The sequence below is a fragment of the Leiobunum rupestre genome, chromosome 7 (assembly GCF_980474605.1).
Source record: "Leiobunum rupestre chromosome 7, qqLeiRupe1.1.hap1, whole genome shotgun sequence".
Lineage (NCBI taxonomy): Eukaryota > Metazoa > Arthropoda > Arachnida > Opiliones > Sclerosomatidae > Leiobunum > Leiobunum rupestre.
In genome coordinates this window covers 39806004-39950182 of record NC_143390.1, presented here as the reverse complement: position 1 = coordinate 39950182, position 144179 = coordinate 39806004, and the positions used below count along the sequence as shown (strand labels likewise).

The window sequence follows — 144179 nt, the reverse complement described above, 5'->3', positions numbered from 1 at the left end:
GAAAATTTTCCGGAAAATGACCGAGGCCTTTTTTCCGGGAAATTTTTCGTATTTTTCAAAAAAAATAAAAATGTTTTCATTCCATGATTGGTCTAATATATTGTTTGCAAATTTAAATAAAGCGGCATTTTCACCTAATTTTTTCGAATCTGAATGTAAAACTAAAACTCTAGATTGGTTAAACTGATTAACAATGTAACACTATTAATGTTTTGTAGTATGTTTACTGATATTGGACATTTTATATCGATGAAAAGTTAAAAACATTAAAAACCCATAAAATAAATTATGTTTCAATTTTTTATTTTTCCGATTTGCGGAAAATTTTCCGCAGTTCGGAAAATTTTCTGGAAACTTTTCCGCATTTTATTTTTCCGGAAAATTAACAACACTATTAGTAAGTCTTCACTGTAAGGTTTTTTTACAATGTCAATTTTAAATTAAGCATTTATACTAGCATAATTATATGACACTTAGAGCTCGGCGGAACAGATAAATTAACCGCTAAATTTTCGATTATTCGTAATAATGACGATTCACTGTTTATTTATGGGTATTATTCGCGGTTATAAAACGATTTGATAGGCAAAAAATAAGTTTTAATTCAGATAATTTTCGATTATGGATAAAAACCAATAAAACGGATATTTTTTATTCAAACCCGAAACTCTAATTGACACTTCTATTTCGGTTAATGATAGTATGTCCCTAGATGGGAAGGTTAAGAAGATCAAACTCGTCAGCTAGGTTAATTCGAAAATTATAAATAAAATTAAATTTATATAAGTAAATTTCAATAATTTATCATTATTTTGCTAAAATTACCTTTATTTCTACAGTTTAAAATATTTCAATTTTCAATAAGACTGTGCCTTCAAATAGCCTTTTATTCGCTATGATTTGTAACAAGCTCTGCATGGAGTTATCAGTCTTTAACCACATAATGATTTATATAGTCTATTGCAAATTGGCATCGGGAGAATAGGAAGTTACATACTTACGCTCATATGTTACTTATGATAATAATAATAATATGCATTTTGTAAAGTAAAAAAGCATTCTATATCTAAGGCAAGATTCACCAAACTATAGGCCAGTTATTTAAAGCTGATCATTTTTGAATACCAATTTCTTAACTCATTGTAACCGTATGACCTTTTCAATATTTTAACGGTATGTTCCCATTTAACCCAATTTTACCTTCTCCCAAAGTTATCAGTTCTCCCAAAAACATGGTGTCCCATTTGTCCCAATTCCATTTCTCCGAACCGGAGTTCATTTAACCCAAAAATATGTATTCCCATTTCTCCCAACGATCAATATTCCCAAAAATATGGATTCCCCTTTCTCCCAATCATTATTTTCCAAATATATGGTAATTGCGCGGTTAGGTTAGGTTAGGTTAGGTTAGGTTAGGTTAGATTAGGTTAGTAGGCATATCCTAATTGTAGTAATATAAAGAATTACTTGGACTTATTTCATGTAATATATACCAAGTGTAATTTTGGGACAAATGGGATTTGGGATAACTATTTTGGGACAAATGGGATTTGGGATAACTATTTTGGGACAAATGGGATTTGGGATAGCTATTTTGGGACAAATAGGATTGGGAGAAATGGGAATTGGGAGAAATGGGATTGGGAGAAACTGGAATTGGGAGAACTATTTTGGGCGAAATGGGGGTAAACCATTTTAACGCTAAAATCAAGACCTACGAATTCAGTTATGGTTGGTTTATTTCATTTAAGTTTCCATGTTTGACGTAAATATAATTGTAATAACTTCTTGATAAGATTTGAAATATGTATTAGAGAAAATCTTAAGTCCGTCAACGGTCTCATCTATTTCTCCAAGCATACCTAATTCGACCATCTGCGAGCCGTTTTGCAGGACGCTCTCATTTTCGGTTAAAAATCGTGTATACGTAAATAGACCTTAGAATGCGGGCTCTCATCTCGAATCTATTCAAAACTACACAGTCGTCTACCATTCTGTCATTGAGAAGGACCAAAATTTTTGACTGAAACGGCGCGTGCTACCAATAATACAACCCCCCCGTCAACCGGGTCAGACGCGTGCCCCCCCCTGGTGGAACTCATTTTTCAAATACCAAATTTTTGGGGTCTCCCCACCCCAAAACTCGTAAACTGTGTTTTTGCTATTTTTCAAAGCTAGTTCGCGTTTCACGTTGGGATTTCGGTAAAGGATTTAGGCGTCCGCGGTGACCGCTAAAGAGGGTTTTATACGCCGCCTTCGTTGCATCCCCGGGTTGAATCGGGAACCGCGTCGATTGACGGCGCGCCGAAAGGAGAGGAGGAGGGTGAAGTCGGCGCGGTCTCTAAGTACGGGTTGTAGCGGCGTATAGGAGTTACGTCTGGGCTTCATTAAGAGGAGCACCCTTCCGTCACTTTCGCGAAGGGCCAATCGGCTTCTGTCTCGGGCTGCTTTGGCCTCTTCCGGTGTCGGGACACGCGCCAATCAGATCGGCCCCTTCCGCGCGCCACCGACGGAGAAAAAATCTCTCTAGCATGACTCATTCGGAGGCCTTTCGCTAATCCCTTCCCAGCCGTCAAACGATAAACTTCGCCGCAGCACTCGGACCCAGAGAAACCTTTTCCCTTTCCCTCTCTGGCTGGGATCAGGGAAAAAATCCAGGGAGACGTATCACTCTCTCTCGCTCGGATCAGGGACGTCGAGAGAGAAAAAATCCAGGGCAACGTAACCCTTTTAGCCGGCTATTTTTCTCCGATTCGTCTTTAGACGGGGGGCTGATATCATTTCTTTCTTTGGCCGCCAGTCGGAGTGAAAGTTTACACGTCTTACGCTAAGAAGAGGTTTCTATAAGTATAGGATCACGCTTTTTCTAACCGGCTTGAGACGGTGGAAGAAATCACATCCTACAAATTGCGTTATATCGAAATATATCTAATATTTAGAATATTTGAGTTTTCGCTCCGAGGCCCTATAAATTACTTATTTTATCGATCACGTTACAATTACTAAAAGTCACGTAATTGACGGATTTGGAAATGACGTTTTAGCGCGCGACACTACCGGTACATGTCTTGGGCACACAGCCTTCTCTTCTTTGCGTGCTTTTTTGACCATAACATGTAGAGGTATTTTCACGCGCAAAATGAATTTTAAAAGCCGTCAATTAACCAGGAATATCCGACTTAATACTACCAAGTGAAATAGGCGAAACTAAAGTTGTAAGTAGGGATGCACCTATACAGGGTGTTTCAAAAGATTTTGCAAAAATGTTAAGGTGTTGAGAAGTATGCCTGTTATTTTCCTATTATCATTCGATGAGTGCAAAGAGGTACATGTCTTGGGCACACCGCCTTCTTTGCGTGCTTTTTTGACCATAACATGTAGAGGTATTTTCACGCGCAAAATGAATTTTAAAAGACGTCAATTACGAAAATATTCTGAAAAAATTACCGAATTTGTTTGGCTTTTAATTTTTCCGGAAAATTAACAACTCTATAGGCGAAACTATCACGTCTATGGGGAATGAAAACAAATGTTACACAAGTGACCAATTATAGCTCTTAATATAAAATACGAAAGGTCACGTGATTACCTTAGATTCATCGTGCATTTAAAGTTAGAGAGCGCGCGCATATTTTGGTTTTTGTTGAGCTCGCGCGAAAACGCACGAGACCCTCTACACGGAAATATTAGGAAGCGCGCGCTCCCAAAAATAACACTTTTTATACATGTATGCGTATATATTATTTTATAGAAAGAGCTATTGACGTCATTAACCCGTGAATAGTTCTTTATTTTTTTTTATAAATTACGGTGATTATATTAGATTCATCACGTGCACATTTTTTCTCTACGCACGTGGTTTTTCTTTAACATTTTAACAGGTTGAGAAAGACCTAAAGAGCTTTATAATTTCGCCTATCCGTTATTATATCGATATTCGTACAAAAAATATGGTCTATTAGTTAGTAAATATCCCATGAAATCTTACATTTTATATCTCCAGGCGAAGTACACGCGGTAAAGTTTAAGCCGCGACGAGTGTGTGAATTTTTGTGAGCTAAAAAAGTTCACGAAATTTTCTAATACCAACTCAAAATCGGATGAAATACTAAGAATATTTTGGGAAAATGTTTCGTTCTGTCTATTATCCTGAAAATAACTATAGCGATTATGCTATAACTTTTTCGATTAAAAATCCCAAAAATATGAAATTTGACCCGTTCTTGCCCTTTAAAAAAACTGTTTCCCGGAGCTCAAGTTCACCCCCTCCAGAAAAATCCGGAAATTACGTCCCTGCCACATAGAAGCAACCAACACAAATGATAACGCAGCTAGCCTTTAAACACGCTAAAGCAGTGTTGCGCACAAATTTCATTGGTCGAACCTTCACCATGAACGTTTTACGGAAAGGGGCAAGACAATTTCAAAATTTTCTCCTTCCGACGTCAGAAGGCGCTAAAGCGTTTAACCAATGAAAACTCTACCCAAGAAAATGCACGACTTTTGACGGGTTGCGTTCTCCTAGTGAGGGGGCTGTGTTTGTTGCTCCTAGCTCTGCCACAAACGAATTAGCAAATTATCAATAAATATTTCTGCCTTTTCTGAGACAATTGCAGCTAGCAGACGACGTGTCTAATGAATCTCGAGAGCTTTTTTAATAGAAGCTAGAACGAATGAATATATACCTGAGACAATAGTTATAGCGAGTCATAAACTCTGGTCATAATGTCCTCAATGCTTTAACCCCTGATAAAATTTAGTTTCGGCTTTCCGGCATTCCCGCAACGTAAGCTTGGAATAAACGGATTTCGCGTGAAGAACGATCTGGACATTTTTACATTCGGTCGCTGGCGAATGTTTTCTAAACGTGGGTCCAAGCGGACGCTCTATCCATCACTGTCCTTCGCTGGTTGCGGCTAGACTAACGACGCGTCGGTGGCGCTTACGGGAAAACTGACTCACCGGACCCTGGCTATCGCGTTTATACCTCGAAAAAGGGAATCAACGGGGTCAAAAACTATACGGAGAAAACGCTGACCGTCACTATAAACCCTCTGGTATCAAAGTTGCTGAAAATGAAGGCGTGAAAGCCAAGGATTATATATTTTATAGGCGCCATTGGCGGCTTCTTCTGGCTCGGGTCCATATCGGAGCCGGTAATCCTACTGCCGGGGAGTCGCCGAGGATTATATTAAAGCGGCTATATAACCCTTTTCGGTGGGCGCCGCCTAAAAATGATCCATCATATTTGCCGACTATAAATGATAAGTTTCTTCTCCGCTCGGATGGTGGCGCGCGCGGCCCTTTTATCGGGGAAAAGCGGCTTATAAGGCGGCTTTTTCGCCGCCAAATTCGACAAAAGTGAAGGAGCTTTCATAAACATGACCCGTCGCGGCTTTCTCTTATCCAATACGGCCACTTTTTCTTGGCGCTGCCTCATTATTCCGCCAGGCGGCGTGATGAAAAATACGCGCCGTTTATCAAGAGTAATCGTGGGAAGTTTTCCTTTCTTATTGACTTTTTCGACTCGTTCGCTTTGATGAATTTCCCACGCGTCAGCGACCGTTTAAATAACTCCGAGAAAAGTTGAAATGTCGCGTTGTTTACGCTTATCAACAGGACCCGTAGACCTACCATTATTATTTTCTTTTGTTAATAATAATCAGCTAGGCTAATACCCAAGGCACCACCTGAGGCCTAAGTCATCATGCGACTTTTAAAGCCATTAATTCAGGTGGCCGGGTTACAATGCGTAGGAGGGTGGTGGCAAGCCCTTCAAGACACGCGAGCCAACAGCTCCCTACACTTACTATTACCGTTAGCCTCGACAAGTTTTATGGAAGGGGAAACCGAAAAACTCGGGGAAAACCACCGTTCCAGTGGGGAGATAACTTGAAAACTCAACGCGGAAGGAGTTGTTCCGAGTTTTCACCCAGTGCCAAAAGCTGGGATCGAACCCGGCTCCTCTTGCTGCGAGGCGAAAGTGCTAACCACTCCGCCACCCCAAGTACTTACGTAAAAAGACGTGTAACGAAATAGGATTCTTGCTTCTCGTAATTTCATTACGTAAATTATGATCATTTCTATGTCCAACACATTGTTAAAAACTAAATTTAAGATATTTGTAAAATTTCAAAGTGTGAAATAAAATATCATTTAGCTATTGCAAAATTCTGCGCACCAAGATCTTAATGGTATCTTATTGAAGGGATAGCGTTTACCAGTTTTTCAACTTCTTGTGATCCTCAAAACGAATGACCTATTATTTTAAATTTTAAATATATTAAATCTAAATACAATGATCCAAGTACTCGTACTAAGAACCTGATACAGTATCAAGCCCCTATTCAACGCAACGGCTTCTCAATATGGTCGTTAACCCCGAGGTTTTTGGGAAAAGGACTCTGGGTTCAATTATATTCGGTTTTTCAGTGTAATGAACTCTTTAAAAAGGCAATAACCGCTCTGTCACGGAGAATGTCCCGCACGGAGAAGGACAGGGGGGATAGGCAAGGGTTAAAGCACCGATTACAAGTCGAGCGTGAAGTTCCACGTCTGACACGAGACAGACACGCGTCTCTGGAATATAAGCGCGCTGGTCTCCGCTTTCTGGTCAATCCGGCCGGTCCAGATGCTCTCGTTTCCTCTCTTCGGACGGAGATGGGCCACCGAGGAAGGCTCCTCGGAGCGAGGTGTCAGAGGTCGGCGCTGTTCCGCCGAGCCAAGGTGAAGCCGACGCCGCGATGATCCGTCTTTTTCTAACTTGTCCGATGACATTTCTGTCTAGCAACGGGCCACTCTTAACGAGTTAATCCCGCGAAGAATGTCTCCGAATTTCGGAAACTATATCAAAAATAGTCTGCCCGAGTTTCAAATGCGATAGTTAGTTCCTGTTGTTTCTATACTTTGACTTGACTCAGCGACCATCGAGACTTAGTGTCGCCCATGTGGTCTTCTTGGTTTAATGAACCCCCGTTGAACTTTTCTACTTCCGCTCGGATATTTCTTCAAATTTCGTAGACTGAGAATAATAGTCATAACTTATTTTAAGATTTAGGAATAGATTTTCAGATTTAATTTTGAACGATTCAGAAAGTTTTTTAACCTCGATTTAAAGATTTTAAGGCAAATTCTACCTTTGTACTTTAGATCCGATTTCAGGATTTTTCAGATTTTACGAATGAACCCAGTTTTAGCGATGGAAACTGATTGTATCTTTAGTATCACTTAAGTGGCTCCAAAATTTTCTATATCACGGTTAGTGCTCGGCATTCGATTAATTTTTATCCATGAATAAAATAAGCTCGGCGATATTTAAATAATATTTATTTAAATATTATAGTTGAATAAAAATTGTAAAATGTTTAAATAATCGAAAGTGAATAAGCCTATTATTTAAATAAAACAAACAATTATTTAAATAAATACCACTTTTATTCAAATAAATGCTTGGTTGCGTAAAAAACATAATTAAATAAGTTAAAATGATATTCTTTTTACCAACGTTTTTTAAATAAATCGTAAAATTTGTGGATAATGAATAAACAATTCCGAGCACTAATCACGGTACACTGTTACTAATACTGTTGGCTTACTTCCTTGTTGGATTAAATTGGATTCCAGACTTATATCCAAAATTAGGCAGATTCAAATCCAAATTTAATCGAAAATTACAATATCCAAAATGTGTTATTTTTGATCCAAGTTCAAATTCATTACGAGTTTATTAAAATTATTTGATGCAAATTGTATTCAAACTGGATATGTCTTGATTTCATTTGGATTAAGTTTGGGTATTGGATCTTGAAGTAACTTTCGTACAAATTTTAAATAAAGCTTAGATTTCCCACCAAATTGTAGCTCTTCTCAATACCAAGGATGATAAAATTGGTGAATAAGTAGATAAGTCCATTATGAAAAGGGATAATTAAGCTATAAACCCTAAACAAATTTGAAGAAATTTAAAAACTTACTATTAGCTCGTACCGATAGGTCTCCGAGCAAACAAAAAACGCAAAACTCGGACCAAATAGATCTTCGAGTGAAAAATTAAATTAAAATAAATTAAATAGCCAAAAATTCCAACGGTAGACCGGTTTCGTCCTATTTGGGACTCGTCAGTACCGTGCGGGAATTCTGGCTCGCAACAATAACGCCGAATAGAGAAACTAAGCCTAAATATTAAAAAATTCAAAACGAGTTGAGTAGCAACGGAATGCCGAATAGGGGGAGAGTCGTCAATACCAAGTTTGCTAAGAAACATTTTTTTTACACTGAAAGTTCCCCTTTGGTTACAAAATATACCTCCGCATACCCCAAGAGATTCTCTGTAAAAATAGGTTTTATTTTTGAGGCTGGGAAAAACACTCCCTCTTTCGTGGGCCGTCAGTTTCGGGCATTTTGGGCCTCTGCTGACGGAACGAAACAACGAATCCAAATTCGTCTTCACCCTTTCAGCTCCCTTTTTTGCTCACTCTCCGAAACAACGCTTTTACTTATAGTTAAAAGTTCCGTTTGCGGCAGAAGAGACGGGAAAAAATGCGCCGTCCATGGCAAATGGAAAAGTTCCCGACACCGTGCCATATATATCCACCTACCATACCTTTCTCGGGCCAAAGTTTCTTTCACCTCGACGAGAGAAGGAAAACTTTGTAAGAGCGTGATCCAGAAGGAGAGCTGGCACGGGTCTCTCCGCTCCGGCGCGTCCCGTCCTCCGTCCCGAGGTTAATAACAAGGACCCGGCGTTGGCGGGGAGGGGGACTCGGCGGGGCACGTGCGCTACACGCGTTCTTCGCCGGAGCGTTACTCCGCCCTTCGACGCGTTGCCGACCCGTCAAAAACGAGCGCGGACTTCACCGTTTGGCAGCGTCGCGAAGGATGCAAGGTGACCTTCCGTGGCTCGAAGGGAAGAGAGAGATCTTTTTAGGGGCGCCTTCTTGGAAGAGACCAGCCTGTTGGGGTGAAAATTGTTCAAAGACATCCTTTGAGGCGGGGAGGGTCGCGATTCCGCTCCAGATCCGACATCCCTTCTCCGCGGGCCTCTCGACCAGAGGGAATACCGAACGGGCCTGGGCCTTTCACAGTGGCAGGTGAAGCTCGATGCTTTGAAGGGTGACAAAAAATGAACCAATTTTTTGGGGGTCTATATGGGTTATGTAGAGCAACAGGCTTTTTTAGGGGAGGCTTTTTTGGCAGGTCGCGGAGAAATGGGCCACTGTTTGCCGGTTAGGAGGATACGGGTGCATTACCCCCGCGCTATTTTTTTAGCTAATATTTCATATTTTTTATCCGTTCTTTTTTGTGGAAAAATACTTAAATAGGCGAATATTTTACCGTGCTGATTTATTGTTCATTTTGGGGTTCCTGGATCTTGTTTATTTTTCATTTGGAGCACCCTAACCTCATTGTGGCGCGGCTCTCCGGATTCAATCAGAGTTAAATATCACCCTCGCGATTGACCGTGGTACAAAATGACTCATTCGAGATAGGGGTTTGCTAAATGGAGACCATTGCTTAAGTTCTCCCTTCCATACCTATTCTAAATCCCATATATTACTTAAAGTTTCCACTATTAATTGTAAGATAATATGATAACATGGTATTCTTTAAAATAATTTAACAAAGGATAAAGCGTAACCTCCCAAAGTAGGAAGTTTTCGAAAGCTGAATCCAGTTCTGAATATCCGACCCCTTCAGAAGCTAAAAACCAGTAAAGAATGTTTATCTCGAGAGTGAAAGGGTTGACGCGGGCGGCGATGGCGTCCCTATTATACATACGACAAGGGCCACGCCACTCAGGGATTCAATATTCTTCGCTCTCACTTTCGCGGCTCTCATCCGGAGAAGAACTTATCCCTCATAGCGCTTTTAAACGAAGAGACACTCTTCGTTGACTACGGCGACGCCTTGACCGTTTTTCTCTCCAGTAGTTACCGCTCTGACTACGGTAATTGTCGTCGCAGCTGGTTCTTGCCGCCAAAACGTTTTCGGGGGAAAGAGAGAGATTTCATTCGGAGCCAGATGAATCGAATTCCACTTTCTTCGCAACCCTTTGCTCACACAATCTGTCGTTGTCAATTACGACGATTGCGGGGGTCTGTTCGGCTCGGGATATGCCTATTCCTCTCCGCTGCCGATATTATTGGCGACTACCCTATGTCGAGTGGAGACCCGGGTATAGCCAGCGTGGCTTCCGCAGTCGTGCTCAGTATATGGCCGACGAACTACGCCGTATCCTCGTATAACAAAGGGCTTTTCGTTTTTGCCGGTCGCCTAGACCACTCTTTCCTACTCTCTCTCTCTTAATAAGGGAATTTTGCAACTCTTTCCTCTCTCGGCGCTTCGTACGCGGCTTTATCGTGAGGATATGTCTTTCTATATGAGGGGAGCTATACCCTCCCGGCGTTGGCTGTATTTTACTCTTTTTATTCCTATTACGAGAAGAAACCGTTTCCTTCCCTCTAGAAGGGAGAGCCCAGTTCGGATTCGATGATCTAATTATCCGCGTCACCTCAATCCATCTATATATGGAAGTACGCTTTTACAACTACGAAATATCCAGCAATTAGTTTTTGAAATTAGACTTTAAAAGGTGGATATAATTTATCAAACTAAAAGTTTGATCTCAACATTTTCTCAGATATTTTTTTCGAGGCCATCTTTCTAATAATGGATATTATTCCTCGATGCAATCAGGATTTTTCTGTTATCTGAACTTCTCTGCCCTCTGCGATTCTGTTTGACCAGAGAATAAAAACCAATAACTTGTCAAACACTTTCCTTAATCCTAGTCCATAACTCACTCGCTTACGATCAATTAAGACTTAAAATAAATAACTTAACTAGCTTCAAAATAATGTGATATAATAAGAGCCACCTATATATGGCAGTGCTGTAGACAAGGGGAGGGTTTCCGTGTCCAAACATCACCCCCCTTGGGAGTATCTTTGGTTGTACTAAAATTTCACTCCCTTTTCGACCCCTCTCAGATATGTTATATATTTGGAACCCCTCCCTCGAAGGATTTCTAGCTACGCCACTGACCTATGGACTGAAATGCAAAGTATGATAAAACACGCGAAATAAACCAATTTAAAGAAATCTTAAGATTTAAATTTAATTTCAAGAAAGTAAATCAAAAGTTTTATAATTTCATTAAATTTTTTTAGGGTTTAGCTTTTTTGCCTCTTTTCATAATGTACTATTCTAATTTTACACTATAGTGATATCAAAATAACTTGTCCAACTCCAACGAAGGTTTTGTAGTACGAACTGCACTTTCAATATAGTGAGACAATATTCTTTTCCTCGAGTATGTTCTTCGTGCCATTATATATAGATATAAGTATTAAAGGGAGAGCCGGTATGGTACATGATAAGGCGGCAGCTGACCAAGTGAAGTTAATCCCGCGCTTCTCTTTTTCCATATACTGCCGGTAGCGTCTTCGGGATGAGGAGATATCTCCGGAGCAACGAGGGCGTTGAGGATAAAAGGGTGCGGATGGCATTGCCCCGATGAAAAAGAATGTCCGGTTATAAGAGAAGGTATTAGCGGCAATATATAGGCGGATCAGCGACTGAGAAGATATTTAGCTTCCTACGGTATATACTCTTTTTCCGCGTATCAGCCGCTTCTTAAAGAGAGATCCAGCGAGAGTGTCGGTGCTATGAGCGAATAGTGGCGGACGACCTAAAAGAAAGAGTTTTTCTTTAGCTCTATCTCGTCTCCGATATACGTCTTCATGGCTGCCTGAACCCTTTAATTACCAAGTTGCCGTCTCTTTTTCTCTTTCGAGGTATTGGCCGTATTATTTCGGAAACTTTTATTTCTTTCTGTACGCGCGTTATTGGGAACTTTAGATTGTTATTTTCGTGAAAATCTGTCACGAACTACCCTCGGATACAAGGTTGAAACACTTTCCAAAAACTGTTTGACAAATTTAATAATAATAATAACATAAGTAACGTAATGACAATTAACGAGATTTACAACCAAACTGATTTTCATAGTTATTGCGTAATCAACATGTTTGCTCAGCACAGATAGGCGGAATATTAGGCTATAATGATAAAAATTAAAAAAGTTTTTCTCGGCGCCACGTGCTCGAGTTTTTTATCAGGCGTGATTCGCACGCGGGCTTCAAAACAAAGCCCAAGCCCCTCGCGACTCCAGAACGTGCTCTCCGATATTAGGCTTAAATGTTTATCAAAAAGTAGTCATCCAAAACGATAAGTCGCGAGCATAGATATAGGAAACGTATATAAAGGTCTAGATAAAATATTTCAAAGGGAGTGAATACGGAGGTGACAGCTAGCAGAAACGCGTAATTTCTGCAGGCTATCCTTATAAGGCGCTATCTATCGGTAAGAAAGCTCGTGCTATCGTCGCGAGAGCCATTGTCTCCTGCTTAAAAATTATACTTAAAGTCACCAACAGATGGTGTCTAAAGACTACAGCCTGCGGAAAGGTCAAGTACTTAGTACTAAAATGCTAAGAGAGCTCGCGCTCTTGGTCACGTGCCTTCCTCGGTGTCTGCTAGGTGTCAATTCCGTATTTTATGTTAGGCTTAGACGCCCCGAAATTTATCTAGACCTTTATATACATTTCTTATATCTATGGTCGCGAGTCCAAGTCACAGCTTGATGAGAGTATCAGTGCCGAAAAAAGGTTCGGTTAGAAAATTAGCATTAAAGCAATAGGAAGTGTCATACTTATTGTTCTTATGTTACTTATGATAATAATAAGCTAGTCTAATATCCAATTCACCATCTTAGGCCCAAGTCAGCTAGCGACTTTTAATGCATTTAATTCAGGTGACCGGGTTTCAATTCGTAGGAGGGTGGTGGCAAGCCCTTCCTGTAACGCGAGCCAATGTGTTATCCCAAAATATGAGCCATACAAGAACCTCTTTACGCCACTGAGTACCTCTGTGGTCCCACTATAGTTAGACTGGGATAGGTAGTATCAATAGTGCCTGAATTTCACATTTAAAAGATCGCAGTTTTGAAGGTCGTGATGAACATTTTCAAGGTCGAGATTGTCTTGTTTATATTAATTATTTTTTGTTATAAGATTTTTGTTCATTTTGCTAACAAAAATTTCAAAGTCGAGATCGCCTATTTGTGCACCACGGCCATTGTTCAGATTTTGTGAACCTCAAAAGGTACTATAAAGAGCATTGATTTGAAAAATGAGTCAAGTTATTGAATATACATTTATAATTAAAAATATATTTTTCATAAAAATTATTAAAATTCTAAAAATAGCTGTCCCGTTTCGTAACTAGTTACAAAAGTATATAATACTTCTTATACGAGATAAGTATACCCATCTCTCTATCTTGCTAATGTTATTCGTAGTGTTGTAAGTCGGAAAATGACCGAGACCTTTTTTTCCAGAAAATTTTCCGAATTTTTCCGAAAAAAATCAAAAACGTTTTCATTCCATGATTGTTTTGCAAATTTAAAGAAAGCGGAATTTTCGCCTAATTTTTTCGAATCTAAAAGTAAAACTAAACCTCTACACTAGTTGAAACTGATTAACAATGTAACACTATTAATTTTTGCAGTATGTTTACTGATATTACACATTTTATATCGATTAAAAGTTAAAAACATTAACAACCCTTAAAAAGTAGTTTATTTTTAAATTTTTTATTTTTCCGATTTGCGGAAAATTTACTGGAAATTTTTCCGCATTTTATTTTTCCGGAAAATTAACAATTTTAGTTATTCGCTTGAAACATGAACCTTCATTGGCTTCCGTTGATTTAAAAACACACGTTTGGTTGCTCTTGGTTGGCCCTTAGGCTTCAACCTAGTCAGCCTTATGGAGAATGCTCCACTTAGAGATCGGTGGAACAAATAAATTAACCGGCAAAATTTCGATTAATCATTAAAATTTTGGTTAACTGTTTATTTATGAACATTTTATACGAATAAACAACGATTTAACATGCAAAAATAATCGTTTTTTTCTGATATTGTTTTGGATAATTGTCGGTTATGAATAAAAAGAAATAATTGGATAATTTCTTATTCAAACGCCGATCTCTAGCTCCATTTCTAATGTTCATTATAATGTTTTTGGCGATGGTACGATCGAGACTAAGATTGTCCATCGTCTGAAAAGTGACACGTGGCGCGATGCCGTGTCCTTGCTTCCCCATGTTTGTCAGCCGCCCCTAAAAGATTTCCACCAGAATCCGTTATTTCCTCCGTACACAGAAGCGTCGATTTATTATTTAGAAAAACGGGGGTCCTGTTCAACCCCGTTCAACCCCGTTCTGGAGCCACGAATTTGAACAAAATCGTTCCGATTCTGACTTTTCCGGAGCGAAAGAAATTAAGTAAAAATGATCGAATTGAATCGAGCCCAGATCCAGTAGACCATTCTAGCAAAGGTCAGGGATAGGTTTCAGTCTGCGAGGTTCCGTTATCAATAACGCTATTTGGTTAAAAGTGAAATCGGGTGATCGCGATGGGAGGGTGGCGTAGGATATAGAATAGGTACACGAACGAGCGCGTGCGGGCAGCCTCAAAACCCAATCTCCATTACGGAGCGATGACCCTTATAAATGACCCCTATCCCTGTCACCCTTTTATCATTCCACCCCGAATGAAATTCAAAAATGATACCCCTCTCACCTGGCCCGTTTTTGGCGCACTTTTGATTCGGCAAGAGGGTCCCGACCGCCAGGTTTTTGAATTATGTGGAGCGACGAGAGGGATGCCCCTATTGTGTCTAAAAAAGCGGACCACCGAATTGACCATAGCTTGACCCTTTTTTACGACATAAGGGTAAAATGTCGGGGGTTCCTGATTGGAGAGGGGGCTTTAAGGGAGCGAAACAATGGCGCGTTGCGTGCGGGGCTTTTTCGAATGTCTTTTGTGTGTTAAAAGGATTTGTGCTCCGGCAACCGTGCGCGTGTGTTTTTCCGGTTTCATCTCGTGGTCATTTCCTCCCCTTCTTTCGCAACTCGGCATGGTCCAGTTGGATTCGTTTATGAATGGATTGCACTCGTCTCGGTTTTGGACAATTCTATAGGCGTTATTTCATTTTTACATCTGTTAGGATTTTTTCCTCGACATATCTCGATCATCTTAACATCTGGAATATATTTTAATGGTGAACTTATAAATATATAGATTGGGGTTAAAACCGTGTAACTTAATAAAGTGCTTTAATATATTAATTTAGATTTTAATAAAATGAGTTTTGAGAGTTTGGTTAGTAATAAATGCTTTCTTTTGATGTAAGTAGTTTAAGAAACAAAAATTCTTGATTTTAACCATTTAGATATTTTGTGGTTTGATGGTCTCATGTAACGTTGTATATCATTTTTTGATTCGTGACAATAAATAAAATTTGATATATATTTTTCATACATTTAAAACAAACAGTTTAAATATTTATATATTCATAAAATATTTGTATTGTCATAAAATATTTGTATTGTCATAAAATATTTGTATTGTCATAAAATATTTGTATTGTCATAAAATATTTGTATTGTCATAAAATATTTGTATTGTCATAAAATATTTGTATTGTCATAAAATATTTGTATTGTCATAAAATATTTGTATTGTCATAAAATATTTGTATTGTCATAAAATATTTGTATTGTCATAAAATATTTGTATTGTCATAAAATATTTGTATTGTCATAAAATATTTGTATTGTCATAAAATATTTGTATTGTCATAAAATATTTGTATTGTCATAAAATATTTGTATTGTCATAAAATATTTGTATTGTCATAAAATATTTGTATTGTCATAAAATATTTGTATTGTCATAAAATATTTGTATTGTCATAAAATATTTGTATTGTCATAAAATATTTGTATTGTCATAAAATATTTGTATTGTCATAAAATATTTGTATTGTCATAAAATATTTGTATTGTCATAAAATATTTGTATTGTCATAAAATATTTGTATTAATAAAAATATAAACAAAGCAAAACAACAACTTTTACTATTTCGTATTGTTTATAAGATGGTTTCTTTTTGCTTGTTCCGGGATTTCGGAGTAGGGTAATAAGAGAAACGCTATGACGTCATTTTACTCCGATTCTGTGATGGCGAATAGTTTGAGTCGGAGTAAAAACGAGATTCCAAAATGACCGATTGTGGCCTTTTTTCAGATAAATTCTGACTAGCAGACGACCAAATCGTTTTTACTGTTTTACACCTCCTTTCCATAAGGAGTAAAAAGAGTAGCCCTAATTCTCCGGAACAAGCGAATAGTTGGTGAGGTGGAGTAAGTCCCATCCCCGGAACAGGCGAATAAAATGTTTTAGGGTAAAAAGAGTACACTTTTAGTCCGAGAACAGGTGAAAATGAGGGGCTGATCACTATCCGTAATCGGTGTACAAGCCTGTAGCTTTGACTGTACTAAAGTGATTACGTAATCGATTACAGATTTTGCACTACCAAAGGCTGTATTAACTGCAATCGGTGTACATAATTTACCACCTAATATTCGAATTATCTGACCAACGGTCATTATTCACGTTTTAGAAAGATATTACAATGATTTGGGTACATTTGTTCGAATTTCATTCGTCCGAACGGTGGTACCAATGTCCGAATGATCATTTGTCCGAATGATCATTTGTCCGAATGCCGGAAAGCAGGATCGTATGTCCGAAAACGTATTTCATTTGCCCGAAAAATGTATCACAACTTTTGTTGGTGATTTAGTCGTTCAATTTATGTTTATGGGAATTTCATTAGTTCGAATAATCGTTTGTCCGTTTTTTCGAACATTAGGAATTGTGTGTTCTTTTTTTTAAATATTGTTAATATAAGAAAATAGTAACATTAACGTGAACCTAACCTAACCTAACCTAACATAAAATATCCACAACATTCAACGCAATTCCCACTTACTATATCGGCCAAAGGAATTTTTTTTTAATTCTTGCACAAAAAAAATCCGGACAAAAAAAAACAGCAATAAGAAATACTAATTTAGCGACAGAATTCGCAAAAGTGATGCTACCGATTCGGACGAATGAAACAAACAAGTTGTCCAATTTGAGCAATTGAAACATTTGTTATTTCGGCGGTTCGGACGAATGAAATTCGAACATTTGTTCCACCGTTCGGACGATTGAAATTCGAACAAATGTACCTACCCCATTACAATATTACGCGCAGGGCCGCATTAAGACCTTGTGGGGCCCTAGGCCCAAGCTAATTTTGGTGCGCCCTTTCCCAAAATTTATAATTTACAAATGGATGGAAAATACAATTTCAATGTAAACTTTGCGGATATTTTAGTTACGTTAATAAAAGATTGCTTTACATGATATCGAAAAATGTGGACGCATTTACTAAAATTACACCGAAAAAAATATTTTGTGAAAAGTAAATGATAAAAGTTTTGTTCTTTTAATTCTTTCGACACTTCTTGGTGCGCCTTGTAGGCTTGGTGCCCTAGGCCCAGGCCTAGTCGGCCTATTGGGTAATCCGGCCCTGATTACGCGTTAACATTTATATAGCTATGCTAATCCATTGTACGCGGTAAAAGTTTAAAATTGGCACAAGCGTTCAACGAATGATCGGGTGACGGCACCGCACCAGGATTAATATGGCTGTAAACAAGAAGGTGGTGATTTATAGGTTATTCGCGGCTCCACTTTTACGCTTGAAATTAATGGCCTTAAGCGCGTTTTTATTACACACCGAGCCAGGAATCTTTTAGAAGGCGGACCGTATCAAAGCGCATTCTGCAGCCACAGTCGTCCCAGACACCAGATGGTCACTCTAAGGAAGTTTTTTGCCCTCGGAAAACCGCTATGCGGGTGGCGAGCCAACCAGACTTTATTTTTATTATTTAAAACTCATCCCTCCTCCGCCTTCTTCGCGTCTACAGGTAAATGGACACCGAAGGACCCAGACACGCTCCACCGCGAGTGGCCCGGGGGCATAGGTCCCGAGGATTAGACCCCGACCAACACCCCCGCTTTCTCTCTCTTCTTTACCAAACGAGGAGTCACTCTCTCCGCAATCAGATTGAGTCGGCAGCGGGGTAAATCGCGACGACCCAGTACAGTTTGTTCGAAGCGGGGGCTGCTTTACATTTTTAGGAAAGTAGACGTTGGCGGTGACTAGTTGCAGATGCCAAGTTGAAGTTTAAAGCGTGACCATTTCCGTTTTTGGCGCCTTCTTGTTTGTTTGTGGCCAGACTCAGTCGTTATCTCTCTCTCTTTGCGGTGGGCGCTCTTTAACGAAACCGTTATCTCCTGTTTAACTCTATCGACGAGCTCGAAGATAAATTATAGCTGATATTTTAACTGGCACCGTTACGCGCGTTTTGGGCTTACGGTACAGAGGGAATGGAGTACCGTATGCTGTCTTGGGGATTTTTTCGGGGGTATTGCAGAAACCCCTTTGCCAAAATTAAGTGATGATTAATGGTTGACCCAGTTTTCCCCTGGAGCGGTGTTAAGACGCTAGGCGCCTCGGACCTTATCGTTATTCCGTTGATATGATCTGCCCTCAATTTCAAGCATATGGTCAAAACATAGTGTTGACAATCTTATTTATATAGGATTTTGTTTTGATTTTATTGAATTTATTGATAGTTGAATGGGTATTAATAATAATAATAATAATCAGCTGGCTAAAACCAAGGCACCACCTTAGGCCTAAGTCATCAAGCGACTTTTGAAGCCTTTAACTCAGGTGGCCGGGTTACAATGCGTAGGAGGGTGGTGGCAAGCCCTGCATGCTACGCGAGACATCAATCTAATTGGTGGATACCTTTCTTCTATGGGTTATGTGATCTAAAACTTAAATCTTAATTAAATTTAATTTATTTTTAACAATTTAGTTTGGTCAGATTTGATTTCTGTTGCAATTTTATTAGAATCTATTTTTTTCCATTTTTTATTGCCACATCGAGGAAATAACTGGATAGTTTTTTTATCGTGAAATAAAATTTACAATTGATTCTTAAAATTCATTACTTTAATATAACCCAATTTACGACAAGGAATAAAATAAAATATTCGAGTAGTTTTAAAAAAAACCAATGGTTTGATTTTTCTTAATTCTGTGAAATGCTATAAAGCTAAATGATAAAATAATACTTTAAAGAGTTCTTCAACGTTTAGCTTTATGGTGAAATCACATTAATACGCGACAAAACCTCACATATTACAGCTCTAAATGATGATTATGGTTGCCATTTTTGAACCAGTTAAATTCATTCAGCTAGTGAACTTAAAGGCATTTCGACTTTAAATTTCGTATTGGGTAAATAATAAACATAATTTTCCTTTAAATAGATTACTTTATTTATCTAGTTCGACTCTAAATTTCGTATTGGGTAAATAATAAACATAATTTTCCTTTAAATAGATTACTTTATGTATCTAGTTCGACTCTAAATTTCGTATTGGGTAAATAATAAACATAATTTTCCGTTAAATCGATTACTAAATTATCTAGTCAAAAAGATAAAATGAATATGTAAACTGTAGGGCTTTGTACATGTCAAAACTGTCCTAATAACACTGCTCCACTTTAATAACCATATTTGTTCGAAATACGAAATAAACTTCTAATTAAATTTAGAGTAATCGTGGTGTACTTTTAGGCAAGTATGCTCTCAAAAAATCCGTTTTTAATGTTTTTAAAAAAGGGCTGTCAAATCAAACACACGTAATGATTTTTTGGTCATTGACGAAACAGACCATCATTAATCAAATTTCCGAAAATTAGTACTTATTATTTTATTTGCAAGGTATTCGTGGAAAAGAATGACCGTCCTAGACTTAAACAAATTACGGTTGATCTTGGACCTTTTAAAAACACGTATTGGATATGGATGCGCCCTGAAAAGAATGAATCGTTGATAGTACTGATGACTCGACTGATGACCCTTACAACAATTCTATATATATTTTTTAAAAACTATGAAATCTTTTCTATTGTCTATCGTATTTCCCTATTACACATGTTAAGGAAAAATCGCTGTCTTTTATAGTCAAATAACGTTTCTTCAAGAGTACAAGAAATCAAATCGTCTTAGATCCTTGGGTTTGGCATGGAATTCGTTAAAATTGCTTATTGGTTTTGCGTTTGTTGCAGCCTACTTCCAGGGGCTAGTAGGCCACACTTTGAAGCTCTCTGGCGCTCTTTTCACTCGTCGTAGGAAAATGGGGGGGAAAAGGCATACTTCTCAACTCACCCTCTACAACGCATTACAATTTTTGCATAACCTTTTGAAACACCCTGTATATATTAAAATCCGAACGAAGTCAAACACATTTCGTATTTTTTTAATGGTAATCTGTTACGGCAATGACCATTTAAAACATTACGTGGCTAAGGATTGACAACTAGGGCTGTGTGAGTAGTGGTTTTAGGCAATCGAGTTGGTTATCGAGTATAATTTTTTTTCATCGAGTATTCGAGTCGAGTAATCGAGTACTTGATCCCAGGGGAAACTTTATCTTATTCGAGTCGAGTAACTAAATAAAAAAAACCTCGAGTAATATTTTTAAGGAGTACTTGATTAGGAGCTGGTTTTATTCAAGTAATTATGCAATTAAATTTAAAAGGAGTATAAAGTAACTTTCAATGCTGAAAAATATTCCTTTAATTTTAATGAACCACAGTTTCCACAACTTTGTAGGTACCGTTTATTGCCCCCAAAAAGTTGTAAAAACCCCTCTTTGAATTTTGAAGCAACGAGGATAGAAAAACAAATACTCGAGCAGCTTATTCGAGTAATCGGGTACCCGAATATGCCATATTTTGGTACTCGGTAATCGACGAGTATTCTCGAATTACTTATTCGAGGTCGAGTTCAAGTACTCGGCCTCAAAAAAGGCCAAGTACTCGATGATGTTCGAGTACTCGCACAGCCCTATTGAAAGCCGTTACTAGTCTTGCGAACTGTCAGGTAACGATGCCCAATAGCATTTTTCAAGGATCAGCTGATGACAATTGAGACGCTTTCAAAACATCGCCTTCGATTCTGTATTATGTAGTTATTTTGGAATTTGAGACATAAATGCATTTTTTCTCGGTTCTATCGGGATTATGTTATAATGGCTTCAAAATCACATAAAAAACTAGATGACGCGTAATTGAGAGGAGAACTTGATTTAAATTGTCAATTAAAGATAATTAATGTAATGTAAACCGATCGATTGTAACAATCTAACAATAAATCAGTTTATTTCAAACGTTGTGTTTTTATGTTTTCCTATAATTCTAAAATACCTATTTGAAATCATTGAATTATAATTTTTATTTTCGTAAAATATTTGTTTATATTTTGAATATTTATTTTATGAAATATAAACTTATCTGGATCAATATAGATTTTTTAGATTAATTTTAGTCCTATAATTTTGGAACTTTACTAGATAATACCCTAGGGTCAGCTCAATCCAATGATTACTAGGACACCCTCGTATGATTAAATCATGATTAGATTAGATTAAAATTAAATCTGTAGCTTTGGCTGTACAAAGATTAAAAATGTAATCATGATTATCAGGACACCCTGTAACAAAGTGATCTGCCCCTCGATAATACCTGATATTGTGATAAAACGAAAAATTTGTTTTATTTTTATAGCTTTACAAAAATAAAGGTAAAAACATCCTGCTACGAAAAAATACAATAAGAGATTTATTACAGTTAGACCAGGAAATAGCGGATAACAGACAGTGGTCAGACTGCGGCCAGAATGAGTTATTGTTTATTATAACCCCTGGCGTACGGAGCCCTTTCCCCTTTCGATCTATTGTCCCGTTCCAGCAGCTGACCCCTCTCCGCACCCATTTGCCCTCTGGTCATGACTCGCCGCTGATGAAATTAACCTGTCAGGTTGCTGGGATTCCGTACTCGGTAATGACCGGTAGCCGGAGACCCCCTGCCTCCCATTTCCTTCTAAAAATACGCGCTACTTTTTATATGGGCGGTAATTCCCACTTATTCTTAGCATTGACCATCTGTATCGGTTCCAACCCTGAGGCTATCCCCGCTAAAATAGCCTTTGATGTATCGCTTATATCGTTACGCTTCTACGCGTTGCAAAAACTCTTATTTCCAAAAAAAATCTCGTGTTTTTCGAGTTTGATTTAGCTTGCCAAGAGAAAAGTTTCGTCCAAAGTGTATCAAAGGGAATACACGAATCGCTCGTTCGGACACCCAGGAAAGGTCAAAATAATGACCTTTTTTATTGTCCAGTCTTTTTTATTCGATCTGGGCGATGTCCTTTTTTAATTCGATTATATAGACGCTGCGTGTCCTCTTAGTTTACGGCGTTCGGCGTCGTCTGTTCCGAGATATTTACCTCCTCGGGAATCGCGAGTCCTAAAAAGGGTTCGTGATCATCCATTTGGACGCTTTTTACGGGCCATTCCGCCTATTTTTCCCTGGCGAAAAAAATATTTAGCGTTTTACGTGGCTTACTATAAACTTCGGTGGCTTCGACTGAAGTCTCTTACGTATTACTACCCAAAAACCAGTCATATTTCCAACACGCGCTCAATTGACATCAGAGCCAACGTAACATCCCTTAGTTGGCATGAGTTGGTTGTGAAGGAGTAGAAAAAGAGGGAAAATTTATCAAAAGGAAGCCAGTTCGTGCCAAAGCCGTAGCCAGGGGGGAGGGCACGTGCCCCTACCCGAAATGTGTGGTTGTGCGAGTAGTGGTTTTAGGCAATCTCGGTTATCGAGTATCAAATCTTTTTTCATCGAGTATTCGAGTCGAGTAATATTGAAGTCGAGTAGAGTAATCGAGTACTACTTCTCTTATTCGAGTCGAGTAACTAAAAAAAAATCGAGTAATATTTTTAACGAGTAGGGTTATCGAGTACTTGATTAGGAGCTGGTTTTATTCAAGTAATTGTGAAATTAAATTTAAAAGGAGTATAAAGTAACTTTCAATTCTAAAAAATATTCCTTTAATTTAAATTTAGAGAGCAGCTTATTCGAGTAATCGGGTACCCGAATATGCAATTTTTTGGTACTCGGTAATCGAAGAGTATTCTCTCAAAAAAGGCTGAGTACTCCATGATGTTCGGGTACTCGCACAGCCTTACATATACCGCATTACACAACTCAGTGTTTCTGTGTTTACTAATTTCAACCAAGAAGACGTGCAATATTCAATTGTCTTAACCTAGTCATCCGTAGCGGCCTTATGGGTTGCGAGGCAGTAGGAAAATATGGAAAGTTCTATATTGTAACAGTTCATAATATAGTCCACAATGACTTCGTAAAATTTGGGACATATGATTAATATTGGATCCAATCAAATCTGGAAAGGATAAAATATTTGTGGATCAAACTTTGATCCGAAATAGTTTTAACCCAGAAATATTTAGCAAATTTGGAATTAAAATATGTTGATCCATTGCGATTTGTTAAAATTTGTATCCAAAATATTGTAATCTAATAAGATATGATGACGTTTTGCGCAAGATTTAATACAATTTCTTTTGCAAGAATTAATTTAATTTGTATTTTATCCCCATTTAATGTGTTCAATTTTGATCATATCTGGATCAAATTTGGATAAATCATACTGGAAACTAAGCCATCTATAAATGTTAATTTCAACTTGACATGTTGATAAGCGCGAGCTCCTAGGCATTTGCCGAGACTGCCTATGCATAAAAGACCTCACTGATAAAATAATTCTCCCGACCTTATTAATAAATACATTGTTGATCCAACTAACGATATGCCATGTAAATATTAAATACCTAGTGATATTTATTTACTTATAAACTATATTTTTCCAATAAAATAGTTTCAGAAAGTATCTATACTTTCTTTAGAAATACATTTAAAAAAATCAACGGGAACCGGCGAAGGTAGATGTTTCAAGCGAATAATATTAGAACTCTAATGTACTTCTGATAATATCAAATACGGTTTGAGTAGAATCAGTTGGCACAATGGCGTTCCATATTTCTTATTTGGAAAATACATTTCGAAGATATTTCCAAATATAGTAGCCCCTGCAGTGATCTGAGAGACATTGAAGCGACGAGGATAGAAAAAACAAATACTCGACGAGTTTAGAGAGCAGCTTATTCGAGTAATCGGGTACCCGAATATGCATAGTTTTGGTACTTGGTAATCAACGAGTATTCTCCAATTACTCATTCGAGGTCGAGTTCGAGTACTCGACCTAAAAAAAGACAGAGTACTCGATGATGTTCGAGTACTCGCACAGCCCTAGTGGTTAAATGTAAATTTTTTGGTTTTTAAATTTCTTCAATTGTATACAACCCAACCGAAATCCTGTCTACGCCACTGATTGGCGCAGAAAATAGCTCTTACAGCTGTCTAAGTTAAAACCAGCGATTCCAACCCGTGAGTCATGACTGATTGTTTTCACGGTCAATTTTGTTCAAACATAGGCTTGTGTACTGATTTACCGCGTGGGTTGGGTTAACAACTGATAGCGTCGCAAACTGTACCCGCGTTTCATCTTCGACAACATTGTCGGCTATTCCTTGGTCAAAACTGTAATATATATTAGAGCATTGGTCCGAAGAAGGGGTTGATGATTGAATCGTGGAAAGAGTTTTTCACGAGGATATTCATTGTTACACTTTTAGAAGGGGAAAAGCCCGTTATAGGACGTCCCTGCCCTGGCTGCGTGCCCCAATTATTTCGTCCAAACCCCTTTTGTCCCTTTTGGTACGTTCTTTGCTCTCACTCAAGGCTGATCTACGGACGTCTAAATCTCCTCGTCTCCTGTTTTTCAAAAAGTCGGGACTTTTATTGTAATCGCGCGCGGGGACCCGATCCCCCCCCCCCTTTCCCCGTTTCCGAGGCTATTTTGGGGAACATTATGACCACTGGCTGAACGGGCCACCGATGACTCTTCCAATTTAAAAATCTCTCCGCGCTCCTTAACGATTATTACCCTTCCTTTCTGCTGTCAAGCGATTCATCCCGGCGCAGTTGTTGAACCTCAATTCACACGCTCGCTTTCTTCGTGTACCCTCTAGTTTATCAATCATTCTTTTAAGCGCATTTTTCTCCCGAAAAGAAATAAATAAAACTGACAACTTGATTTTGAAAGAGAAAATATGGTAGATCGCTTCTCCCGGAACACGAATGTATTGCTACTTCAACACTTCTACAGGGGCTAGTAGGCCAGAAATAGATATTAATTCATGTGATTTTAGAACAAGGCTGCATCTTAAGGAAATGTATAAAATTGTTTCGGTAACAATGGAAATTCAAAGTTTCATTTGAAATTCTACTTTAAAAGTGATAATTAAATTTAAGTGAGATTATTTTAATTGGAGTTATTCCTAATTCCCTCAAGCGGTGGTTTTCCGAAGCTTGCGTGTGGAACGTGGTGAAGCAGACGCTATTTTTACAGAGTTGCCATAAATAATAATAATAATAATTATTATTTATTTATTTTACATTAAAAATGTAGGTTAATCAGTCGCTCTAAAACAAGGTTGTCATACATTTTTGATGTAAAATGAATAATTTAGAACGAAAAAATGCATGTAATTAAATTTAAAACTAAAATTGAAATTATATTTAAAACTAAAATTGAAATTATATTTAAAACTAAAATTGGATTTAAATTTAAAACTAAAATTGAAATTTAATTTAAAACTAAAATTTAAATTAAATTTAAAACTAAATTTGAAATTAAATTTAAAACTAAAATTGAAATTAAATTTAATACTAAATTTGAAATTAAATTTAAAACTAAAATTTGAAATTAAATTTAAAACTAAAATTGAAATTAAATTTAAAACTATAATTGTAATTAAATTTAAAACTAAAATTGAAATTAAATTTAAAACTAAAATTGAAATTAAATTTAAAACTAAAATTGAAATTAAATTTAAAACTAAAATTGAAATTAAATTTAAAACTAAAATTGAAATTAAATTTAAAACTAAAATTGAAATTAAATTTAAAACTAAAATTGAAATTAAATTTAAAACTAAAATGGAAATTATTTTAGAAATTAATTAAATAAAACCAAAAAAATCCGAATTAAATATAGTAGATTTGTAAAAATAAACCTGACAAAAGATGGCTATTAGCCAATAACATTAGCAGTATACTTATCTCGTAACACAAATATGTCTTACTTCTTCTATTAGTAATAAAAAACATAAGTAATGTATTGTTTTTCCCACAATTTTGAACATTGAATGTTGTCTGAACCGCGTAAGTTCGTGTTTTTGTCTTTCAGGATCTGTAGCAGCGGATGACGCAGGCTCCAATTTTTTGTCGACTTTGAACTTGGAGGAGTGCGACCGGGTGGAATGAAATCCCTCTTCCATCATTTCCTCGTCAGACGGCGGCGTCCATCGAGTCAAAACAGCGAGAGCCCTGATGAGATGACCCCTGTCCGAGAGGTCAGCGACGTCCAACCCTCCTCGACACAACGTTTAGGTGAGTGCTTCTCTTTTCATAGTCTTGGCCGCTAAAATTGTTTTTTGTCCGAGTAAATGGACAGGGAGGTTTTTAGGCGAGAGGGGCCGCTAAAATCTCATTGTTGAATGGAATACAGCGGCGGGGAGGGAGGCCATTTGACGCTTTGTAATCAAGTGACTGATGACCAGTGGCCCCTCTCGTCCGATGAGAAATGAAGCCGTGTTTTGATCGGACCAGTCTGTTTGCAATCGGACTACGATCAGTTCAATATCTCCTTCCGCATTTTCTACGTCAAAAGTATTGATATCATTCGCGCGGAAAATGTTTTAATAGTTTTTAGAGACGAATAAATTAGCATCTCCTAATAAACATTTCTTTCAATCTAATTATACACCTATATTATAATGTCGACCCACCATGTGAAATTGGAATTTATATGGAGACGAATTTCCTAACTTTCGTAGTTTTGTGTTTTCGGTTTAAACTCGTCCGCGTTTCAGACGACTTGTAACGAAATAGCAGTTTCTTATTGGCAGGGCCGGATTAACCAATAGGCCGAATAGGCCTGGGCCTAGGGCACCAAGCCTACAACGGGCACCAAGAGGGATCGAAAAAAAATAAAAGTACAAAACTTTAACCATTTGCTTTTCACAAAATATTTTTCGGAGTAATTTTAGTAAATGCGTCCACCCCTATGAACCAAAAACGTTTGATTGTCCCATTCTCTGACGGACTGCCGTCTAGCCCCTGACTACATACTAAATCTGGCAGCAAAATGAATTTTCCTTCCATTTCTCAATTATAAATTGAAAGGGGGCACCAAAATTAACTTGTGCCTAGGGCCCCATAAAGTCTTAATCCGGCCCTGCTTATTGGTCTTCTTTCATATAAATTCAAACTTTGCTGGGTGGGTCGGCATTTTTACCCACCTTTTAATATAGATGTATAACAGAAGTAAATAATATTTATCTTACAAGACAAGTATTGATTGATGCAGATATAATTTCTCGCATACACCGCGTCACACCTGAAACTTTACTGCGTATTATTAAGCCTAACGATGACCATGGCAGTGTAAAAATTCCCTAAGGATATTTACTTACTTATAAATAGTGTTGTAAGTCGGAAAATGACCGAGACATTTTTTCCGGAATATTTTACGTATTTTTCCGAAAAAAATTAAAAAAGTTTTCATTCCATGATTATTCTAATACATTGTTTGCAAATTTAAATAAAGCGGAATTTTCGCCTAATTTTTTCAAATCTAAAGTAAAACTAAACCTCTAGACTAGCTTTAAACTGAATATAACACTATTAATGTTTTGTAGTATGTTTACTTTTATTAGACATTTTATATCGATAAAAAGTTAAAAAATTATAAACCCTTAAAAAGTAATTTATGTCTCAATTTTTTATTTTTCTGATTTGCGGAAACTTTTCAGGAAATTTTTCCGCATTTCATTTTTCCGGAAAAAACTTATCCCGGGAGTAGTGGCGTACTCCTGTAATCCCAAGCGTCTGGGAGGCAAGAGTTTGTGGATGGCCGTGTGACTCTGTGAGGACGACCACCAATCCCCCAACGGGTGGTCGGAATACTTCCGCTACGGGTGTCCCCACCCCTGTCCCCACGTATCCCCCCCGTTGGAGTGGCCGTTACACTTATCTCACCCTGATTAATCAGTTATTGTGTGCTGGTGTCTAAGGCCGATACCGATGTGTGTATCTCACAAAAAAAAACAGCACTACTTATAAATAATATTTTCCGTGTGTAATACGGTGTAATAGATTAATAAAACGTATTTGTAATTTTCAAATTTGCAAGTTTTACAAGCGAAAAACCTTAGTAGTAAAGAGAGATGGCAAAAGATATATTATAGAAAATATCATTTGTCATCTATGACGTACGGAATAGGGGCTAGCGTTCTTTGTCATTATTACGTCCACGGTGATATACGACCCTGTTTAAAAGATCGGATCTGAAAAACCATCTTATTCGGGTGTTTTTCCAGCGGAGAAGTTACGGAAAAAGTTGGGCATTGAGTGAATTATATTGAGATTTGTCGCTTTCTTCCAATTTTTCCTCTTCCCGTTAAACCGATTATTTATGGGCGTAAATATTTTTCCATCTACAGAAATTAATATTGATATATCCGCGCGTATAAATATAAAACGTACGTTTTTCACAACTCCTTTAATATATTTGCAACAATAACGAACAAGATTTTCTTTTAAAATACATATCATTCATTTAATATACATAATCTCCCAAGCGTTTAATAAGCTCTTATATTGATATACTTTCGATATGACGGTTTTCGTGATATTATATCGTATAAATTAGTTACTTTCCGGAAATAAATTAAACATTAAAATCCCAGGGACTTATGACAAACAAGACGAATTATTATAGCAATTGAGCGGTTAATTTTGAATAATTATTTAATTAGTCGAATAATTTGGCCTCTTGTTGACTAGCCGCTTCTTCCGCGTTGATGTAGCTGCTGATATCGATATCTTCGATGTTTTTGGTCGGGATAGCTTTAGAACCTGGTTTGGCCGCCAAGGCTGGCTTTTTCATTAGGGAGGGTTTTTTGGGCGGCGGCAACGGTTTAGTACGCGTCGCTTCCGACGGTGTCGCTTTCTTCGGCGTTAGACTCAGGTGTTTTAAATCTTCCAAATTGTCCTCCAGTCTACCAAAAAAACCTTAAATTTACTTTCGGAAGTTGTGTTTCAAAGTTATAGTAAGCCATAGCTTCCGTAACTTCTTTAAAAAAAACCCCCATCGACTTATGGTCATTAATTTATTACTTACTTCCATATGGATTAAGTAATTAACTTTTGGTCATGCCCATTGATTAATTTTATTTGAGTGCAAATTTAGTATTATCTTTAATATATCTTAAGTAGAAACCTTAAAGGCCTAGGTTTTCTTCTGCCTGTCCCCCTTTAAATTAGGCCAACATGTTCAGCGGTTGGCCTACCACCAGGGTATTTGTGCTCAACTAACAACTTGTAAGTTAATTTAAAGGGGGATAGGCAGAAAAAAAACCTAGGCCTGTCATGGGTATATAGTTACGCTTCATAAGTGTATCAGTTAGTCGAAACCAGGAATCTATAAATCTACTTGTAATGCTTATCCTGGCGTATCGCGTATGGTAAGATCACTCTGACGGCTTTGGCCCCGCCTTCAAGAGAAAAAATCCCCTCTGCTCGCGCTCCCCTCTCAAGTAGTTGTTTTTTAAGTTAACATTGTGACGTCAAAAAAAACCCGTCAGCCACATCGAGACGAAAATCTGCCGCGATAAGCATTCCAAGTAGAGGTATGGATTCCTGTCGAAACTGATAGCTATGTTTGACGTAAAAATGACGTCATAGCCAAGAGATTAGCGACAAAAATAAACAACTAAAAGAAAGTCTCGGCTCTTTCAGAAAAAGACAAAAAACACGCGAAAAAATACGCTCCTAGCATGTGCTTCCATCTATTGGTATATATAGTAACTAATTAGTTTCGACCTTTTATTTTTGAAATTGGTTCTTTAAACGTTTAAGTAATTGTAATTAACCATTGTGTTAAGTAAAAATAACCAGTAAACCGCGTATGGCGGAGGTTTTGTAATCAAATTCACTGGAATCCATTTCATTTCTAAACTTAAAAATTTAACGAACTAATCCTAAGCTAATAATCTCGCACGTACGGTCGCCTAAGCTGTGATAGTTGAACAGAATTCTTGAGGCGCTTCAAAGCGGCTGACGTACCTCAGTAAGCCTTCCGATTTAGGCCACGCCTACCATGTCAAAATATAGATTCTTCGTCCATGATTAAATGAGGGACCCGATTTCAAGACCCATTGTGGCTTGACTAACTTGTTTAGATTTTATTTTCGGCGACATCTATTGAGCGACGTTCGAAACGAGTCGGAGACGAGACTTGCTTTAATACAAATTATCGCACTACGCCTTGGCACAGTTTTCTGCAGGCACTCACTATGAACTAGGAGGATGAAAGTGAACCTGGAGTGGTAATTTGCGCGCACTATGTACTGCACATGCCTCTCGGCTTTGGCCCGGTTCATCGTAATGTGCTGCCATCTCTGAACGGCAAAATCTGAACTGTGACCTTAAAATAACCTAAGCAGGTCCTAGGCAGGGTTTTGAAGATGAAAGTCGTGTATTTCTATAGTTATAGATAATTAGAAAGATTTTGAAAGATAAAATGAATATAATATCAGCATCTAATAAAAAAGACGCGGGTAAGAATAATTTGATTTATTTTGTATGTTTAATATTTTGGCCATGTCACCAAGGCCTAGTAACCTATAACTTGCATTACAAAACATTTAGGAAATAAGAAAAATCCAAATACTAAAAAAGGGAAAGTTGGAAATAGGAAAGCTGATAGTCAATTAATTACCATTACTTATCCATTATTAACGATATACGTTAAATGTTGAAAGATTGGTTAAGCCCACCTCATCAAGCTAAGCCTATTTCGCGATATAAAAAAAGCTATTTTTTAATTTTTACTAATTAGAGCTGCGGCTAGAAGTCGTTACAATCGTATGAACCAAGGCGGACACGGAGTGCCTCCAGCGGATTTCGGTTCCACACATACGAACAACGGCCCCGTGCTATAGGTATGGTAAATACCACTCCAGGTTCACTTTCATCCTCCTAGCTATGAAGACGAGGAAAAACGTACGAATTAAGCCTAATGATTTCCGGATGCACATAAAGATCCCATCTGATTTTAAGCGCGCGCATGCGTCGTTTCAAAAACCAAATTCGCGCACGAGCAAGCGAAGCGTGTGCGATTTTTTCAAATTTCGCGTGGCTTCGCTCGCTTCGCGTCTTAGGTGTGCAGCCGGCTCAAGTCTGAAGCCCACCAAAATATATGCGAGGGGGTAGCCACTTCGAAAATAATTGTACACCAGATTTTTGATTTCCAAATATTTCGATATTTCTGGAAATCGAGAAATCCAAAGAAATAATGGAAATCTAGATAAATAAATGGAAATATTTTCGATGTTTCTGGAAATCGAGAAATAAACGGAAATATTTTCGATGTTTCTGGAAATCGAGAAATAAACGGAAATATTTTCCATATTTCCCGAAATCTAGAAATACCGAAAAAAAGAAAATCTCGAGAAATCCAAAGAAATATTGGAAATCTAGATAAATGGAAATATTTTCGATGTTTCTGGAAAACGAGAAATAAACGGAAATATTTTATATATTTCTGGAAATCGGGAAAACCCAAAGAAATATAAGAAATCTCGCGAAATCCATATTAATATTGGAAATCTAGAAAAATAAACTGATATATTTTCGATATTTCTGGAAATCGAGAAATAAACGGAAATATTTTATATATTTCTGGAAATCGGGAAAACCCAAAGAAATATAAGAAATCTCGCGAAATCCATATTAATATTGGAAATCTAGAAAAATAAACGGAAATATTTTCGATATTTCTGGAAATCGAGAAATAAACGGAAATATTTTCGATATTTCTGGAATTCCAATATTAATTTGGATTTCTCGAGATTTCCTATATTTCTTTGGGTTTCTCGATTTCCAGAAATATCGAAATATTTCCGTTTATTTCTCTATATTTCTTTCGATTTCTCGAGATATTCTATTATTTCTGCGGTATTACTAGATTTCCAGAAATATCAAAAATATTTCCGTTTATTTCTCTATATTTCCGATATTTCTTTTCGATTTCTCGAGATATCCTATATTTCTTCGGATTTTTCGATTTCCAGAAATATGGAAAATATTTCCGTTTATTTCTCTGGTTTTCCAATATTTCTTGTGTATTTCTAGATTTGCGGAAATAACTATTTCGATTTAACACTGTTTGTACACCAGATTTTTTAAGTATCTACCCGCTCGAATGTATGGTCATCATAGAAATGGATCTCAGTAAATATATAAGTTCTATCTAGGCAGGTTTTACCGGCACCCTAGCCTCGTGTGCGCTGTGGGCTGAGACGGGCTTTCACAATAGCCTAAAAATAAGCGAACAAGTAAGCCTTAACAAGGCTTTCCAAGGCGGCCTGGGCGGACCGGTAATTATCCTCCGAAGAGTTTCGCCAGACTAGACGGCTTCGTCGGCCAAAAAGGGTTCTTTAGTGTCCCCCCACCCGACGATGCGCTTTGGATTTCGGGGAAATTCGGGACCGACTCAAAGAGAAGGTTCCGCCGTCTAGCGGATGAAAATGGAAACAACGTGGAAAAAAAGCCGTCGAGATTTTCAATCTTTCTATGGTCGAAATGGAAAAGCGAAGGGTGGGGGGGGGGGGTGAAAAGTGGGTGTTAGGGTGCAAAATTCCTCGCTAAGCGCCACCGAAAGGTGTAAAGAGACCCTAAAATTTCACGGCGCTCTTCCCATATAAAAAGCCCAGGGGTACAATGTAACCCCTTTCACTCTGGTCACCCTGGGAAGGGGGGTAATCAACCATGTATTCTCAACCCTACGGATGCTCTCTTGAAGAGTTTTATCCTGGCAAACTGAAGCCAGGAAAGGGGGAGTGCATTTTTAAGATAACGTCCCAAAACGGCACGCGACCCCACGTACGAATTTTGACGCTTAAACGGATACCAGCTGCGCGAAAATTCTTTCATTTCTCTCCTTATTTCTCATTAGACGCTTTCCCTGCTCGTTTTTGCCGGAATATGTCCATTTTACTAGACTGGGCTGTTAGTTTTTCCCGCCCTCAGTGAGAGGCATTCTATTGTTGTGTCTATGACTTAAAAGAAAACTACTCCGGCTATTGATTTTTGCTTTTATAGATGGATGGCGCCATCTACTACTGGTTTTTTTTTCGTTAAACTTTTAATAATTAAAGTCATAATTACGTTAATATGGAGTCGTCTATTTCGCTTTCGTCAAATATGGGTTCGACATTTTCAATTTTAGGTTCCGTTTCTTGTACTGGATGGTTTTCGTTGATTTCCATTTTTGTTTGAATGCCTTCCGATTCAAATAATTCCGAAGACGCTGTAAAATATTAAAAATAATTATATGATATGCTTAAACTTCAATTGTTTTATTATTAATTAGTACCGGGCTTTTTTGGTTTTTCCACTGGTTGTTTCTGTGGTTTTGGCGTTGTTACTTTAAATAAATCATCGTCATCATCATCCTCGTCATCGTTGTCAAAGAAGGATGTTCTGTTAGAATTTACTAAGGTTAATTTTTTTAATATATTTTATTAGAGGGATGTGATGGGACACACCTTCCACGTTGCTGATTCATAATCTTATCTGATTCCCTAAACTCTTGTATTAAGTCATTCTTCTCTGTTTTATCAGTATTTTGAATTGGAGCAGGTGCTGGTTTAGGTTTTTGGGTTACAGTTTCAAATAGGGCATCCGGTTCATCAGGACTTTCCATTGTGGTCGTAATTTTCTCTGATGATATTTGATAATTTGCTTCGGAATCTATGCCCAGGAACTGCTTAATAAGGGTACCATTTACTGTTTCGGAATGTCCGGATATAAATGTCATAAATTGGTCAGCCACTTTGCGCCTAATGTTTGGGTCCGCATTTATTTGTTTGAGGGAAGGAAGAGCTAAATTTTGATATTTCTTTTGAAGTTTTTTAGCCAAATCTTCAAATTCTCTGAAGGTTTTTGTTACCTATGAATAAGTTAATAGTTATTTGCTTATTAAAAAAAAAATTAGTTTTGCATACGTTATAGCTAAGAGACCCTTCAGTAACTGTTACGTTGTAAGCCAATGTAGTTCCTCCTAGGGGCGCTTCTATTTCCGTGATTGAAGGAACCGAAATTTTTAGTTCTTGGCTTTGATTAGACATCGCTGAGAACGCTGTATTAAATTTTTACACAACTTATATTCCGGGTTATTCACCAATTGATTCTATAAATTGCAAAACAGCCGCTCTGTTAAACAAATTTAAAAACGAAATTTGCAACTTGGGACTCGGGAATCCTCCCTCTATTTTCTTAAGCAGACGATTTACGAATCTTACCCGGGGAAGTCTTTTGGCCAATGAAAATTCGATATTGTTTTGGCCTACTAGAGGGCGACAGGAGTCCTGTAACTGACTTTTCGTCTGCTCAAGGTCAGTTTGCTATTTTAATAGAAGAGGAGGCAATCATATTTATGGAGAACAGAGTTCACGAAATTAAAGAATTAGAAAATTATGTAGAACGTGTGGAGAATGAGTTTCGATCTTGTATGTCTGATCTGGGATGGGAGGAAAAAGATGTTTTACAGGTTAATTATGAATAAACTCCATGTATATTTGAGATTCAAGTCTAAGCCTACATGCTAACTAACATCTCCTGTTTCAGGAAAAGGATGCAAGAATATGCCCACACGACCAAGCTCACTGCATACCTGCCAATTCTTACACTAAACATATAGAGCTTTGTGATTTGAAGAGGAAGGGCTACACATTGGAAGAATTTGTATGTTTTTACGTTACTTTTATCCATTTCTAATTGTCAATTAATTTAAGTCTATTTCTTTCTTTGCCTTAGGAAAAGGCACCTCCTAGATCAAGTTTTTATTACGCTGATAAGCCGGCAATTACTACCGTTGTTGTTGGTAAGTGTATAAACATATATTTTATCGTAAAATCTTAACTAAGATTTCCATATTTGCATTTTAGACCAAAATCTTCAAAGCCATATATTATATAACGCAGCTTTAAAGGAACCATTTTCAAATGGTTAGTATTATTTAGAATAAAAATGGTATAGTTAGATGGCAAGATGTTGCGTCTTGCCAATAGTTTTAAGCAATTGTTTTTATTTCAGCCATTGTGAGTAAAGACTTTGCTTTGTGGTTTTTGACGAATTCAATAATTGTATCCTTATTGATACATATCCTTTGCCTAGTTTTACTTTTTAACTTTTAGTTGAGTCAACAAGTAGTTGCCAGTGTGCCATATTTTAGCCCTGAACTGCTATTTTGACTCAACTACGATATTGCTTATTCTACTTAGTGAATTATATTTATCTATTTAGGCATTGAAGGACCGAGGGGGATAAGAGGAAACCCTGAAATACTACACAATGTAGACATACCACTAACAAACGACCGTACAGTTACGCAATTAACGGAAGCTGAAAGATTGGCTATTTACGATTATGTCGTTGCTCAGGGCAAAGTCAATGAGAAAAATAATGATTTTTCACTGGAAGATCTTCAATTTAGCTTCCAATTGCAGAACAATAATAAGGGTATATGTCCTGGAAATTTTTTTATTTTTTCGTATGTTTGGGTTTAAATTGGGTAATACACTCGTAGAAGGAAAACCTAAAAGTAAACTAGAGATACTGGCTGAGTTGCGAGACTACAAACGAAGAAGGCAATCTTACAGGGCCAAAAACGTTCACATCACCAAAAAGTCATACACAGAAGTCATGAAGGAAGTCATCAACAACATGACAGTCTATATGGAATCCTTCAACGAAGCCGAGCCAAATTCTGAGGATTTAGTCTTACCATCTACGAGTAGAGGAGAGAGTCCCATTCGTACACTACCTGTTGCCTATAATCGTGAAAAGATTGAACCAGAATCAAGATACGAAATCAATAAGCGAAATAGTCCGAAACAAACTTATCAGAACATAAGTCCAGTTTATCAAAGGGAAAGAAGTCGTAGCATTAGCAGGCGCAATAGCGAAAGTCGAAGTCCAAATAGAAAGAAACGTAGGAGCAGAAGTAGAAGCAACAGTAAGCATCGTAGCCGAGAACGAAAGCGCTACAAAAAATCCAGCCATAAACATAAACACAAGCGTAAAAGTAAAAGAAGACATCATTCGGATTCAGATTAATCCTATTCTATATTTGTAAATTTTCTTATAAAATTCATTTCATCGACTTCATTAAAAATTGTAAAATACCATTTTCAGTAAAATTTTGGGGGGGAAAAATTTATTTATTCATGGTTTAACAAAAATAGCTGGCTAACATAATATTGTTGATCTTAACGCTTAGAGACAAAACAAAGTTGCGATAAAGCTGTTTAATAATTAAATGATAAAATTTTGTAGGATTTGAACAACACAAGGCATTGTTAAGAAATCAACAATCTAAAAGATACTAAAATCTAAAAAATTATCTGGTTTCACAAAATGACTATAAAAAAAAATAATAACCAATAATACTCAACAATATCGGGGGGGGGGGGGGTTATTGTCTCGCACCGAATGGTATATTTGGATAGAAAAATGCAACCACTCGCGAGGGATTGTACATGTAGATGAAAATATAATAATACAAATGGGATAGGGAATTGATATTTCTGTATCTCCAATTAATCTCAAACAATTGTTCCGTAAGTTATCAGAATCTCTGATAATGTTTTCCTCGAAAAATTACAACATAACTTTCCCGTAACAAGAGAAACCAACCTTTCTAAAACGACGTCAATTAGTCTATATTTGAAATCGCATTCTATTTAATTACCGACGCCTTGTTTCTCTACGTGGTTTCGTCTTTTTTAAGTAGCCCGTAATGCATGCTTGATACTAAAATAGCTTTCAAAAAAGTATTTCCTGGCTTCATTCCCATTTCGTAATTCGCGGTAAATTGCTGCGGTGACGTCACTTATTGGTCGGAGTTCCACGTCACGACTTGTTCCTTGACTAGAAAACGGGGTAAAGAAAGGGGCAGGGCAGATGATAGGTGGGGGACGGATACGCGAGCACATTGGTTGTTGCGACATCATTAAATATGAACAATTGTCCTTCTTAATATATTTCAATCAAGTTTTGTTGATGATTTATAGTTTTGTCTGTTTTTCTCACGATAGGGGGCATTGGTTACGCACGCGTCATACTTGTGCCACTAGGATTGATTCCCTGTTGAGCTCGTGGAAGGTTGCGATGGGTTGGCGCTGGTTCTCGTTTGCTCATCAGACGGGTCTGTAAAAAAAAATACGATCGCACAAGTTCAATACAGGTTTCTAGGCGGAAACAAATTTTAGGATCTCATCTTTAAAAGTTTCTAGATGGACTAGTAATATTTTCGAGTCTTGGTGAATTTTCTCCCCTCTGGTTACAGGGGGTTTCCCTCTAGTTTTTAGGTTTCCACTTTCCATAAAACCTTAATTGTGAAGGTTAACGGTAACATTTAGTGTAGAAAGCTGTTAACTCGCGTGGCATGAAGGGCTTTCCACCACCCACTTACTCATTGTAACCCGATCACCCGAATTAAAGGCATTAAAAGTCGCTAGCTGACTTGAGCCTACGGTGGTGCCTTGGGTATTAGCCTACCTGATGAATTTTCTACTCTGATAATATTACCATATATAACATAATTACACATAGGTATGCCATAATAATATTTTCTTTAATGAAACCTTGTTTACGGGATATGACGTAAATTACGTCACTTCCAACTCCATGGGCGCGTCAAAATTCTGAGACAGAATTCTTCTCTTGAGAAGAGTTCTTCGTGATAATTTTTATTCCCGTGAGAACTCGATCGAAAGCGTCAAATGTAAAAAGATTCTTCTAAAGATGGCGACTTACGAGAATGCCACGAACGTTGTAAACTAAGCCTTTGACAATAAATATTATTTTTACACGATTACACCTAGATTACACGACAATATATGAAGTAAGAAAACATTTATTGATAATTTAATTTCATCGAAAATTAACTAACCATTCTTTATTCTCTGAAATTCATTTTCGTCCACAAAAATATCATATTGTTTATTTTCTTCAGCATCAAGTAAACTGATTAGAATATTAGCTGCCATTTTATTTTTTAAATCCCTCATTTTTGAGAGTTCTGAACCATTCAACCAGTCCCCATGCGCACTATTCGGCAAAAAAAATTCTAGAACTACCCAAATGCAAACTATTCGCAGACAAGAACCGTTGAACCGTTCGGAACCGTTCTAAATGGTACCTGCTCAAGAGCAAGTACTGGCCGGAACTCAAGGTTGAAATCTCCAAAATTCGTCTGCACATCGGGCTGCGTACGTCAAATCGTACGATCCTAATTTGAATCACAACTATTCGTACAAAAGTTCTGAACTATCCAGAACTTTTTCGTGACGTCAGAGCTCAGTCCTGGACCGTTCTCTTAACGGTTCAGAACTCACGAATAGTTTTCAGATAATGCTCTTCTCAAAAGAACTCGTGAGAAGAGATGACGTTACCTCCTGTGGGAAGGACCGTCAAAATTTGGAGAAGTGAGAATTCTAACTATCAAGGGAAGAATTCTTAGAATTTTGACACGCCCATGACGAAAAACGCGTCTTCAACAATCTATAGTTCAGTTCGTGTCTCGCAATTTTGTTGCCAAGGTAATGTTACTTGTGGAACCAGGGTTCATTGAACTGTTTTCTATATAAATTTTAGACCAATAGGCGCTTAAATAAAACATCTTCCCAGAAATTACCAAGAAGTAATATTTCCGACAGCCAGGACTCATAAGTTAATATTTATATAGTGCTTGTTGAAATATTAGAAAGCTGGATTTTTTGCTAAGCCTTAACATGCCAAAAAAGTTACCTGGTTAAAAGGAAACACTTGTTGCATACCGTACTGCAAAAGGAATACGTTTAGTTCTAAAGTAATTAGTTTTCATATTTTTCCGAAAGATAATTTGATACGAAATGAATTAACTCTGCCTCCATGAGAAGCCTTAAAATTGCCCGCTAATATAAAAATATTCCGTATAATTTTAATAATAATAATATTATCTTCTTATATAGTTTTTGTAACATTATATATTTTACCTTAAAATATATTATCGAAAATTAACATTAGTCTGTTCCTTATACATGTGAACCGACGCATTTCTTATCTGACGCAAAATTCTCATGAGGGCAAAAACGCGTCTCCCATTGGCTTAAATACGACTTTTTGGCTAGCCATTCTAACCGTTTAACTGACCGACCGGAAATAGCTCCTTCCCAGATGAATTTGGAGAGGGGAGTAAAAACCGAGTATCTTTTATTGAAGCGTCCATTGTCCATACCACAATTACTATAGTCCCATAATAAATAATCTATTAATTTTTAACACTAGAGTAGTACCACTTACAAGGAGAGTACCCGAGGTGTTTATTGCCGATTTTGTTCAAAGTCGGCCGTAATGTAGACCTATATGAGATATGAAATTTCCCAAAAGGAGACATTGCACTACTCATTCGTTTTGCCATGGCAACCGAAAATGTTTTTGACCACTTAGAACAAAAATAAGATTTTTTCCTTATTTTATCCAAAAAATGTTACAATTTTAACCCAAAAATGTTCCAATTTACCCAAATTTGATCAAACTTACCTAAATATAGTCCAAATTATCCATTTCGTGATTTTCAATTTTTTTTTAAAATTTTCGTAGGTAAAACCGAAAAAATCCCATGGAGATTTTTTGTTTTAAGTGGTCAAAAACATTTTCGGTTGCCATGGCAAAACGAATGAGTAGTGCAACGTCTCCTTTTGGGAAATTTCATATCTCATATAGGTCTACATTACGGCCGACTTTGAACAAAATCGGCAATAAACACCTCGGGTACTCTCCTTTGTTAGTACGTTTGACTATCGCCAACTGGCCATTTTGGGGTAAAATTGTTTATCTATAGGAAATAAAGCGTCTAGTCAAGTGACAGTAGTAATACTCTGTACAGGAAATACAGGATATTCAAATGAAAGGCTTATTCGACTTACCGGAGCATGATAACTTTTCTAGAGAGCACGGAAGGTCAGCCGTGCTGACCGTGTCTTTGACCTCCTTGGACAGTATGTCCGGGATAGCGTTTCTTCTGCCCGTCCGACCAGTTTGGAGAAACGCGTCCAAGCCAGCGGGGTTGGTCCCATTGCCCACCACACCTCCCGTGTCCATCGGCGCCGCTTCCACTTCCATCATTGATTAGCTTTGTTCCTTTGAGAGGGAAAAAGATCAATCAAATCGATGCAACTTAATCCCGACATTTGAAACACGCGAAACGCTATGTACCCTTACGACGCAATTGCTTTCGATTCGAATTTCTTCCTTATACGAGATGACTCAACTTTCATGATTTTCTCCCGCTAAACGTAGAATCTAAAAAGATTAAAAAAAATTAAATAAGCATAGTTTTAATTCAAATCCTCGCGTTGAATTTAAAAAAACGATAGCGTTCTATTTTAAATTAGGACGCCTTCATATAAGTCTATAATATTGTTCCATAAGTTTTAGAATATTTTACTGAGAGCTAGTAACGGAGTAACGTCATCACAAGAAGAAAATCTACCCCTAGCGAGGCACTGTCAAATGCTACGTGTGAAGCTTGTTTTCCACTAGCGCGCGTCATAATGTTATTTTCTTTATGCACGTAAAAACGTTTGAACGTTTCAAAGCTGAGAAACGCGTCGTTGCGCGCGCCAGTGGAAAACAAGCTTAACGCGTAGAGATCGGCGTTTGAATAAGAAATTATCCAATTATTTATTTCTATTCATAATCGACAATTATACAAAAAATATCAGAAACAAAAAACATTATTTTTGCATGTGAAATCGTTGTTTATTGGTATTAAATGTTCAAAAATAAACAGTTAAATAACATTTTTATGATTAATTGAAATTTTGCCGGTTAATTTATTTGTTCCGCCGATCTCTAGTGACGCGGGAGCGAGCGGACGGAAAACTGCGACGAAGCCCGTAATGCAGTCTGTCTTGTGAATAGCTCTCAGTAAAAGTTTTGCATGAGAAAAATATGAAGTGTCACACTGATGTATAAATATTATACACTTATGGTATTCATCTACGCCACTAAACTGAAAATTCCATTGGGCACGAATTTCCCGCCTCGCATCACGGCTTAAAAATTAACTATTATTTCACTTACAGATGTAAAATGTTAAAATTAAACTGCGTATTTTACCGATGAAATAGTATTATAAAATCAATATATGACGGTATTCGAAACGCACTATTTTTTCTTCATAACTATACTATATATTTTCATAAATTGACGGTAATAAAAGGCAAAACCTTTAATATAAATAAAATAGCAGTACTTCGAAAAGATATACCTTGAAGTAGAACCTTCCAAAATATTTTGTTAAATGTTTTGACAGTGGGAATAAGTAACGCAATAACAATGAGTATGACACACGTAGCCTTGTCGGTGCATTTAATTCTTACCGCGACCTTCTTTTGCAATCGACCAATTAGTAAATATCAGAAGTAAATGAACCTAAGTTATTGAAATAGCGCGCTCACAATCGGAGGGCGTTTTCCTGATGAAAATGATAAGAAAATCGAATCAAAAGATTATTTCCATCCCGGTCTTTTGACACGATAAATTGTACTTGGGAATTGTGGGTATAGCAATTTCTATGTATAAAAAATGGTTTCATAAAAACAAAAACGTTTTTTTTTCGGCCTAGGAGCGCGCAAAATTTCAAATTCGAGGTAAAATTGTTACTTCATAAGGAAAACGCCTCCAACATGGGGAGTATAGCAGTATGATAACTTCGGTTCATTTACTTCTGTAAATGTCTAATCCCGGAATTTACTAATAAAGCTTTATTTCGACCAAATTGGGTAGTCTTTGTGGCTTTATTTATTCATATTGGACACCAAAATTCAAATCCAAACAATAATTAGACTATAGTGACAAAGCACAAAACTCCAATAAATCTTAAATTTTAAAGACGAAGTTTTTGATAATAAATTTGGTTTCAATAATTCATCATTATTTTGCTAATGTAAGCGTTAGTTTTTAATTTGAAATTTCACTACGCCTTGGCATCAAATGTAGAAAGCGAAGTTACAGTAGTGCTCGGAATTGTTTATTCATTATCCACAAATTTTACGATTTATTTAAAAAACGTTGGTAAAAAGAATATCATTTTAACTTATTTAATTATGTTTTTTACGCAACCAAGCATTTATTTGAATAAAAGTGGTATTTATATAAATAATTGTTTGTTTTATTTAAATAATAGGCTTATTAACTTTCGATTATTTAAACATTTTACAATTTTTATTCAACTATTGGTTATTTAAATAAATATTATTTAAATATCGCCGAGCTTATTTTATTCATGGATAAAAATTAATCGAATACCGAGCACTACGTTACAGTTCCTAAAGGCGCTACTATATTTTTGAAAAAAATCATACTTAAAAAGTGTCATACTTAAGTTTACTAAGTTACTTATGCCTATAGCAATAAAGGGACTAAGTGGTCGAATAGCGCTTTAAAAGGTAATGGCTGGCTAAAAATAAGTCCCTTCTTTTGAAAATCAGCGGCATTAACTTCCATTAAAGACCGATTTTCTTTTAACCATTCTTTAATGGCGAACAATTACATTAAAAATAAAAGTTTAATTAAGACAAGATGACATTATATAGCTCCTGCAATCTCTAATTAACCCGGACATAATTAAACGCGACAAAAGGGTGCTTTAGACTGGATATTTATACTTTTAGGGTCGCTTTTAAAAGGGGGCATTGAATGCATTCCCAGAGCGCCCTATTGAATGGAGGGCCCGGGCAAAACTCGCCACTCCCCCTCTTTCAAAACATGTTTTCCATCTTCCACGCGCTTCTATAAAAAGAATCCTTATTTATCCATCGAAAAGAAGAAGAAAAAAACGCGTCAACAGGCTTAAGAGTAGTCGGATAAATGGCATTTTTTATTCCCTTTCTTATTACGTCGAGCTCGCTAATATTTCGATGAAAAAAAACATTAAACGTATTATTAGTAGATTAAAAATAGGCTAATACGCCTGTAGAAGTGTTCAACCCGCCTCGCTTCCGTGTCGACGGAGTAGAACGCTACCACTGGATTTCCGAAAAAGCTTTCCTCTTTAAGCTAGTTACGGGTTTTGAATATCGAAAAGGCGGATAGAGGTGGAAAATTAGCTTTTAGGGAAATTAAGTTAGGATATATTTTGCGACCCTTCCTAAGCTTTACCCTTATTAAAAGCGGTACTTGTCAGTTTAGGGAAGCAAGGATCAAGCCGAGCCTGGGACCAATTAATTTCCCGAAATCGGGGCCGCTTTGCTCAGAGGATTGGTAATGCTAATTGACAATATAGGCTCATTTTAATAATATATTTAAACCACACATTTAACCGACTATAACATTATAATGACTATAAACGCAAAGGGGGAAGATCGCTTCACGGGGGTAACGCCATTAGAGGTTCATTTTTAAATATTCGAACATTTACCAGATGGCGCCAACAGTATAAAACGTAGAAATTTTAAAATATCAATAAAATGTTAGAAGTTTAAATTGGCTCCACCTGTTATCAATAAAATAGTTAAATTTAACCGCTAATGGCTAATGTTCTTTTGCCAGTTAGCAATTTGAAATCCACTAAAATATTTAATATTGCAAATATTGTACTTTAAAAATGTCAGTTTCGGGAATATTGTTATTATTGATTTTAGAAATTAAAGGCCTAAGTTTTCTTCTGCCAGTCACCCTTTAAATTTACTTTCAATCCAAACAACAACCCTGGTGGTAGGCAAAAGTGTTCTGCTGTTAGCCTACCACCACGGTATTTGTTTGGAGGGAAAGCAAATTTATAGGGTGACTGGCAGAAGAAAGCCTAGGCCTTTAAGAAACAATTCATAGTCTAGGATTTTGTTAACTTTACAAATGAAAACAGTGACATTAAAAATTTGGTTTATACACGTAACTTTTCCACGCGGAAATATGGTAACTCGAAGTTCCTACTGAAAATATTTTTACTTATTTTCTATTTCAAATGGTAATTCAATTTTAATAATTTTAAATTTTACACTACAATTGCACTAATCATATAAATATAACATTAATTTCAATATTCGTTGAGTTCTATTAAAAAAGCAATGCTTATCTCAATATTTCCTAAATCCCCAGTTACAACATTTTTGTACTCAGCTAAGGATCATTGAACTTGGATTTAGTTTGAAACGGATTCAAAACCACGTAAGCTTCACTAAACCATTCCCGAAAAAGTCATAATTAATGGCTTGAACATCACTTTCCTAATAATTTGCTTCGGAAGATCAATAACATATCCTTCTCGGTACGAAGGATCAACGAGGCAAAGAAAAAAAAAGAAAAAAATGCAATGATTACCTCGTTAATAATGTCGCCGTTCGACACAGAGTCAGATATGAATGAGACAGGGGGTCGAAAGAGGGGGTGACGCGGTGTCGCTAAGATAAACACTTCATTTGACCGGAGACATTCGCTACGGGAGGTAACGTCGCGTGCGAGTGCTAGAAGGTGTTAAAGGCGGGTGTGGATAAGACAGTTTCATTTTCCCGTCTCTAGATGGCGCGCGCGTGCGGTTGCCATAGCGACGGCTTCCGTCACGCGCGCTAACCCCTTTCCCCTCCCCCTCCCTCTCTCTCTCTCTCTCTCTCTCTCTCTCGGGAAACGAACAATTTCCATCATTCGGTCTCATCATCTCACCCCTCCTTCCCGCCCCGCAGACTTTCCCGGGGCCCCGTTGTCATAGTCATCGTCAGCTGGCACTCTTGTCCCGATGGAGTAAAGATATTAGAGTTCGAACGGAGTTGACATTATCGGGGAAGGCGTAGATTGGGGGTAAAGTCGACGCGTTTTCATTGGCGACGGAATGGTTCCGAGGATCGCGCGTTTGGCTCGCCGCTTATTGATACAACATCTTTTCTCACATTCGACATTCGATCGATTTGGGTGGGTTTTTTTTTCATACATTCGTCGCGGGCACGCGGACACCTAGGTTTTGAATAGGGTGCTCCCAGTAAATCTTGTCCCGGCGGCCCCCACTCTTTCATCTCTGCCGGTTTCCCTTTCAGTCATTTGCGTTTTCTCTCCGAATCTCCGCGTGACCTTTCAATTTATTTCCCGTATTTTTGTTGTTGACGAGATATAACCTTCTTTCGAGTACAGCCAACCCACCGCTCAATTGTATCGTTTTGTTGCTGGGTTGAACTCTCTGTTTCCCTTTGGGTTACATTTTCCAATTTGTTTTTCATCTTCACGTATTTGGCCGTATTGGATGCAAAATCGCCCAATTTGGCGGGTTTTTCAATCGTGTGGGTGGTTTTTATCTATCGTTTAGTGGCGAGTAAATAATAATAATAATAATAATTATCAGCTAGGCTAATACCCAAGGCACCACCTAAGGCCTAAGTCATCCAGCGACATTTGAAGTCATTAGTTCAGGTGGCCGGGTTACAATGCGTAGGAGGGTGGTGGAAAGCCCTTCATGGCTAGCCACGCGAGCCAACAGCTCCCTACACTAACTATACCGTTAACCTCTACAAGTTTTTATCTTTAGCAAGAGCGAAACACCTTCTCTATCAGTAAAAATAGCAGCAGGATCGACTGCGCGAACGCAAAGGTATCACAAGGAGCGGCCATATTTAAAAAACATTAGACTCTGTTCAAAGATTAGATTAGCCCACTTCGATGACGCGCTGTTCACGCAACAACGAGTCATCGAAATTGGCCGTGGTCTTATCTATAGTTGGTTACCATGGTAAATATGGAGCTAATTTTTTCGATGTTCCAGTTGGAAGTGGGCAAACGCTATTGGCTATGAGTGAGACAGTTATTTCGAATGTAGTGTACGAGGTTTATATTATCTTTGCTCAAGCTAAAGGGAAACATACACTTTTGAATTTTGTGGGTGGAGCTACATAATCACGTGTTTTTGGGCCGCGAGAATGTATGTTTAACAGGTTTAGTACAAAATTTCCGGAATTAAATTCCCTGACATTTCCAGGTTTTCCCTGACCAAATAGCCAAATTTTCCCTGACCATTTTTGTAGAATAAATGAATGGTTCGACGTAAAATCTTGAAAATAATTTATTATGTACATCTTTCAAAAATTTATTTCCCTGTTGTTTGAGGCCATTTTAAAATTCCCTTACTTTTTTGGACCATTTTCCAATTCCCTGACTTTCCCTTACCTTTTGGAAACATTTTGAAATTCCCTGACTTTTCCCTGATCATTTGGAAACATTTTGAAATTCCCTGACTTTTCCCTGATCATTTGGAAACATTTTGAAATTCCCTGACTTTTCCCTGATCATTTGGAAACATTTTGAAATTCCCTGACTTTTCCCTGATCATTTGGAAACATTTTGAAATTCCCTGACTTTTTGGAAACATTTTGAAATTCCCTGACATTTCCCTGACCTTTTGGAAACATTTTCAAATTCCGTGACTTTTCCCTGACCTTTTGGAAACATTTTCAAATACCCTGACTTTTCCAGGTTTTCCAGGTCGTGTACGAACCATGCTTAAGTCACGTGACGGAAGTGGAGGAGCTAACTGAAATTGTGTCCGAATTTTTGAAATGATTACGTGGACCTTTAAAGGGAGTATGAACTTCCGTGTTTATGGTGGATCCACGAATTTAACTTTTCGGCCACCAGGGGTGATTGGCGCTAGTTACGTTAAAAACAAGTCGTAGCGCGTATTAGCAGACGATTTTTAAACGTGTCCTAATCGAGAATCAAAATGCAAAATTACTATATACGCTTAGATTTATTTATTTATTTATAAACTAATTTTCCGATTTAATAGATTTAGAAAGTTACTATTCAATGTATTTAACGCGCACTCCTTTTCTGTAACTTTAGATAAGTCTCTCAAAAGATTAAAATCAACATTATAGGAAGATGTACACTTTTCTGTAAAATATGTATTATAATCCTTAAAATTTCCTCGGTTGGATAGGAAATTTACCGTTCATTTCTTTTTTATCCATTACCGAAAATTTTCCGAATAAAAACTTATTGGTTGCATATTAAATCGTATAATAGTCGCGAACAATATCCATAAATAAACAATAATCGAATTTTTTATGATTAATTGAAATTTTGCCGGTTAATTTATCCGTTTCCTCGAGCTTTAGTTATTTATTATTTTTTCAATTTCAATTTATTGGTAAAGTTATGGTAATCATCAATGCATAACTTAAGTTATTTTTTTTAAAGTACATATTTCAGAATGTTCGTGAATGATTGGGCGGTATTTTGCGTCATTTTGGCGGGAAATCTCGTGAAAGAGTGTCGAATTTTATTTATCCCAGAGTCTGGCAACCATACATAATCCGAGGGAAAGAATCCGAAAAATTGCTTTTTCAGAAATCCCGTCTCTCGAGTCTCGATAAACATTTTTGAAAGTCGGCGATATCTTTTTTGATTCGGTAAGCGAAATCTGGCGATTTTCAAGAAGATGAAATACTTTATAATTCTCTAGCTTTTTCGTATAGCAATCTCTTCTATTGACTATTTACCTTTTCCGTATTGAATTTTAAAGTCAATATTTGAACTGGGATAGTTTGGGCCTTAAAATTCCATTGATAGATAGGCTTCTACTCTTTGTTAGCTGTTCATTGAATAGCGGATATGGAGATAAATCAATAAAATGTTAATGGGACGTAATAACGACTATATACTGCGGATATTGTTCGATGGAGGTGGGGTACTTCTAATATGGCTCACTGCTCTGCCTTTAATACGCGTGAATGGGGAAATCGCGACAAATTTTAGTTCACTTCGTACCCACTTGGTGTCGCTGTGGTTGAGTCCCTTAGGCGAGGAGTCAAATTTTAATTATTAATTTGATTTAGAAATTCCGAAACTGATTGAACAAAAATAAATGAAATAATAATCAGTTAGGGTTAATAACCAAGACCACAAAGTCATCGTGCTATTTTTAACGCTCCTTACACACATTATTACCGTTAACGTCAACGGCGCCATTTTGTCAAAATTGAACGTGAATGCTTCAGCAGCTGGAGCCTATCTTTTCTACGAAACACGGCCAACTTTGATCACGCGCTTTTCGCGCTACAGCGGTCAACCCATTCGTTGAAGTTTCTATGTTAACCTATGAGCAAAAGATATGTGTATCCTTTGAGCGCCCCTAGCGGAATATTATTTTTAGAATAGTTTTTGCATTGAAGCCAATATAAAAACGAGTGTGGCGCTGAACTCCTACAGGTTATAGTACAGTTTATAGAGGAAAATTTTTTGCTCACGGAATTTCGACGAATGGGTTGGCCGCTGTAGCGCGAGAGATCAAAGTTGGTCGTGTACGAAACTACGTCGGAAATCGACTTCAGCGACGCCAAGTTTGTCCACATTGTACTAAAATTAACCGTGATTTTCCTATTCCCTAAACCGTGAGTCCCCTTAGATTCTTGGTCCATAGGTAATTATAAAAGTCGTTGTTGAATGGCGTCGTCATTGCATGACTCTAGTAAGCTTGGCAACCACGTCACTTTAGTTAGATAATAATAATAATCAGCTCAGATAATACCCAAAGAGCCACACAGGTCTAAGTCAACCAGTGACTTGTGAAGTCAATAGGCGCTTAAACAAATCATCCTCCCAGGAAATCGCCAAGAAGTAATATTTCCGAGAGCCAGGACCCGCAAGGTATTGTTTATATAGTGCTTGTTTAAATAATGCAAACTTTTCACTTTTAAACAGAACGTCGTGTTTTTGCCAAGCCTGAATATGTCAAAAAAGCTACCTGGTAAAAAGGAACGCCATGGGGAACGCTTGTTGCTGCCGTTAAGGTTCTTGGCCCTCGGAAATATTACTTCTTGGCGATTTCTTGGGAGGCCGGTTAAATTTCGTAAGAGGGTGGTGACAAGCCCTTCATGCAACGCGAGCCAACAGCTCCATACACTTACTATTACCGTTAACCTCACCACGGCCAACTTTGATTTATCGCGCATCTCTCGCGCTACAGCGGCCATCTCATTCGTTGACGTTTCTGTGTTAACCTATGAGCAAAAGATATGTATGACGTCAGCGCCCCTAGCGGATTATTATTTTTAGTATAGTTTTTACATTGAAGACAATATAACCACCGAGCGTGGCGCTGACCTCCTACACATTTTAGTACAGTTTATAGGGGGAAAATCCTTGCTCGCGGAATTTCGACGAATGTGTTGGCCGTATAGTAGCGCGAACAGCGCGTGATCACAAAGTGTTATGGAAACCGAAGAGCTTGAGGGAAATCCGCTCTGACCAGCAGGGATAAAACCGTGTTTTCACCGAGTGCCACAAGCTGGGATCGAACCCGGCTCCTCTTTCTGCGAGGCGAGAGTGCTAAACACTTTTCCACCCCACTATGATAGAAGCGATTTTCCGTCCTCGATACGAATATCTTTTGCTATTTCCCCCGCTTTACTTTAAAAATATGACACCAGATGGCAATATATTTTCTACGCTCGATCGAAGGCGTTATTAGAAACGTATCGTTTCTTAGTATGCTCGTGACGTCATTAAACCCCCCTTAAGCCGCCATTTGGCCAACTGGTCGCGAGTATGGAGGAGAACTGCTAGCTTATGTCCACATGGTTCGACGACCCGTAGCGTGCGCGATCTCTCAGCGCTGTCCGGTGTACGCCCCTCTTCGGCTCTTCCGGAAGTCCCCGGCTGCTAAGAACAAACTTTGTCCGCCTCTCGCTCCCGCGCTTATACTGTTCCGCCGTCTTATGTAAACTTCTCGAGCTTCGTCTTACGTCCCGTTTTACGAGCATCGAAAGTTCTAGTTGCTAATACGATGTAAAACGACTATTGCGATTTTTATTTAGTTGTTGTAAGTTGCAATATGGTAAATACTGACTTATACAGGGTGTTTTAAAAGGTTATGCAAACTTTTTAAGGAGTTGTAGGGGGTGAGTTGAGAAGTATGCCTGTTTTTCCCATTTTCCTACGATGAGTTAAAAGAGCGCCAGAGAGCTTCAAAGTGTGGCCTACTAGCCCCTGGAAGTAGGCTGCGAACATTAAGGTTTGGATTTGTGTGATAGGTAAAAAAACAAATCGATATAACCAGCGTAAAAAAGTAAATTTGTACAAAATACACATTTTCCTACTTTGTTCTTCTGTGTTTAATTAAACTCATGGCACATTTCTTATTTACTCATTTGTTTTTGTTATTTATATCAATTCCCACGCATTCACAAATTCATCGTACCCCTGAAATCACATTTCCCTTTTGCTTGGTTTTGCGCTTGTTGCAGCCTACTTCCAGGGGCTAGAAGGCCACACTTTGAAGCTCTCTGGTGCTCTTTTAACTCATCGTAGGAAAATGGGGGAAAAACAGGCATACTTCTCAACTCCCCCCCTACAACTCCTTAAAATTTAAATAATTTAATAATAAAATAACTATGTATTTATTGAGATCATTAGTAATTTTTTACTTGTACACGTTCATTACTGGATGAATTCTCCTGTCATTCTAGTGCGTTCTTATTTATTAGTTGACTAGCTACATCTAGTGGCTAGATCTATAACTAATTAATTAGACATGTACAACAACTTATTTTTGAAATAGTTAGTTTAGTCGTTTGGGTGATGGTGATGGTGATGGCGGGAGCAGTAGCGGCGCTAAGGGTGGGCTGAAGTGGGCTTTAGCCCCCCTGCATTTCTGAGAGGGGCCACATATTTATATTAAAAGGGCCACATATTTATAATTAAGAGGCCCCATATTTGAATTTTGAATTTTCTTTATCTCTAGAAATTTGTTTTATTGCCAAGAAAAAATTTTCTGGAAAAAATCAATTTGTTTACTCAATAAGATAGTAGACCATAAACAGATAGATTCGGGAGGAAGGGAGCGGAAATTGGGAGAAAGTTGAATGGACAATAGAAAGAAAAGAAAGGGAATTTAGGGAAATACCCCGGGCGTGCACGTGTCCCCTCCAGGTCGGATACAAGGTCATAGGGGGTCCAGTAAACGCGACGAGAGCCGCACCAAGAAAACGACCTTGCTCTTCTCACTTCCTGGAAAATTTATAAGGGGTCACTCCATGGTTGTAAGGGCCACAAAATTCTTAGGGGCCACAAAATAATTAGCCCACCTGTGAAAAAACCTTAGCGCCGCTACTGGGCGGGAGCAACGGGATTAGGAGAGCGAACCTAAGGTGGGCGTTGGGTGTGATCGTGGGTAGGGTGAATTCCCTGGGACAATCCGATCAGGATATGTCGAAGGAGGAAGTGCACGGTAGGTATGATTATAAGTCGTTTGATGACTTAGGCCTAAGGTGGTGCCTAGGGTATTAGCCTAGTTGATTATTATAATGCTTAATTAAGGAGGATGATAATCTGGTGAGGAACCACGATCACGAATGTAGAATGGTTTTGGGTGGAGGTCACTGTGGGAGGAAGGAGGATTTGGCGGTGAGCAGGGTACTGCCAGTGCCATCGGTTCCGTCGGAAAGACGTATGAGCTGAGGAGGAAATTGTGATGATGTCCCGGGAATTTGCGGAAGGTCAGCAGATGGTTGGTCGTTAACCGTAGGTGCGATAGTGATGAAATGTTGATGTGGTTGGTGTGTACAGCGAGGGACGAGTTGGAGAGGTGCGGGTGCGTGTGGGGTAGTAGATTCGGTCGGGACGTAGGGTGATACGATTCCACCGAAGTTGCTTTCCTTTCGAGTCCTGAAGGACATGGGAGTTGGGTTCGGGCCCAATTTGAGATAAGACTGCGGGAGCCACGAGCGGTTTGCTACTTGGTATATAACGCGAAGATCTATTTGGTCCGAGTTTCGCGCCTTTTTGTTTGCTCGAAGACCTATCGGTACGAGCTATTAGTAAGTTTTTAGATTTCTTCAAATTGGTTTAGGGTTTAGCTTTATTATCCCTTTTCATAATGGACTAATCTACTAATTCGCTAATTTTATCATCCTTTACAATGCAGTCCATAGGTGGTTCCTTTTAACTTAAAATTGTTGTAAATAATACAACAATTTTTTTTACTATATATTCATGATGCTGTTTTTAAGATATTGGTAATTTTTAACTAAACCTGCATCGGTTTCGAGAATATGGATTACAATTATCGTCGCCTTAAAACCAAAACCACGTATCTTTCAAAGATTTGTTTATACGAAGTTACGTGGTTTCGATTTATAGTTATCGAGGTCGAATTAAAAAAATACCATTGACAAATCACAGCATTCTGCTGGCATCTATGCTGACCGCAGATTACTGTAAAATTGACTGCAATATTTTTCTGTATGTATGGTAAATACTGTCTTATATTAAATAATATAATTGGGTATTAGCCTAGCTGATTATTATTATAATTACTATTATAACTATGTTTTTATTGAGATCATTAGTAAAAATTACTAATGATCTAATTGGTTTATTCGCAATGTCTCAGCTGATTTTTCAATATAGTGGCGATTCGGAGCAAAAATTCGTTTTGATAGAAACTTTCTAAAAATATTTCTTCGAAAAAATATAAAAAATATAACTATATAAATATAAACTACACTCAGTAAATTTTCAACGCTTCCACACCCATAAGAAATTGCCTCGAACTTGTTAAGGTACATTTTTCAATTTTACACGCTTGATAGATCCTTGGTGGGGTGGCGGAGTGGTTTGCGCTTTCACCTCGCAGCAAGAGGAGCCGGGTTCGATCCCAACTTGTGGCACTGGGTGAAAACTCGGAACCCCTCCTTCCGCGGTAAGTTTGCAAGTTCTCTCCCCACTGGTGTAAGGGGTTTCTACCGAGTTCGTCGGTTTCCCCTTCCATAAAAACTTGTCGAGGTTAACGGTAATAGTTAGTGTAGGGAGCTGTTGGCTCGATTAGCATGAAGGGCTTGTCGCCACCCTCCTACGCATTGTAACCCGGCCACCTGTTTAAATGCATAATAAGTCGCTAGATGACTTGTGCCTTGGGTATTAGCCTAGCTGATTATTTATTTATTTCTGTAGTACGGTACATTTTATATACTTCTGGTAACACGCAAACACGTGACCAATAATTAAACCTAACTCGTGTTATCCGTAATACTTTTGTATATTAACAAACACTGTTAATATTCGTGATATTTTGATAAAATGAGGCAATATAAAATCTATATAATAAAACGAATAATGTATGGGCGAAAGGAAAAGCTGTTAGCTTGGTTTTTTCTCTCGCCATATCAGCTAGTAGTCCCGTACTCGCGTATCGAGTTAACCGAGCTCAAATTGTGAAATATGGCCGCCTTAGAGGGTCTATAGATAGGTGTATTACTTTTCCAAAAAGAAAGTGGTAAGCTACACCGCGTATACGCTAAGCCTTGGTACGGTGGAAAACTTTCAAAATCGCCCTCCGATAATTTAAATTTATAGGGTTCTTTCTTCGAGTAAACACTCGTAAATTAGCCTTTATCATCGTAGCCCGCCTTGTTTTTATGGAGAAAATGCAGCGAGGAGAGTCAAACAACATCAAACGGGCTCTGCGTTACTTCATCCTAATCCTATCGTTATTTTCAATCCGTTGCATAATATTTTGAATATTTTTATTTTACATACGGCATCGGGGCAAAGTATAGGTACGTCACAGTCTCTTACTTTTACGAGCGTGTGCTAGAGCCGACAGGAATGGCGGAGTATCTAGCGCGTGCAAATCGCGCGTGACGTGACTGCTAATAAAACTTTGCCTTAATTGTGAAGTAAGAGCGCATTGATTTATTTCGATTTTATCTATTTTATTTTATAGAAACAACTATTTAAATAAAACGAACCCAGAGTTTATGACATCGTAACTTGGACCTCATTAGCCCTACTTTTTTAAACTTCGGTAACAAAAAAATTGTTACTAAAAAAGGTCATTCAAACTTAAAAAATTTTGTATCTCAGGATTGACAAACGTTTCACTAACATACTGGCCCCTTTTCGACTACATATTGACCACATTTCAGCAACTAATAGACCACGTTTCGCCAACAGATTGAACACTTTTCGACAACATATTGACCACGTTTTGCCAACTAGTAAACTACATTTCGCCAACAGGTTGACCACATTTCTACAACTAATAGACCACGTTTCACCAACTAATAGATCACGTTTCGCCAACAGATTGAACACTTTTCGACAACATATTGACCACGTTTTGCCAACTAGTAAACTACATTTCGCCAACAGGTTGACCACATTTCTACAACTAATAGACCACGTTTCACCAACTAATAGATCACGTTTCGCCAACAGATTGAACACTTTTCAACAACATACTGACAACATTTCACCAACTAATAGACTACATTTCACCAACTAATAGATCACGTTTCGCCAACATATTGACCACCTTTTTGCAACTAATAGACCACGTTTCGCCAACAGATTGAACACTTTTCAACAACATACTGACAACATTTAACCAACTAATAGACTACATTTCACCAACTAATAGATCACGTTTCGCCAACATATTGACCACCTTTTTGCAACTAATAGACCACGTTTCGCCAACAGATTGAACACTTTTCAACAACATACTGACAACATTTAACCAACTAATAGACTACATTTCACCAACTAATAGATCACGTTTCGCCAACATATTGACCACCTTTTTGCAACTAATAGACCACGTTTCGCCAACAGATTGAACACTTTTCAACAACATACTGACAACATTTAACCAACTAATAGACTACATTTCACCAACTAATAGATCACGTTTCGCCAACATATTGACCACCTTTTTGCAACTAATAGACCACGTTTCGCCAACAGATTGAACACTTTTCAACAACATACTGACAACATTTAACCAACTAATAGACTACATTTCACCAACTAATAGATCACGTTTCGCCAACATATTGACCACCTTTTTGCAACTAATAGACCACGTTTCGCCAACAGATTGAACACTTTTCAACAACATACTGACAACGTTTCGCCAACTAATAGACTAAATTTCACCAATTAATAAATCACGTTTAGCCAACATATTGACGACATTTCAGCATATAATAAACCACATTTCGCCAACGAATTGAACACGGTTCGAAAACATATTGACCAGATTTCTGCAACTAATTATAATAGACCATGTTACACCAACTAATATCCTACATTTCACCAACTAATAGATCACGTTTCGCCAACATATTGACCACTTTTCACCAACTTATAGATCACGTTTCACCAAAAGTTTGACTACATTTCACCAACGAATAGAACAAGAAGAATATCTGGTCTGGACTCCCCCAGAAAATCGTCTTTGATATATGTAAATTTGAAATTTCCCATATAAATGAAATTTCCCGTAGCTTTCGAGGCTATATCGTCCGACCTTTTTTGAATCCCGTCGTTTAAAATTTTGATAAGGTTCTTTCAGCAATTCTCTGGTGGAATGTTATACATAAGAAACATCTATATCAATCAGGGATGTTTCTAACTCTCGTTCTCATCACTTTTAAGACCCGCCCGATGCGGCCCCGAGAAAGATCAAGAAGATAAAGCTAATCTTTTATCCCGGCCTTCCAGTTCTTAAAGCGCGCTGTGGTTAAGGGAGTTACCAACGTCTTCTACTTACTCTTATTGATTACCAGCAGCTTTTATTAGAAACGGTTTTTCCCCCAACATAGACCAGAGAGAGATATGCCGTGGTCCTCATTGTCACACGGTTCCTCCGTAGCTTTGTAACGCGGTATGTCGTAACGGAACGGGTTCCAGAGGAACAAGGTTGTGCGCTAATGGGGGAAAAACCACGTGATTCCTTACGTGGAAACGGCACGTCTTCCACGTAGTTTTACTTTACTTTTTCTCTGGAGATTCCGGAGAAACTGCGTTATACTTTATTTTTTGCGCTCTTTTCAGTTTGGGTTAAACACCGCGGATAGAAACGTGTTCTCGTTAAATTTACTTGTTTTCCCCATCCTCTAGTTCGAAAAAAGAGCTTGAAATGCCCAACAAACTGAGTTTATGGGTTTCGGTGGCCTGTTGGAAATCTCCACAGACGGAAGATCAGTGAACGAAATACAAGCACGACTTTTTTCAGATTTTAAGTGTCTTTGAAAAACCAATCCGTGGTTGTGTATGAGCATATGTAACATAATTACTCATAAGTGTGCCAGAATGAACCTTTTCTCAATGAGATAAAGATAAAGATAATAATAATCAGCTAGGCTAATACCCTTGGCACCACCTTAGGCCTAAGTCATCAAGCGACTTCTGAAGCCATTAATTCAGGTGGCCGGGTTATAATGCGTAGGAGGGTGGTGACAAGCCCTGCATGCCAACAGCTCCCTACACTAACTATTACCGTTAACCTCAACAAGTTTTTGTGGAAGGGGAAACCGAAGATCTCTTGGGAAAACCCCTTAGGATATGCCGTAATTGACGTCACTTCCCAGTCGATGACGGATTTATCGTCATCAAAACTAGTTCTGGCGGGGAGGGAAGGAAGTTAAAACCAGTTTTACGCGACGTTAGTCCGTATTTTCTTTGGTGGCTGTGAAACAAGGTCTCATTTAAATTTTTAATACAGAGATGTTAAACAAAGGCATACCTATGAGTAATTATGTTACATATGGTATGAGCAATAAAGCTGTAGGTAATTTATAATAAGCACGTTTCAATGACAAAACCGCCATCAAACGGCTTTAAAAATAACTATAACTTTTCGCAACAAAGAAAACCTAAGCTGACGTCATAGGTCACCGAAGGTCTTGCTGAGGAATGACGCAACGTACTATCGTCGTCTGCTTTTTCGTCTAACTGCGCGTGTGGCAGATATTACTGAAACTCGCTTATTGGGAATTTCTTAAGTATTACAATAGTTGATTTTATAAAATAAAAATAATGTTGCTCGTACGTCACAAGACACGGCTTCGTTAGTGTATTCTTCGCTAGAATAAGCTACATTCCTCAGGCGATTGTGGCGCGCGCTCGTAGCCTTGTCAAAGTAAGAGACTGTGACGTCAGAGCCACATTCAAACCAGAAGGCCACGTGTATTTATAAAAATAACTATTTAAACAATATTGAAATGATGTCTCTAGTTTTGGGTGTCGTAACTAAAACCAATTCGGATTGCAGCAGGTTTGGTAAAACAATGTGCTTTTTTTGTCTGTTAAAAATCAGATTAATTTTTTTTAACTGTTTGGAAATCAAACTTAAAATCTAGACAATAAAGTAGCTAGTTTGAAACCCGTTATAAACTCTTCGTCATAAAATTTTAAATACAAAATTCTTAAAAAACAATTTTTGATGGATTATCTTAAAGCAAGAATGTGTATAAACTACTTAAAAATGCTTACAACATTTTTCCAATGGTTGTTTAAAACATGTGTTAAACGTTTTGCTTAATACTGGTCAACACAAAAGCGTTGTTATTTATTACATAAGTTATTGGCTAAAAGAAATACAGGGTGTTTCAAACGTTTATGGAAAAATTTTAAGGAGCTGTAGAAGTATGCCTGTTTTTTCCCCATTTTCCTACGATGAGTTAAAAGAGCGCCAGAGAGCTTCAAAGTGTGGACTACTAGCCCCTGGAAGTAGGCTGCAACAAGCACCTTAATGAGGCTCTTTCCATGAGCGCACCCAGAGCGACCTTTCGGTGTCGACGCATCTGAACGGTCATGAAAATTACGCGACGCGATATCGCCGCCTGTTTCCATTGTCGAATCGAACCCCCCCTGATGAGTAGATCGCTCCATTTGTAGTGCTACTAACTGGCACTTTATCCTAATATCTTCTTTCTAGCCCAATGCGGTGGATTAAGTCAAACTCGACTTTCACCCAAACTAATTTGACTTACGCTTACGCCACAAATTTATACGTTCATATAAATGTAAATTTGACGGTGAAATTAGTGAAGCAGTTTGGATATATAATTCAGATTGTACCTGATCATGTGAGAAAAAGGTAACGGATTGATATGTTCAGATAGAAATTAGAAGCACTAGATTTACCAGTGGTTTTTCAATTTGGAAATTGGCTAAGAGGCACACCGAGTATAGAAGGAATAAGGAGAGAAACACCCAAAATGTAGTGAGAACGATGCGATGACCGTTTCCAAGAAACAAAAAGGAGCGATATTTTCTCCCCGGAACACCTCTTTTGTCGTGCCAAGAAGGTCGACCACTTTTATCGCACTAACCCGTTTCCATGACCGTTCAGATGCGTCGACACCGAAAGGTCGCTCTGTGGGTGCGCTCATGGAAAGAGCCTCAATGTCGCATTTCCCTGCCACTTGGTTTTGCGCTCGTTGCAGCCTACTTCCAGGGGCTAGTAGGCCACACTTTGAAGCTCTCTGGCGCCCTTTTAACTCATCGTAGGAAAATGGGGGAAAAACGGCATACTTCTCAACTCACCCCCTACAGCTCCTTAAAATTTTTGCATAACCTTTTGAAACAAATCAAATATTATCCGCTGCCTCCTATGGTTTTTGGTCATTCGTTGAGGCGTTAATCCCTAAAATTGTTGCGGTCTTGAAGGATATTTTCTTTTATAGCATAGGAGGAAAGATAAGCAGGCTTGACACTATCTAGTTTGCGGATAGACTCCCGTCACTACTCACTTTTCCCGAATTTGTTTGTAAATTGGAAAGGCAGACGTAACAGGGCCATCTTGTTATCTTGCGGATAAAATTGAATTAACAGGTCTACCATGCAGCCAAGTTTAGAGAAAGTCATTGGTTGCGTTCAGTAAGAATCGACGGAGAAGAAACCGTTTTCTGGAAAATATATTTCCATTAAGACTGTTGTTCAACGTGACGTAGAATCTTGCTGAACGCTTTTTTGGCCTTTGCCAATTTTGTGAAATGCCGCCTACCTGGGGCTACCTCATGCGTACAAAGGCTTACCAGAAATTCCCACGTTTACAAATATTTTAGATAAAATATTAAAAAATTCTTAATATTTTTGTTTTTGTTTCCTAAATATTTTGCATAAATAACATAAAACTAAAGAATTATCAATAAATCCATTAAATTTAACGATTTTAATCCAGAAAGATTTAGCAAATTGGAATCAAAATATTTGATTCAGTGCGATTTGTGAAATATTTTATCCAAAATATTGTAATCTAATAAGATTTGATGAAGTTTTGCGCAAGATTTAACACATTTTTTTACAAGAATTAATTTGATTTGTATTTTATCCCCATTTAATCTGTTCAATTTTGATCATATCTGAATCAAATTTTGATGTATCATACTGGAAACTAACTTATGTTAATTTCAACTTGACATGCTGATCGGCCCTAGGCATTTGCCGAAACTGCCAATGCATAAAAGCCTCCACTGAGCGTGACGTCAAAACCGGAAACGTGAAAAATGGTACAGTAAAAAAACGGACTTAACGTTGAGTCCGTTGAGCTTTACTGAACTCAGCCACTGACAAGGAGAGTACCCGAGGTGTTTATTGCCGATTTTGTTCAAATTTCGGCGTAATCATTAGACCTATATGAGATATGAAATTTCCGAAAATGAGACGTTGCACTACCCATTCGATTTTCCATGGCAACCGAAAATGTTTTGACCAATTAAAGCAAAAATAAGAATTTTTTCCTTATTTAAAAAAAAATTGGTACAATTTTACCCCAAAAATGTTCCAATTTACATTTAATATATACTGCTGTTACTAAGACATATATCTGGCTTTTAACGTATGTGAAAAAGAGTAGTTTAAAATCGCTGGTGTAGCTCACAAGCAGAGTACCCGAGGTGTTTATTGCCGATTTTGTTCAAAGTCGGGCAATTTTAGGAAATTTCATACCTCATATAGGTCTACATTACGCCCGACTTTGAACAAAATCGGCAATAAACACCTCGGGTACTCTCCTTGTCAGTTGACTCTACTTTTAATTGTACCTTCACCATAAAGAAATAGTAAGGAATCATGTTGGAAACCTTTTTTAACGCTCTACAGTGATGAGTGGCAAAATGGGGGGGTAGACACTGGTCTTCCACCGCCTAAAGAAGAGTGATGACGTAGAAGAGAGAGCGCCAGCTGACGAATCGGAAGTGTTGACGTAATCAGGCGGGGGGGAAGAGAGTCTTCGTAGTGTCAGTCCCCCCCATTCTCCCACTAGCATCACGTTGACGCGTTTCAATTGCTTTCCAACACGACCTTTCCTCTGGGGCAACTTGTTTCAGCTTATTTAGAGATATTTTTTTTTTACCAGAGAAAGTGTTTCGAAAGAATTGCGCGGAATAAAATATTTCTAGATCAAAAATACAGGTCTGGTGGCAAATAAACCCATTTTTTCCTGTACGAAAGGTTTCTTATTATTCGCCCAAGGTGTTTTTTCTATGATAAGAGAGGTTAAGCGACCTCGCGTTATGAACGAAAACGTCTAGACTTTTAGGTCCAACGAACTCAACAATGTCGATGAGGTTGGCGTTGAAACGTCTGTCTCGATCTTCAATATTATTATCAATTTCGTTCTCTCTTCGTCGAAGAGCTTCGGTAGACTCCCAAAAGAATAATATAAAATTGGCTTTTCTTCAACAGCCGCGAGTTGAATGAAGTAATTAAGGTACTCCCCCCCCTCCTCCCTTTCATTCGTAATTTAAAATTTTGAAGGTTTCGAGAATCGACGCGGAGAATTCCACCCCCGTTTGCTACCCCCGTAATTAAGCGATTGAAAGGACTTTTCGAATTTCATAAATAGACTCTCAGAATTTGAAAACGAGACTAAATTTTCTTTCTTTTCGTTAAGCAATATTGAAATTTTAGTTTTCCTATTGTTGTAATTTCCCTTTTAATTAATTTTCATTTTATATGTTTCCTCTAACATAGCAAATTCCGGTGCGTCACTGGAAACTCCCTAGGTGGCGCCCTTATTAAGCAAAGTTACGCGCTTCAGTGCAAACCAGAATTTATTATACAGGGTGTTAACTGAAAATGGACCAGGGCGAATATCTCAAAATGTGTTCTAGCTACGATTTTGAAATTTTAGGTTGTTATAGAGCGCTCAGGGGGTCAGGGGCGGATTAACCCTTTCGGTGCCTTTAGGCACAGAAAAATTTGTCGACCCTTGGCATTGGTCAGCTAAGGAGGGGCGTATCGGTTTTTAATAAAAAAATAAATATATTTTAGTTTCCCCAAACCTTTTCGGCGTTATTTTGAGTAGGGGCAAGCCAAGTACATGGACCATGGGGCTTTATCAGAGTTTTGGCGCCCCTAGAAAAATGTCGCCCTAGGCACGTGCCTACTTTGCCTAATGGTTAATACGCCCCTGCAGGGGGGCAACCAATTATGAAAATTTCAATGACCTTGAACCATGTCTTCAAGGTCGTTCGAAAATTAACTTGAGAACCGTAAGAGTTACGAAGTTGGTTCTAATTAGAAAGTTGTTCCCCGTCTCGTGTTATGGCTAACTAGCTCGATCTGATTTGCGAAATAGGAAGTCGTTAAGTTGATAACGTGTAGAAGACGAGTTTTGGGAGCTGAAATTTTCAAACTAAAGACCCTCAACCACGATGAGGTTGTCTAACAAATTTCAGTACTCTAGCAAGAGTACTTTTAAAGTTATCAGTTGAACATCGTCTTTAACACGTTATCAACTTAACGGCCTTCTTGATTTTGGCCTAACATTGCTCAACTTCATATTTCGCAAATCAGATCGAGTCAAAGCTAGTTAACCATAAAATGTGACGGGGAACAACTTCGTAGCTCTTACGGTTCTCAAGTTAATTTTCGAATGACCTTGAAGACATGGTTCAAGGTCATTGACATTTTCATAGTTGGTTGAGGCCCCTGAGCGCTTTATAACAACCTAAATTTCAAAATCTTAGCTAAAACACATTTTGAGATATTCGCCCTGGTCCATTTTTAGTCAACACCCTGTATTAGGGTCTGGCAGTATTCACATCCTCATAAGAGTCAATCAAATCTTGGTATAACAAATTCCACAATTATGCACTCGTTATATTTTTTTCTAGCTAGGGCTTTGATTGCTTCTATACCATTCTGCTCTTTCAACATAAGTACATTAATGGCAGGTTTACACTAAGGTCACAAATCCCCGTTAGGCCTAACACAATATTTTTGCGTCGGTCCAACTCAATGGAGTTCACCAACGAAGCGTTTTTCCTCTAATGAAAACCAGCCTTTAGACCTAACATTTTTTTTGTGAGGACGCTAACCGTCGAGACCATTTTGCTCTAGTTAAACCAGTTTTAGGCCTAATATTTTTTTTTGCGTCGACGCTCAGCATCGTGGTGTTTTTGGCTCGATTGAAAACCAGCCTTTAGACCTAACATATTTTTTGAGTCGACGCTAACCGTCGAGACCATTTTGCTTTAGTTAAACCAGTTAGGCCTAATATTTTTTTGCGTCGACGCTCAGCATCGTGGTGTTTTTGGCTTGATTGAAAACCAGTTTTTAGGGTTAAAATTGTTTTTGAGTCGACGCTCACCATCATGGTGTTTTTACTCAAATGAAAACCAACCTTTAGGCCTAATAATATTTTGCGTCGACACTCACCGTGTAGGCATTTTTTCTCAAGTGTAAACCTTCCCTAAGAGGTCCAAAAAATTACGCGTTAGTTTGCACCGAGGTTTGCACAGCGTTGTCGGAATATTCTAATGATTGGGCGTTTTCGCGAGACGTTGGCGTTTAAGTTAAAAGAGAGTTTGCTCAACCTCTGCCCTACTTCCGTTCTACTTAGGCGAGGGTGCTAAAAATACCGCGCGAAACGGTGGGGGACGGTCGCGTTGCTATACGGCCTAAATGAAGGGCTCTTCAAGGTTGCGCGCCAAAGGCTCATCCGAAGCAACCCTCCTCGTGAGGTTTTAATGGGGATAAATGGACTCTTTGCCTTAAGCCTCGGCTAACCTTCCCCGTCCGCCTCGCGCTCGCCAGTCGACGCCGGTAACGAAGAAACGAAGGGGGATATTTTTTCGCCACGTGCACGCAACCGTTAACCATCTTTTCTCTCTGGTGGAATCGAACGGAAACGCGCGGAACGAGTTCGGAATATTTATAACATTCGCAGATTACAGCCCTGATCTTCGGGGGTAGAGGTTTTGCGTTCGCTTTTTACCGAATGGTGTACCTCTTTCCCGCGTCCCTGATCTGTACCATGCACGCCCGCTCTCCAAATATACCTCTTTTACCTTTACCGAGAAGCAAAGGTAACGAACGAAAAAGGTCTTAAGCGTTTTCTTTTTACCGATTGAAGGTATTTATCACCCTGCGCTTATTAATTCATGGACATATCTATTTTAAAGCTTTGTTACCAATAGAGAACGTAATAAATCAATTTTTCTTTACACTTATGAAAACTTGTATATGTTCCGAAGTTGAGTTACGTACCGTCGACGCCAAATATTTCCGATAGGCTTAATACTTTTTTGCGTCAAAGATCGGCGTTTTGGCTCTAGTGAAAACCAGAATTAAGCTTAATAATGGTTTTTGCGTCAACGCTCACTGTCGTGGCGTTTTGGCTCTAGTGAAAACCAGAATTTAAGCTTAATAATGGTTTTTGCGTCAACGCTCACCATCATGGCGTTTTTGATCTAGTGAAAACCAGAATTTAAGCTTAATAATGGTTTTTGCGTCAACGCTCACCGTCATGGCGTTTTTGATCTAGTGAAAACCCGAATTTAAGCTTAATAATGGTTTTTGCGTCAACGCTCACCGTCATGGCGTTTTTGATCTAGTGAAAACCCGAATTTAAGCGTAATAATGGTTTTTGCGTCAACGCTCACCGTCATGGCGTTTTTGATCTAGTGAAAACCCGAATTTAAGCTTAATAATGGTTTTTGCGTCAACGCTCACCGTCATGGCGTTTTTGATCTAGTGAAAACCAGAATTTAAGCTTAATAATGGTTTTTGCATCAACGCTCACTGTCGTGGCGTTTTTATCTAGTGAAAACCCGAATTTAAGCTTAATAATGGTTTTTGCATCAACGCTCACTGTCGTGGCGTTTTTATCTAGTGAAAACCCGAATTTAAGCTTAATAATGGTTTTTGCGTCAACGCTCACCGTCATGGCGTTTTGGCTCTAGTGAAAACCAGAATTTAAGCTTAATAATGGTTTTTGCGTCAACGCTCACCGTCATGGCGTTTTGGCTCTAGTGAAAACCCGAATTTAAGCTTAATAATGGTTTTTGCATCAACGCTCACTGTCGTGGCGTTTTGGCTCTAGTGAAAACCAGAATTTAAGCTTAATAATGGTTTTTGCGTCAACGCTCACCGTGATGGCGTTTTTGATCTAGTGAAAACCAGAATTTAAGCTTAATAATGGTTTTTGCATCAACGCTCACTGTCGTGGCGTTTTTATCTAGTGAAAACCCGAATTTAAGCTTAATAATGGTTTTTGCGTCAACGCTCACCGTCATGGCGTTTTGGCTCTAGTGAAAACCAGAATTTAAGCTTAATAATGGTTTTTGCGTCAACGCTCACTGTCGTGGCATTTTTGATCTAGTGAAAACCCGAATTTAAGCTTAATAATGGTTTTTGCGTCAACGCTCATCGTCATGGCGTTTTGGCTCTAGTGAAAACCAGAATTTAAGCTTAATAATGGTTTTTGCGTCAACGCTCACCGTCATGGCGTTTTGGCTCTAGTGAAAACCAGAATTTAAGCTTAATAATGGTTTTTGCGTCAACGCTCACCGTCATGGCGTTTTTGATCTAGTGAAAACCAGAATTTAAGCTTAATAATGGTTTTTGCGTCAACGCTCACCGTCATGGCGTTTTTGATCTAGTGAAAACCCGAATTTAAGCTTAATAATGGTTTTTGCGTCAACGCTCACCGTCATGGCGTTTTGGCTCTAGTGAAAACCAGAATTTAAGCTTAATAATGGTTTTTGTGTCAACGCTCACTGTCGTGGCGTTTTTGATCTAGTGAAAACCCGAATTTAAGCTTAATAATGGTTTTTGCGTCAACGCTCACCGTCATGGCGTTTTGGCTCTAGTGAAAACCAGAATTTAAGCTTAATAATGGTTTTTGCATCAACGCTCACCGTCATGGCGTTTTTGATCTAGTGAAAACCCGAATTTAAGCTTAATAATGGTTTTTGCGTCAACGCTCACCGTCATGGCGTTTTGGCTCTAGTGAAAACCAGAATTTAAGCTTAATAATGGTTTTTGCGTCAACGCTCACCGTCATGGCGTTTTGGCTCTAGTGAAAACCAGAATTTAAGCTTAATAATGGTTTTTGCGTCAACGCTCACTGTCGTGGCGTTTTTGATCTAGTGAAAACCCGAATTTAAGCTTAATAATGGTTTTTGCGTCAACGCTCATCGTCATGGCGTTTTTGATCTAGTGAAAACCCGAATTTAAGCTTAATAATGGTTTTTGCGTCAACGCTCACCGTCATGGCGTTTTGGCTCTAGTGAAAACCAGAATTTAAGCTTAATAATGGTTTTTGCGTCAACGCTCACCGTCATGGCGTTTTGGCTCTAGTGAAAACCAGAATTTAAGCTTAATAATGGTTTTTGCGTCAACGCTCACTGTCGTGGCGTTTTTGATCTAGTGAAAACCCGAATTTAAGCTTAATAATGGTTTTTGCGTCAACGCTCATCGTCATGGCGTTTTGGCTCTAGTGAAAACCAGAATTTAAGCTTAATAATGGTTTTTGCATCAACGCTCACTGTCGTGGCGTTTTTGATCTAGTGAAAACCCGAATTTAAGCTTAATAATGGTTTTTGCGTCAACGCTCACTGTCGTGGCATTTTTGATCTAGTGAAAACCCGAATTTAAGCTTAATAATGGTTTTTGCGTCAACGCTCACTGTCGTGGCGTTTTGGCTCTAGTGAAAACCCGAATTTAAGCTTAATAATGGTTTTTGCGTCAACGCTCACTGTCGTGGCGTTTTGGCTCTAGTGAAAACCCGAATTTAAGCTTAATAATGGTTTTTGCGTCAACGCTCACCGTCATGGCGTTTTGGCTCTAGTGAAAACCAGAATTTAAGCTTAATAATGGTTTTTGCGTCAACGCTCACCATCATGGCGTTTTTGATCTAGTGAAAACCCGAATTTAAGCTTAATAATGGTTTTTGCGTCAACGCTCACCATCATGGCGTTTTGGCTCTAGTGAAAACCAGAATTTAAGCTTAATAATGGTTTTTGCGTCAACGCTCACTGTCGTGGCGTTTTGGCTCTAGTGAAAACCAGAATTTAAGCTTAATAATGGTTTTTGCATCAACGCTCACCGTCATGGCGTTTTTGATCTAGTGAAAACCCGAATTTAAGCTTAATAATGGTTTTTGCGTCAACGCTCACCGTCATGGCGTTTTGGCTCTAGTGAAAACCAGAATTTAAGCTTAATAATGGTTTTTGCGTCAACGCTCACCGTCATGGCGTTTTGGCTCTAGTGAAAACCAGAATTTAAGCTTAATAATGGTTTTTGCGTCAACGCTCACTGTCGTGGCGTTTTTGATCTAGTGAAAACCCGAATTTAAGCTTAATAATGGTTTTTGCGTCAACGCTCATCGTCATGGCGTTTTGGCTCTAGTGAAAACCAGAATTTAAGCTTAATAATGGTTTTTGCGTCAACGCTCACTGTCGTGGCGTTTTGGCTCTAGTGAAAACCAGAATTTAAGCTTAATAATGGTTTTTGCGTCAACGCTCACTGTCGTGGCATTTTTGATCTAGTGAAAACCCGAATTTAAGCTTAATAATGGTTTTTGCGTCAACGCTCACCGTCATGGCGTTTTTGATCTAGTGAAAACCAGAATTTAAGCTTAATAATGGTTTTTGCATCAACGCTCACTGTCGTGGCGTTTTTATCTAGTGAAAACCCGAATTTAAGCTTAATAATGGTTTTTGCATCAACGCTCACTGTCGTGGCGTTTTTATCTAGTGAAAACCCGAATTTAAGCTTAATAATGGTTTTTGCGTCAACGCTCACCGTCATGGCGTTTTGGCTCTAGTGAAAACCAGAATTTAAGCTTAATAATGGTTTTTGCGTCAACGCTCACCGTCATGGCGTTTTGGCTCTAGTGAAAACCCGAATTTAAGCTTAATAATGGTTTTTGCATCAACGCTCACTGTCGTGGCGTTTTGGCTCTAGTGAAAACCAGAATTTAAGCTTAATAATGGTTTTTGCGTCAACGCTCACCGTGATGGCGTTTTTGATCTAGTGAAAACCAGAATTTAAGCTTAATAATGGTTTTTGCATCAACGCTCACTGTCGTGGCGTTTTTATCTAGTGAAAACCCGAATTTAAGCTTAATAATGGTTTTTGCGTCAACGCTCACCGTCATGGCGTTTTGGCTCTAGTGAAAACCAGAATTTAAGCTTAATAATGGTTTTTGCGTCAACGCTCACTGTCGTGGCATTTTTGATCTAGTGAAAACCCGAATTTAAGCTTAATAATGGTTTTTGCGTCAACGCTCATCGTCATGGCGTTTTGGCTCTAGTGAAAACCAGAATTTAAGCTTAATAATGGTTTTTGCGTCAACGCTCACCGTCATGGCGTTTTGGCTCTAGTGAAAACCAGAATTTAAGCTTAATAATGGTTTTTGCGTCAACGCTCACCGTCATGGCGTTTTTGATCTAGTGAAAACCAGAATTTAAGCTTAATAATGGTTTTTGCGTCAACGCTCACCGTCATGGCGTTTTTGATCTAGTGAAAACCCGAATTTAAGCTTAATAATGGTTTTTGCGTCAACGCTCACCGTCATGGCGTTTTGGCTCTAGTGAAAACCAGAATTTAAGCTTAATAATGGTTTTTGCGTCAACGCTCACTGTCGTGGCGTTTTTGATCTAGTGAAAACCCGAATTTAAGCTTAATAATGGTTTTTGCGTCAACGCTCACCGTCATGGCGTTTTGGCTCTAGTGAAAACCAGAATTTAAGCTTAATAATGGTTTTTGCATCAACGCTCACCGTCATGGCGTTTTTGATCTAGTGAAAACCCGAATTTAAGCTTAATAATGGTTTTTGCGTCAACGCTCACCGTCATGGCGTTTTGGCTCTAGTGAAAACCAGAATTTAAGCTTAATAATGGTTTTTGCGTCAACGCTCACCGTCATGGCGTTTTGGCTCTAGTGAAAACCAGAATTTAAGCTTAATAATGGTTTTTGCGTCAACGCTCACTGTCGTGGCGTTTTTGATCTAGTGAAAACCCGAATTTAAGCTTAATAATGGTTTTTGCGTCAACGCTCATCGTCATGGCGTTTTTGATCTAGTGAAAACCCGAATTTAAGCTTAATAATGGTTTTTGCGTCAACGCTCACCGTCATGGCGTTTTGGCTCTAGTGAAAACCAGAATTTAAGCTTAATAATGGTTTTTGCGTCAACGCTCACCGTCATGGCGTTTTGGCTCTAGTGAAAACCAGAATTTAAGCTTAATAATGGTTTTTGCGTCAACGCTCACTGTCGTGGCGTTTTTGATCTAGTGAAAACCCGAATTTAAGCTTAATAATGGTTTTTGCGTCAACGCTCATCGTCATGGCGTTTTGGCTCTAGTGAAAACCAGAATTTAAGCTTAATAATGGTTTTTGCATCAACGCTCACTGTCGTGGCGTTTTTGATCTAGTGAAAACCCGAATTTAAGCTTAATAATGGTTTTTGCGTCAACGCTCACTGTCGTGGCATTTTTGATCTAGTGAAAACCCGAATTTAAGCTTAATAATGGTTTTTGCGTCAACGCTCACTGTCGTGGCGTTTTGGCTCTAGTGAAAACCCGAATTTAAGCTTAATAATGGTTTTTGCGTCAACGCTCACCGTCATGGCGTTTTGGCTCTAGTGAAAACCAGAATTTAAGCTTAATAATGGTTTTTGCGTCAACGCTCACCATCATGGCGTTTTTGATCTAGTGAAAACCCGAATTTAAGCTTAATAATGGTTTTTGCGTCAACGCTCACCATCATGGCGTTTTGGCTCTAGTGAAAACCAGAATTTAAGCTTAATAATGGTTTTTGCGTCAACGCTCACTGTCGTGGCGTTTTGGCTCTAGTGAAAACCAGAATTTAAGCTTAATAATGGTTTTTGCATCAACGCTCACCGTCATGGCGTTTTTGATCTAGTGAAAACCCGAATTTAAGCTTAATAATGGTTTTTGCGTCAACGCTCACCGTCATGGCGTTTTGGCTCTAGTGAAAACCAGAATTTAAGCTTAATAATGGTTTTTGCGTCAACGCTCACCGTCATGGCGTTTTGGCTCTAGTGAAAACCAGAATTTAAGCTTAATAATGGTTTTTGCGTCAACGCTCACTGTCGTGGCGTTTTTGATCTAGTGAAAACCCGAATTTAAGCTTAATAATGGTTTTTGCGTCAACGCTCATCGTCATGGCGTTTTGGCTCTAGTGAAAACCAGAATTTAAGCTTAATAATGGTTTTTGCGTCAACGCTCACTGTCGTGGCGTTTTGGCTCTAGTGAAAACCAGAATTTAAGCTTAATAATGGTTTTTGCGTCAACGCTCACTGTCGTGGCATTTTTGATCTAGTGAAAACCCGAATTTAAGCTTAATAATGGTTTTTGCGTCAACGCTCACTGTCGTGGCGTTTTTGATCTAGTGAAAACCCGAATTTAAGCTTAATAATGGTTTTTGCGTCAACGCTCACTGTCGTGGCGTTTTTGATCTAGTGAAAACCCGAATTTAAGCTTAATAATGGTTTTTGCGTCAACGCTCACTGTCGTGGCGTTTTTGATCTAGTGAAAACCCGAATTTAAGCTTAATAATGGTTTTTGCATCAACGCTCACTGTCGTGGCATTTTTGATCTAGTGAAAACCCGAATTTAAGCTTAATAATGGTTTTTGCGTCAACGCTCACTGTCGTGGCGTTTTGGCTCTAGTGAAAACCAGAATTTAAGCTTAATAATGGTTTTTGCGTCAACGCTCACTGTCGTGGCGTTTTTGATCTAGTGAAAACCCGAATTTAAGCTTAATAATGGTTTTTGCGTCAACGCTCACCGTCATGGCGTTTTGGCTCTAGTGAAAACCAGAATTTAAGCTTAATAATGGTTTTTGCGTCAACGCTCACTGTCGTGGCGTTTTTGATCTAGTGAAAACCCGAATTTAAGCTTAATAATGGTTTTTGCGTCAACGCTCACCATCATGGCGTTTTGGCTCTAGTGAAAACCAGAATTTAAGCTTAATAATGGTTTTTGCGTCAACGCTCACTGTCGTGGCGTTTTGGCTCTAGTGAAAACCAGAATTTAAGCTTAATAATGGTTTTTGCGTCAACGCTCACCGTCATGGCGTTTTGGCTCTAGTGAAAACCAGAATTTAAGCTTAATAATGGTTTTTGCGTCAACGCTCACTGTCGTGGCGTTTTTGATCTAGTGAAAACCCGAATTTAAGCTTAATAATGGTTTTTGCGTCAACGCTCACCGTCATGGCGTTTTGGCTCTAGTGAAAACCAGAATTTAAGCTTAATAATGGTTTTTGCGTCAACGCTCACCGTCATGGCGTTTTGGCTCTAGTGAAAACCAGAATTTAAGCTTAATAATGGTTTTTGCGTCAACGCTCACTGTCGTGGCGTTTTTGATCTAGTGAAAACCCGAATTTAAGCTTAATAATGGTTTTTGCGTCAACGCTCATCGTCATGGCGTTTTGGCTCTAGTGAAAACCAGAATTTAAGCTTAATAATGGTTTTTGCGTCAACGCTCACTGTCGTGGCGTTTTGGCTCTAGTGAAAACCAGAATTTAAGCTTAATAATGGTTTTTGCGTCAACGCTCACTGTCGTGGCATTTTTGATCTAGTGAAAACCCGAATTTAAGCTTAATAATGGTTTTTGCGTCAACGCTCACTGTCGTGGCGTTTTTGATCTAGTGAAAACCCGAATTTAAGCTTAATAATGGTTTTTGCATCAACGCTCACTGTCGTGGCGTTTTTGATCTAGTGAAAACCCGAATTTAAGCTTAATAATGGTTTTTGCGTCAACGCTCACCATCATGGCGTTTTGGCTCTAGTGAAAACCAGAATTTAAGCTTAATAATGGTTTTTGCGTCAACGCTCACTGTCGTGGCGTTTTGGCTCTAGTGAAAACCAGAATTTAAGCTTAATAATGGTTTTTGCGTCAACGCTCACTGTCGTGGCGTTTTTGATCTAGTGAAAACCCGAATTTAAGCTTAATAATGGTTTTTGCGTCAACGCTCATCGTCATGGCGTTTTGGCTCTAGTGAAAACCAGAATTTAAGCTTAATAATGGTTTTTGCGTCAACGCTCACTGTCGTGGCGTTTTGGCTCTAGTGAAAACCAGAATTTAAGCTTAATAATGGTTTTTGCGTCAACGCTCACTGTCGTGGCATTTTTGATCTAGTGAAAACCCGAATTTAAGCTTAATAATGGTTTTTGCGTCAACGCTCACTGTCGTGGCGTTTTTGATCTAGTGAAAACCCGAATTTAAGCTTAATAATGGTTTTTGCGTCAACGCTCATCGTCATGGCGTTTTGGCTCTAGTGAAAACCAGAATTTAAGCTTAATAATGGTTTTTGCGTCAACGCTCACTGTCGTGGCGTTTTGGCTCTAGTGAAAACCAGAATTTAAGCTTAATAATGGTTTTTGCGTCAACGCTCACTGTCGTGGCATTTTTGATCTAGTGAAAACCCGAATTTAAGCTTAATAATGGTTTTTGCGTCAACGCTCACTGTCGTGGCGTTTTTGATCTAGTGAAAACCCGAATTTAAGCTTAATAATGGTTTTTGCGTCAACGCTCACTGTCGTGGCGTTTTTGATCTAGTGAAAACCAGAATTTAAGCTTAATAATGGTTTTTGCGTCAACGCTCACTGTCGTGGCGTTTTGACTCTAGTGAAAACCAGAATTTAAGCTTAAAAATGGTTTTTGCGTCAACGCTCACCATCATGGCGTTTTTGATCTAGTGAAAACCAGAATTTAAGCTTAATAATGGTTTTTGCGTCAACGCTCACTGTCGTGGCGTTTTGGCTCTAGTGAAAACCAGAATTTAAGCTTAAAAATGGTTTTTGCGTCAACGCTCACCATCATGGCGTTTTTGATCTAGTGAAAACCCGAAGTTAAGCTTAATAATGGTTTTTGCGTCAACGCTCATCGTCATGGCGTTTTGGCTCTAGTGAAAACCAGAATTTAAGCTTAATAATGGTTTTTGCGTCAACGCTCACTGTCGTGGCGTTTTGGCTCTAGTGAAAACCAGAATTTAAGCTTAAAAATGGTTTTTGCGTCAACGCTCACCATCATGGCGTTTTTGATCTAGTGAAAACCAGAATTTAAGCTTAAAAATGGTTTTTGCGTCAACGCTCACCATCATGGCGTTTTTGATCTAGTGAAAACCAGAATTTAAGCTTAAAAATGGTTTTTGCGTCAACGCTCACCATCATGGCGTTTTTGATCTAGTGAAAACCAGAATTTAAGCTTAATAATGGTTTTTGCGTCAACGCTCACCATCATGGCGTTTTTGATCTAGTGAAAACCAGAATTTAAGCTTAATAATGGTTTTTGCGTCAACGCTCACTGTCGTGGCGTTTTGGCTCTAGTGAAAACCAGTCTTTAGGCCTAATTATGTTTCTTCGTCGACAATAGCTCGCCAACGAGCCGTTTTTGCTCAAGCAGGGTTGCCACCAAATTTTCAGATTCAAATTCCCTGACTATTCCCTGTTTTCCCTGACCATTTTAAGAGATTCCCCTTGACTTATTAAGGTCCAAAATTTTTCTTTTATATTTCACTTTTATCAGAAGTTAATAAATTTATATGGACTTATATTTCAGTAAAAAGGTTATTGCAATGTTGAAAAAATTAGCCCAACTTTCAAGGAAACAAATGATAATCGTGGAATTTGTCATAGATCTAGAGATAAATTACTTTCAAAAAGTGCCCAGATAAAATTGAATTCCTTGACTTTTCCCTGAATTTTTAACAATTCTTAAAATTCCCTGACATTTCCCTGACTTTTTAGGCCCATTTTTAAATTCCATGACTTTTCCCTGACGTGTGGCAACCCTGTCTTGGGAAAACCAGTCTTTAGGCCTAATAATGTTTTTGCGTCGACGCTCAATATCGTGGTGTTTTTGTTCTAGACGCTCGCCGTCAAGGCCTTTTTGGCTGAGTAAAAACCAGCATTTAAGGTCAGCGTACGGCGAAAGTTATTTAAAACGTCTTCGAGTGGCGACGAACGGCTAATTTGGACAAACGTGATCGTAGCGTGCTTGTCGCCCCTTTGTACATAATACGAAATGCAGCTGTAATTTTCCCATCATCATCTCCGTCCGCGAGAGGCAGTATTCGCTGACGCCGCGGAAAATCGAGGCCGCTATGTTATCCTATAATCTTATCTTTTCAGAGCCAGCCCGGACTGAGAGTTCGAGTCTATTATACAGGGTGTCTCAATTTGCTCGATCAGGCCATTTTTCTCAAAATGTATTTATGCTAGGGTTCTGAAATTTTCAGGGTTTATTTGTTAGGTATGGAAGGCTTTGGTTACTAAATTTCAGAAAAATCGAACGATTTTGTGCCGTTTTGGAAAATTTATTTTTTCACCGGTAGGTGTCACGCAAAATGTTTCAATAGAAAAGTTGTAGGGCATAGTCGAAAGTGTAAAAATAATTTTGGTTCGGTTGAAAAAGACCTATTTTTCACTGAGTTTGGAGATCGAGCAAATTGAGACACCCTGTATACTCGCTTCGGACCCTCGATGTAATCACTTTGTTCGAGTGGAATATGGCTGCTAGCCACGAAACCGATAGACCAAGCCCGCTTTTAAAGGCTGGTTTTAACCGGGACAAAAATGCGCCAGCACAGCCCTTTGTGGTTACGATGTGAAAAACCAGCAATTTGAAGACAAATTATCACCCAACTGTCCTACCCCTGGCCACGTGCACTGTGACAATGAGACAAAGAGAGCCTAATGACAGACCGAAGTCCACCAAATATGGTTGATGGTCATTCGCTAAATGGTTCTTGTTAAACATTTAACAAACAAAAGATTCGATGCTAAACCCCGCCTTAAAATATCCGCCACGACCTTAATCCACGCACAGACCACCTACCTTAAGAAGGACTTGTATCAACCTCGAAAAAAGGTGTCTCAAAAGTGATGTGGCTTGTTTTTAACCGCAAACCGAAAATAGCGCGTGAAATTTTTTGATTTCACGAAATAATAAAAAGTCGTGCACGAGCCAGCTTCTACAATACATTTTTTATTATTGCGCGTGCTCGTCTATATACCTTTACTTGCCGTGAGATGGCGCGCTCTTAAAAAAGCCGCATCACATTCGAGCCATAAAATAATTGAAATTTCTACCAGCGATGCGTGTCCCTTTTGGGGTCGGTGGTCTGTGATCTACGTCACCGAAGAGGCGAAACACCACGTGATCCTGTTTGGCAAATAGTCACGCGACCGCCACGAGCGTCTTAATGTCACGTTCAACGTAGACCAGTTACCATGGCAACGAAAATAGGCCACACCCATTAGTAGATTACGAATAGGGAGCTGAAACACTTTCGCGAAAATTAATTATCAACTCGTGTCGTTACGTTTCGCGTTTTGTTTTATCTCACGCGTATGTATTTCATTCCACGTTGAAGACGCAACTACACCGCGTAATTGTAAACAAGAATTCTCAAAATCTACGTCAGTAAATGGTCCGTGCTTGGCAATCCGGTCGCTTATTTTGAAATGATCATTTGGCGTGACGTGGTTCCGAGGGCACCCTTCGCCTTTCACCGCCGTACTGGGCCACGTCAATTGAACGCTCATTTTACGGATAATTTAACCGATTATCCCATTCTTTTAAGTTAGGCGCTTTTTCTTTCAGAGGCGAATGCCTTTGCCAGCCTTCTTGAAAGTACGTTGTCTATCCCACTCGCTGACGGCCTTTAAGAGGTCGACCGTAAATAACAAAGTGGATCCCTTTTGATACAGAGCTCTGCCCCTTCGCGATGGCTTTCCACGCCAGCTTTCCCTTTTTTGCCGCAATTTCTTTTCGCTCCCTCGAGAGAAGAAATCTGCCGCAAAAAGAGAGGAACAACTTCACGAAGGAAGACACTTCGCCAAAGCGGAAGAGACCGGAAGTTCATTCGCCCCTGATTTAGTTTCCGCCCCCTTCCGACTCGCCCCGATAGACCGGAAGTTACTAAAATCCGGTCATTTGTATTTAGAGATGTTACCAATTCCTTCGCCAGATATTTTCGCGAAAGAGGAAGCTTTACAATATGGAGGTGATGACGTAACGCGAAAGCTACCCGTACATAGATCGACAGCGTCGTAGGCATGCGTCGGAGCTAAGCCCCGCCTTGAAAAGGCCGCCACGAGACAAAACTCTCCACGATCCTGCGAAATAATCACGTGACTGCCACGGGCGTCTTAATGTCATGGCCGACCTATACGCGTTACCATGGCAACGAACACCAGACACACCCACGACCAAGTTACTAAGCCCCGCCTTGAAACGGCCGCCATGACACTAATCGCGCGTCACACTCACAGATCACGAGGCAAAACTCTCCTCGATCCTGCGAAATAATCACGTGACTGCCACGGGCGTCTTAATGTCATGGCCGACCTATACGCGTTACCATGGCAACGAACACCAGACACACCCACGACCAAGTTACTAAGCCCCGCCTTGAGAAGACCGCCATGACACTAATCGCGCGTCACACTCACAGATCACGAGGCAAAACTCATTTTAGGAACTTGCCGTTAAGCGCCGCAAAAACGTAGGTGCGCTACCTACCAACAGTGGCGAGTAAAACAAATGCTTTGCAAATAATCACGGGGCTGCCAAGGGCGTCTTATTGTCATGGCCGATCCATACGCGTCACCATGGCAACGAACACCAGACACACCCACAACTAAGTTACAAAGATATACGGTGATTTGGCAAAATGCAGTTAGATATTCCTTTAGTACTACGAGTATCTCAAGTGATCGTAACGTGTGAAACAAAGTGTTCGGCACTGGCAATCTTGTTTATTTTTTCTCAACTGGTTTCCTCCCACGTTCCAGGTTCTATTTATCTATTTCGTAAAGTGGAGGTGCCCGCTATTATGAAATTCGAACTGAAATTGGATTTTTCCTCCCCCCTCCCCCGCCCTCCTCCTCGCGATGCTGCACCCCTTGGCACTAAGATCCAAAGTTTCAGAGCGTCTTTGTAGTTCGAGCAAGACCAATCTTTTAAGACGATTATCTAACGAAAAACGAAAAAAATAGCGATATTCATCCGGTCTGCATTTCGGATCGGATGATTTTTGTTTCGTTATTTCTTACATATTCGCCAGTTATAGCAGGATTTTTTTTATGAAGAGGTTGGAGCACTGGCCTATCTCTGCCTAACCCGTTCGTCAAAACAGGGAAAGAGGGTACATGTGGGGGAATAAATCAATGCCTCAACCTGCCATCTGACGACCGCTAGTGCAACTAAACTAATTCTTAGAGCAAAAACTACCGTAAACTGAATAAAGGCTGTACACTAAGATGCGCCACCTATTATAATTCTTATATCATATTATATAATTTGTTTCAACATTATTATATGATTAGAAATAATTAAGAATAAAAAATAACTATATTGCTTTAATATAATAATGAGTTTTATATAATTTGTATTTTGATATACCAGTATAGATGGCGCAAAACAGTGGCCTGAAACTGACGAACGAGTTGCACCGAAAACCCAGAAGTGCGCTAACCTCTCCATAAAGAGACCTAGTTTTAGTTATATTTTTCGAAGACTACACATTGCCAAGAAAACCTAATACCTCTCTCCCAAAAGCTTTTAAAAATTTAAAATTAAGAGTTATAGAATTATAATTATTCTAATAATTGCGAGACAACAGAGTAATTCATAACTTGCGCAAATAATAGTGAAACAATGAAGGTTCAAATTCCATTGTTTGAACAGGTAATTAAACAAAATAGAAGCGAGAGTTATAATGTATTAACATTCCATCGCGAATTGACAAATGGAAGGACACAACTGAAGTGAGCGCCTGTCACAGAATTTTCGCGCGTTACGCAATGAAATGGGGAAAGTGGCCCCCTAGTGTCAGATATTTCGATAAAACTCCGACGCGGACTCGACGACAAAAGTTAACAAACGTCTCAACTGGGACCTGTCACGTTTTAAAATTCAAATTTGTCCAATACGCTTTGACAAATATGTATTTTTATTTAAACGTCTTTCACTCGGGCTGGTTTAAATCTCCGATTTAAATTACCCTCTTTACGAATTATTGATTTAAATGTCAAAGAATTTATTAAAGCATACAAAAACGTCTCTTTTGACTCTAAGATCTATTTAGTTTTAGTAGTTTTTGAATTACAATCCATGGGAGTTTCTTATTGACTCTAAGTCCTAGTAAGCCGCTGTATATTAAATTAAATTAAGATCAATTTAAATTGGCATTTAAAATACCGATATAAACAAAACTGATTGAAAAAGAGTCATCAATAATTAAATAAATTAAATAATCGATTTAAATACTCATTCAAATATTTTTTATTTCCTTTCAAAAAAAATTATAAAAATTAACGCTTTAGTCCCATTCGACCGAAGGCGGTTTTTGAGGTGTCCCATTCGACCGAATTCCGCCGAAACGTGCGGTTTTTATGTGTCCCATTCGACCGAACGCTGCTATATAAATTGGCTTTGTACTATGCATTTATTTGAAAATAAAATGGAATGAGCATGAATTATATTTTTATCTTCACCTAGTCAAGAAAAGTAACTGAACCAAAACTGAAATAGTAAACTTAACCAACTCTAACCTAACCTAAACATGGATCTTCGCTAGTACATACCTTATAAATAAAATACCAAATCACCCCGCCAATTGGGCTACATTTTAAAATTCTTTCGGTCGAATGGGAATAAACGAAATTAACAGCCCTGTATCAAAGAATATAAAGCCCCAGGAATGGAAGGATTGATATTATTGGCCGCGTCTTTTGACTGCGCTAGAAACTTCCGGCAAAGCAAATCAGAGTAACCGGAAACGGCTACCTCAACGCGGTCTCTCTTTAAAAACGAGAGGCGCAAAAGTTCCACTAGACGAAGCTACACCTTCTATTCCTGGGGCTTTATATTCTTTGCCTGTATTTACGTGAAACTACGCTGAAATTTTAATTTCAAAAAAATAATAAACTACGCTGAAATTCAACGGAGTTTTAAAAGTTTAAAAACATAAAATTACTTACATTATTAAAGTTTTATCCTACACAGTAAACACCTTATAATCTAGACGCACGTATTTAGCGAAAATATTATAAAAAGGGTATCAGTACATTTTGATTTTTTGGCAAGAGAGTTTGCAACTCAAATTTCCCGTGCCACAGCGAGAGAGAGAGAGTTAATGAAGTCTGGAATGACGTCGTAAGCGCGCGAGGTTAGAAATGTCGTGACGTCATCGTCAACCCTTCCCGCCTAAAAATGTAGATCTATATTCCGGATGAGCAAGCCGCGTGACGCAAAAGAGAGAAAACTTCAGCCCCCCCCTCTCCCCCACTCGACTTTCTCTTCTGCCGAAAAATTGCACGCATGGGTTCCAATTTTTATCGCAACGTTACAAACCTTTTAAATTATTTATTTAGACCTATCTGGTTTAAATCGAAGATTAAAGGCCTAGGTTTTCTTCTGCCTGTCACCCTTTAAATTAACTTAGTGGAGTACAAATACCCTGGGGGTAGGCCAACCGCAAAACATGTTGGCCTAATTTAAAGGGGGACAGGCAGAAGAAAACCTAGGCCTTTAAACGTTAAAAGTGGGTATTTGTGAGATATTGTATCAATTTTTAAATTGAAGCACATAGTTACCGGATTTCGACGGATTTATTACTATTTAAACTAGAGCATTTTCTCAAAGCTTTATCGATTGTCTCCGGAATTCGTAGGAACAAAAGACAAACATAGAGGTCGCTACTGCGTGTATGGTACGATAAAAGTGGCAGGTCAAAAACAAGCTTGTTCGCGCGGAACCAAGCCGGACAGACCGTTATAAATGCAAAGTGTGTGTATGTGACCAGAAGTATATAAGTTACTTTTACGAAAAACGCGTAGACGTAACCAAGAACGGTAGCATTGTCCCCCATGATCTCATATTTCTCAGAATGGAAACGCCCTAAAAACTGTTTGCAGCGCCATCAGAATTATGCAAAAGTGGATTATAAATTTACCCGTTGTCATTAAAGATTCAAAAATACGGAGATTAATTTTTTAATTTGCATTCGCTAACTGTAGTATTATAATTTATAATTATAAAAATATTGTTAATAATAAATAATTATAATAAATTATAATTTATACGCCGATATGAAAATGTACGTTCTAGATGGTGCCAGTTAATTCCGAGAATAAAGTGAATTCTTAAAAGGAAATAGCCTACAGCCCTACACCACCGCGTAAAATACATATTTTAAAGCTTCAGATATAATTGAAAGACGTTTTACGTTTGAAATTCCCGAGAAAAGAATATCAATGAATTCTTTGTGTTATATAATCCAAAATCTTTGATTCAAAAATTGAAAATTTTTCTTAGCTACACATTGTATGCAAATAAAGGTTTAATGTAAAATAAAATATTCTATTTGAGTAAAGAGATTAAGTTTCGTTCAATAAAACGTATAAGAAAAACGCTTAGACGGTTTCCAAATTTCAGCACCTAAATCGTCTAAATCAGGCCATGATGATTGTTTAAACTACGAAAGTGTGAAATTTAAAGATCTTCCGCGTTCTAGTTAGACGTTTCCTAGCGCGGGGCTTAATCTCCGATTGTTCCGCTTTTGCGGGGTGAGTCTTTTCAAATTGCTTTTTCCGTATTCATCGCTGTTCAAAAAAAAAGATAATACCGTAAATTTAAAAGTATAATGCTTCGTCGGTTCGTAACTTTTCCAATTTTGCATAAAGTCAATCTACGCGCGGCCCCGTCTTTCGGATTTAAAACAAGTTCCGCTACGCGCCTTCTAATAATTTAGACGAGGAAACTTTTAATTTGACAGCTTGAAATGCCGGAAGGAAGTCTAGGCGCGCTCGACTATAGAAACGACGTAAAGTTATAAGTTTATAATAACAACCTACGTAAGTGTGTCAATTCTTCATCTTCCGTGTATTAAAGTATTTCTGAGACATTTCTAAAGTTATTGGGCCTTTGTGCACTGTGCCGAGGCGTAGGACCGGATGGCGCCTCATAAATTGGTGTTTAAAGGGGCTGGAAATTGGGGTTTTGAAAAACGTCATCCGTGACGTCATTAACGAAATTTGGCGCGTAGAACTACTTTTTCTCAAGTTCACGAAGACGTAAACAGGTACCGCTGAGTTGGGATTTTTGTATGGAGAAATCCAGCGTGGTCTTGGTTAGTGTTATAGCCGAGCTCGTAGGAAGTTTTCAAATTTCATTAATCTTTATTGAGTTTTTGTTTAGTGAACAACAAATATTTAACGAAAAATTCATTTGAATCGAATTTTGTAAAATCGAAGCCAATTTCTTAGAGCCTTGGTTTCACTGGAGCATTTTGATAAACCTTAGTACTACACCAGTTTTTTTGCCTTTTCCCACTTATCTAATTCACCAACAAGAGATATTTTCGTATTGAATTAAACTCGTTCATTAACTTCATTATAATTAAATAAATATTAAAATACTAGAACCAAAACCACGTCCACGAAGGCCCGAATATCTTAGTTCGCGTATGAATACCTCTCACTAGTCTCTCTCGGGTCGCTCCTCACTATTTTCAAAACATCTCCGTCAGAGCCAAATTCCTCAAGCGGGGAAAAAAGGAAATAAAGCAGGGTCCGGATTTTTTTGGAGATACTACGTCACTAGACGATTTCAAAACCCCACTTTCCAGCCCCTTTAAGTTGTGTGTCTTTCACGCCAGAGGCGCTTGCTTATCGTTTAGGGTAAGATGTCAATTCCACGCCAATATAACTATCAGCTTAAGTCTATAATATTGTTCCATAAGTTTGTCACTTTGGGCATATGTAACATAATTACTCATAAGTATGCCTCTGTATAACATTTCCATTGAAAAAATTCAATGAGACCTTGTTTCACGCGGAACATACATTAAGCGGACCCAAAAATGCAAAAATGCTTATAATCCTCGCGCTATTGAAAAGGTCACCATGGAAATGAAATTACGTGATCGCGAGGCGCGAGCTAAACTTGACATGGGTAAAGCCAGAAGAGCGCGAGGAATTCTCACTAACTTCCTTTTCCCATCGTGTAAAGTTGATGACGCGTATTTTGTCACGGAATTGTAAGTGACGTAATTTACGTCATATCCCGTGAACAAGGTTTCATTAACGAAAATGCTTTTATGGCATGTTACATATGCTTTGGGGAATATTTTCCCAAGAAGATAATCTCCCCCTACCGAGGCGCTGTCAAATGTTACGCGTTAGAAAGCGGACGCAAAACGGCGACGAAGCCCATAATGCAGTCTATCTTGTGAATAGCTCTCAGTAAAACTTTTGCATGTGAAGAATAAGAATTGTCACACTTATGTAACAATATTATACACTTATGCTATCAGTAATTATACGGACAGCTAACTGAACCCAATTCTTGAAAAGTGGCTGGTAGTATCGCCAAAATAATTATAACCGATAAATAAAATGGCGCTATATATTTATCGTCTGCTCTCCCAATTTTTAAAATATTCATTAATAGCCGTAATTGCTAAAATATATTAAAAATATCAAAGGCAAAAATACCTTTCATTGAATCTCCTAACTAACACACTTATGGCATCTAATTATATACTTATGGTGTAACGGTTTTGAGAATCGTGGGAAGCATACCGGACTGGCCATAGCGGCTGGTCGGCGATCGCCGAGGGCCCCCGGCTCAAGAGGGCCCCAAATTGCTTGTAATAAATTTTAATAATAAATTGATTTTTATTCCATACCCCCCACACCCCCGGTAAGGGGGCCCCACTTCAGTCTCTAGTCGAGGGCCGCCAAAAGAGCCAGTCCGGGCCTGTTAAAAATTAATGGGAAAAAGAAACGTTTAATTTATTGAGCGCAAGTTAATTCTTCCATTTAAAGGCTTAAAGCTACCGTATCCTTCCATCTTTATCGCGCTATTGTGGAATTTAGGGTCATTTTTGTTTGGTATAAAGTACGCTTCACCGCATCGCTTCTGCGTGTGTGTATAGCGGTGTAAATATAACGTAGCCGGGATCCTAAGGGTACAATCAATTTGAAAGTTAGCCCGAAGTAGGATAGGGGTACACTTTGTCTCCGAACGAACTGTCAAGTGACAGTCCGAGCGAAATAACAAACTAACCGCCTTTGCTTTTTATTATTTCGATCGGTAAAATGTAGCCCCGGCGGTCTTGATTCGCTTCATTTCATTACGCTTTGTTTAATGGACTATTTCTTTCGTAAATAAATGTAAATTGCTTAATTTGCATCGTTATATTTGGATTAAAAATAAAGAAAAATAAACGTGCAAAAGTTAAATTTTTCGCGTGTCCGAATAAGGTTTATTTATTCGACTGATCGAATCATGCATTATGCAATATCGAATTCAATTTGAATATGCAAAACTCACTCTAGTTCGTTGGTTAAGGCGACAGGCTATAGACCCACGTTTAGAGAGCGACTTAAGAATAATCTAGGGTGTGGATTCTGCGGCTTCTTTTTGAAGGTCGCGGCGGAAACGTCAATAATTCCGCCAATTATCGAGTCCATTTCATATCGCGATCGAGCGTTTTTGTCAATCGCGACTGTCGCGCCGTTTTCTTTGATCTGTGCAATTAACGCTTATGATAAAATGTTAGCGGCCTCCTTGACAGCGTCGATACCTCCTACTGCGTGACTGGTACGGAGCTACAATCGCTTTTTTATCGCGCATTTCCGCCCAATACGTCACCGATTTTAAAATTGAGCGTCTCCATCCCGCTCGCCCCATCTAGTGCTCAGTGACGTGATGGATTGCGAAATCACCGCTAGATGCCGTTATTGTCTCAGCTTTGGTCGATTTTTCGTTCTTCTGCTAGTCGATGATATCGTTTTGGCCATGGAGTGGTCGCAAATTTTAGCCGTTACGTGATTAAATATAAATTGTTTAATTATGGATAAGTTTATGGTCTCTGTTAAGCAGGCTACAAAATCCAGATTTTTCCGGTACTTTCTACCTTTTATCGTAAGTTTATTCAATATTTTTAAACACATTTAAAAAAGGAAAGTTTTTAGAAACATTACAAGGCTTACGGACAGCTACGGCTAGAACACTATCGCCATCTACCAAATTAAAATAGGCGGGTGTTTTGAAACCTGGAAATAGGGATAATACAGTTCTAAAGTGTTCACGTCACAGCTGCAAATACTTTAGCTTCAGTCATTTCATTTTCGCACTACATACATTTTTATCGCAGGGGGTTTATGTATATCACCTTCCTAAACCCTTGGATATCAAAGCTGTGTCGTAGACAAGGAAGGGGTTTCAGTGTAAAAACAGAATTCAATTAACTAAAATAGGAACGTTTCAACTCCCCTAAAAAGTAAAACACACTAAAAAACTCACTCTACGCATGTGCAAACGTATTACTAGCTCCAAGTAGAGGATTTTGGAATCTGGGGTACCTCCAGTGGAGAAGATATTTTCCTTATAGAGTAATATCGGCGTGACGTATGTCGACGTCACCCATGCTTTTTCCTATAGATAAAAAACTGCCCTCAAAATGGCGGCCATAGCCCAAAGCTACAGAGCGATACTACTCTATTATAAGAAACAGTCTAGCAAGAAAAATTCTTATAGAGACTTGGCACTCCGTAGCTTTAGCCATGGCCGCCATTGTGGTCATATTTTTCTCCCCACGATAAAAACTATTGGGAAAAACTGTGACGTAGCACTGCCAAGTCCCTATTATAAGATTTCGAGAGTTTTGCGTCTAGTTGAAAAAATCTCGAAGTCCTAAACAAAATGGCGGCTGTGTCAGAGCATGGATGTAGAAAGTAATTCATTAAGCCTTGTCATCAAATATTATTTCATAAATAGTACGCCGAAATCTTGATTTAATATTATAAAAGCCTCGAAGAACATTAAAGATATATTTACCATTCAAAATTCGATGAAATTCTTCGGGTGGAATTTTAAATTTATAAATTATTCCCGTATCATCGTCTTAGAGGTCTATGCTAAATAATTCACCGCCATCTTGAAGTCTTATTTAAAACTACCTCTAAAGCGATCTTACTAATCTTGTAAGATCTGTGACGTCACTCGCTCTTACTTCCGGTTTTAAAAACCGTCAAGTTCGCGAGATCACAAGAAATCTTATCAACTTGACGTACCCCAGATTAATAGAATTGGGCAAGCAGACGATATTTTAACATTGTCTTACGGCAACATAGAAATATCATAGGTAACTAGAATGCTGGCGTCTATGGCCGCGTCTAGGACCTTTTAGCCAATAAGAAACGATAGAATGGTTCCGCTTCGATTAGTCATTTTCCAAACAGTGAATTCGAGAAATTCCCGTAGGGTTTTGCTGGGACTTTTCCATTTTGGGGTTTCAAACTTTTTGAGTTATTTAATTAATTGTAATCGAAATATTAAGTTTATTATACTATTGCTTTTTTAATGTAATAATTATAAGTAAAATTGAAGTTATTTGAACAGGGTTGCCACGGTACCTGGAAAACCTGGAATTCCTGGAAAAGTCAGGGAATTTGTATACGGGTCTAAAAACAAGGGAATTTTAAAAATTAGTCTAAAAACAAGGGAAATATCAGGGAATTTTTAAAATTAGTCTAAAAATCAGGGAAAGTCAGGAAATTTTAAAAATTAGGCTAATATTCAGGGAAAGTCGGGAAATTTTAAAAATTAGGCTAATATTCAGGGAAAGTCGGGAAATTTTAAAAATTAGGCTAATATTCAGGGAAAGTCGTTAAATTTTAAAAATTAGTCTAAAAATCAGGGAAAAGTCTGTGAATTTTGAAAGTTAGTCTTAAAATCAGGGAAAAGTCAGGCAATTTTAAAAATTAGTCTTTAAATCAGGGAAAAGTCAGGGAATTTAAGTTAGGTTGCCAATAGGAAACCTTTACTAAAATGTAGGGTAAAAAATTCTAAATTTTCCCACAAAATAAGTCAGGGAAAATCGGCGGAGATGGTCAGGAAAAATCAGGGAATTTGAATGTGAAAAAACTGTGGCAACCCTGTTTGAAAGAAGTTAGCCATGTTTCATTTGATCATAGAGGAATAGCTATTCCTCCATGATTTGATGGAAATGCTTGGTTTTGCGCTTTGGTTAAGTTCATAGATCAATTCTTGTTTGTTGCGTACTTTACTTTATCGCCATATTTATATTTTCCACCTTTCGAAGCTCGGACTTTCTATAAAATAAGCTACGCTCGCTGAAATTGTTTTAATGTAGCTCATTCGTCACGAAATACGTAGAAGTTCAGTTTATTCTAAAAACAGAGTGACTCGTCGAATTTATTCTTATGTCCAGGGCTTTTCGTAGTTAAACGTCATCGATACGTCACCCGTGACGCAGCAGCAACATCAAAACAAGAAGACCAATGTAACTTTATAGAAAGCGAACAAAAATTTAAAAAAAATGGAAATTGTTATTTGCGGAACCACTATTTGAGTCCTGATTGGTTGAAACTTGTCGATCGTCTGCAACGGCCCTTAAAATATTTTTCAGTTATACGCAATCTTTCTACCTTATTTGCGACCGAAAACTATCGCAACGCCCCCTTTAATTCGCCATTGAAACCTAGATAGGTAGCGGCTAAAGCGGACGCTATTAGTTTTTCCTCATCGTTATTCGTAAATTTGACTGTATAAATAATTATACTCGCATTTTAATATAATTTTTGCATCGTTTGCTTATATTTTGGTAAGTTGGTTTTCAAAAAAACGTTCTTATGACTTTTTAATCGGTAGCAAATGCTTGATCATAGGCGCTACCTCGGAGAGAGCTGTGACGCCACCTAGACTCGTTTCAGTCGCGAATAAAATTTCTACGTTCTTCAATGACTGTAAAACAGGGTTGCCGTAAATTGTTTGGTGTTAAATAAATAAATTAGACCAAAAAATGCATGGAATCCCTGTTAAAATTTCGTCTACTTCCCCAATAGGCGAAACTATAAAGTCTAGGGGGGCTGAAAAGATGGTAGTCACGTGACTTTGTGGAGAACTGAAGCGCCATCTACCCTAAGAAATACGAACCATTATTCATTTTATTTTGCTAACGGCGGTTTAAATTTCGATTAATAAAATCTAAATTATCTAAATATTTATTATTATTTAAAACATCTTAATAAAAAGTTTAAAAATAATTAGCTGCCTGCAGTATCTGGAAGGAATATTTTTTTAATTTCCGTCGCACGGCCAACTATGAACAGGAGTTACCGAATCGAAGTTGGCTGTGATATGGTAGTCACGTTATTTTGTTTTTCCATTTTAACGAGTTGTTTATGACCAAATTTACTTTATAGTTTCGCCTATTCTATCGAGGGGTTGATCACTACGTATAATCGGTGTACAAGCCTGTAGCTTTGACAGTGCTCACTGAAAAGAGTACGCGTAATTTGCACTAACAAAGGCTGTACAGAAGTCGCTCGAATTCTATTCATCAGCTTCCAAAATCCGCCACTTGGAGGAAACAGGAATAACGTCCATAAGCGAGAAGTTATATTAGAGCAAAGATTAGATAAACCTCGTACCCTACATTCGAAATAACAGCCTCACGCGTTGTAAATAGCATTTACCCACTTCCTGCCGGAACTCAGAAAAAAGTTAGCTCCTTAGTTACCATGGTAACCATCTATTCGCGACCGAAACGAGTCTAGGTGGTGTAATGGCGGTTTATTTAAACAATGCAAAGAAATATATTAAAATGCGAGTATTAAATAGTAATAATCAGCTAGGCTAATACCCAAGGCACCACCTTAGTCATCAAGCGACTTTAAAGCCATTAGTTCAGGTGGCCGGGTTACAACGCGTAGGAGGGTGGTGGCAAGCCCTTCATGCCGCGCGAGCCAACAGCTCCCTACACTAACTATTACCGTTAACCTCTACAAGTTTTTATGGAAAGGGGAAACTGAAGAATTCGGGGGAAAATTCCTTAAACCAGTGGGGAGAGAACTTACAAACGCAGAAGGAGTTGTTCCCAGTTTTTACCCAGTGCCACAAGCTAGGATCGAACCCGGATCCTCTTGCTGCGAGAGGTGAAAGTGCTAACCACTCCGCCACCCCACTTGTAAAGTCAAATTTACGAATAACGATGAGGAAAAATTAATTGCTTAGTCGCTACCCATCAAGGTTTCAAAGGCGAAACCAAGGGGGTGCCGGGAGTAGTGGCGTACTCCCGTAATCCCAAGCGTCTGGGAGGCATAGTTTGTGGATGGCCGTGTGAGGAAGACTACCAATCCCCCAACGGGTGGTCGGAATACTTCCGCCACGATTGTCCCCACGTGGCCGTTACACATATCTCGCCCTGATTAAAGGGAATATAACCTCAGGTATATGGTGTGGAACACCAACGTTTGCAACTCTGGCCGCACTTGCCTTTGGCTTTAAAAATGTTTGGCGCCACTGTACAGGGTAATTTGCTTTGCAGGTTATATTCCCTTTAATCAGATGGACGAACGGACTTAATTTGTCCCACACGTTACAATCCCGAATAAAAAATTAATAACAAAGGGGGTCGCGAATAGATAAGACCACGGCCAACTTTTATGACGTGCTCCTGGTGATACCTTTGCGCTTGCGCAGCCGTTCCTACGACTTTTTTTCTGATAGATGGATAAGAATAAGGGTGTAATAAAAATGTCGGATTTTAAACTAGATAACGATTGTTGGAGGATCTTTTGGTTTGAAAGAGTTTGCCAGTATTCGATATGAATTCAGGAAACATAAATTCGTAAGTACTCACAATTATTACCTAAAATTATTGGATGGCTATAGACCAATTTTCCAATCAACTTTGACCTTTTCTTTTACCGAAAATAACCAATTTCCAATGCGCAGTTAACCGCCGCAGATATAAAACAAATCAATGTCGAGATGAAACCCATTGGCTCAGTGACTATTGAAACCGAATACGAAGTAAATTTAACTTTGTCAATAGGCGCTTCGATAAAACCGATTCAGCAATTCGATGGGAAGTTGTCTGGATATGCTAGAAATAAGGGCTTGTTTTCAAAAAATGCATTGACGCAAAAACATCACGTTAGGCCTAACATAATTTTTTTCCGTTTTTTGTTCTTTGGAAAAATGAGATTCCATATTTATGGAAGATCAACGAATTTCATATTCTTGCTACTAGATTTAATATGAACTAGCGAAGATTATCGCTTATAATACGCTGTTCAGACGATCCTAAAACGAGTAAAAGTTCGGTTTATTTTAAACCAAAAAATTATACAGTTAAGCCACGGTCACACTAGACCTTAAAACCCAGTTTAGGTCGGTTTGAATGCCAGTTTTGACCGCCGACGATAATTCTTGGCTCACACGTTTCGAAATCGCTTCACCCCGGTTCGCTTATAGCCAAGGCTTAACGTCATTTCAAATTATGACCAGAATTTTGAAAATACTAAAACATATCCCAAAACAATTAGTTAATCATGTTAACTATACATACCGTAATATTATTTGTCATTATTTACAATTTTATTCCCATTATTTTGGAAAATACGAGCAATTTTACTTCCAACATTGTCGTTTTGAAAGCGATTCTAAGCGAAGCGACTTGGACGAGTTGCTTCCAGAACCAACATGAAGCGATTTCTCACACGGGTTTTGAAAACTAGTTATCTAAAACGAATCGATTTGAGGGGTAAGTGTGAACCTGGCTTTATAGTTACAAACCCCGGTTTCAAATTGAACTTTGGGTTACTAAACCCGGTTTAAAACGGTGTAATACACTTCGTCTGAACAGGTATTTTACGTTCAAATAAATTTTTATTTAACAGACAAATTTTTGGTTTTCTACTACCTTTATGGAAAATTTGGCTTCTAAAAATTAAATGTGGAACCCAGTTGAAATATTTTGAGTTGAACATGGATTGTAGTCGGCTAATCTGGTATGCTCAGTTGCAGGTTAAGAAAGGTAAATACCTAGTACATTTGGCGGAAAGATACTAGCATGAATTTCCGGTAAATCGACGCAGGAATTTTGAATTTCGTCTATTTGCTGTTGAATTCCTATAGGCTCGTAATTCAGTCTGTCTTGTGAATAGCTCTCAGTAAAACATTTGCATTTGAAGAATAAGAAGTGTCACACTTATGTAACAATATTATACACTTATGGTAGCAAGGGCGTATCCAGGATTTTATTTCCGGGGGGGTTTTGACGTGCTGATGACGGAGGTTTCACTGATTTTTATTAGACATCCCCCTCCTCAGTCATCAAACCCCCCCATAAATACGCCCTTGTATGGTTGTACTAAAATTAAATTATTACAACTGATTTGAATTAATTATCGCTTTGAAATATAACGCATTAGACGGTGTTTTCGAAAATTATATAACGCGCGCAGGTATACTTAGAAATTCAACCGTAAGTAGACCAAATTCGAAATTCCCGCCTCCGATTTACTAGAATATCTTGCTAGTATCTTTCCGCCAAATGTACTAGACTTTTTGCCTTTCTTAACCTGCAACTGAGTATACTACCTTTAGAGAAAAATTGGCTTCTAAAAATTAAATGTGAAACCCAGTTGACTTATTTTGAGTTGAGTATCGTAGTCGGATAAGTGAACAGACTAAACTGGTTCTAGAAAGCAGAAACAATGATATTCGTAAGGCGTATTACATTTTTATACAAAGTCTAAAAATAAAATTTCTCATTTTAATTAAAAAGAGGAACATAAGTCCTTACATAAAAATCTATTAGCTATAGAATAATCGAAAATATTTTCCCCAGTGATCTCGTGGTTTTGCAACCAGAAAAATTTCGTTAAGGGGGCAGTAGCTTTTTGTGAGGGGGCACATTTTTTTCGTTTACCTAATTTCTAAAATTAACATTAGTGACGCCGTGGAATGTTTTGGTGTTCAACATAAAATAGAACCTTGCTTTCTGAAGCAGACCATTCTATAACTTGTATTTAATTAGGAAATAGTTAGCTATAAATAACGATCAAAACCTTAGACAAAAGACAAGTGGTCCAAAAGGAAAATTTCAACGAATAGAAATTTAAAAAACTAATAAAGATGAAGGGGCAAAGAATATTCTTTGAGGGGGAATGGATTAAATTAGGGGGCAAATAAAAATTTAATTTGAGGGGGTAACATTTATTTTTGAGGGGTTTTTATCGAAGCGCCTACTTGATAGAAAGCACAGGTATCTAAAGAGGATAATGTATTTGAACAGAAGATGAAGGAGACGGACTTCGATACGTGGGAGAATGTCCGAGGTCCACATGCTTGGGAAGAGGACAACGAGTACAATAAACTCTTAGAGGAGAAATCGAAGGCGAAACAACGAGCTTCTTCCAAACGTTGACCACATTCACGGCCTTTCTTGATTAATTTTTTCCGTTAGTACTCCGCGCGATTATTTTGTATAATAGATATGAATTTTGATTAAAGACCGAGTGCGACAGATCACGTATTTTAATTATTGGCACACGTCGTTGTGGCCTGCCCGCCATGATTGATCATGTTTTGATGGTGTGTCATGTTAATCTTGTAATACACCTACTTTTACAAAATCTCTTTTAGAAGCGTTCCTATTTCTTGTTTTTGCGCTTTATTATGGTAAACGGGAGCGCCAATTTCCACAGCTGGGACTTTCCCCTTTAAACTACTCGGCCTTTTTTTCGCCCGCTATTTTGGAGAAAGCTTTCGTATTGTGACCGTTGTAGCTGTTGTCGTAAAGGGTGCCCTTTCGATTCCGTTATGATCTGACTCGCGCAAAACAAGGTCCCGGTCAAGTTGACCAAAGTCACCACTAAACCCGTGGTTTGATACACTGCTCAAAAATTAGAATTTCAAAAATCTTATGGGTTCCTAAAAGATTCTTTTAAAGGGAATATAACCTCGAGTCGTTTTTTATGCTTTTTTATGTAAACAATTTTGGCGGAAAGTCACTAAACAGCGCCAAAAATATCTAAGGTAATAGGAGGGAGCGGTAAATGGTCGAAGTGTGGTGTTCCACACCTAAAACTTGAGGTTATATTCCCTTTAATATTACCGACTTATTTTAAAATTCAGAAATTCTTTGAATCATAAGGTCCCCATAAGCAAAGGTCTAGGCCAAATTTTTGACGATCACATACCCGTTATTAAGAGGTAGGTATTCAAAATCTGCACCTCCTAGTGGTTATGTTCTCAACTAGGCATTTCCCCAAATGAATTTCGCGCGTTGCATGACGAATGCGCAGAAGGCGTGCGCGAACGTTTTTAAACGCGGGAGAAATCTAAGCCGCGAGCCCTTAGCACCGTAGCCAAGGCTTATTCGCTATTTTATTGCTTTAAAGGTTAAAATTAACACTTATCTTTGCAAAATGATTCATCAGAACCTAAAACTGGCTATTAGAAATAAAAATTGCGTTTCTGAAGGTATTTATTTTTCAAATGTGAGATTTAGACGCGTTTTGTGTGGCATTTATCAACCCGAGCGTGTCTGCTCTACCAAGTAAGATAATATTTTAGATGTTAATTATCTTCTCGCATGGACAACGCCGTTAACATGGGCCCTATGGTAGACCAAGAGGTCGGGGATGGTTAACTTTCATTCAATAGATAAAGCTCTCAAAACGTTTTGATCAAGTAATTTATATTTCTGTATTATCCGATTAATTTTTTTTATAAATTTGTAAAATTAATCGGAAAACGACGTTTTTTTCGATAAAAAGCTCAAATTTTACGAATAATACATGTTTTTTTTAATCATTTTCCGAAATATTAACCGGTAAATTTCTTTGTTTACATTTTTCCCCCGAAAAAAATCAATTTAAACATGGATAATGATTAACCGTCCCCGACCTCTAGGTAGACCTTTGCTTATGGGGACCTTATGATAGCTAGGAGCAACAAACACAAGGAGAACGCAGCTAGCCTTTAAACACGCTAACGAAGGGTTGTGTACGAATTTCATTGGACGAGCGTCACGAGCCTTTACGCTGAACGTTTTACGGGCGGGGGGGAAGGCAATTTCCGAATTTTTCCCTTCCGACGGCAGCAGGCGCTAAAGCGTCTAGCCAATGAAAAATGTACACAAGAAAATCCACGACTTTTGACGGGTTGCGTTCTCCTTGTGTGGGGTGTTGTGTTTGTTGCTCCTAGATGAAAGGCTTATGTTTGAACATATAAAAACCATTAAAACATGAAACAAACTAATTCTAAAATCTGCTTAAAATCGTTGTAAAAATCTAAAAACCCATTGCAAAATCTTAAAATCTGTATGAAAATTTCAAAATCATCAAAATGGCACCCTAAGTCGTAATGACCTTTGTGGATCGTTATTCCGCGGCCAACTTGTTGGCGGGCTCGAGTTAAGGCTGGCGGCCATACGAGATGCGAAGTTAAACGTTTAAAATTGATGATTTTGGAAAACCCGTATAAACTAACCTTTAATTAATGCTTTATTACGTAGTACGTAGCGTAAGCCTTTTTTGAAATAGGTCAGTGTCTGCTTCGCCAGTTTCAAAAAGAAAGGAATCGAGTTGTTCGTCGAATCAGCCCCGCCTGGCCCTGCTTACATTATATACAAAACCCACCTTTCGCTCGCTTCGTATATTTTTAGAACCTCGTAGATTGCTCATATAACATCGACGAGATGACGAAACGTCGGCGATTTTTATCTCCGAACGAAAAAAAAAGAAACTTAAGCACTCTTAAGAAATCGTCGATAATCGCTTGTTGAGCTCAATTAAGAAATCGTCAAGTTGTTATTCCGAAGACGCGATGATAATGTCATAATTAGAAAAGGCATTTCGCCAATTGAACTGTCATTCTCCTTCGAGGAGTTTGCCGTGGGGGGAGTGACCGTTTTCTGCAGAAATCGAAAGGCTGGCGTCTGCTAGCTTTGACCCGAGGACACGCGGTGCCAAGTTATTCAGTTTTTAAAAGATAAAAAGTCTCCCCAAGACACTCTCTCTTTCTGGCTGACTTTCTTCCAATAAGTGGGTCAAATTGATACCTTTTAATCTTGTAGTTCGATATCGGTCCTACTTAATTGGAGCGATGCGAAGTTTACGTGCGCGTACGAAAAAGAACGCGTAATTTTGAGGTACGAAGTTGTTATATAGATTATTTCTATAAATTATGCTCGCTTATTTTTCATTAAAATTAGGTTGGCTCTTTTTTATTATTATAATACAAAATCGTATCTGGCATTTTGAAGAGGGTTTCGGGTGAACCGTTGACCCCTAAATAGCCCGCCAAATATCAGGAAAAATTGTTGAAATCCCTGATCTCTACAATTATTACAGTCATATGTACAACATTTGTTAATGCTAAATCTGTAATCAGCGGTGAAACTTCTCCTTTTAGGGAATTTCATATCTGATATAGGTCTACATTACGCCCGACTTTGAACAAAATCGGCAATAAATACCTCGGTTACTCTCCTTGTGAGTAGAGCATTTGGTAATCCTAAATCTGTAATCAGTTACGAAATTATTTCACTACGGTCAAAGCTACAGGCCTGTACACCGATTACCTGCTTACGAAACTGAGTGCAACATTTGTAAATGCTAAATCGGTAATTAGTTACGTAATCACTTTAGTATAATTAAAGCTACAGTCCTGTACACCGATTACTCGAGGTGTCTCGCGCAATACCATCGACTACCAAAAATAAAAACCATTAATTTAAAATAAACGTTCAATATAAATAAGGATAAAATAACACCTTCCCCGTTCGTAACCCTGAAATTTGTTAATTAATTTTGAATTGTTATCCACTAAAAAATGGGTGCAGTTAGTTTGAAACAAATTAGGCGCAGGCGGATCGATGACGGAGAGAGCTCCTTGGATCACGTTATTTCCAAATCGGCGTGTGGGTTGAGGCTACGCCGTATAAAATTTAAAAGCATTTTTTTCTTTAAATTTCTAGCCCCGATTTCCGAGTAGGTATCTAATTAAGTTTATAGCCTATACGATACGTGAATCACATTCAATATGTATTTAATTTAACCCGTTTCTCGACTCGGTGATTAAATTTTCGCCAAGTGCTAATTCACCAATTTCGATATTTGATAATATCGTTATATGAAAATTTCTTCGGGATAAAAAATGTTGGGAGGGAAATATACCTTTGAACGTGTTAGTTCTTTCTACAAAATTTATCGTTTTTTTCTCTCGAATTTTAGCAACTTTAAAAGTGTCGCTTAAACCGGTGTTATCAGCCTGTTCTCGCGCCTGGAAGATTCTTGGTACATTGGCGATTAAAAATAGATAAATCTTGAAGTTCTTTTTAAGGTATGGCCTACGATTCCGGTGTTTATTTCGCTGTTAAAGACTTTTTATTATTTCACCCGCAACGTTTTTTTATATTCGTATTTTATGACAGTAATCCTCGTAAGTTTAATCTTTGGGTAGATTTCTGCCGGTGTGGAAAGTTGCTTTTCATCGAGAGTTAAAATCGGTCGAAATTTAAAAGCTCCGGGCTTTATCCGAATCATTTTAGTGGTGTCTTTTTCGTCGAAATTTTTTTCTTTAGCCTAGATTTCGTTAAAGTATATATCATTATCATTACAAACGTTTTATTATAAAGTGTATCGGGACTGTATTGGACGCTGGCGGGGTTATGTAGTATTGTCTAGCTTCGGAATGCCTCTAGGGATTTTTTTCTGGTATCACTGATGTGTAATAAGTGAGGCCCGCGGGTCGCGTGTTAGGCGCGGATGGGAGGCGTCTGCGTACATAGAAGAGAAAGCCGATAATTCTCTTGATATCCATAATATTACGCAAATAATGAAAAAAATATATCCTTAATTATTAGAAAGAGCCTCGATGCTTTGACACAATAAAGTTGGCTGAGTTTCCACGCCCTGAGATAATATTGTAAGACACCTTCCACCTTTAATAAGACGCTAAATCGCTTTCCAATATTTGCGCTCTCTATAACAAATAGTTCCAAACATATCATTAAAAATTGGGAAAATTAGAAAAGGGCGGTGCATTATTCAGTCGCGCTAATTAATTTTGTACCATTCGTTTTCTTAAGTATATGTTAAATTTATGTAAATTAGTAAAATGTTAAGAATAAATATATCTTAGGTAGTTTGATTCCTAGTAATGTTTTAGCAGTTGATATACATTCTAACACTCGCGGGTCAACGCACCAGATCCGCAGAGTACCCACAATTCTTTAGCCTGGTCCCTAAAGCGATGGGCTAGCCACTTCTTTAAATTCTGCACACCGATTACAACGAGTACAGCCTTTGATAGTGCTAAATCTTTAATCTTGTACACCGATTACTGATAGTGTTCAGCCCGTCGCCCTAAAGGATAGATGGTTTCTTTTCGCCTGTTAAAACGTTTTATTCGCCTGTTCCGGGAATGAGAATTACTTCGCCCCATAAACTATTCGCTTGTTCCGGAGTATTAGGGCTACTCTTTTTACTCCTTCTGTAAATGAGGTGTAAAGCTGGTTTTCCACTAGCGCGCGTCATAATGTTATTTTCTTTACGCGCGTAAAAACGTTGGAACGTTTCAAAGCTGAGAAACGCGTCGTTGCGCGCGCCAGTGGAAAACAAGCTTAAAGGAGTAAATAAGATTTTGTCGTCTGCTAGCCAGAATTAGTCTGCTCAAGGAGGATAGGAAGGGAGGCGAAGTATGTTGTCAGAATTTATAGCCCGCTGTACCGGTAAAATCAAGAAACCACACCAGCGGAGGCCTATCATCAGAATGCCCTACGCCAGCGTCCACAAGCCCGGACAGGTGACAAAACCAGCATGGGTAGCAGAACCCCACTACTGATGGTCGCACCCTCGACGCAAGCCGCTCAACCCAGTAGAAGGTGCAACAATGGGACGACCAGCCCGCCACTTCGCACACAGCAGTGGGATAGAGAACGGATGCTCTAGCAACTCCGGCCGACCCCCCACCTACAAAGGCAGGGAGCCAAGCCCTTTGGAGAGAGCGCCTAAAGGGGAACGGCAGGCACGCAGCAGCCCGCATAACCCGGCACAGCTGGCACCGGAGATCCCGGTGGGCCCCAAAAGGCCGGGAGATGGGTCCGCCGCGCCCTCATACGGAGGCCCGCAGCCCCACAGCAGGCAACCCAATCCGCCGAGGCGGCCAGTTTGCCCGGCCCCTCTCCATTAGCCCGGGCCGAAGCCCAGTATCCAGCCCACACCTGACCGAAGTCGGAGGTTGGAGATAGGACCCTTTGGACGGAGCTAACATCTCCCAGTGCGCCACCGCCCTTACGGGTTACAAGAGCCGGACCCCGACTCCCCGGGAAAGCCACCAGTTATTGCACACTCCGACCCCTTGAGGGTAAGAAGCTTAGCGCGCGCTCGGCGGGAAAATTTCGGAAAAATGGCGGCAAGATGGCGGCCGCTACGCTACGTGTTGCCACCATTTTTCCGAAATTTTCCCACCGAGCGCGCGCTAAACTTCTTAAGCTTGTTTTAAACTAGCGCGCGTCATAACGTTATTTTCTTTACGAGCGTAAATACGTTGGAACGTTTCAAAACTGAGAAACACGTCGTTGCGCGCGCCAGTGGAAAACAAGCTTTACAAGGATGCTGGCGCATTCATCCCTCCTAGGCTCCTACTTCGCCTCCCTTCCTATCCTCCTTCGTCTGCTAAAAAGGCCAGAGGCAGCCATTTTGGAAAAACGTTTTTACTCCGACTCAAACTATTCGCCACCACAGAATCGGAGTAAAATGACGTCATAGCTTTACTCTTCTTACAAGAAAAAAGAAACCACCTAGTATGCATCATCAGCTTCAATTATTTTTTGTATTTTTATTCCATGGCAGTTTACTAAATGGTCAACGTTATAATCAGGAAGTTATTTATGTGTTAACTTGGACATTTTTGAAAAACATTTCTGGTCAACACGAGTTTCTCCGTGTGGATGAGAAAACATTTCCACAACGTGTTGACCACACAAACACTTTTGTCGGCGATGTTTGTTCTGACTCAGGCTTAGCTTCAAATATTTAAATCTAATAATTTTTGTACACATCCTTTTGATTACACAAAACTAAATGCTGATATTTATGTAAAACACCTTAATTAATATAATTTTACATAATTTGTAATAAAAGAGGCATTGTTTGAAGAATTACTAGCAATTTATTTCGACGGTTAAAGTGCGAAAGCCAAAATCTCGACAACTTTTCGTTCAGCGTGTGAATAAAAACGCAACGTGTTTGGCGAACCAAAGTCGAAAACTATGCTCACCAACAAAGTTGAGTAAAAATGTCGGCTCGTACGAATATGCCTTGAGGAAGACAGTGGTCGCCCTGATGATTTTCACAAAAACGGGTGTAGGTTACAGCCCAGATTTTCTAACTCGCTTGGCTCGAATTAATGTTCACTTATCTTATTTTTAACCATCTAAAAATAATTTACTCGTAACTAAACCAGTTTCACGAAGAATATTATACATTCTCTAAGAACTTCAGCCTGAGAACAAATCGAAATTTCTTAAATCAGTTGTCTAATAAGTTAATTTTACCAAGCCCGTTTCTTGGCAATGAAGTCTCAAACAATCTTAAGTTTTTTACTCTATGATTTTCTGCTATAACATAGTACACAAAGTAAGTTTTGGGATAATTAAAAATTAAGTCAGACTTTGGGATGGGATAATTATAAACTAAGTCAGTTTTAGGGATCTGAAAATCAAAAACTAAGTCAGTTTTAGCCTAAAACTGACTTAGTTTTTGGGATATGAATATTAAAAACTAAAGGTAGTGTAAAATTCATTATTTACGGTAGATCACAGAATTTCATGTTCATGTTAACAGGCTTAACAGAAGCTAAGAATGATTGTCGTTAATTTCTGGAAAAACAAGTCTTTAGCATAAATGTATTAATTTCAACCATGAATATCGAACCGCATTAGGTAGTTTGTGCTCAGTCGCTAGGATGGGAGGGTTATCGTTATTATGACGTTGGTCACGCATCGCCACTCGAAAACTTTTGATGGTTAGTTTCGTTGCCGAGGCTTAGCGCGAAATTTATTTAGTAAATTTTAATAAGCATCTTTTGTATTGAACGAAAATAGGTAAAAATATTAAAAGCAAGTACCTTCATTTACCATTATCAATTGATTTTATAGTAGTAGAGATATTTTTCTAAGAATTATGGCTAATTTTGTTGGCCGATTATAACGCACAACCCCGGAAACGTTTTGCGCCTGTCTCCTGATTGGCTTTAAAGTGATGACGTAATAATAAAACGCTGGAAGGCAGCTCCAGATGATAGAAATTAATACATTAAACTTCACTTAAAAAAATATTTTATGTAAGAAAAGCCAGTAATACTTATCAACTTGACACACCCCAAGTTTTCTACTTATTGGGTTACAATTTTATCGGAGTCGGCGTCAGGGAGGGGTTAAGTTTCCCTTATTTTCGTGTGCTAAACAGACGCTGTAAATTTAATAACGTCAAAATGGTCGGTTTAGCAAATGAAAATCCAACAGCTAAGTAATTTCTATCATTGACCGCTAGTGGGAGCTATATTCTCTGAAAAGACTGACAGGAATTTTAGGTTAGGTAGGCGAAGTATTTATTATTAATTTCTTTTTGGACCCTTAGAAGGATTTTAAGGGTCCCCAATTTTTTTTTGGACCCTTAGAAGGATTTTAAGGGCCCCATTTGATTTCTAAAAGCTAACATAATATGGAAATTTATATACAAATTAAAAAAAAATTCCCCTTATAAAAATTTTCTATAAAAAGGTTACCCTCAAAATATTTCACTCATTTTACATTTTGGGAACCTCCTTTGTGGGCCCGCTTGAAATTTCGAAGGAAGGGCCTAGAATACCTTTCCCACCTCCTGACGCCGCCACTGAAGGCTAATTTCTGGACCTGCTTTTATTATTTATCGTTTGTTCCGAAGCTTATACCTTTTCAATTGGACGGTGTAAGCTCTCCTTTATAGATAATTCATTCTATAAATCGAGCTTGACAAGCGAATCAGCTTAATATAAATTGGCGTATCAAGGTTTTAATACGCTCAATTGACTTGTCAACTAATTTGAAGATGTACTTTAGTCTAATTTGAACCGAGTTGAATACGAAGTTCTCCATCTCGAATACCAGAATTATAACTTATATCTCCGTATTGAATTGAGGCCGTACTGTGTTTTGGGGGAAGTTAAAGTTTATTACCAACGAATAGGCCCCCCCACTTCTTCTCTTGCCCAAGAGCAATTACAACAAATCTACCCGGGCTTAGCGAGTTATTAAATTGCTCGGTAATTTTTTTCACTGTATAGTAAAAGTTACCGTTAAAAAGATAAAGGATAATTTAGTCGTCAATCTTATCTTGTAAATTATTAGCTCTCAGAAATTGTCTCTAACACTCTTTTACACCGCTTTGTCACTGATTATAGAAAGATTTTCTTTAATATTATTAAATATTATAAATAAGTTTGGAATAGCGCGTATGAAAATTAGATCCGTTTTTTTTGTTAATTTTTTATAAAGTAAGTTTTAAATTTTTATTGTTAACCCGATGTAACGCGTAATTTTTAAAGGATGGATGTGGCAACGCGTTTCTGACTCGAATTAACAAGTGATTTCGGGGGAAATTGGGAATTTGGGGCCAATGAAATATTTTCAGGGCAGCTATTGTATTTCGATAATAACCCTAGTTACGGTAACTTCCATCCGCTATACAGAGTAACGTATTATCAGTGTTATAATATTGTTAACGGAAGCGAAAGCGAGGGGTCGGTCATTTGGCCAAATCCCGTACAAAATTTGGAAAAAAATCGACAAATCCAAGAATTTTGCTCCTATAGACTTTGTATGACAAATCCACAATAAAAAATCCTGGATTTTCAAAAAATCCAAAATCCCGTACACAAAACAGGCAAATGTCCGACCCCTCGAGCGAAAGACTCTTCGCTGTTTTTGTAAATATTTAACTAAAAACGCCGTTGTTTTATATATTTTCAAATATAATCAAAAGTTCAAAAAATAACATATGCAGTAAGATGAAATACTTCTCTCTCAAGAAATATATAATTTACTTTGGATTTTACGAACGAAGGACCTAAAAATCCATATATTCCGTAAACCCCTCGTTAAGTCGATTAAGACGATTGAAAGTAAAAATTTGGCAATTTTTCAGTTAAGCGCGCTTGCAAACCTTGAATACGTAAGCGCCATTTCAGCCGAACCATTAACGGGATAAAAGTTAACCTCTAAAAATTGGTGTCACATTTTAGTTCAGAAAGTTAATAAAAATTGGCCTCTGGGCTCCGCCACTGCCGTTCCGTTTCTTCGGCGAGCGGTAGTTTTCGTAGGCGCGGACTTTACCCCGTATCCCGCCTTCCATGGCGCTGTCTGAAGATGGGAGGATGGTATTATCGGATAGTTCGTTACTAGCGCTAACCTTGGCTGTACTTTGCAAGAGGCATATCGGTAACTTTCTCCGGATTCTTAATGAACGAATAGACAATAGTTCGTAATTGTGACCCGTTTCGGGGCTGCGAGGACTACACCCTTTTTACCTCTCTTTGGCGGTTTTCGGGGATTTCGAGATTCCCCGGCTTGTGTCGCCGCCGCCGCCGCCGCGTGGAAGGCCCCGCTTTTGACCCCTTTTCCCATTCCGGCAACTGACTTCGCGCTCTCTTCAAGTAACAGCGACGCCGCGCACCGTTGCCTCTTTTCTATCTCAGCGGCGCGCGTTTCATTTTCTTGTTTGCAAAAACTCATCTCGACCGACCAAAAGGAATACGCTCGACACCTGTTTGTGTTTTGTGTTCTTTGTTTGTAACTTATTTTACGGCGTTGTATTTTATTTTTCACCCGGCTTTACTCGGAAAAAATACGATTCTAAATGACCTAAAGGAATATTTCTACTCTTATTTATTAACCCACCTCACGCGCTGGGTAAGTTCACTGTTTATTTTATCATTTTATTATTTGGAAAATATTTAAACCGAGGAGGTAGTCACTCGTCAACATTTTATAGAATTGTATTTTTCACTATTGTTTGCGATTTCAAATGATTTATCACAATTTCTCGGTGAGTTTTCAAAATTAATTTGTGATTTCAAATGATTTATCATAATTTTTCAGTGCCTTGGTTATTGGCCGAGCTGATTATTATTATTAATTTATTTGTGATTTCACAATATTTCGGTGCGTTTTAAAAAATTATTGGTGATTTCGAATGATTTCTCACAATACTTCGATGAATTTTCGAAAATTATTGGTGATTTCTAATGATTTCTCACAATATTTCGGTGAGTTTTCGAAAATTATTGGTTATTTCTAATGATTTCTCACAATATTTCGGTGAATTTTCGAAAATTATTCGTGATTTCAAATGATTTCTCACAATACTTCGGTGTGAGTTTTCGAAAATTATTGGTGGTTTCGAATGATTTCTCACAATATTTCGATGCATTTTCAAAAATTATTGGTGGTTTCTAATGATTTCTCACAATATTTCGGTGAGTTTTCGAAAATTATTGGTGATTTCTCACAATATTTCGGTGATTTCAAATGATATCTTACAATTTCTCGGTGATTTCCATTAAATTTTTAAGTGATTTTTCGTGATGACACGCGATTTGTACACATGTTTACTTAAGTGATTACCCCCCCCCCCGATTGTGACACACTATTTATATTTAAAGTTTCATAATTTGCTTCTCGAAACGTTAACCTTTTTTTAATATTTTTATTAATAGATAAATTAAGAGCGTACACTAAAACGCACGTATAAATTTCAGAACACGAAATTATTTGATTAAGTTTATTTCATTGAAGTTAATTTAAATAGATTTTACCTTATTTGTTTTATTTTAATGGTTTAATCTCTTTTATGATCAGGTATGGTCAGAACTCACGATAGGGGGGTGGTATAATTTAGAGGGGCCCGTGCAGATTGGGGGCCCGCCAGTGGCGTAAATGAATATTCAGGGGGAAAAAGAAAGGTTCCGGGAAAAAATGGTACTTATAATAAAAATAAGGCCTCAAACGAGTTTCGCGGGCGGGCCCCAAACGATTTAGTTACAGAACTGGGGCCCGGTTTTAATAAACGAGGTAGATTTATCTCAGGTTCCTCCTCGGAAACAAATAGTTGTCTCAGGTAACAACAGCTTTGTTGGGGCCCAAAATTATCTGGGCACGGACCCGTCTTCGGTTACCCCGCGTGAAACATAAATCATTTTATATGTTCTTTTAGATACAACTAACAATTGTAAGTTAAGAACTGAAATCATAATTGGGAACAATTATGTTTCGTAGCATTGCATTATATTTTCTTAATTTAAAGACGCAAATAATTATAGGCGTTTAGACGAGGCAAAAACTAGCTTTGGTAATCGACCTATTTCAAACCACATTTACAATGATTTTACATAAGTTTAAACAACGGTATTGCAAATGTAAATTCAAACCAAAACAATGTCTCTAGGAGATAAACAAAAAACTCGTTTCTCGTTTTGTAAATCGTGAGTTGTTTTCGGCTACCGAAATCGCGTAATGATTTCAATAAATAAAGAAATCAAAGTAACCCCCCCCCCCTCCGCGTTTTTTTTTATACGTCTATGATCTTGACCAATTTTCTTCATTGTTTGGATTCTAAGTCTAGGTTGTAAATTTCTCACTCGCCGGTCTAATTAATCAAAAAAGAAACCCCTTTTTTAAGAATGAACGTGAAACGCCCATCGCTACGAAAATGGTTTACAACACACGCCTATCTCGCGTTTCGTAATACTTTATCGTCGTACGCCTGTTTTTATTTAATTTATGTTACCCCGAACTCGTAATATTAATGGTAATCGCTTTATAAAAATTAATTTTCCGAATCGCTAAACTTATAAATTTCAAACCTTAATCGAAAACAAACAAACCTTTCCAGTATAAGAAATATGAAAATTAAAAAAAACGAACTCATTTTTCAAACCGTTCGAAAAAAAGGCTGATATAATTTATGGTTGGTAGTTACGTTCGAAGACGGTGTTACGGTGAAGTCTACTCTAAATTAAAACCAAGTAACCTTCTATTTTATCATTCGTAATTCGTATAAGGTCGTTTGAAATAAAGTTTTAAAAATATATCGTTCATTTTTAGTGAGCTTAAGCTCTCGATGACTTTATAAACGGGAACGGCTACGCTTTCCATCGCTGTCAAAATACAGTAAAGTTCCCGTTCAAACTTCGCTTAAACTCTAATAACTCTATTTATATAAATATTTTTTTTTTAAATCTCAATAAAATATGGGTAAAATGCCAAAAGCGAACCAATGACGTAAATTCACCATATTTTTTTCCAGTGTCGTAAAACCGTATTTATTAAAAAGTACACTCTTAAAAATAGTTGATGCTATAAAATTCTCGGATTCGAAAAAGTGTCAAGGGGATTTTTCTGTTCATTGGATTTTTATGTATTTCACGGTGTATAATCGAAGCAATCTTTCCTCGGCGTCTAGGGCATTCCATCGATTAAGTGAGAGATAATGACTAAATTACAAATTGATTTTTGTAATCCGCAGCAGGTTGTGTCGGGATATGACGTACTGAAACATATCCCTATAGGCTGTTCATATATTTTGTAAAAAAAATGTAACGAAATTCGTTTAAACTCTATTTAAATTATCGTTTGTTTCACGGAGTCACGAACTTGCTTTAGCTTAATTTTAATTTCATTTCATTTTTTATCGTTTGAGAAACATACAGGAATTTTAAGTGGGTAAAATATAAAATAAAGTATATATAATAGCATAAGTAACATAATAACTATAAGTATGACAAATAGCCTAGATTATCAGCGAACTGATTTTCACAGTTATTGGACAATCCAGGTTTCGTTTAGCCGAGAGCCCCCTAGTGTCTAAAGTATGCCCAAATAGAAATGTACTAGTTGCGAGTCCAAGTCGTAGCTGGGCGGGGAGGGTCAGTGTTGAAAATAGGTTCGCTTAGAAAATTAGCATTGAAACCATACTTATGGTTATTATTTTACTTATGATAATAGTCATATTTTAAAGCGACTGAGATAGAGCTTACCAAATATTAAAAAAGATATATTTTTTACGGTTTATAATTGTTCAAAAAACATTCTTGAAGTGACTAAATGAAAGACCAACTTAAATAGAATAATTAACTTGGTAGCAGAAACCTAAAATTATAAATATGGAACTTTATACTAATTTTAAGCATCAATGTATTAATTAATCAGTTTTAAGCTTATATGATAAAATTGTTAAAATTAAAATTTTCGAATTTTTGCTCAAAATGGAGCAACAGAAAAGAAATTGAAACCCAAATGGAATCGAATGCAAAAAGATTCCCGCTGTTGTTTGAACCAAAAATCATTGCAATATATCCAAATACCGGCGTCTTGTCAGAAATTTAAATTGAACCATCAAAATATAGTTTTCATTTTCTGACCGACAGAAAGAAATGGAAGAATTTGACACGAAAATCGGCGCGCGTTTGTTTCAAAACTGCGGCCCTTATTTTTTGAAGTGTTTCTCGACAATAATTGAAGTACTTTCTGGGTGTGTGGGATTATTATGTCTGTAGGACGTGTCTGTACGAATGCCTGTGTTTTAAAGTCTAGCTCATTTCCCCCTCTCTTTTACGTAACCCTAATAATTGCTTTCCGAGAAGCGAGCGTGTAGTCACATTTTATTTTTTATATCAGAATCAGTGCTCAACATGGACACCTTGTCAAATTCGAACCCCAATATCATTCCGTGGGAATGGGGAGCAGACGGACACCATCACCACAACAGTACGCACCATCGGCACCACTGTCACGTGGGCAATGATTCCGGAAATGGCACCGATGACGAAGCTGATTCGGCTCACAGCGCGCCTTACAGCATCTTGTTCTTGTTCGGAGTTTTCGCCATTGGAGGTATTACATTTCTATTTTAACCGCGCGCATTGTTTGAACTAGGAGCAACAAACACAAGGAGAACGCAGCTAGCATTTAAACACGCTAACGCAGTGGTGTGTACAAATTTCATTGGACGAGCCTTTACGCTGATCGTTTTACGGAAAGGGGGAAGACAATTTCCGAGTTTCCCCCTTCCGACGGCAGCAGGCGCTAAAGCGTCTAACCAATGAAAAATGTACACAAAATGCACGACTTTTGACGGGTTGCGTTCTACTTGTGTGGGGTGCTCCTAGGTTTGAATGTGAAAACACGCAATTTGACAAAATGCTCCCCCCACCCTCGGTTACGGTCGTTATTATGAAACCGGTTTAAATCTCCTTTTTTAAAATTACAATGCGATGCTTTAATTAGATAATGAGTGGGTTGTCCGAACCGATTTTAATTGCCAAATTGTCACCACTTTGATTGCGTAATATGGTTTTGCGCAAATCTCGGAAACGCGGTGAAAATAATTTTGGGATATTACTGCCAATTGAAGGATAGCATCCAACTTTACAATGTTACCTTACAATTTTCGTTCAATAGCGAATAGATTGAAATCCATGACAATGAACTAGTTCATAGCATCAATCGTGGGCGGTGTCGGTCGAATTGCGTTTTAAAATTCTAATGTGAAAATAAAATTCAAATGGAACTTCGATTTGAGGCGTTTCTTTATTAATAATCATACAGTGATAGAAACTTTTACGGCCTTAATAAAATTTCGAAATTTTCATTCTGAAAATATTTCGTCAGATTAAGTGATTATTTTTCAAAGAAATATCTTACAAAATTGGAATAAGGATTACTCCTTTAACGTTTTCATCTTTTATTTTCCTAACCTTCCGAAAAAATAGCTATTGTTCGTTTCCTATTGAAACATCTTCGTCTTCCGTACACGGTGGTGCTGTTCGTCCTCGGGGTGTTGTTCGGATTGGCCGCCTCCCATTACCAACCGTTGCAACGCTACACGGAGCTGGCCAACATGAGTCCCCATCTTATCCTCTACATCTTCTTGCCTATCTTGATCTTCGAGTCCGCCTTCGCCATGGACACTCACACCTTTTTCCGGTGTTCGGTGCAGTGTTTAATATTGGCCGTGCCAGGATTACGTAAGTTGTTCAAATTATAACGACGCGCGCGTACAATGTAGAGTTTGTGAAACGCGTGGCGTCCCTAATTTGGGAAATTAGCGAGGGACTAAATTATAGCTTGTTTCTCTCAATCTGGGTTACGCCGGTTTTTCGCGTTTCAGCGTTTCTCTGTTTTCCCTCTCTTTTACTTTTAATTTATGCCCCTTTTTTTTTAATTGCGCAAATTGAGATAATCTGCATAAATTGAATAATTATCGTCTGCGCTTGTTTTTTCTGACGTATGTTAATGCGATATTTCTTTCGGTTACAGTAATTTCAACGGCATTGACCGCAGTTTTGTCGGTCAACTTGTTTTTAGCCTACGATTGGAGTTGGCCAACCGCCTTACTATTTGGTTCTATTCTAAGCGCCACTGACCCAGTCGCCGTCGTGGCCTTACTCAGGGAAATTGGTACGTTTTTGGAACGTTGAGGCTCTTAAATATTTTGCGGAATGTTAATGCGATTTGGTAAATGTTAGGAACCTCCAAGACGCTTTCAACCCTGGTCGAAGGAGAGTCTTTACTTAACGATGGGTCCGCCATAGTTGCCTACTCCGTTCTGATTGAACTGGTTGTACCAGGAACCGATGTAGATGGTAAGATAATATTTGAGGAATTTCCCTTCCGCTCCGATACTAAATGAAATGTGCTTTCCGTAGCTAGCACCATCATCGTCAAATTTTGTCAGATTTCGTTGGGTGGGCCCGCTTTGGGTTACGTCATGGGCAAGATCTCTGTCTTTTGCTTATCGCGAGTTTTCAATGACGCCATGATCGAAATCACCATTACTTTGAGCGCCGCCTACATCACCTACTACTTGGCCGAAGCCGTTCTTAAAGTGTCCGGAGTATTAGCCCTGGTGGCGCTGGGGGTTGTTATCAGTGGCGAAAAAGACAGTATCAGTCCCGAAGTCGAAGTCTTCGTGCACAAGTAAATATCCCATTGTCACGTTTGGTTTCTAAATTGACTTTGACGTGTCTATTCTCCACAGATTCTGGGAGAATCTGTCCTATTTAGCTAACACCGTTATCTTCATCGTTGTCGGTATCGTGGTGGCCGAAGCCGGAGCCGATTTCATCGAGAGGCAGGACTGGTTCCTAATTTGCGCCACGTATGTCGGAAGTACGGTCTTCAGGTTTATGATGATCGGAATATTGAGTCCTGCCCTTTCCCGATTGGGATACGGTTTACGCTGGCAAGATGCCGTCATCATGACCTGGGGTGGTCTTCGAGGTGCCGTCGGTTTGGCCTTGGCCTTGTTGGTCTCCGAACAAGAGGGAATTGATAAAGAAAACGTCGGGCATAAGATCCTCATTCACGTTTCCGGTATCGTTCTATTGACCTTGCTGGTCAACGCTACTACGATCAAACCGTTGTTGAGCGTTCTTGGTGAGATTTTACTTTACTCGAACCGGTGTCGGACGATTATAAAGATTTTGCTTGACCTCATTTTCAAAGGAATGAGTGAAGTGTCCAATTGGAAGAGACGTAACATGGCCGTTGCTGTTCGTCATTTGCACGACATTCAGGGGCGTTCCATCCACGTCCAAAAGAACAATCAGTTTCTAGCCGACGCCGACTGGAAACACGTCGAGCATATCACGACCATCAACAACCCTTTCAGCGCCAGGAAACCGTCTAAAGACGCTACGGACGATGAAGAGGTAGTTTTCAAATGTTCGCTTTCGCTTACTTTTGCCCTAACATTTTGTCAAATTTATATTAGAACGAATGCGACAGTGATTCGGCGTCGTACGCCATCTTGAGATACAGTTCTTGTCCAGATTGCGAATTGCAACACGTCATCAGCCCTAATCAGAAAGAACTCGAGGATATGTTCAACGAAGCTAGGCTTCGAATGATCAGCGCCCAGAAAGTCAGCTACTGGCGCCAGTTTGAAAACGGACTTCTAGCGCAAGAAAATGTTCGCGTCTTGCTGTCCGCAGCCGACGTGGCCGCCGATAAAGATAAAAGGTGATAAATTGAACCTCTTTTGCTACTTATCGTATATAGTTTGGTTAATCGAGTTGATTTCGTAGCTTTGTGACTGTGGAAGACTTGAAAACTCACTGGAGAATCCCATTTGTGTACGATTGGTTGGAAAGACAACTTCGAGAGCAAGCACCTCGAAAATTGAGTCAAGAAAGTTCCGAAACTAGTGACTTAAATTCGGTGACCACGGCCTGCCCTCATACCATGAGGCAGTTCATTCGACATCCCTATTTCGATTACTCGGTCTACACCGTCATCCTCTTGAGTATGGTTCCATTGGGTCTAGAAGCCGCCTTCCGTATTGACAAAAGCATTCGAAACGATCATCCCATGATATGCGACACTCTGCAAATTATCAACTACATTTTCTTCTTCCTCTACATCGTCGAAATAACATTGAAGGTACGTTCCAAAGTACTCGATTTACAAAGCCCATCTAATGGCGACAATTGTTCTAGATGGTACGTTTCACTTGCAAGAGGTACTGGCGCATCAAATGGAATCAGTTTGACGTTTTAATGTTGTTCTTCTACATCGCCGACTTAGTCCTTCATTTCATTGCCGACTACGGCTTACCCGGGAATTCGACCGAAAAGGACATTTTTACCATCATTTACTGCGCCGTTCGACTCGTTAGAGTGCTGAGGGTTCTCAGACTATTGAAGGTACGTTTGATAAAGTTACTAGTATTCTTTATATCTTTATTGATCCTAATTCTGATACAGCTCGTCAGACATCGCCTCTTGGCTATTTTGAACACAGTCATCAACAGTTATTTGAACGCCGGCTACGATATTGGTTGTGGTTTTCTGGTGGGTGAAGAAGAGGTTATGAAGATGATCGAGGACATCGTCGATTACCAGCCCATTGTCAAGGAACTGCAAAGTATTTGCGAACAGAACCGCAATCAAATCATCCGAGAGTTGGCTCTCTTACAGGAGAAACACTCTAGCGTCGCTGTAGCCGTCAAAACTCGACACGCCGCCCGAAGTATCTTGAATAACTCCAGGGACGAGCTCAACGAGTTGAAGGAAAAAGGACTTCTTGATGACGGAGTTTACGAACAACTTATGGATGTAAGTACAATTCTTTAAAATTAATTGTCACCCCACAAAACCCAATTACTAATTTGTTTCGTTGTAGTCCATCGAAAAACAAATGAAACGTTTAGTCAATTCACCAACCAGTATGCTACCGGCGCCGCCAATAGAGTTGCTGCGTAATGTTGAATGGATAGCAGATTGCGATGAGATATTTAACTTTATTAAGGTAATAAATTAATAATTTTACGTGAAAATATTTTTGGATATATTTTCATACGTGAACTTCTATTCAGAACCGTGCCACAGTTGTCAAGTTTCCCAAAGGAAAACTACTCTATTCGTGTGGCGACCAACCTTCGGGAATCTACATTATCACTGTAGGAATTATCAAGGTCAGACATTGATTTTCTTAGTTAATTATTCTTTACGTAAATTTCAATATTTTGTCTTGTTTGCTTAGATTGAAGGACACATTATAGATTTGGACGGCGAACTGGCCAATACCGATTCCTTTCACTGGTTCTCCAGTCAAGACTATTTCGAGGACTGTTTAACCGCCGCCAACGTCTTGGGCGAATTGGGAGCCCTCTCTAAGAAACCAATGAACACAAATGCCATATGCGAAACTGAAGTTCAAGTAAGTCATTTACTACTAAGTACTCTTTTACTACTTGGATATTAATCGACTAATAATTGTATAGGCTTTCCACATTGCTCAAGACGCGATGGAAAGAGCTTTCACAACGTTTAAAGAACACCCGAGTATAGAATACAATATGTGGAGAACTTGCGCGCTCAGAATCGCCAAAACTGTACTTAAAAACAACCCTCAATATGTGGTAAGTGTCGAAACTTTAATTTTGAAAAACCCAGCATGATGAAATATTACGATATTTACTATACGAATTTTTAATTTTAACGTCAGGACTGGTCAACAGGACGCATTATGATGCATTTACAAAGAGCCCTACTTCCCGATTTAAGGGGACTAACTAGTTTCACGCTCGAAAGTGAAATGCAGGACGTCATATTAATTCAAGGAAGGGCCAAAGACCCCAATACCGGCGAAATATATCGCGGAGTGGCCTACATTCCCAGAACCGTTTACACTCTCAGTTTTGAGGTAAAACCATTTTTAAGAATTATTCGTGACTTCATCAAGTCGGAGTTAGTCGTTTGATGAACTTTGGTTTCCCTCTACCAGAACTACGACGAAATCCGTCCAATCTTGTTGATTGTGGGCAGCTTAGATATCACCAGTGGCTCAGCTGGTCAACACAACCAAATGGAGTGGGCCGATAGGAGGCAACGATGGTCCATTTGTCCGCCTGCGCCGTCCCGTTGTCTTCTGCACCAAGTGCGACGAAGAAGTGCCATACCCGCCGCCAGCAGACGAGCTAGCCGAGCCCGAGCGGTAAATTAACTACTAATTTATTAATTCTCGAGGAATTTAATTTAATTTTCGTATTTAATTGAAAGAGTACATCAAGAGCGTCGTGGGTCGAAGGTCTTCCCGACTATTTCGCTCATCCTAGAACTTATTCTCAACCTATCGACCTTCAAGACGAGAAACAAGACAAGTCACATCTGCGACCAGATGTAATGGATATTTACTAATTATTAATCTTAAGAGTTATTAATTTAAAACGTTTTATATATTAGGTAACAGTAACAGTGCCACCGATACCCGGCGAAATCTCCATTTCAGTGCCAGCTGGCGTCGTTGCTCGTCGAAGAAGCACTTTAGATTTACCATTTAACGAAACTTCCGAAATGTAAAAAACAAATTGGCAATTTATACAGCCAAGACACGGAAGAGTGGATCATCCACCCAACTTAATTTAAACCATAGGTATCTCCAGATGTACATAATATATCTCTTCTGAGAGAAGTATCAATTTAGGCCATAAACACAAAACATGTACTTTCGCAGGCTCAAGGCAGTTTTTCCTGCCAAAAATGTAAAATTAAACAGAGTAGGGATATTTATAAACTCTCAATTTAGTTTTAGAAAGTCACTATATGATCTATTTTGCTCCCCCCTATTTTCCCTTTCGAAATTTATTTATAAAAATCAGCGTGAGCCTGCAAAGGTACACTCTTCTCTGAGATGTTTTATATACTTTTGGTATCTCATAGCATTTACATAAATCAACGCTCAAAAATGTATTTAAAAAAATCGCGTGTATAGGTTAAAGGTAAATGTAGCCATAGTTCCATTTTGTCGAAGGTTACCTCCTTTTATACATAACCTTAAAACCTTTAATATAATATATTTAAAAATATTGTTAATTTCATAGGTCAATTTTAGCTCTTTTTATACAAGTTTTTATATTGATGAAATATAAATTATACATTAATTTATAGACACCACAAATGCCATCTATATATTTATTTTATTACAAGCATACTTTATTAAAAATAAGTTAGTCCAGGTTACGATACACTTTTGCCCACGTCACCATCCAGCCACTCCTGATCTGACCAGTCGTTAATACGTCCCTTGCTTACGTATTGTTCTCTAGTTATTGAACGAGCAACTACAGCATCTGTTGCTCCAAAAATAGCTCCTAAAATTTAATAGTTTAGAAAATACTGTCGCTTAAACAAAAAGGACAAACATTTTTGTTACCTCCAAGCCACGCGACGTAGTTATCTTTAGCCGGGGGTCTGTGTACCTTAATTGTCTTAATGGGCAACCTTTTGGAGTACTTATCACTGGCTAGAAGCTTTTTAACTTCGGTGACGAAACGTTGTTTGAATCCAGCCAGCATGACTGTTCCTCCCATTAGTACAATATTTTCACATAATGATTTTCTGATGTCAATTGGACACTGTTTCAAACAAATTTATTCATATCATTAGTTAAAATTCAAAATTTGAATAGTTTAAATTTGAAAAATGGCTCCAATGGTATAAAATTTAAAAATTGGCTTCAATTATTTAAATTTTTCAAATTGGCTAATTTCAACAGTTTAATATCAAAATTGGTTAATTTCAACAGTTTAATATCAAAATTGGTTAATTTCAACAGTTTAATATCAAAATTGGTTAATTTCAACAGTTTAATATCAATTTTTTTTAATTTCAACAGTTTAATATCAAAATTGGTTAATTTCAACAGTTTAATATCAAATTTTTTTAATTTCAACAGTTTAATATCAAATTTTTTTAATTTCAACAGTTTAATATCAAAATTGGTTAATTTCAACAGTTTAATATCAAAATTTGGTAATTTAAATTATCTAATTTCCAAATTTGGCAATTTTAAGTTTAATTTCCAAATTTGGCAATTTTTTATTTTATTTATTTATTGAGGTTAGCTACAAAGCCGCAAAGGCCGACTTATGCATAGACATACAGAATCACGGGATTGACAATGAACAGAATATAAATTATTTAAAAAAAAAGTAAAAAATAATAATATAGAGATTCAGACAAATAATTTTAAAAAAACCAATAGTTTATTTAAAATTTTGGCAATTTAAATATCAAAATTTTGAAATTAGACTGTTTAAATTACCAATATTTCAAAATAAACTATCGCGATTCTGTATGTCTACGCCTTTGTAGATAGCCTCACTAAATAAACAAAATAAGAAATTACCCAATTTTGATATTGAGCTATTTAAATTACCATATTTTAAAATTAAACTCTTTAATTTGCTAATTTCAAGAGTTGTAATTTCAAAATTTGCAAGATTTAATAGTTTGATTTTCAAAATATGGTAAAAGAGGACAGACTAACTCTGAGAACGGATTCAAGAAGAATGGTAGCTACAGATTGACCATCGGCATCTTGCTCAAACAGAACTTCAGGTCCAACTTCTCTGAAATAATACAACATATCTCATTTACATAAAAATTCATTTTTCATTGATCATATAAATCTTTTCCAACCTTAGAACACCAGGAATTTTCAGAATCTTTTGACCATCCAAGGGATACTCAACATCCAAGGCAGGTGTTACGCCCAATGTCTTTTTCTAGCGTAAATAATTGAAATTTTAAATTTTGTTGAGACTATGTAAAAATTCACGGATTAAGACATTAGAAATATAAAATTGAAAACAAACTTCATCTGTTGGCGATGATGGGAAATTCTGAGAATAATAAAACTGTTGAATAGCGTTGCTTCTTTTCAACGGGGATACGAAACAAGTCCGAACTATATTAAAAGAAACAAATTGAGTAACTACATTCTTAATTAAAGGGATCTTCAAAGGAGAGCTGTGGGGGATTGAAGTCCATTTAAAATACGTCATTCGGTCGCCGTTCATCGCATTTAGAAAGTTACACTCTGATGACGTTTCCGTGACTTTTTTGAATCGACTTCCAACCCCTCACACCACTCTTGAAAGTCCCTTTAAATAATAGAAGTAAATAGTATACCTTTGATGTCTTCAAAGACGCTTTCAGGGAGAGGCTCTAGAAGAAAAACATAATGTCAAGAAACTTGTTACGATAATGGCCAACTATTTGTACTGAAAATTCTTACCAGGTTCTAAATTACCACCACCAATTTAAAACACAATTTGTAAGGAGTACAAAAACAGTTTACAAATGTTAAGGCACAAACAAGATTAGATTAGAATTGAAAGAATAGTACCCCCATTTACCATCTAGAACATTGCCCAAAGGTTGAATTTCTTTTCCCGTTCCTTGCACCTTTCCTTTATCCATTAATTCAGCTTCAAGTCTCCTATGAATAGCCTGCGCTCCCAAAGGAATCGCTTCCCAGGCATTTAAAATTGGGACTCTTTCAAAGATGTACAGTGAAATTAAGGATGATAATTAACATATGTTGCTAAATATAAACAAATTTCTCTGTAAAGTAAAAGGATATGGGTAATACAACAGTTTCAGTGTATCCAACATCAACAACGAGAGCTGACGAAATTCCTAACGCATAGATCACCATTAAATGAGATGGAAGAAATAGTAACGAAGGAACCTGATATATTAAAACAAGAATTATAAAATTTTTGTTAAATGAAAATATTTAGTAGCCTGATATTACTTCAAAATGAGTGAACAAAACTTTAGCTAGCGTTTCCCTGAATTCAGTTGGACATAAAACTGATTCCACAATAACTATACGTCTGTCTTTAGGGTTTACCACTAAATATCTATTAAGCCAAAAGTATAATATCTATATTTTGACTTCGGAACTTTGAAAATTGCTTGATAAAATTAATTTATCACCGAAAGTATAAAACATGAAGGAACTCTTTGAGATTTTCATATAGTTCCTCTTTGCTGTTGTATTCCCATATTTTGGTTGCCTAAATGAAAAATATTATATAATATTAATCTTCATTAAGGATTTGTTTTTTTTTTTTCAACCTTAGTTTTTCCTGACGCTTGAATTTCAGAAGGAATAATAAATCTAGGTCCTGGTTCTCTTGCAAAGCCACACCTATTTTTCCAATATTTAATTATTAATTTATATTTTATTTAATTATATTAAAATATTTGTAATCTAATAGCCTCTTACTTTGCGTATGCGTGACCAATGTCTAAAATAACGCAATGTTTATCAGTGGCGATTCCTTCATAGGGAGGCATTTTGATGCCAGAAATGAAGACAGTGACCAGTAGCTTGGATAAATTATTATAATTTATCCAAGCAAGTAGTGACACTAAAAGCCTGTACTAAGGCTTAATTCTGAATGACCAAAACCCTAGTTAAAAAGCATATGAATTGAAATATATGAGACTTAAATGTGACAGGCCAAGTCCAAGAATAGGTGAATATAACGTTTTAGTGTAAAAAGAGTACACTTCTCTCTGTAAGCATGGAGAAAGAGACAGTAAGAACAGACGAAAAGAAACCACCAGGGTCCAGGCCTAATGGCGGTAAAATCAAGGCGGACCCATTGCGGGACAGATACGATTTAAGCGCCATCTACACAAACAAAGATAATTTAAACTCGTACCCTAGATTCGAAATCACTATCTCGCGCGTGCGGATAGCGTTTACCCACTTCCCGCTGGAACTCAGAAAAAATTCGCTCCATGGCTTGCGCCTTACCGCAACCGACGGGGCCCGATTTTTCTGAAGTCACGTGCCGGAAAAGGGTAAACGCTTCGTAACAAACCCGTCAATGGGAAAGCTCTCAGTATTCGAATCTAGGGTGCGAGTTTAAATTATCTTTGACACAACTGGGGGGGGGGGGGGGGGGAGCAGAATAACATAGTGTGGGGAATTGGTGCATATAGCGTAGAGCCTTCACACCAAGCGCGCCAAGGGAAAATATATACAAATATATATAAACACAAAAAGCGAGAAAATTCATAATGAAAATGCACAATATAACTATAAAACACGACCGAGTAAAATACACTATGAATGTCAGAAAGGAGTACTCAGTTCCGAATGGCACGTCGGAGAATGACGTAGGTGGCAGCGACCACCTCGGTGAAGCCCGCGTGAACCGCCTTGAGGACCCCATCTAAAGAAACCGGTAGATGCCTCTTGTGGAGGGCGGAGTGTAGACGCAGCCGAGGTGCAAGCTGGTCGGGGCAGACGAAGAGAATATGTTTCACAGTGTCAACAGCACCGCACATCGTACAACTGTCTGTGGGAGACAGGTTGAATCGAAAAAGTAGCGTCTTTGTTGGAAGGCGGTTGCAGCCGAGACGCGCCAAAAGAGTGTCATCGCGTCGCGTAAGCTGTAGACGCATGATTTCGCGTGAACCTGGGTTCGGCTTCGCGCGATAGAGAGCATACGTGGACGCACGAGTCCTCCAGGAATCAGCCCAAGTAGTGGTACGGACCTTGCTGCACACTGACTTCAGTTCGGAGAGCGTCGCGGGGAGAAAGAAATCAACCTTCGATGGCCGCGGAAGACCGGTGACTCCCGCAAGTCCATCCACCGTTTCGTTGTCCTCCTTTCCTACATGAGCCGGGCACCACAGGAGAGTCACCGAGTAAGGGTACTTGTCGCAGAGATCGTGAATTGCCGTGACCACCGGGTCAGTAGAGCGCTTATGGAGCATGGTGAGGGCACTCATAGAATCCGAGCAGATGATCACCGAGCTGTGAAGATGAGCAGACGCATAGGAAAGAGCTAGTTGTATGGCGAGTAGCTCGATCCTGTTGATGTGATAACCGGAATCGACATAGGAACGGGCTCCAACCCCTAGAGATGAAATTGCGAAAGCGGCGCCGGCGATTCCCGAGTCCGAAGCGAGAGAACCGTCAGTGTAGATAGTGATCGCATCCTTGGCGAGAGTGTCAAGCGTCGCGAGGAAAGATTGCCTCAGCGCGTCCGAGCAGAGGTCGCCTTTGCGATAATGCAACCAGCGGGAGAAGACCTTCACCGTGGGCGGTTCCCAAGAAGTAGATGGGGTGGGTGGGATGTGACTCCTGGAGGTATGAAAGAGCCAGGAAAGATTATGCTCTCTGGTTAAGTGCCACGCACGAAGCAAGAAAGGGAGCCGGTCCGGTGCGAAGTGATGTTCAAGGACTTCCAAAGTGGCGAGATTGTCGCGGAGGAGAGTGGGGTAAAATTCTGGCGTGTCGGCTGCTCCACATGGCGCGTGAGTGTGAACATGGACACTGTATCTCTAACCGGACGGGAAAAGCAGCCTAAAAGAGGTACCCCCTCACTGTCCGTTTGCGTCCTACTTCGTATTAGCTGAAATAGTCGGCCGTACTCGATTCGCAGGGCCGTCAAGGTCATTCGAAAGAATGTAAACCCCCATTTCAAACCATTGAGTCGTGAATATTAATCTAGAGATCCAAACAAATCTGCTCCCCACGAAACAAGTTTTTGAAAATTACGAATGTGCCGTCTCCTCTAAAATGACGAGAAAACGTTATCATATGACCCGTGGCGCCATCCATTATTTTTGAAAAAAAAAATCTTTTTGCCGGAAAACGCGTCTTATTGAACGAAACATTGAGAGATAGACGGCGCCACGGGTAGAATGATAAAGTTTTCTCGTCATTTGGGAGCAGACGGCAGAATTCTTATTTTTTAAAAACTTGTTTCGCGAAATACTGATATCCGACCTTTTGATTGGACCTCTAGATTAATATTCCCACCTCAATGTTCCAAACGGAACGTTTTGTTGGCCACGCGGCCAAGTGACGAATCATAGCCCCCCCCCCCCCCTTTACAGAGAGACGGTGGCGTCGGCAGGTGATTTTGTATGGTGGAAGCTACAGCTTTTCCCGTCCGGTTAGAGATACAGTGTCCATGGTGTGAAGGTCCAGGATGGAACGACGAACGCTCAAAGGAGGAATTGCCGCCTCCGCTTCCATAAGTACTATGGGCGAGGAGTAAGTCACGCACTCTGCGTAAGTGTCACACTTATTTATTTCTTCTGGCCATACGCGACTTCGAGATGTAAGTTACGCACTCTGCGTTAAGCTTGTTTTCCACAAGCGCGCGTCATAATGTTATTTTCTTTACGCGCGTAAAAACGTTTGAACGTTTCAAAGCTGAGAAACGCGTCGTTGCGTGCGCCAGTGGAAAACAAGCTTAAGGCAAAAAGGAACGCCAGCGGAAATGTGGTTTAAGTGGCGCCCAAGGGCCCCTAATTTTTCTAGGGTGCCATAACCTGGCACACCATTAAAAGTAAGATAAATACGTATTTTAAAAAATAAATCAATTTTTATGTCACTTACGTCGTTAGTTCGGTAATAATTAGAGTGCGTAAATCAACGCTCAAAATCAGAAAAGGGGGGGATGTAGCGCCCCCCGTTTAAATTACAGAGTTGAAACTTGCACACAGTGTAGAGGTATAGCAGTAATATGGATTAAAAGAGAAACGGATTTTAAAGTCAATCTCATTGAGTTGGGAATAAATAGAGGTACTACTAAATCTGGCTGGCACGGGACCAATTTCTTTCAATAAGGAACCTTTATCAACTTTATCGTTCTACCGTGGCGGCATCGGTCTCTAGTGGTGGCAACTATATGGCAATTGCATTTTTGCGCGAATCTGACCCGAAATTGAAATGTATAATTTATCCTAACAAACAAACCTTTGAAGTGGTTTAAAAATAATTTTATTCTGTCAACACGATCCTTTTTAACACAAGTTACGGCGAGTTAGCTAATAATTATTTATTTTTAGCCATATAACTTTACAAAATATAGATGGCACTACCACCTAATTATAAAGATGAATTTCGTACAGTCTTCTCAGAACAGGTCCCGCGTAACCATGGCAACCGAAATCGTAATTGTAATTCTAGTAGTATTATTCCCAATTCAACGGTCAATCTTATCCAAAATTATAAGACTTGGTTGTGCAGATAGTGGCAACCCTATTAAGTATTCTTAGAAAAAACGGCGTGGTTATGTCACCCCGTTAAAAAGGTATGGACGGTGTTGAAAATGTGGACGACGACGACGACGACGACGACGCCGACACTTCACAACATTCTAACGAAAACCATAGTTCCACTCGATCATGTGGAACTAAAAAGAGGGGGCGCACCAATAAGTGCCGCTAAGAGCGGGGGCCCCAATAAGTGCCGCTAAGTACGGGGGGAACCAAAAACCCCCGCAAAGTGCGGGATACCAATAAGTGTCGCTAACTGCGGGATCCCAAAACATGTCGCTAAGTACGGGCAAGTGTCGTAGACCAGGAGTGTTCCGGGTCCAGACTTCGGCCACCCCCCTTGACGGATTTATGCTGGCCCGCAATAAGTGCCGCTGAGTGCGGGGCTCTAGGCGCCATGCCCTAGCGCCGACCTTACTTCCCCTAAGTCATAACGTCGACTGCTTCGTCGTCTTCCTTTATGATAGGATATTAGCGGAAAGATGGAGAAACACTGAACTCAGCGGTAGTCACCATATACTTTCGGTATTAATAGTACCGACCCATTTATGCGAAATTCTAATTAAATTACATTCATCACTGAAAACGACGATGTCCGTCATGTTAAGAGTAGGCGTTTCTTTTAAAGTCTGACCAGGGGCGGATTGGGCCGGTGGGCTGGTGAGCGTTATCTCACGGGGCCGCGACCAAAATTACCCTTTAGTTCGACTTGGGACCGCTTGAAAAATGATTTTTGGGGGGGCCGCAAGCCTACAGTACCCACTTCACGAAAAAGGCGCCTGTCCACCCCTGAGTCTGAGTCTGACTCTTGTACGCTACAAACGTTAATAATGCATAGTGTTTCTGTCAGAAACGTTTCCTCGGGGGAAGGTAATTAGGCTCAGGGTGGTTTTTACCAGACAAACGTGTGTGTGATGTCCATTGGCAAGCTCTTAACGCCCGGGAGGTAGAGATTCCCCCCGGAGAGATGCCTGAAAGAAACCCAGATAATGCTTATTCAAACTAAATACATAGTTACGTTCGTTTTCACTCTTTGTACCTGGTATATCTTTTTATCGATGTATTAAAATATAACTACCAAAACAAGGAAGATACAGATAAGGAACGTCGCAGATATAGCCCCTCAAAAAAGATAGATACCAAAGGGCGTGTGTCAGAATTTATAGCCCGGTGTACCTGGTAACAAAGAACACACCACCGGAGGTCTATCATCATAGTGCCCTACGCCAGCGTCCCCCTAGCCTGGACAGGTGACAAATCCAGCATGGGTAGTAGAACCCTACTACTGATGGTCGCACCTTAGACCCAAGCCACTCAACCCAGCAGAAGGTGCAGCACTGGGTGGACCAATCCCCACTTCGCACACAGCAGTGGGAGTAAAAGCGGATGCTGTAGCAACTCCAGCCGACACCCTACCTACGGAGGTAAGGAGTCAAACCCTTTGGAAAGAGAGCTCCTAAAGGGAAACGACGGGCACACAGCAGCCCAAGTAACCCGGCACAGCTGGCACCGGAGATCCTGGTGTGGCTCCAAAAGGCCAGGAAACAGGACCACCGTGCCCTCATACGGAGGCCCGCCACCCCACAGCAGGCTACCCAATCCGCCGAGGCGGCCAGTTTGCACGGACCCTCTCCGTTAGCCTGAGCCGAAGCTCAGTATCCAGCCCAAACCTGACCGAAGTCGGAGGTGGAGATAGGACCATTTGATCGGAGCTAACATCTCCCAGTGTGCCACCGCCCTTATGGGTTACAAGAGCCGGACCCCGACTCCTCGGTAAAGCCACCAGTTATTGCACACTCCGACCCCTTTAGGGCCAGATACCAAATAGCAATAATTTAGATACATAAGATACATTCTTTGCAAACAGATACGGGGGAAAAGGTATGTGTAAGAGTTTTTATTTATCTGTGTTGGCCTGAAAATAGGTAGTATGGGTTAGTCTATGATCCGTATCTAGATATCGCTGAACACTGGTCGTAGCCCTTCTTGGGGAGAATCAAATCAGAGAGAGGGGGTTACATAAAAGGGAAAGGGGAAAAGGAGACATTCGAATTCAGAATGGAAACCCTTTGTCTATAATTAATCACAAAATCTTAATTTTACACTATATAATGACACTATACACAAATAAACAAAATGGGGGAAATTATTACTGTCTTTTCTTTATATCCAGGGGACAATGCAACTTAATGGCAAATAGTTCACTCCAAATGATAATGGCGATAGCAAAAACGAACGAGAATGTAATCCTAACTGTATAAACATACGACAAGGAATGAGCTCTCAATCTCAAGGGGACCTGTTTGAACCTCTCTTCTGACAATAGCGAGGACTTAAACCTTTTTATTCCGTGCCCCCCCTATACGTTTGAATATGTACGATGACAAATAAAAAATGTTTACTTCTATCATAATTTATAGAATTATGTAAAATTTATGGTTCATGATATGCTATTATGTACGACGATAAATATTCTTACTGCTATAAGTTGTTTTAGTTTTTTTCGGATTATCGTTCAAAAGGATATATACATTCCCGGATACCACTACCAAAGGCTAAAGTGCTTTAATAATCAGGTAACAGCGATTTTCTTGGGCTGGAATTGGGCTGTATCGTAAAGAGAACAATTTTTGTTTAGGCGAGATTTTGGGCTAGTTTCTCAATTTTGATTGTGCGGGATTCTTAAAATTCATCTGGAAACTCCGCCGCCACCGCTCCCACCGGAAACGACTGCACAAGCCATGTATGGCCAGAAGTAATGAATAAGTGTGCAGGTTAGCACGTACCAAAAGCAGGAGTTTTTACTTTTGACAAAACCCACATTTCCTTTAGATGACCATGCTGTGTCGGACCGCCTGCTGGGTCATGGAGACAGCTTTGCGCGAGAAAAGAGGGTGATCTACTCGGAACGAGAAAAGTTACTTGCAAGTGGCGAAGAGATATTGCATCGCTCTCTGTATAGCCCCATTTTGGCGGGGCGAAATTCCACTTTCGTTTAGCGTTGGCAATCGTGTTATTATTATCGTACAGTTCGATAAACCTTTCGATTTTATCCGAACTATAATTTCAATCCCGTACGCTTTTTTCGATAATTTAAATATATTTCCGATAGTTAAAGAAGTTTTAGAACGTACCTTTTTGTTAACTTAAGAATTTAAATAATGGCTATAATGTATAAATTTAAAATTTGCGCCAAAATAAATTTGAGTCATGGCCAACTATGGTCAAGTGCTACCACACTATAGCGAGTAATCAAAGTTGGCCGTACTTATGTACTATAATATAATTTAATTTTTGTGGCCTGGCAACGCTGAGTTATACTTTCGTTCTTCAGAACGCTCATCGTCACCAAATAGTTTCATCAAGGATCCTATATGTTAGAAGGATATGAGGCGAGGGACGAAAAATGGCAGCGCCATCGGTGGGTCATGCGCGATAGAGAATCCCTCAAGGACAAAATATGGAGAAGCACCGCCAAAATTTGTCCTTGAGGGAATAGAAACAAGACGTCCCACGTTTAGAGGCTCTCTTAATATCGACGACGCTGCCAGCGTTTTGAAAACACGGGCTGGCCGGAGGGGCGGAGGGCTACCTATCCTTCTAACATATAGGATCCTTGGTTTCATTGCGGAATAGTTTTGCTTTTGAAGCGTTTGTTACAATTTAGAATAAGTTTGCCTCGCCGGTTTATTAATATTCGAAAGTAATAAATAAGTGTGACTTGTCGAAACTGTTTATGGCCAGAAGTTATAAATAAGTGTTTCACTTACTTATCGAAGCCACGTATGGCCAGAAGTAATGAATAAGTGTGGCACTTACTTATTGAAGCCGTGTATGGCCAAAAGTAATATTTCACTCAAATTTAAGGTTTATTAATTCATGATTTTCTGCTACCTGCTTAAATGGTATACGGGCACGAAATAAAATCATCGCCTTCTTGGCGAACTTGTTTCTAACAATTTTTATCTACGTTTTACTGGCTATTTCAGTTTTGGACCCTGGGTACTCTGTGTGGGGGAGGGGGGGGGGGCGGATATGGAGAATTTCTACTATCATTGGATTATTTTCTTTGTGCCTGGATTGCGCAAGACACACGCGTTTTCTTGGAGGATTCGACGGTATGGATGTCCGGATGACGACGTCGAACTTCTTACAAGCTGGCGTAGTTACTTCGGATTTCGGTCTGAGACTTCTGGTTAGACGAGAGAATCGGTCTTATTCATCTGTATTTCTTCTCTCGGAACAATAATAATAATAATAATAATAATATTTTTCTTGCTTCTCTCGCACTCCGACTGTCAAACTTTTGAAAATCAGAATTATACCTTTTGGGGTCTTGTTACCTGGTAGTAGATCTGAGGTCCGCGAACATGAAAATGCGAGGGATTTAATTTTAGCTTTGCCGAAGGCAGGGATTTAGTTTATCATTTATTTTAAGAAATATGTTTAATTAATTAACTTAATTTTATATTTTATAGCGAGGGTAGACCAATATGGCACGCCATCCCGGTCAAAATTAAAAAGAAAAAAAACGGAGTTTTTCGTTAAAAAAAAAATTGGATATTTTTCCAAAAAAAAAAATATTTTAAAATATAATTTTGAAAGAAAAAAATAATAATTTTGAAAAAAAAAAAATTTGAAAAAAAAAAAATTTTTGAAAGAAAAAAAATAATTTTGAAAAAAAAATAATTTTGAAAGAAAAAAAAATTATTTTGAAAGAAAAAAAATAATTTGGAAAAAAAAATAATTTTGAAAGAAAAAAAATTAATTTTGAAAGAATTTTTTTTTTGCATATACCACACATAGATGGCTCTACTTTACGCTTGCAGGGACTACTAATACTGTCATGGGATTATTTTGATTGTGAATTCAATGCATATTTTTGTACACCGCTCCCTTTCGACGAAACCTAAAGAAGCTCGATATTAATATACAGGGTGTTAACTAAAAATCGATACAGAGGCAATTACTCAAAATGTGTTTTATTTAAGAATTTGAAATTTGCAGGTTACATAGAGGGTGCAGGGGGACAAATGACAATGAAAATTTCAATGACCTTGAACCAGGTCTTCAAGTTCATTGAAATTGTACCTCGAGAACCGTCAGGATTAGAAGAATGGTTCCAATTAGAAATATGTTCTACGTTTAATTTTAAGTCTAACCAGCTTTGACCCGATCTAATTTGACCAATGGGAAGCCGAGAAATGTTAGACCAAAAACCATAAGGTCGTGTGTGATATTCTAATCATGACACGACATTTAAGGGCTTATAAATCGAAAACTACCAGATCTAACGGATCAAAATAGTCGTGACACTCTAAACTGATGGGGAGAGTTCGTAATTTGTAACTTATGATGACCTTAATTAGTTCAAGGTCATTCAATTTATTTCAATTACTAGTTAGATTATTTTGTGTTTAAAACATTTAAACTCAAAAAAGTTAATAAAAATACTTGGTACGCCTTAAATCAATTATTTAACGTTTATTTTGGAATCTTATTGGTTTATTTACCTCGGGTAAAAGGTAATTTGACTTAAAAACCTTGGCGGGCATTTTTCTAATTGGAACCATTCTCCTAATCCTAATGGTTCTCGAGATAAATTTTTAATGACCTTGAACTAACGGGCCGCAGAATGTGCCAAAAGAAGAATGTCATATGCAAACAGTAAGCAAGGGATCGACACTTTGCCAACAGAGGCACCTTTATCCTTCTCCACCTTTTTGATCTTAGCGCCAACTCCCGACTCGGACAAACTCACCGCAAGGCCATTGATATAAGAAATAAACAGTATGGGGGACAGTGGACACCCCTGACGCAAACCTACACCACACCTCAACGCCTCAGTAGTAACACCTTGGGCTGTGTATATATACGAGCTATCAGCGTACGGTTTTTGAATTTGGCGAACGACACTCTGGACAAAGCCGAAGCCACGCAACGTTTTCCACAACTTATCATGATTGACACCGTCGTACGCCTTGTGAAGGTCAAGAAACGCAAAATATATAGAGAGCCCCTGCTTCTAATAGAGTTCAACCAGCTGAGAAAGCACAAAAATATTGTCCGAAATCCTTCTACCTCTTCGAAAACCATACTGAGCTTCATCGAGCAAGCCGTTTAATTCCATATAATGCGTTCTTTGACTTCTTTCCCAAGTATGGCATACACTTTGTAGAAGACCGACGTTACTGCTATAGGACGATAGGAACTGTGTTCTTCCTCCGCCTTTCCCTTTCCTTTGAAAACCATAGTAACACGTGACTCTTTCCAGCTATCCGGAATATCATCTTGATGCATAATTTCGTTAAACCGAAACAAAATACAATCCTTTGCCGGTACAGCCAACTTCGATTTCGCACGTAATCGAAGTTGGCTGTACCCAGGTAGCGCCCCGGTTCTTTTTATTTTAGGACTACACCACTGACTATAATTAGTCCATGGGCTCTGTAACGTTTGTAGTAAGGAAATTATAGGGGACACCAGTAGCCCCTCAAACCATAGGAATCGAAAGAAAAACCGTTAATGTCTCGGCTCTCGAGTTAACGGGTGAGCTTCCGGCTAGGCGAATCAATAGAACCGGAAATAAGCCCGTCAACCTAAGTTGGCCTTTGGAGGCTAGAGACAAGCAAATTATACTAGATAGAGCTGCAGTTTCCATTCCTCGGGTCTAAATTCTTTGCTCAAACCTAGAAAGGCACTCTGTAAGTATAAATGATTTCGCCCGTGAATATTATTTATTCTTCATAGTTTGCCCATTATTTTTGTTTATAAGATATTTGTGCACGGGATCACTTTGGGGGAAGGGTCAAATTCTTCTACGGCCAAGAAAACCAAAATTGACGCAGTCATGAGAAAGGCAACGCAGGCTGTTGGTAAACATGATTGCGGTCGACGGCTTACCCTTTAACGGATTTCGCAAGGTCCCGGAGCTCGCGAATCCCATCCTGAAAATGTATAGTCGCAGAACCGTGAGTAGTGAACTAGCGCGCATAGTTCACGAAGAACTAAAACCAAAAATCATGGTAGATAGCTTAACTTTCTTCGCCCGCTTCTTTTCAGCTTTACTGTTTATGTCAGACGATTTGTAACGAAATAAATAATACATTCATATACATTATTATAATGATAGTGTAGTTAGCTTTGAGTCTAGGCCAACTTGTTTACTTCGATGGAAATAGTCGCCAGCCTAGTGGTCGCCACTGGGACTTTCCCAATTTTTAATCCCCATTGTAAATATTTTATCGAAGGAGTTCCCCGAAAACTTTCCATGTGCCCCATACGTGTTTGGCCATATTGTAAAGATGGTAAAAACTTTAAACCAGTGACGTAGGCGAACTAATATCCGGTGTGTCCAAAACCAAGAAACGAGATACTCTTGAAAATCAGTTATCGTTCCTTATCGAGAGAGAGAGCAACTTGAGCAAGTCGTCTCAGTTACAAGTGCTGACCGCGAAGTTACGTATTAAAAACTAAACGATATAAGCGGTTGCCCACAGTCATGGGTTTTGTTCATAATTGATTCGGAATATTTATTAGTGTGGACTTGTGTACGCGACTGCAGCGCCAACATGCCGTAAGAGAGACAGACCCCGTGCGTGATTGCTTCGACCAATCGCAGCGTCAACGACAAGTCATGAGATAAGTACTTTAATTAAGTAAAACCTACTCGCAAGAGAAGCACGGATTCGTTCCACTTAGGTGCGTCATAGGGATGCTTCTGGATGTTTTCAACCAGATATCGGGGGCGAATGCGCCCTACTTTAATGATTTTCGCGAGAAACTGATCTGCAGGTTGAAAACTCGCTTCTTCGAGGAAGTTGTTGATGCGCAATATGTAGTAGCGGCCTTGTTAGACCCTCGAGGGAAAACTGCGTTATTTCCTGGTAAGATAATTAAAAAGTCATATTTTTGTTCCACTCCCAGAAATTAATTGAATTATGTATTTTTACAGCATCGAATGCCATGGACGATGGGCATTTTTTGCTCACTTGAGGAGAATGATGCAATTCGTCATCTGACGGAGTTTGCCGCCCGTTTAATGCCCGTAATGCCCGAGGAATGTGAAGAAAAACTGGAGCAACTGGCTAACCCATCAGGCGGACTGTGTTCTAGGGTTCGAGTGGCCCGGACTTCCGAACAGCCAGGCCGTATTCAGCAGCGGTCATTCAAGAGCGAAATCGCCAATAATTGGGAGGAGCCGTTGCAGCCTGAAGAGTGCGATATCCTATTTTTTTTGGAAAACATATAGGAAAAAGTACCCCGTTTTGTCCGAGCTGGCTTAGAGGGTACTGAGTATTCCCGCGGCCAGCGCCGACGTAGAACGAACTTTCTCGGTAGCGGGTTCCATTACACGCCGTAAAAATGAGAACTAGAGGGAAAGAGTCACACTCATGTATAGATTTAGGCACCATGATCAAACCGCATTTTAGCTTTCACTCTTCAGGCCAACACATTTAATTTGTATAACTTTTATTTTACCTTGTTATATTTTTAACTGCCAGTGTATTTTATCAAAATCCTTCGTAATCAATTCCCATACTGTTAGCAATGAACTTAATTAGAAGACCAACGGCGAACTTCACTAGGCTGGTTACCGATCAGTTCATTAAGGGTAATCAGGAAGTATGCTACAGATTTTAGGCAAATTTGGGTTGTCGCCATCTTCCGTAAGATATACTATTCCATGCATATTCCATACAGTTACAACGCGATAATATTTATTTGATTTTCATAATTTTCAGATATCTTGCATTTGCGCCGACAACGCTACAAATATCTCCAAGGCGATGAACACGATGAATGTGGTAGCAGAACCCTGGGAGCCCGAATCGGAGTCGCGATGCGCAACTCATTCTGATGTTTCATCCTCCAACATCGACTCTCTCGATTCCGGTTTGGAGTCTTCACTTTCTGAAAACGAGTTTCATCTTAGACGACGGTAAGTTTCATTTTCCACAAAGAAGTAGATGTAGAGGACTCGACTTATTTAATACTTTTTCTTTCCTTAATAGGATGGGATACCTTAAATCAAATGTTGATTCACCCGACCAATCCGTCGGATGATGGATCTCCGTCGAGCCAGGAGTCTTGGACGAGTTATCATATCCCGATCCTCCACGACACGTGGTCCCGCAAAAGGTGCGTTTGTCACTCGCTCCAGCTAGTGGTCAACAATTCCATCAAACAAATTGTAAGAGCCGAAACGATGATAAAGCGGGTTAATGACTGGGTGAAGGTTTTCGGGGAAGGTCACCCGGTGGTCTTGACATAAAGACCGTTGGGGTGACACGATGGAACTCAATCTATTCCGCCATGGAACGTCTTGTTCAAGTAAGCGTAATCGTAAAAAAAAGGTGTGGCGAGGATAATAATACATTTTTTTGTTATAGGACGGAATTCTATCGGCGCTCAAGGCCACTTTCGTAGAAGCGAGTGCGTTTGAAGGCCAGTTTCCAAGCGAAGACCATCTCTATCAGATGAAAGAGTTGATGTGTTTGATGAAACCCATCAAGGTGGCAACTGACCCCTTCCAGAAACGGGAGGCCGTTGCCCACCTGGTCATCGGCTCGCTTCTGGAAGTGCATGACCAGATAACAGCAGCACGAGCGCCCTATTTTAAAGAGCTGCGAGAAGAGATTGTGGATCCAGAGTATTACGTGATGGCTGCCGTACTTGACCCTCGAGGGAAAACCACTCTATTTCCTTGTAAGATAATAAATAAAATAATAATTAATTAATTTTTTTTTCACCATCGTTTCGTTTGCAGCTCGAATTCCAACAGCCGATGGACGTCGTGAGGAGCAGATGGGTTTTGGTCAAGGGTTCGGTCCGTCCGGAGCAACGCTCAGGGGAATAGTTTAGGCCGTGAAATCTCCCAATATTTAGCGGAGCACTGTACAGCCCCTAGACTGTGACGTGGTACTATTCTGACGGAATTTCCAATTTTGGCCGAACTGGCCAGAAGGATATTAAGCATTTTTTTCGTGTTTGTCATCTTTTTCGTGTTTGCAATTTATATATTTGTATTAAGTACAGTCTTTACTCACTTTATTGAGTATAAGCATGTCCGAATATTGATTTTGGGTTTTCGGTTCGAGTATCGAGTATTAAAAATTTGGCTTTTTGAGTATCGAGCCGAGTATCTAAATTTTATTGGGTTTTCGAGTATTTAGGCTTAGATTAAAAAAGGGGTTTCGAATACTCGAATAACCTCGGGTACTTGAGTAACTTTGAGTACTCGAATAGTTATGCTTAGCTAAAAATTATGGTTCGAGTATTCAGTTCACAATTTTATTAGGAAAAAACAAAGTTCATTTTCAAAACTGGTGAATTAGCACTGAGTCATATTTAAAGCTTTAAAATATACTACACTACTGAGCCTAACTTTCCAAACTAAAATTAAACCACCTACAAAAGGTTCGTGGCTAGTGACTAACAAGGGATTATTAAGTTATGGTTTGACTTTTAATTTCAGTTTCATTTTGTACCTTTACTTGCTTTTAAAACCATATCCAATCAGGAAGAACCGAAGAATTTATTCGGACTCTTCAACCAATTAGAAGGTTTAAGGCGGAGCCAAAGAGATGGTTTTTTTTTGGGAAAAAAAACCATAAAACGTAACGGGTTTGTTTCCGAATATCCCGCCGAAAACTCCGGGTAAGGCCTTTGCAAAAATTGGACTATCGGGTACCCGAAAATCTACGCCTATCCTTTGAGTTTAGACCCGAAACGTTTTCGCGTTTTTTTATAAGAATTTTACGGAAAATTTACAGAAGTATGATGTAAATTTAACTTAAATATCATTTGTACTTTTTACTCTATTCCGTTAAAAAAATCATATTAATTTGTCAGTGTATACTTAGCAGACATAAATTCTGAAGTTTATGAGATTCTCAAAAAACTGGAAATGATAATATACTTTTATGTACTCGACTCGATACTCGATTGAAATCGGGTACTCGCACATGCTTAAGTATAACCTATGAGTAAAATCTAGTTAACTATTATGTAAATTGAATATAAACTAATGCCCTTAAATTTAACAGGACTATAATGTAAATTATACTTAAATAACATTTGTAGTTTTTACTCTGTTCCCCTTAAATATCATATTAATTCAGTAAGTTTTACATGCAATTTTCATGGTTTTTCTATTTGCTATAAACTATATTTTACAGAATATATATTGTTACAATTTATTTCATAGTATAAAATAGTGTCTTTACTGGTTTTATTACTTAAAACATACGTAAAAATTACAGGACTATTATCTCGACTATTATGCAAACCAAATTTACACCAACGACTGCAAAGACTACGAAATCGTCCTCTCTACTACGCGTCCATGAAAGTTGTGTAATTTCTACGGACTTTTTTTCACTCAAGTGTTACGGAAAATTTACAGAACTAAACTTCCACTATGATGTAAATTTAACTTAAATATCATTTTTACTTTTTACTCTATTCCGTTAAAAAAATCATATTAATTTCTACGGACTTTTCTCTCAAAAATTGTCAGTGTATACTTAGCAGATATAATGCTCAACTGGAAATGCTAATTGACACTTATGTAAAACATTTAAAACTATCCACTAAAATGAGCGACAGAATTGTTCTTTTATATCCTCAGTTTCGCTGAACCTCGATCCATAATCAAAATTGTAATTCTTTTCGCCATCCGGAATTTAGCGGAGGCAGAATCGTTGCAAAACGGACGTCAAAAATTGAAATAGTTCCACGCGCACTAACGTCGTAAGCTAAACAAGATCGTTTCCCTGGTAATGGTAAAAAGTAATTTTGTCAATTTAAAGCAAGGGGCTAGTCACTCGAGAAATCTGGTGTACACATTTCACGAAGCCTTTAAATAATCCGAATCTTTCAAGCAAAGTCTTTAAAAAAGTGATGAAATATTTTGAAGTCTAAATATTTTAGCGAAGTCTGACATTTTATGACATAGGCCTAGTCATTTGAAGTCCGGAGTCTGGTGTACACATTTACTCAGAGTAGTTAGCCCCTCGATTTAAAAAATATATTATCACTGTTTATTTAAAGGGAATATAACCTCAGGTATTTGGTGTGGAACACCAACGTTTGCAGCTTTGACCGCTCTAGCCTTTGACTACAAAAATGTTTGGCGCCACTGTACAGGGAAATTTTAAAAATTGAAGGGGTATTCCATAAATATTGCTTTGCAGGTTATATTCCCTTTAACGGTCAAAATTTTCAAGTTCCATTTCACCGTAACTAGTGCTCGGAATGGTTTATTCATTATCCACAAATTTTCCCATTTATTTAAAAAACGTTGGTAAAAAGAATATCATTTTAACTTATTTAATTATGTTTTTTACGCAACCAAGCATTTATTTGAAAAAAAAGTGGTATTTATTTAAATAATTGTTTGTTTTATTTAAATAATAGGCTTATTCACTTTCGATTATTTAAACATTTTACAATTTGTATTCAACTATTGGTTATTTAAATAAATATTATTTAAATATCGCCGAGTTTAATTTATTCATGGATAAAAATTAATCGAATGCCGAGCACTAACCGTAACTTTAAATATCAGATTACCGTTAAGTAACATAACGTTGGCAAGTTTATAAATTCCTAACCCCACGGGCCCTGCCAATCAACCTATAAGTGCGGGGAACTAGAGCACTAGGGAATTTGGCCACATGATCGCCAAAAAACTTTCCAGCAGAAGGGGAGGGATAAATTTTCAACAAGAAGTGACCGGACCTCGAGAGAGGCTAGTCACTGTAGTGTAGTCAGAACATTTTAGAAGCTCACATAAACTATGGACAGTAAATAGCAAGATGCAGAAATTAGTTGTTTCCAAATGAAAAAACCTGTTTTGGGGGGATGAAATTTCTGTGGTAGAGCGTTTGCTCGTCGGTTGCCTGTACGATAATGACGGCGCTCAGTAAACGTTTCTAAAAAGAGTGTATAGAATAACAAGTTCGCCAAGAAGGCGATAATATTATTTTGTGACCATATTCCATTTAAGCAAATATTACTTCTGGCCATACACGACATCGATAAGAAAGTGCCACACTTAGTTATTATAACAAAAAGTTCTCCGAACTGAAAAAAACTGTTTAGAGCTCTTACCAGTTAAAGCCTTTAAGGTGCCAATATTACTTTTAATTTAATTTTATATCTTCATTTATTGAGTAATGTAGTCAACCATACATTCAGGCGCGGACTATAATTACTTCTGACCATACACAGCTTCGATAAGAAAATGCCACACTTATTTATTACTTCTGACCATACACCGCTTCGATAAGAAAGTGACACACTTATTTATTACTTCTGGACATACACGACTTCGATAAGAAAGTGACACACTTATTTATTACTTCTGGACATACACGACTTCGATAAGAAAGTGACACACTTATTTATTACTTCTGACCATAGCACCAGGCCCTAAATGGGTCGGAGTGTGCAATAACTAGTGGCTTTACCGGGGAGTCGGGGTCCGGCTCTTGTAACCCATAAGGGCGGCGGCACACTGGGAGATGTTAGCTCCGATCAAATGGTCCTATCTCCACCTCCGACTTCGGTGAGCTCAGGCTTACGGAGAGGGTCCGTGCAAACTGGTCGCCTCGGCGGATTGGGTAGCCTGCTGTGGGGCGGGCCTCCGTATGAGGGCACGGTGGTCCTGTTTCCCGGCCTTCTGGAGTCACACCGGGATCTCCGGTGCCGGCTGTGCCGGGTTACTTGGACTGCTGTGTGCTCGTCGTTCCCCTTTAGGAGCTCTCTCCAAAGGGTTTGACTCTTTACCTCCGTAGGTAGGGTGTCGGCTGGAGTTGCTACAGCATCCGCTCTTACTCCCACTGCTGTGTGCGAAGTGGGGATTGGTCCACCCAGTGCTGCACCTTCTGCTGGGTTGAGTGGCTTGGGTCTAAGGTGCGACCATCAGTAGTAGGGTTCTGCTACCCATGCTGGATTTTTCACCTGTCCGTGCTAGGTGGACGCTGGCGTAGGGCACTATGATGATAGACCTCCGGTGGTGTGGTCTCTGTTACCAGGTACACCGGGCTATAAGTTCTGACACACTGACCATAGCACTACACGGCTTCGATAAGAAATTAAGTGCCACACTTATTTATTACTTCTGACCATACACGGCTTCGATAAGAAAGTGCCTCACTAATTTATTACTTCTGGCCATACAGGACTTCGATAAGAAAGTGCCTTACTTAATTATTACTTCTGGACATACACGGCTTCGATAAGTAGTCCACACTTATTTATTACTTCTGGCCAAACACGGCTTCGCTAAATAAGTGCACACTTATTTATTATTTCTTTCCAAACACGGCTTCGCTAAGTAAGTGCACACTTATTTATTACTTCTGGCCATACACGGCTTCGATAAGAAAGTGCCATAGTTATTTATTACTTCTGGCCAAACACGGCTTCGCTAACTAAGTGCACTATTATTTATTACTTCTGGCCATACACGGCTTTGATAAGAAAGTGCCATAGTTATTTATTACTTCTGGCCAAACACGACTTTGATAAGAAAGTGTAACACTTATTTATTACTTCTGACCATACACGGCTTCGATAAGAAAGTACCTGACTAATTTATTACTTCTGGCCATACAGGACTTCGATAAGAAAGTGCCTTACTTAATTATTACTTCTGGACATACACGGCTTCGATAAGTAGTCCACACTTATTTATTACTTCTGGCCAAACACAGCTTAGATAAGAAAGTGCCGTACTTATTTATTACTTCTGGCCAAACACGGCTTCGATAAGTAGTGCTACACTTATTTATTACTTCTGGCAAATACACAGTGGCGTAGCGTGGGCCATTGTCGCCCGGGGCGGAATCATAATTCCAAGGAGGATAGGAAGAGAGGCGAAGTAGAAGGGATGAACGCGCCAAAATCATCCTTGTAAAAAGGGGCAATTTTGCCGCCCTCCTAATGGTGGCGCCCGGGGCGGTCCGCCCCTCCGCCCCCCCCCTCGCTACGCCACTGCAAATACACGACTTCGGTAAGAAAGTTCAACACCAGGTCTTTAATCACGCTATCGCAGTGTTGTGTACACATTTCATTGGCGAGCCTTAACACTGAACATTTTACGAAAAGGGGGAAGACACTTTTCCGAATTTTCCCCTTCCGACGGCAGCAGGTGCAAAATCTCTTACATAGTCTTTGCTCTTCTCTCTCGTTCCGTGGGGTGTAATTCAAGTTAACCGATACTGCTCTGCGTTATTTGAACCTGTAAGTGCGACTTTGTCACCACTACTAGGTAACTGTTTCTCATTTTCTTTTTCTCCGCACCTTTCATACAGAGAGGTTACTTCGTCGGACTCTCTACTATTTTAAAAAGAAAATTCACCTTCCTCGAGCCCTTACGTGTACTAGCAGCTAACCTTATTTATTTTCTCCGTTTTCTCCGCAAAACTTTTTTATAGGTTAACCGATACTGCTCTTCGGGATTTGGAGCAGTAAGCGCGCCTTTGCCACCACTACGATGTGACTGATTTACAGTTTTCTCCACCACTTCTCTTTCAGAGAGGTTACCCGTAGACCTCTCTGCAATGTCGAACGGTTCTCTCTCGCCTTTACGGGCACTACTAGCCAACCATCTATTTGTTCCACTATTGAGTAAACTCAAAATTTCTTGCCCCCCCCCCATAAAGGGGGTCACGAAATAAAAAGGCTTCAATAAAACTTAGTAAGGAGCAAAGCTGTTGCAATTTTTCCTAGTTTTTAAAATAGTCCATAATAATCCCGTAGTTCTTTGGGAACTGTTTCAGTCCGGTTCTCATATTAAATTATAGCTCCCCCCAGAACCGCCTTAAATCAAGGAATCTTCAGGAAGCGTTTCTTCATGGTGCCGAAAGAACTGTAATGGCTATAGAGCCACTTAGATCCTCTATAGAACTCTATCTAGTATCTTTAGAAATTTTGTTTATGTATTTTGGGGGACAAGTAGTATATTTGAAGATAAAATGCATACCTGATCCATATACTGTTAACCTGGCAGTAACACCACGCTTAGTACATCCGCGTTATTATTTTAATTTTTTTAAGGAATTTGTAAGTTTAAAAAATACATTTAAACGTGACTTAGCGTTCTTGTTTATTTAGAAACAAGTGAAAATATTTGGAAATATTTCCATTTTTTCGACAAATATATGGCAGTCCTCAAGAATGGCTCGTTGTATACATAAGCATTGGCAACTTTATAAGGACTGATTTAAAATAACTTAAAATACATTAAAGAGGCGATGAAAAATACTAATTTCTTAATGATTAACGAGATATACCTTAATTTATTTACGAATATGAATAAATTAAAAATATTTAAACTAAAATCTCAGTTTTCGGAAAACGCTCGGATTGAAGTCGAAATTCGTATACTCGTTTTCCTAGTTGGGAAACCTGATCAGTTAGACTGGAATTCAAGTATTAATAACACCATACAAAAGGAATTTAGGGGTAAAATTAACAAAATTGGTCAATGTCTCCGGGCCAATTAAAATCGCCAAATTTCCACTAATTAGTTAATTTTGTTGTGGAACTGAAAAAGTAAATTAAATGAAATCAAAGAGATACAAAAAATTTATGTATGGAAGTATATGAACAATTAGAACATTAACAATGCAATAATTACGATTTATTTAAACTAAAATCTCAGTTTGGCGGATATTTGGTAGGGGTCTAGTTTCCTAAAAACGCTCGGCGCGCATTCGAAGGTATCGTCGACTACACCATCCGGTTGCTCCAAGTTGAATCGTTGCAGAACAGAAGTCAAAAACAAGAATATTTCCATTCGGGCCAAAGCTTCACCAGGGCAGGCTCTTTTGCCTATTAAAAACGTCTGGTCAGTTAACACTTAAGTACTAAAAGTAGATGTATTCTGTTACCTATTGAAAATGGCATCAGCGTGTCCATCTTTTTCAGAGTCCCATTGGGCTCCAAGAAACGGCTGGGTTGGAATTCTTCCGGATTGATGTAGTGTTTGCTGTCTCTGTTCACCGCCCACAAATTACCCATGATGATGCTGCGTTTAGGGATGGTGTAGCCCGCCAATGTCGCCTCCTCTGATGAAGATATGTAGTGTTACTCTAATGCTAGTACCCAAGCCACCACCTTAGGCCCAAGTCATAGAGCGACTTGTAATGCCTTGAATTCAGGTGGCCACTTTGCTCTATATACTTCCATTTATGAGAATAGTTACTGACCAGGATTACTGTGAACTGGAATAATAGACACGATGGTGGCGAATCTGTGAATTTCGGCTATGGTGGCTTCGGTGTATGGCATTTTAGATCGGTCAATAGTTGATGGTGGTCTATCTCTGCCCATGACTTGATCGATTTCGGCCTGTATCTTCTTCTGTACGTCCTTGTGCACCATCAGGAGTTTGAAAGTCCAGTACATCGTGTTAGTGATGGTTTCGGTGCCAGCCCCGAATAAGTTGAGAGAAATGGCGATCAAACGGTCCTCTGTAGAATTACGTAATAGGAGAAGTTTATTATAAGCCCCATTCGAAAAACGCGATTTTCTTTGTAACTTTCTTTTGCTGAACTGTGTCTCTCGGACGTACATATTTGAAAAGACCAAATTACGAACGAAAAATTGTGCGTCTGTAAATGCGCGTTTTTAGAGACGACAAGAAGAGCTACGTGTTGAAGACCAACATCAAGGTATTTATTCTCTTTAAAGGGTGTCGCTACTTCTCAAATATAAACATAACAAGTCGGCCCAGGCCGTAATATTAGTTCCACATCAGTGAATTCTAGTGGGCAAACCCATACACCCTTAGTAGACACAGGTAGGCAAACTAATACAACAACCGTTGAGGCTACGTGATTTCTTATCGTTTGATGTATAAATTGCCATCCTAAGTTAAAGAGTGGATGCCGCCCACCATCAGGAGACCCGGGTGGGCAAAGCAATACAAAAGCTATTGAGCCCATGTGATTTCCTATTGTTTGACATATAATTTACCATCCTAAGTTGAAGGATTAAAACTTGGGCGCCACCCACTCTCAGGGTACGCGGGTGGGCAAACCAATACAAAAGCTGTTGAGGCCATGTGATTTCCTATCGTTTGATATATAATTTACCATCCCATGTTAAAGCGTGGCCACCACCCACCCTCAGGATACTCGGGTGGGCAAACCAATACGAAAGCTGTTGAAACCATGTGATTTCCTATCGTTAGATATATAAAATACCATCCTAAGTTGAAGGATTAAAACTTGGGCGCCACCCACTCTCAGGGTTTAGCGGGTGGGCAAAGCAATACAAAAGCTGATGAGGCCATGTGATTTAGTATCGTTTGATATATAATTTACCATCCTAAGTTGAAGGATTAAAACTTGGGCGCCACCCACTCTCAGGGTACGCGGGTGGGCAAAGCAATACAAAAGCTGATGAGGCCATGTGATTTCCTATCGTTTGATATATAATTTACCATCCTATGTTAAAGAGTGGCCACCGCCCACCCTCAGGATACGCCGGTGTTCAAACCAATACAAAAGCTGTTGAGGCCATGTGATTTCCTATCGTTAGATATATAAAATACCATCCTAAGTTGAAGGATTAAAACTTGGGCGCCACCCACCCTCAGTATACGTGGGTGGGCAAAGCAATACAAAAGCTGTTGAGGGTATGTGATTTCTTATCGTTTGATATATAATTTACCATCCATGTTAAAGCATGGCCACCGCCCACCCTCAGGATACTCGGGTGGGCAAACCAATACGAAAGCTGTTGAAACCATGTGATTTCCTATCGTTAGATATATAAAATACCATCCTAAGTTGAAGGATTAAAACTTGGGCACCACCCACTCTCAGGGTTTAGCGGGTGGGCAAAGCAATACAAAAGCTGATGAGGCCATGTGATTTCCTATCGTTTGATATATAATTTACCATCCTATGTTAAAGAGTGGCCACCGCCCACCCTCAGGATACGCGGGTGTTCAAACATATACGAAAGCTGTTGAGGTCATGTGATTACCTATCGTTAGATATATAAAATACCATCCTAAGTTGAAGGATTAAAACTTGGGCACCACCCACCCTCAGTATACGCGGGTGGGCAAAGCAATACAAAAGCTGTTGAGGGTATGTGATTTCTTATCGTTTGATATATAATTTACCATCCTATGTTAAAGAGTGGCCACCGCCCACCCTCAGGATACGCGGGTGGGAAAACCAATACGAAAGCTGTTGAGGCCATGTGATTTCCTATCGTTAGATATATAAAATACCATCCTAAGTTGAAGGATTAAAACTTGGGCGCCACCCACCCTCAGGGTACGCGAGTGGGCAAAGCATTACAAAAGCTGATGAGGCCATGTGATATCCTATCGTTTGATATATAATTTACCATCCTATGTTAAAGAGTGGCCACCGCCCACCCTCAGTATACGCGGGTGTTCAAACATATACGAATGCTGTTGAGGCCATGTGATTACCTATCGTTAGATATATAAAATACCATCCTAAGTTGAAGGATTAAAACTTGGGCGCCACCCACCCTCAGTATACGCGGGTGGGCAAAGCAATACAAAAGCTGTTGAGGGTATGTGATTTCCTATCGTTTGATATATAATTTACCATCCCATGTTAAAGCGTGGCCACCGCCTACCCTCAGGATACTCGGGTGGGCAAACCAATACGAAAGCTGTTGAAACCATGTGATTTCCTATCGTTAGATATATAATTTACCATCCTATGTTAAAGAGTGGCCACCGCCCACCCTCAGGATACGCGGGTGTTCAAACATATACGAAAGCTGTTGAGGCCATGTGATTACCTATCGTTAGATATATAAAATACCATCCTAAGTTGAAGGATTAAAACTTGGGCGCCACCCACCCTCAGGGTACGCGAGTGGGCAAAGCATTACAAAAGCTGATGAGGCCATGTGATTTCCTATCGTTTGATATATAATTTACCATCCTATGTTAAAGAGTGGCCACCGCCCACCCTCAGGATACGCGAGTGTTCAAACATATACGAAAGCTGTTGAGGCCATGTGATTACCTATCGTTAGATATATAAAATACCATCCTAAGTTGAAGGATTAAAACTTGGGCGCCACCCACCCTCAGTATACGCGAGTGGGCAAAGCAATACAAAAGCTGTTGAGGGTATGTGATTTCTTATCGTTTGATATATAATTTACCGTCCTATGTTAAAGAGTGGCCACCGCCCACCCTCAGGATACGCGGGTGGGCAAAGCATTACAAAAGTTGATGAGGCCATGTGATTTACTATCGTTTGATATATAACCGGGATTCAAATGTGTTTATTTTAGGAAATTTATATCAAACATTTGTGTAGTTTAGGCACCAAAAGTCATGTAAATTCGCAAATTCATCAAAAAAATGCCCATGAAAGCAATTTTGCGAAAAATAGGAAATCAGTTGAAGACTGAGAAGTCGGCCAAATGGACAGTCGGACAAATGTGCAGTCGGACAAATGGACAGTCGGCGTAACGTGTATTTTGAGGTCGGCCAAACGAAACTCTCCCGTTCTATCGAATGAGACCAACTGGTTTTTTTCGATCACTCTCCCTTTAAGGGAGTTGGTCGGAGGGGCGGGAATTAACGGCACTGCGTGAGGGGGCGGAAAATCTCTGGAACAACCATACTAACTATAAAAGTGTTCAAGGCTAAAAGTTCAAGCATGTAATTCGAAGAGTACGGCGTGGCTCGCTTGGTAAAGGCCTCGGTTTTGGAGATTACGCGGTCAGAAATCTGGGTTCGAATCCCGGTGTCGTCAATAATATAAATTATTTTTCGCCGCTCCATCTACCGTGTAGTCGCTTTCCACGACGCCAAACAAACAAACTACAACAAACAAACAATACTTAACGACATTCCGTCCATAGCAATAGTCCCACTTCGATATATATCGATGTGGAACTAAAAAAACGCTGTCGCGAATTATCTAAGATAAACATAAAAATATAGTTGTCAGAATTTAATTTTTTGTGACCGTTTATAAACGAATGAGCATAATATTTTAGTTTATTATTCTAGTCGCATCAATGTAATGCAATTAAACAAGTTAAGCAATAAAGTTGTTACCTCTCCGAGGAACTTATGTTCCCTAGGAGAGGTTTTACAATCACGGTGTCGGTGTGTATGTGTCTGTCTGGATGCGGAAACTCGTTCGCAGTATAGGGGCGAAGTGTAAAAACCGTGTTCGCAGTTTTTGAAATTGTGGAAAAGTTGTTTCCCAAAAACCGCTCTTTCTTCCATTGGGTATAGTATGAGTGTGCAATTTGTGAGTTTGTATTGTGTGGTGACGTATGTTCGAGTGTTGTTTGAGTGTACGTTGAGGTTTCTGTATTTTTATTCTCTACCTGCTGCTAGTTATTGACTTTTGGGACGGACCGAGTTCTAAGGGTTACGTTAAACGTCTTAAGTCTGGTTTTCACTTGGCGGTTTTTGGGCGAAAAAGCCCGGCGTCGACGGAAAATCGGCGAAAATTTCCGTCGACGCCGGGCGGAAATTCCGTCGGTTTTCGGTTTTGTGTGGCGATTTTCATTTCTATTTTTTTCGCTCAGTTGGCCGATTTCGCTCTTTTTCAACCAATCAAAAACCATTATCGAACGGGGACTGTGACGTCAGGGGGGATGGTTAATTCCCTGCCTCTAGCATCCGGAACTCGGCCACGTGCTTTTCTGTGAATTTTGGAACGTGTTTTTTTTTCTTGATACCCTTGTTGCCTTCTTTTCCTGTATGTTTCTTTCACCCAAACTGATCTTTCGTAACTCATATGTCTTTGAACACGATAGTTACATGAGCTTTAATCAATAGTTCACTATTATGATTAGATAAATCATCCATTTTTAGGGCTAGGCTTAAATCTCCACTGTCAGTCTCTGACGAAAACCGACGAACTCGCTGCCAGAAAAAAAACGCTTTATTTCCGCCCTAAAAAACGCCAAGTGAAAATGCTAATATGCAGACAGTGAGCGAAACGTCGAAAACCATATCGCTGACGTCGAACTTTCTGTCGGTGATTTTCCGCCAAGTGAAAACCAGGCTTTAGCATACAAATGGCAAGGTTTCCACCAAATTTTCGCGTTATAAGTCTCATTATCAACTTGCGAAAGCGTTGGGTGGGATTTGAACCCTGGCCCTCCTGCTCGACAGACGAGTATTCTACGCTCTTAGGCTGGTTTTCACTAGGGAAAAAATGCCACAGCGGTGAGCGTGAACGTAAAAATATTGTATTAGACCTAACGGTAATTTTTCGCGTCGAAAACCAGCCTTCACTGAAAATTAGAAATTCAGTTAAATAGAGTTTTACATTTTGTTTCTTATTTAAATATAACGAGATTTCATGTTCGATTTGAATTATTGCGTAGAAGAAATTCAAATTTTGCGGCTTGTCTATTGAATAAAAACAAACCCAGCGATTAGGATTTGAACCCGGGCCCTCGTGCTTGGCAAGCGAGTGTTCTACCACAGAAACACCGACACATTACGCTGCAACGATATTTAGAAAAACAGCTTTGGTGAAAGTCCGTTTTCCTTTCCGCTTTTATAAACGTATTAACGTCCATTTATTCCATAATATTTTTAATATTTATAAATTAAATTAAAGTTAATTAATTATTTTAATATAAAATACGATCGTGACTAGGAATCGGACCAGGGTCATATTTTTAGCAGGCGGATTGTTTACTCCATTTAAAGGGAATAGAACCTCCAACGCGTTCTTTATGGAAGACACCATCAATTTCCTTTATTCCCTTCACAATCAGCGATTAACAGCGCCGCAGGTGTGAAAAGCCGTGGGAGGCAGCGGACAATATTGGAACCCTCGGAGGGCGACAGAAATACCAGAGGTTATATTCCCTTTAAGCGATTTCTTTAGTTATTTCCATAAAAAAGATTACATGTTTTTAAATGGAATAGGGAGCTAGATACTTCTCTTGGACTATGGTTTATTATACACTTCTGATAATAGTTAGGGTTGGTCATTTAAATAACTCCCAAAAAGTACTTACTGGAGAAAGTGCTTTCTTCCAGCTTGCCTTCCTCCTGCAGTTTGCGTCTCTCTTCCAGATAGGCGTCGACGTAGTCTCTTAGAAAGTTTTGGTCGAAGGTGGCTTCGTGCTCTTTGATCCTATGGCCAATCATGTTATAGAAATTGTTTTTAAGCGTCACAGCCGCCTTATATCCGGGTATCATGTGCACCGGAAGAACTCTGTATAATTCCCCCGTAAATATTTAACTATATATTTTCTAATAAAATATCTTTGATAACTTTACTTGGATAATGGTGATGCCAAGAAGATTGAAGCCCCTGAAAATAATTGAAAAAGATTCTTGATGGCCTTGCGCGTGGCCAGAAACTCTGGATCGTCCCTCTTGTAATGTTTGTCGAACAACAGACTGCAAATGACGTTGTTGGCGCAGTTGGAAATGTCGTCGTAGATGTCCAGCGGTTTTCCCTTCGAGTCCTCGAGCGTTTTCAAGATATCGTCTGCAATGTCCAGCACTCTCCTCTCCAAACTTAGCTTCCCAAATCCGAAATCGCGGAGGGTGTGAAGGGCGAATCGACGGTGCTCTTTCCACGGGGGACCTTCGCTCTGAGCCAAACCTAACCAAGCGAGTTTACGTATACCAATTAATTTTCTAGCGTAAATGATTTGAAAGAATGTCACCTTGTCCATTCGTGAGCCATTGAAAGAAGCTGAAGTCCTGGGGTTTGCCACCGAAAGCGTCACCACTCTCCACGAAGGCTTCTCGAATGACGTCGTAGCTATTGAGATGCATCACCGGCTGTCCAACTAGATTGAGGCAGATGACGTCCCCGTACTTCTCCGACAATTTGGACAGTTTTTCATGAGGGACCTTCCCCATAAACGGAGCGTATCCGATCAGCGGTAAGCCCCATGGTCCCGGTGGTTGTTTTCTGGACTTAAGCAACGACGAGATTGTATAGTAAACGATAAATAGGGCCAAAATGGAACTGAGAAAGAAAGTTGTGTCGTTCAAAACGCCATCGAAGGAGCTCAAATACCACGACATGATTGCGCCTCTTCTACCTAAAGAATTAAATGACGACGAAGGTTACGTTATCCTGGAATTTTATATAACACTTCATTAGAGAGATAACAGTAGAGATATCAGTAGAGATATATTATGATACGTAACTGTATAATCTTTGGTCTTAACACCAAAAACACTGTGTTTGATGGAGATAAGTGTCCTGGCCACAAAAGCGACTAAACAAGTAATAGAAAAAATTTGCTCATTTACAACCTTATATTTCGGGGGTAAGTGTTGTCTGTTCCACTCTAGCTACGGCATTGCAAATGCTCCCAATAGGACTCTTTTTCGATTATTCAATACGAATGGAGTTCACGAAAGAAAGATAATGAAACAAAAGCCGGGTAGACTTAATCATGGGGGGGGGGGGGGGGCCTTGAACAGGCGCCAAGGAATGGGTTATTTGATAATTGTTACTAGGTAACTGAGCGAAAGGCACGGGTTGGACATGGACTAATTAATGTATACATTAATTAGTCCATGGGTTGGATAAAACGCGTGATTTCCGAAAACAGCTTAAATCCCAAAAACGTAGGTTCCCTCGGTGCAATTACCATAAATGCCGCTCCCATAAATGGTCAAAAGTGTCTTTCCCCAAGGGCAGTAGTAACAAGCTTAGAGTAACTGTTACTCTAAGCTTTGTTACTTAGAAAGAGCGACTGAAAAATCTCCCTCCTAAAGTTTGTTTTCCACTAGCGCGCGTCATAATGTTATTTTCTTTACGCGCGTAAAAACGTTTGAACGTTTCAAAACTGAGAAACGCGTCCTAGCGCGCGCCAGTGGAAAACAAGCCTTTTTTATTTTATTCTATTTAGATTTGATGGAATTGGGGATATCGCGATCTGCAGAAATTTTACTTAACTTACTTTAAAATAAAAGTTGAGTTTTGTTGATCGAGGGATTTTTTATTTTGGGGTGACTTTTTCGTCGTTAGTTGAATTTGGCGACTGAACGAGAAGTGCACTATGCGTTTTCGGAGCTCTCTGCCAGATATAAAGCTAAGCATATTTATTATCTCCGCTTTCTCCTTCACCATACCCTTCACCTTAATCGTTTGGTATTGCACCACGTTTTGGATTTTTTGGGGTTTTACTGATATGTGCAAGATGGTCCTTTCTACAGCCCTCTTCAGCCCATCATCAAATTCTTTCCTCTTTCAAGAGATATATTTACAACGGTTAAACATATTTAGGAATACAAAATAAAAATTATTTTAAATCAATTCACACAAGATTTAACTTTTAGGCATTAATTAATTTTAAATTAAGAATTTTAATTTTACAGCTAATGTTGATTAATTAAATATTTTATTTTATTATTTTAAGACTAGGGTTAATTACGTATATCATTACCGGTTTTACCATCTGGGACTAAAATGGGTGTTGCTTTCCGCGTTTTTACGTAATCACTTAAGCCAATCAGGAGATATGAAACTCTTAATTCATATAAAAATACCTATCAATCGATATACATAAATTAAGATATTTTCATTCAATCGAAGAAATTCTTATTAAAATATGCTAAATAATTTTGGAACTAGGCCTTGGCAATACATATTGTTGTCCATTTTCAGCCATCATTTCCACTTCCCAGTTTTGGATTTCGTTGACCCAAACTTTAGCGCCAACGGGAATCCATACCTCTACTTGGAAGCTTATCT

The 144179-nt window shown here is 38.8% G+C and overlaps 7 protein-coding genes across 9 annotated transcripts; 3 read left to right on the top strand and 4 right to left on the bottom strand.

The window, feature by feature from the left end:
- Positions 1-28605: 28605 nt before the first annotated feature.
- LOC149936289 (uncharacterized) lies at positions 28606-34938 on the bottom strand. Its single transcript, XM_090181400.1, has 5 exons — positions 34117-34938; positions 33658-34061; positions 33486-33592; positions 33278-33419; positions 28606-29106 (listed from the first exon to the last, which is right to left on the bottom strand). Exons 1-5 carry the CDS (start codon positions 34237-34239, stop codon positions 28860-28862), a joined length of 1023 nt encoding a protein of 340 aa, XP_090037526.1. The 5' UTR covers positions 34240-34938; the 3' UTR covers positions 28606-28859.
- LOC149936288 (U11/U12 small nuclear ribonucleoprotein 48 kDa protein-like) lies at positions 34489-36329 on the top strand. The gene is made up of 6 exons (XM_090181399.1): positions 34489-34661; positions 34739-34855; positions 34928-34994; positions 35059-35118; positions 35417-35632; positions 35700-36329. Exons 1-6 carry the CDS (start codon positions 34548-34550, stop codon positions 36227-36229), a joined length of 1104 nt encoding a protein of 367 aa, XP_090037525.1. The 5' UTR covers positions 34489-34547; the 3' UTR covers positions 36230-36329.
- LOC149936287 (uncharacterized) lies at positions 36302-82791 on the bottom strand. Of its 3 annotated transcripts, none has more exons than XM_090181404.1 (4): positions 82534-82791; positions 40379-40459; positions 40084-40297; positions 36302-37321 (listed from the first exon to the last, which is right to left on the bottom strand). In XM_090181404.1, exons 3-4 carry the CDS (start codon positions 40280-40282, stop codon positions 37245-37247), a joined length of 276 nt encoding a protein of 91 aa, XP_090037530.1. In that variant the 5' UTR covers positions 40283-40297; positions 40379-40459; positions 82534-82791; the 3' UTR covers positions 36302-37244. The 3 variants fall into 3 exon arrangements, with proteins under 3 accessions (XP_090037530.1, XP_090037528.1, XP_090037529.1); XM_090181402.1 differs by having other exon boundaries at positions 36303-37321; positions 40373-40459; XM_090181403.1 differs by lacking the exon at positions 82534-82791 and adding an exon at positions 78177-78284 and having other exon boundaries at positions 36303-37321; positions 40373-40459.
- A 179-nt stretch (positions 82792-82970) lies between these two features.
- l(3)neo43 (cytochrome c oxidase assembly protein COX16 homolog l(3)neo43) lies at positions 82971-90546 on the top strand. The gene is made up of 4 exons (XM_090153882.1): positions 82971-83127; positions 87785-87859; positions 87967-88044; positions 90314-90546. The coding sequence occupies exons 1-4, from the start codon at positions 83056-83058 to the stop codon at positions 90443-90445; spliced, it is 357 nt and encodes a 118-aa protein (XP_090010008.1). The 5' UTR covers positions 82971-83055; the 3' UTR covers positions 90446-90546.
- An 8967-nt stretch (positions 90547-99513) lies between these two features.
- Positions 99514-111506, top strand: LOC149936285 (sperm-specific sodium:proton exchanger-like). The gene is made up of 20 exons (XM_090181193.1): positions 99514-99564; positions 104744-104959; positions 105838-106092; positions 106385-106525; positions 106594-106710; positions 106774-107044; positions 107106-107503; positions 107573-107778; positions 107841-108088; positions 108154-108508; positions 108565-108771; positions 108832-109182; positions 109250-109375; positions 109443-109541; positions 109610-109786; positions 109851-109988; positions 110075-110272; positions 110354-110563; positions 110629-110748; positions 110812-111506. The coding sequence occupies exons 2-20, from the start codon at positions 104758-104760 to the stop codon at positions 110926-110928; spliced, it is 3936 nt and encodes a 1311-aa protein (XP_090037319.1). The 5' UTR covers positions 99514-99564; positions 104744-104757; the 3' UTR covers positions 110929-111506.
- Positions 111455-114972, bottom strand: Arp10 (Actin-related protein 10). The gene is made up of 12 exons (XM_090181194.1): positions 114647-114972; positions 114496-114568; positions 114355-114434; positions 114170-114278; positions 113997-114103; positions 113769-113920; positions 113542-113577; positions 113226-113317; positions 113050-113135; positions 112898-112979; positions 111782-111983; positions 111455-111719 (listed from the first exon to the last, which is right to left on the bottom strand). The coding sequence occupies exons 1-12, from the start codon at positions 114715-114717 to the stop codon at positions 111586-111588; spliced, it is 1224 nt and encodes a 407-aa protein (XP_090037320.1). The 5' UTR covers positions 114718-114972; the 3' UTR covers positions 111455-111585.
- A 20058-nt stretch (positions 114973-135030) lies between these two features.
- On the bottom strand, positions 135031-142525 carry LOC149936283 (cytochrome P450 2F3-like). Its single transcript, XM_090153138.1, has 6 exons — positions 142132-142525; positions 141737-142067; positions 141472-141671; positions 135672-135935; positions 135354-135530; positions 135031-135294 (listed from the first exon to the last, which is right to left on the bottom strand). Exons 1-6 carry the CDS (start codon positions 142496-142498, stop codon positions 135113-135115), a joined length of 1521 nt encoding a protein of 506 aa, XP_090009264.1. The 5' UTR covers positions 142499-142525; the 3' UTR covers positions 135031-135112.
- Between the last annotated feature and the right edge of the window lie 1654 nt (positions 142526-144179).

Coding starts and splice junctions, on each gene's coding strand:
- LOC149936289 (XM_090181400.1), bottom strand. CDS start 34,239: ATGTCTAATCAAAGCCAAGAACTAAAAATTTCGGTTCCTTCAATCACG. Junction 34,062..34,116: donor AAGGGTCTCTTAGCTATAAC/GTATGCAAAACT, acceptor ACTTATTCATAG/GTAACAAAAACCTTCAGAGA. Junction 29,107..33,277: donor ATAGACGACTCCATATTAAC/GTAATTATGACT, acceptor TTTTTTTGGTAG/ACTGGAGGACAATTTGGAAG.
- LOC149936288 (XM_090181399.1), top strand. CDS start 34,548: ATGGAGAACAGAGTTCACGAAATTAAAGAATTAGAAAATTATGTAGAA. Junction 34,662..34,738: donor AGGAAAAAGATGTTTTACAG/GTTAATTATGAA, acceptor CTCCTGTTTCAG/GAAAAGGATGCAAGAATATG. Junction 35,119..35,416: donor AAAGGAACCATTTTCAAATG/GTTAGTATTATT, acceptor TTATCTATTTAG/GCATTGAAGGACCGAGGGGG.
- LOC149936287 (XM_090181404.1), bottom strand. CDS start 40,282: ATGATGGAAGTGGAAGCGGCGCCGATGGACACGGGAGGTGTGGTGGGC. Junction 37,322..40,083: donor AGAAAAGTTATCATGCTCCG/GTAAGTCGAATA, acceptor TTTTTTTTACAG/ACCCGTCTGATGAGCAAACG.
- LOC149936285 (XM_090181193.1), top strand. CDS start 104,758: ATGGACACCTTGTCAAATTCGAACCCCAATATCATTCCGTGGGAATGG. Junction 106,526..106,593: donor GGCCTTACTCAGGGAAATTG/GTACGTTTTTGG, acceptor GGTAAATGTTAG/GAACCTCCAAGACGCTTTCA. Junction 107,045..107,105: donor GTCGAAGTCTTCGTGCACAA/GTAAATATCCCA, acceptor TATTCTCCACAG/ATTCTGGGAGAATCTGTCCT.
- Arp10 (XM_090181194.1), bottom strand. CDS start 114,717: ATGCCTCCCTATGAAGGAATCGCCACTGATAAACATTGCGTTATTTTA. Junction 114,435..114,495: donor AAGCGTCAGGAAAAACTAAG/GTTGAAAAAAAA, acceptor TTTTTCATTTAG/GCAACCAAAATATGGGAATA. Junction 111,720..111,781: donor CTACGTCGCGTGGCTTGGAG/GTAACAAAAATG, acceptor ATTAAATTTTAG/GAGCTATTTTTGGAGCAACA.
- LOC149936283 (XM_090153138.1), bottom strand. CDS start 142,498: ATGTCGTGGTATTTGAGCTCCTTCGATGGCGTTTTGAACGACACAACT. Junction 141,672..141,736: donor TTGGCATCACCATTATCCAA/GTAAAGTTATCA, acceptor GGAATTATACAG/AGTTCTTCCGGTGCACATGA. Junction 135,936..141,471: donor GGAAGAAAGCACTTTCTCCA/GTAAGTACTTTT, acceptor GTAATTCTACAG/AGGACCGTTTGATCGCCATT.